Source organism: Hypanus sabinus, chromosome 15 (assembly GCF_030144855.1).
Source record: "Hypanus sabinus isolate sHypSab1 chromosome 15, sHypSab1.hap1, whole genome shotgun sequence".
Lineage (NCBI taxonomy): Eukaryota > Metazoa > Chordata > Chondrichthyes > Myliobatiformes > Dasyatidae > Hypanus > Hypanus sabinus.
The window spans coordinates 80605-224783 of NC_082720.1; the positions used below are offsets into that span (position 1 = coordinate 80605).

Consider the following 144179-nt stretch of genomic DNA (forward strand, 5'->3'; position numbering starts at 1 on the left):
GTTGCAGAAAGTGTTTGATTTGGTCTTTCTAACCAGTTTTTCTTTTTACTTTGTGTCGGACGGGCAGTATAGTATTAGGTCTGTGTTCTGTGTTCCTGTCCCTTCCATGATATTTCACATCTTGATACCCATTTTATGAGCCTGCACTTCGTACTTTCTAAGTTTTCTCTCCCCAGAATTCACCTCCTCAACCTTTTCGTTGCTCTTTTCTGCTTATTTCCCTGGAACCTTTTCTCTCCCACATTATTCTATATCTGGGAGAAAACTGGAGTATCCAGGGAAACCCACCTGTTTTGAGGCAGATATTTCAGATAAAAACAACAGCACATACGCACCAACATTAATCATCTGCTCATGAGTGCATGTACAAGTATATCATAACACCACCCAGTTGCACAGAGAACCAGTAAACTCCACACACACAGCACTGGAGGTCATGTTAAGCCTGAGCCACTGAAAATATGAGGCAGCAGCTCTATATTTTGTTTAAAACCTCAGCTACAAAAACTGTTACTCACTAGGACTGCCGGAGCACACTGGAGCACCACACCACTCCGGCACCTCTGTAAAAAAAAAATCAAAATAAACAAGCGGGGAATTTAAAAGCACCTGCATATTAAATAGGGAGAATTTTACAGAAGTGGGGGTTGGGGAGAGGGGGTGGTGGCTGGTGGGGAAAATACCACTAATAACATTAGGATATTTGATCATTTTTGGTGAAATTCCTCCTGGCTCGACCTGTTGTCCCAGCATACCCTGCTGTAGCCTCCTGCCATTTCACAGATGCTCAGTCTCTCTCCAGCACTCGTTGTTTGAGCATTGTTCACTGAGAAAATAAAAATCTTAGATCTTTTGAAAAGTAGCATGTCGCTTGCCGAAGTGGGCCTTAAGGCTGGTAGAATGAATTGTAGAATAAAGTAGAAAGAAGCTGAGATTCGTGGAAGTGTAACCCTACAATGGCAAAAATCGTCTCTCTGGTTCACGATAAAGTGCTTGCAAAGACTGAGAAAGCATTAAGTGTGTGGCTAGAGGACATGCTACAGAAGCATATTCTTGTGATGGCAAAATTATGCATGAAAAAACAGTTAGCTTCTATGAGGGGGTTGAGGAGAGCGCGAGGAAGGAGTTTAAGGCTAGTAAGGGGTGGCTGGCTGTCTACGTAAAGTGCTACAGCCTCAAGAACTTAAAGATCATGAGAGAATTGGCATTGGCTGATGCTGAGGCAGCATCAGCATTCCCAGAAGAGCTCAAGAAACTCTTGTCATTATTCCCTAAACAATACAACATAACAACTATTTACATAGCATTTATATTGTATTAGGTATTATAAGTGTTACGGTCCAGCAACAATGAACACATGATTGAGACAGGTTTTTTATAACAAAACATTTATTAAACACTGCTAAAAAAAAACCCAAAAGTAAACAAACGACTAACTTAACCGGAAGTCAGCTGCGATGCGGCAGCTCAAATAGTCCTTAAAGTGAGAAATGCGAACTCAATTCTTTAAAACAGTATTTCCAAAAGTCCAAAATGATTTACAGTCAGTTAAAGGAGAGACTTTCCTTGAAGTAAATCCTCTTTTATGGTGTTACTGCTGATCCCAACCGAAGTATGCTTTGCCGAGGGATTTACGATTGAAGAAAATAAAACAGCTTAAAGGCACTGACCTTTACTTGGCGAAACTCTGCATCCAACTCTCTGCTCTTTTTGGCAAAACAGGAGTTAACATAGACACAGGTTACTAATTCCATGTGCGAAGATTAAATAAAGGTCAAACCTGCTTCACAGCCAAAATCAACTTTCTTCGATCTTTCAGCTTCCCGAACTTCGACGAATATTCACACTCTGACTAGATTTTAACTGGCAGTATAGTAGCAAAACTGCCGGCAATAACCTTTGAGACTTAAAACAGAAGGTAGAACTACACTTTTAAATGAAACTGCGTCATGACATCAAAATATGCAGCAACATGAAGTCACAGGCGAATTCAGCCACAAACTGCCCACGTCACAGGGTGGGATTCTCCTTTCATACCCTGTTGGGAAAAAACTATCACATGACCTCTCACTGGTGGGTAAATGATGCACTCCACCATCACAAGACCATTATGTCCAGCATAGCCTCAATTACATCATGGTCACATGACAGGTATGAGATACCCACGGGTATGTAACACCTCCCTCCAAAAAAAAGTTTAATCTGACAAGAACAAAATTTTACCAATTAACTATTTATAAGAGAAGAAATACAAGTATGTAAAATTTACAATGTACACAGTATACATAGTATTATCATATAGCATCTTACAACTTACTATATAGTAGGAGTGTTACAAATGTTAGAAAATATCACTCCATAAAAGAAATTATATTGTACATTCAACATCGAGATTGACAATCAGCAATCACATTATCCTTACCTTTAATATTTATTAAAATATTGTACTCTTGTAACATTAAACTCCAATTTAATAACCTTCTATTTTTGTTTTTCATCTTACTCAGAAACACTAAAGGATTATGATCAGTGTAGACGATAAGTAGTTTTTGAGTTGTACCAACATACATGTACAACAACATAAACAAGAGATAATTCCTTTTCTATTGTTGTATAGTTTCTTTGATGCTCATTAAATTTCTTAGAAAAGTAAGCTACTGGATGATCAACCTCATCACCCTCATTCCTTTGCATTAATACTGCTCCTGCAGCCTCATCACTAGCATCTACAGCTAATGAAAAAGGTTTTTCAAAGTCAGGTGCCTTGAGCACAGGTTGTTGACATATCATAGTTTTCAATTTTTCAAATGCTTCTTGACAAGGCACTGTCCACACAAACTTCTCATTCTTCTTCAAGAGGTTAGTTTATGGAAGGGCAACATCAGCAAAATTCTTACAAAATTTTCGGTAATATCCTATCATTCCCAGGAATCTTCTGAGAGTTTTTTTTCCCAGTTGGAGTGGGAATCTCTAAAATTGCCCAAACTTTTGCCTGAACAGGAGCTACCTTACCTTGACCCACAACATAACCAAGGTAAGTCCGAATTCACTTTTAGCCAATTTAATAGCTAACTTAGCTTCTGAAAGCCTTTCAAATAATTTCTCCACCACAGTAATGTGTGCTTGCCAAGTATCATTTCCTGTCACTAAATTGTCAATATAAGCATCTGTATTTTTCAATCCCTGAATCACAGAGTTAATCATCCGCTGAAAAGTACCTGGGGCATTCTTCATCCCAAATGGAAGAACATTATATTCATGTAACCCAGATGGAGTTACAAATGCAGAAATCTCTCTACCTCTATCTGTTAATGGAACACACCAATACCCCTTCAATAAATCAATCTTTGTAAGGAACTTTGCTTTTCCCACTTTATCTACAGAATCATCTACTCTAGGAATTGGATATGCATCTGTTTTCATTATAGCATTCACCTTTCTGTAATCCGTGCAAAACCTAATACTACCATCTGATTTTGACACCATAACACAAGGAGAACTCCAATTCGAGTTAGAAGGTCTAATAATATTATTCTCTAGCATATCTTTAATTTTCTTTCTCAGCAAGTTCACATTTTCCCATGTTCATCCTATATGGATGTTGTTTAATGGGTTTGGCATCTCCAACATCTACATCATGTGAAGCTACAGTGGTTCTACTAGGAATGTCTGGAAACAAATCCTTATATTTAAAAATTAATTGCTTCATCTGTTGCTTCTGTTCTGGCTGTAAATGTGCTAATTTCTCATCAATATTTTCCAGAATGGTTGAGTTTGGTAACCCGACAGAAACAATGTTGGGTTTAGAATGAGTTTCAGATGAATCATCTATTATGCTCCTAGTAAGATCAAACTCATTATCATTAAGGCACCTTGCGATTCTGGATGGTATGCAGACAAAGTGATTTGCTTAGCTCCCAATTTATAAACTATCTGTTGAAACAATCCAGACATAAAATTACTGCCTTGATCAGATTGTATTTCCTTAGGCAACCCAAAATAAGTAAAGAATTTTATAAGAACCTTCATTATAGTTTTAGCTGTTATATTCCTAAGTGGTACTGCCTCTGGAAACCTAGACGCAGTGCACATGATAGTCAGCAAGTACTGATAAACAGTTTTTGTTTTTGGCAATGGACCTACACAATCTATAATTATTTTAGAAATGGTTCACCAAATGCTGGAATAGGTTGCAATGGAGCCACTTGTGTAACTTGATTTGGTTTACCCACGATTAGACAAGTATGGCATGTTCTGCAAAACATTGCCACATCTTTTCTTAAACCAGGCCAGTAAAAATGTTTTAAAATCTTATCCACATTTTTCCTTACGCCTTGATGTCCACCCAAGGGCACACTATGAGCTAAAGTTAAAATCTCATTTTGATAAACTTCAGGAACAACTACTTGGTAAACAATATTCCATTCATCACTTGCAGGAATTGTAGGCAATCTCCACTTCCTCATCAGTACACCTTTCTCAAGATAATATCCTACTGGCACCTTATCAATTTCACTATCCAGTAGAGCTTGTTCTTTTAATTTAATAATCTCAGGGTCTCTACTCTGCTCTGCTACCATCTCCTTCCTGGACAGAGACAAATCTTCATGGTCAGACTTACTCCAAGAATCTTGTTCAAACAATGAAGGTAAGAAAGATTCTGACACATCCTCAAAACTCGAATCCTGAGTTGAACAGTCATGAGTAACAACCTCATTCTGCACATCAATCTTCTTAGCCATAGCTTGAGTTATAACACAGGAAGAATCTGTGTTAGAATCCATCCGTGGTTCCTCTGACTTTATTGTCAAATGCACTTCAGGAAAAACTTGTCCACCTGCCAAGTCAATACCTAACAATAAAGAAATATTCTTTACAGGTAAGCTAGGTTGTAGTCCTACTTTAACAAGTGCTGTAACTAACCCTGACTTTAAATTCACTTTTTGCAAATGTACAGGCATAAAGGCACTCCCAACACCTTGTATATAATTTACCTCACCAGTGTCAGACTTCATTAAACTTTAACACACTGTCTAACATCAGTGATTGAGAAGCTCCAGTATTCCTAATGATTTTTATTGGCACTGGAGAGGATCCCTCTTTCAAGGATACAAATCCTTCAGTCATAAAATGATCATATCCCTTTTTAACTTCGCCAGACTCTAACAAAACCTCATTTGTGTTTATCAAACCCTGTGGGTTGCACACAAGCATATGGGGCTGCTTCCTTTTCTTTCTTTTTCAATCGGAAACAGTTAGCTATTACGTGACCAGGTTTCTTACAGTAATTACAAATGGGACCAAACTGTCTTTCCTTCACAGGTTTTCCTTCCTCCTTACCTTTCTCACTAACTTCTGATTTAATCTCCGGCTTACCTTGAGTCTCTGTGTCATTTTTCCTTTTAAAAGTTCTGCCCTGAGGAAATTTATTCTCATGGATTAAAGCATACTCATCAGCTATTCAACAGGGATGCTTCTTTTAAATTCCTCCATTAAAATCAGCTCTTTCAATTTATTATAGTCCCCATTTATATTAGGGTTAGGGTTACATTAGATGGAAACCCATCTCTCAAAACACACAGCTTTATCGTAGGCAAATTCCACATAAGTTTTTTCCATAGATTTCTTCAAATTTCTGAATCTTTCTCTATACGCTTCTGGGACTAACTCGTACACCATCAATACTTGGATTTTCACAATATCATAATCAAGTGCTTGCTCAGCAGTTAAAACTGTATAAACTTGTTGTGCTTTGCCTTTAATTACACTCTGTAACAACACTGACCATTTCTCTTTCGGCCTCTCTGAAATCAGAGCAATTGTTTCAAAATATTGAAAATATTTCTCTACTTCTGTTTCACTAAATGGAGGGACCAATTTAATTTCCTGACTAACAACAAATGTTTTTCTAGAACCAGGAGACTGACTCTCAGACTTTAATTCCACCATCTTAAGTTCAAATTCCCTCTGTTTATCCTCAGCTTCTAACCTAGGTAATTCCAAGTTAGCTTCCAACTGTTTCTTTTTATTTTCACCTTCTAATCGACTTAGTTCCAAGTTAGCTCGCAATTCCTTCTGTTTTAATTCAGCCTCTGTTCTAAGCTTTTCTAAGGCTACCTGTACCAAATGTAACTGAATCACTGCTTTACTCACAGGAAACCAATCTAAAACTGATACATCAAACACACGTGAATCTATATAATGTGTTCTGTGATTTTTCTCTGAATTACAGGCTTTGTTGTATCTTTCAAAATACCTTTAAGTTCCAACCTGCTAGCAATCTCTAATACATCATTTTTTTTTCGCCTTTGCTAATAACTCCGTGTCTGGCGAAGCCAGAAAGTCATCAATATTCATTGTTGCCAAATACCACTCACAAGCCAATCAAGCAAAAGAATCCGGTATTCCCCTTTTCCAAAACACCGATCAAAAATTAAACAAGCATTTAAACTCAAAAATAGATTCATCCTGGACGAGCCCCCAAATGTTACAGTCCGGCAACAATGAACATATGATTGAGACAGGTTTTTTATAACAAATAAAACATTTATTAAACACTGCTAAAAAAAACCCAAAAGTAAACAAAACACCAACTTAACCGGAAGTCAGCTGCGATACGGCAGCTCGAACAGTCCTTAAAGTGAGAAATGTGAACTCAGTTCTTTAAAATAGTATTGCCAAGAGTCCAAAATGATTTACAGTCAGTTAAAGGAGTGACTTTCCTTGAATTAAATCCTCTTTCATGACGTTACTGCTGATGCTTTGCCGAGGGATTTACAATTGAAGAAAATAAAACGGCTTAAAGGCACTGACCTTTCCTTGGCGAAACTCTGCATCCAACTCTCAGATTCAGTTTATTGTCATTTAGAAACCACAAATGCAATGCAGTTAAAAAATGAGACAATGTTCCTCCAGAATGATATCACAAAAGCACATGACAAAACAGACTACACCAGAAAATCCACATAACGTTTGGCAATCCCCAATCCAGAGTCCGGAAAGGTTGCTGCATATTAATATCGCGCTACCATCTTAGCACGTTCCCTGGAAAGGAGCTCCAATCCCACTAGATAAACAAGACCAAAAACTAAAGCTACAAGACCTGCACAAAACCACATAATTACAACAAAAAGTTACAACAGTGCAAACAATAGCATAATTGATAAAAAAAAAACAGACCATGGGCACAGTAAAAATAGTCCAAAGATGTTAAAAGACTATAAGTTTGAAAGAAACCACCATACATTTTTTACAAGTCCTCAGGGTCCCAATTGACTTGTCATCCCACGCAGGCGGCAGAAGGGAATACCCCCACTATGGACTTACATGGCGCCGCCCAACTCAGCCTCACAGATGCAGCGCACAGTGAATGCTCCATCAAACCCAGCCACGCAGACGCAGCACACACTGAAAGCGACCTGACCGCAGTGGACTCCGAGTCCGTCGAGCCTCTGAACCTCTGACCATCCCCTCCGGCACAGCTTCTCCGAGCACCATCCTCTGCCGAGCGTATTAAGATGCCCCCGCCAACGGCCATCGGCAACACAACCCCGAGGACTGGGGGCCTGTTCTTCCCAGCAGAGACCCGGACCTCACAGCCGCAGCAGCAATGAAGAAGGCCTTCCTGGAGATTTCCAGATGGTCCTCCATGCTCCCACGTCCTTTTTTCATCCGATTATGAATGCGCACGACAATCCAGTTCACAAATAACAGATAATCAGCTCCAGAGTGGCTGCTGCAAGCTGCGTCACGCTGCCATCTTGGATCAGAGCATACTCTTTGCTCTTTTTTGGCAAAACAGGAGTTAACACGGACACAGGTTACTAATTCCTCGTGCGAAGATTAAATAAAGGTTGAACCTGCTTCACAGCCAAAATCAACTTTCTTCGATCTTTCAGCTTCCCGAACTTCGACGAATCTTCACTCTCCGAATAGATTTTAACTGGCAGTATTGTAGCAAAACTGCCGGCAATAACCTTTGAGACTTAAAACAGAAAGTGAAACTCCACTTTTAAATGAAACTGCGTCATAACATCAAAATACGCAGCAACATGGAGTCACAGGTGAATTCAGCCACTAACTGTCCACGTCACAGGGTGGGGTTCTCCTTTCATACCCTGTTGGAAAAAAACTATCATATGACCTCTCACTGGTGGGAAAATGATTTCACTCCCCCATCACAAGACCATTATCTCATGTCCAGCATAGCCTCAATTACATCATGGTCACGTGACAGATACGAGATACCCACAGGTATGTAACATAAGTAATCTAGAGATGATTTACAGGAGGATGTGTGTAGGTTATATGCAAATCTCCCACAGATACTTAAGGACGACTGTACACAAGTGTCAGCATTTTTCCACTCTTTTCAATGGGTACCATTGGATTCCAGGTAGGAGCTATATTAAGCAAGGAATGAACTTCGAAACCAAAGGTTAAAAGTCGAAAATAATACTAACTCATTTCGAACAGTTTCAGCAGTGTGGCAAAACTATGAAGCACTGTGTTTTCATTTTGAAAAAGCAATGAAGGATGAAACAAGATCTGGGAGTGACAGAAAAACTTATGAAAATCTGTTGAAAAGACATGTTGCATGAACTTGGTTTACTGTCAGAGTGTTTACAGAAACTCACTACTATGATTGTTTATGCAGACAAACTGATCCAACGGAGCATAAGATCACTGCATGGACTGAAAGAGCAACCTGGTACAAAATCTCTGGAACCCTAACCCTAATGCAAGGCAATTGAAAAGGGGAAATTTAGAGAAATAACCTTAACAAGCAACAACAAAATTATCTCCATTAATTATCTACAGTTTCTTACTAGTCTTATAAACAATTTGCAGCACCGTATGTTCACGGCAACATCCTTGAAAAGTTCTCAAACTTCTAAACCTCAAACTATGTATAAATCCCTGCTAGATGAAATGTGTGTCCTTGATAAAGATAACTGGCCTGCTGAAATACCAGCTAATTATGGAGAAGTTGTAATATCATCTCTCTGTAAGACGTTTAAGCTTTCTTCTTCCTCTGTAATAAATGCCTTCAGAAATTATGTGGAGGATCGTGGACAGCACATCCCCCAAGATTTATGCTCATTACTGAGCTGTTCACGTTATTCCTATTAGTACTGCTGAAATGTGAGAGAGGATTCAGTCACATGAACTTGATAATAACAACACGCTGAAGAATTCTCATAAATCATGTATCAGCACTTATGCCTGTTAAAGTACACAGACCTCCTCTAGTTCAGTGGAATCCTGAGCCGTATGTCACATCATTGCTGCGGTACCACAGATCAGCAGATGACACCAGGACAAGTGTTGCTTCAGACCCGCAAACACATATTATGCCTGACCCTTTGTGGAAATTATTGTGAAACTTCTCATTGGTGGCATTTGGTAAGTAGATAATTACTTTTAAATTGGTGAAATACATGATTATCGTTTTCTTCTTTACTTGCTTGATAATTATATTTTATGATAATTAGTGAATGCAACCGTGCAATACTTCGTCATATTATTAAATTAAGTATTATATGATTTATTGTTATACACTATTGTTATACACCAGTTATACACTGAAATGTAGTGATAGGCTATAATCTTGTTAATGTCTTAACTATCACTATATTTCTGTGGAGCTCTGGAATTCATATATTTCCTTCATCCTGGTTTAGTGCTTGACATTTTAAGAAGCCCTATTCATATATAAAAATGTTACACCCGATTTGTGTGCCTGCTCATTACATGAATGGGGCAAGGAAGTTGCCCAGTACATGAAATTATGAGAGGGAGGGGGAGAGAGAGAGAGAGAATGAATGAATATAGGAAATGGCAAGCATTTTGTCAGTTCTGGCACCTAAAAGATTGACAATCGATATCTTCACCGTCTGGCCCTGAGTGACGGACACCTCCCAGCGCGCCCATCACGCTCGTGTCCGCACGCAATACGCGCACCCGCACGTTCAGTGTACGTGCCGCGTCGGTGCGCCCATCACGCTCGTGTCCGCACGCAATACGCGCACCCGCACCCGCACGTTCAGTGTACGTGCCGCGTCGGCGCGCCCATTACGCTCGTGTCCGCACGCAATACGCGCACCCGCACGTTCAGTGTACGTGCCGCGTCGGCGCGCCCAGTGAGAAGTTTCAGTGATGGGTTCCCCGTCCAAGAGGCGTCTGGCGCCCACTGGGGAACCGGGGCACAGGAGCTGCCTGAGACCGAAACTTGGGGCCCAGAGGCTGGGTGCTGGGCCGCCCTCATCGCCGGACTGCCGGGATGGACTGGTTCACTACTTCTGGGGCATCCCCTTTTGCCCCAGCGGCCTGCAGCCCGACCAGTACACCGGCGTCATCGTGTGCCAGCTCCAGGCCTATGAGCGTTGTTTGAAGCTGGCGCAGAGCCGCTTGCTGCGCAAGGCCCAGTTCGGGCCGCCGGTGTTGCCGCAGCCGGAACCCCAGCAGGGAGAAGAGCCGGCTAGAAGGAACTGGCAGGCAGATAGATCAAAGGCGGCGGAGCTGAGCCGGGAGAGTGAGCGGCTGGACGCGACCGACAATCAGCCGCAGGTAATTGAGTGAGGGTGTGAGGTCCAGTGCCAGACCCGAGGAGTAGTCAGCATCCCCAGTGCTGGAGGGAGAATGCTGACCATGGAAATCGTGCCAACATCAATACAACCAACCAAGCTATTTTCTTTTGTTCCAGAATCTATGTAGCTGTCCAATAACCTTTCAAATGTCGACCTACCAGCCTCAACCACTTCCTCTGGCAGTCCATTATACAGATTGACCATCCTCTGTGAGAAAGGGTTCCTAGTAAATCTCTTCCCTCCAGCTCTAGTTCGTGATTCCCTAATCCTGGGTAAAAGACTGCATTCACCCCTCTTGATTTTGTATACCTCTGGAAGATGACCCTAGTTTCCCTGTGCTCAAGTCCCACGAGTCCCAGCAATATCTTTGAGAATCTCTTCTGCACTCTTTCCAGCTTAATAGCATCTTCAGGATAGCACAGTGACCAAAACTGAATACAGTGTTCCAAACGCGGCTCCATGCATGTCTTGTACAGCTGCAGCATAACATCTTAATTATTTTACTTAATGCCCTGACTGAAGGCATTGAAAACATTTTTTACCAACTTATCTACCTGGGATGCCACTTTCAAAGGAAGCATACTCTTAGATCCTTCTGTTCAGCAGTTCCTGGGGCTAACAATTTCCTTCCTGTTGCCTTCCTCCTTAAAGAGTGGAGTGATATTTAAAAATTTCCAGTCCTCTGGCACCATGCCAGAGTCCAATAGTTTTTGAAAGATCATTCCAAAATAATTTTGGAAAGACAGTCTCTACTGCTACCTCTTTCAGAATCCTACGGTGCAGTTCATTTGGTCTGCGTGACTTATGTACCCTTAGGTCTTACAGCTTTTTGAACACCTTCTCTCTTGTAACTGCACTCATTTCACTTCCCTCACACCCTTCAACATCTGGCACACTGTTTGTGTCTTCCACTGTGAAGACTGTTGCAAAATATTCATTTAGTTCATCTGCCATCTCCTTGGCTTCTTATGATTTCTCTGGCCTCATTTTCTAGTGGTCCTAAATCCACTCTAATCACTCTCTTATTTTTTACATTCATGAAAAAGCCTTTCCAATCCAGCCATTGATATTGTTTGCTGGCTTGCTTTCATATTTCATCTTTCCCTCCTAATGATCCTTTAGTTGCTCTCTGTAGGGTTTTAAAAGCTTCCCAATTTTGCTTTGTTGCATGCCCTCTCTTTTGCTCTGACATCCCTTGTTAGCCACAGTTGTTCTATTTTGCTGTTTGAGTATTTCTTCATTTTTCAAATACATCAATCGTGCACCTTACTCAATTTTCCCAGAAACTCTTGCCATTGCTGCTCTGTTGTCATCACTGCCAGCATTTCCTTCCAATTTAATTTGGCCAACTCCTCTCTCATACCACTTTAATTTTTCCACTGAAATACTGCTACATCAAACATTACTTTCTCCCTATCAAATTTCAAGTTGAGCTTAATTATATTATGATCACTGTCTCCCAAGGGTTCTTTTACCTTAAGCTCTCTAATCACCTCTGGTTCATTACATAACACCCAATCCAATATAGCTGATTCCCCAGTAGGCTCAATGACAAACTGCTCTAAAAAGCCATCTGGTATGCATTCAACAAACTCCAGATCCATTTCCAACCTGATTTTCCCAATTGATCTGCATGTTGAAATCTCCTGACTATCATAACATTGCCCTTTTGGCATGCCAGCTACTGTTGGGAGGCCTGTATATAACTGCCATCAGGGTCCTTTTACCCTAGCAGTTTCTTAACTCAACCACAAGGATTCATCATCATCTGATCCTGAATCACATCTTTCTACTGATTTGATGCCATTCTTTACCAGCAAAGCCACACCACCCCCTCTGCCTACCTTCCTCTCCCTCCGATACAACGTGTAACCTTGGACATTTAGTTCCCAAGTATAACCATTCTTCAGCAACGATTCAGTGATGACCACTAATATCTACCTGACAATATATAATGGTGGAACATGATCATCCACCTTATTTCTTATACTCGTGTGCATTCAGATATAACACTTTGATACTGTATTTGCTACCCTTTTTGATTCTGCATCCCTAATGCACTGATACTCAGCCTGCTGGCTGCAATTATGTCCTATCATCTGCCTGCTCTTCTTGACAGTCTGACTGCACGCTGTTCCTTCACTTTGTTCCCACACCCCTGCCAAATTAGTTTAACAGCTCTAACAAACCTGCCCGTGAGAATATTGGTTTCACTCAGGTTCAGATGCAACCCGTCACTTTTGAACAGATCATACCTTCCCCAGAAGAGATCCCAATGATCCAAGAATCTGAAACCCTCCTCCCTGCACAGCTTCTCAGCCACACATTAATCTGCCAAATCATTCTGTTTCTGCCCTCACTGGCACGAGGCAGAGGCAGCAATCCAGAACTTCCCTTGTCAGCCATGGTTGTCTACTTTTGCCTTTTGAGAACTTCAATGGGACATCTCTATTCTGCACCTTGCGACGATTCCCAGAAATTTCAGCCACCTCTGTTCTGTAGTCATCCCTTCTAGAGTGCCCTCCAATCCACCTGGGCAAGCTCTTCTCTCATGCTTCTGTAATTCCCTTTATTTCATTGTGATACTGATGCATGTAACTTGTGCTTCTCCCTCTCAAATTGCAGTATGAATTCAATCATATTATGATCACTGCCTCCTAAGGGTTCTTACACAACACCCAATCTATGATTTTCTTTTCCCCAAAAGCCATCTTGACCAACCTGACTTTCCCAATCCCCTTGCATATTAAAGTCTCCCATTTCAATCCCCTTTCCAGCTCGCTTTGAAATCTCAACCCCACATTTTGGCTACTATTTGGAGGTCTGTATATGATTCTCATAATGGTTTTTTACCCTTGTAGTTTCTTAACTGCACCCAGAAGGTTTGACTTTCTCTGACCCTATGTCACCTCTTTCTGAAGTTGTAATTCCATCTTTTACCAATAGAGCCACACCACTGCCTATGCCTTCCTGCCTGTACTTTTGATACAATGTACATCCTTTGACTTCCTTTGGCTTTCAGCTATGACTTTCTTTCAGCCACAATGTCATACTGGCCAATCTGTAATTGCGCCATGAGTTCAACCGTCTTATTCTGAATGCTACACCCATTTAAATACAGCACCTTCAGCCCTGCATTCTTTGCCCTTTTGAATTTTGCCTTTATGGTTAAAGTTAACACTTTGCTCTGTCTGCAGTTGTTCTCAACTGACTTGTCTTTCCTTACATTCATACTACATGTTACATCATCTGCTTTATCTGCCACATCATTCTATTCCTGTCCTCACTGTCATGTGGCATAGACATCAATCCCAAGAATACTGCCCTTGAGGTCTTGCTTCTCAGCTTCCTTCCTAACTCCCTGTATTCTGATTTCAGGACCTCCTCCCTTTATTTACCTATATTGTTGTTACCAATATGTACCACAACTTCTGGCTGCTCTCCCTCCCTTTTCAGGATATCGTGGACATGTTCAGAAACATCATGGACTCTGAAAGATGGGAGGCAAACTACCATTCGTGTTTCCTTTTTGTATCCATGGAATTGTTTATCTGTCCCCCAACTATCAACCTTGAAAGCATATCTTCTACCCCAGATAAAAAAAAATCTGTCTGTGTACCCCATCTGTTTACATAATTTAAAAAATCCTTGTCAGATCTTCCCTCAGCCTCCATGGTGTAGGAAGAACAATCCAATTTTTTCCCTTGAGGCTCATACTCTCTAATTTAGGTAGCATCCTGCTAAACTTTGCATGCTCACTAGTCTCCACATCTTTCCTACAAAGGTGCAGCCAGAACTGCATACAAGTGTGCTCTGAATAAAAGTTGTTATAGCTGCAGCGTGTCTTCCTTACTTCACCTACCTACTTTTTAATACAATTGTAACATGATTTTTCATCTTCTGTGCATTCTGAGGAGATGGAAGGGAGATCAGAAAGTGGAAATGGAAGCAGGGAAAAAAGATAATGTCTGAACTGGTCCTGAGGTGGGAAGACAGTTGAGGGAAGTGAGATAGAGGGGTAGAGATGAGATGTTGGGTCTGTCATAAAAGGAATTGAGACTAGTGGTGATGGGGACAAGGACTTGACTGACAGAAAGAATGGAGACAATGTGTGAGAATTTGGGTGTTTAAAAAGAGTCCTGTTCAGCTATTCTGTTGGAGCATTCTTTACCACCACATGTACTCTTTCTGCATTGGGTTTTTTATTTTCATTTTCAGACTTCAAATGTTTGTGCTGAAGAAATCCCAGAGGATGAAGGAGGACAGAACAGGTACAAGGAGAAAACTGCTTAATTACAGGGATTGGCTTTGTCGATCATTATTGCATAATTAGTAAAACTGTGGATGTACCGTTGGAACCAATTCAAACCACTCCATTGGTCAGGACTTCTGTGTATTGTATGGAATATCAGTCTGGTAATTATTGGTCGGATTATGTGGGATAGCTGTGTTTGTGCAGTCAGATTGTTGTGGTGGGTGTGTGTGTATAGTACAGCAGGCCTTTTGATCCACAACACCTGTAGCAGCCATGATGCCAATTTAAATTGAACAACGTGCCTGCACATGGTCTATATCTCTTCATTGAATGCTTATTGATGTGTCTGTTTAACTGCTTTTTAAATGTTACTTTTCTCTCCGGTTCTATCACAACCCCTGCCAGCACAACACATATACTGGCTGGGTAGCCTCCAACCTGATGGCATGAACATTGACTTCTCTAACTTTTGTTAATGACTTTCCTCCCCTTCTTACCCCATCCCTGATATATTTAGTTTTTTTTCCCCCTTTTTTTTCTCTCTTTCTGCCCATCACTCTTCCTGTTCTCCATCTCCCTCTGGTACTCCCCTCCCTCTTTCTTTCTCCCTAGGCCTCCTGTCCCATGATCCTTTCCCTTCTCCAGCTCTGTAACCCTTTTGCCAATCACCTTTCCGGCTCTCAGCTTCACCCCATCCCCTCCGGTCTTCTCCTATCATTTCACATTTTCCCCTCCCCCTCCTACTTTCAAATCTCTTACTACCTTTCCTTTCAGTTAGTCCTGACAAAGGGTCTCGGCCTGAAACGTCGGCAGTGCTTCTCCTTATAGATGCTGCCTGGCCTGCTGTGTTCCACCAGCATTTTGTGTGTGTTGCTTGAATTTCCAGCATCTGCAGATTTGTGAACTTCTACCATGATTTCTCCTAGTCTCTGAAACTCAGCAAAATCAATCCAAACTACTAATTCTCCATGAACTCCATGATCCTTAATCTTATGGATCGGTCTACCTTCTTGAAACTTTGCTGGTTCATGTGGACAACGTCGCCATCCTAACTTCATCAGTCATCTCAGACACCTCCTCCAAAATTTCAATCAAGTTTTAAGATGTGACCTGACCCACACAAAGCCACATTTGTCTATCCCTAATAATTCCATGCTTTTCTAGATTGTATCTCTAAGAATCTTCAAAAATTTCCCTACCACAGGTTTTGTCATTACTTTCTTGTTTTTCTTTTTAGCTTTTTTCAAAGGTGGCTTCTTTTTTTTTAGTTCTCTGGGACCTCACTTTAGCTAAAGTCTCCCATTTCAATCCCCTTTCCAGCTCTCTTTGAAATCTCAACTCCACATATTGGCTACTATTTGGAGGTCTATATATGATGTAGGCTGTGATGTGCTGCCTTCAGAAGGGAAAGAGTATAACAGTGCTGTGTGGTTATTCATGTTGAGTTAATGATGTCATGAGGTACAAGTGCAGAGAGAAACATAGGCAGATGTGTTTGACTGTACGCAAGCTGAGCATTTTGTTGGATACACACAGGCTTGTGTGTGCTTTTGTGTACACCACAGGTGTGTGTGCTTCAGAAGCAAGTGTCTGTGCGTGTATGTTCCACGAGAGAATGTATGTGCATGCATGTTTAGTGCAAATACACACTTCCTGTTTAAGATCAGACTGCTGAGGCAAGAACCAATTTACTAGTGGTTTTCAAAGCAAGAAATACAACTAAGTACTTTTTTAATAAAACTTTTTCGATAAAATATTATGGTAAATGATTACTGCAAACAATGAATAGGCAAGTGAAGGTGAGGCTGTCGAGGCTCAAAGCGTGCGGGTGCTAGGCAAAGTCGGAGTGATGTTGTGGCATGTTTGAAAAGTAGTGTGAGGTTGAGGCACATTTGAAACTGAGTTGGGCCGCTTGGTGTAGAGGAAAGTAGGAGTTTCAAGGACCATCCACCCAAACGTGGAGTGGCACAGTAGCATGGTGGTTAGCACAGTGCTTTACAGTACAAGTAACCAGGTTCAATTCCCACTGCTGCCTGTAAGGAGTTTGTACATGCTCCCTGTGACCATGTGGGTTTCCTCCCAGTCCAAAGACATACCGGTAGGTTAATTGGTCATTGTAACTTGTCTCGTGATTAGGGGGGGTTGCTGGGCGGTGTGGCTCGAAGGGCCAGGAGGGCCAACTCCACACTGTATCTCAGTCATTTAAAAAAAAGCGAGGTTTGATCGATCTGAGTGCCTGGCTGATGTGGAAAGATCAGGTCTGAGTTGAAACATGGTGATGGGCTCCAGGCCCAGAGCGTAAAGAGCAAGGAGCAATCCGATGTTTGGACATCCAGGGAGGGCGGGATCAGGAAGGCTTTAAAGCGAGGCCGCGAAGTTTGAATAAATCTCTTTTGCAACTGCCACTCACCGACTGCGTGTCGTTTATTGCAGCGCTGCATGTAACACACCGCTACAAGGTATTAATATTGAAGTAGTAAAATGGATTCAACAGTGGCTGGATTGGAGATGCCAGAGAGTAGTGGTGGATAACTGTTTGTCAGGTTGGAGGCCAGTGACTAGTGGTGTGCCTCAGGGATCTGTACTGGGTCCAATGTTGTTTGTCATATACATTAATGATCTGGATGATGGGGTGCTAAATTGGATTAGTAAGTATGCAGATGATACTAAGATAGGTGGCGTTGTGGATAATGAAATAGGTTTTCAAAGCTTGCAGAGAGATTTAGGCCAGTTAGAAGAGTGGGCTGAAAGATGGCAGATGGAGTTTAATGCTGATAAGTGTGAGGTGCTACATTTTGGTAGGAATAATCAAAATAGGACATACATGGTAAATGGTAGGGCATTGAGGAATGCAGTAGAACAGATTGATCTAGGAATAATGGTGCATAGTTCCCTGAAGGTGGAATCTCATGTGGATAGGGTGGTGAAGAAAGCTTTTGGTATGCTGGCCTTTATAAATCAGAGCATTGAGTATAGGAGTTGGGATGTAATGTTAAAATTGTACAAGGCATTGGTGAGGCCAAATTTGGAGTATTGTGTACAGTTCTGGTCACCAAATTATAGGAAAGATGTCAACAAAATAGAGAGAGTACAGAGGAGATTTACTAGAATGCTACCTGGGTTTCAGCACCTAAGTTACAGAGAAAGGTTGAACAAGTTAGGTCTTTATTCTTTGGAGCATAGGAGGTTGAGGGGGGACTTGATGGAGGTTTTTAAAATTATGAGGGGGATAGATAGAGTTGACTTGGATAGGCTTTTTCCATTGAGAGTAGGGGATATTCAAACAAGAGGACATGAGTTGAGATGGGGCAAAAGTTTAGGGGTAACACGAGGGGGAACTTCTTTACTCAGAGAGTGGTAACTGTGTGGAACGAGCTTCCAGTAGAAGTGGTAGAGGCAGGTTTGATATTGTCATTTAAAAAAAAATTGTATAGGTATATGGACAGGAAAGGAATGGAGGGTTATGGGCTGAGTGCAGGTCGGTGGGCCTAGGTGAGTGTAAAGGTTTGGCATGGACTACAAGGGCCGAGATGGCCTGTTTCCGTGCTGTAATTGTTATATGGTTTTTCTGCTAATATAACTTCCTTTGCTGTCACTGGATCTGCAGAAAGTAGATGCTGTATGTATAGCCACGGTCTTTCAAGTCAGGGTTGTCAGAATTCTGTCGCCAAGCTTAGAACTTGCTGCGCCAGCTCTTGTGTCTCAATCATTTTTTTAAAGAATAGTTTCATGGTAGCAGTTGAAAGTTGTAGTTGAACCTGTGTGCTCTCATCATGGAATCCTTCCAGTAAGCTCTCTAATAGCTCATCAGCATTGTCAGTTCTTTCTGCATACTCTCCAACTATCCGTATCATCGCTGCTCTTCTGGTTCATCCACTGTCCAGATTTTCAAAGTGTTGCAATAACCCTTTTATACTTGTTTGGGTATTTATGGAAGATGTCCTTTATTACTACAATAGCTTCTTGGATGACGTACTTTACTTTCGTCTGAATGAGGTCAAGTAGCATACTCATGCAGCATCCTGATTGCTCTACTTTAATTGCACAATCGTCCAATTGCACACACAGCCTTCTGTACATAGTCAACATCTACTTCAGTGGCATGCTCCTTCAATCCTGCCAAAACCTGTTCAACGTTGGCTTAAGAAACCAATTAAATCATAATATCCAGGTTTTCCAGTTTCACCTATATTGGATCATTGTATTTTACAAAGAAAACCTTCGTTTCATGCTTAAGAATCTCAAACCTTTTCCATATAATGACGCTGATACTCCGGAGGGCATCATATTGGAATTCTGGTTCTGCAGACAACAGCGTTACCAGTGGGGGAGCCAGTTTCTTCAACAAAGTGCCATAGTAATCCAAGTCCTTTGAAAACATTGCCTTGAATTTCATCAGAACCTCTACAGCCGACAGGACAATAGCTGAGTTGACGTGAAATAAACGTGGCGTCACACGCTCACAGATTCTTTGAGCTTCTTGGTCATCCTTTGGGCTATAATTAGTCAAGCAATCAAGGATAAATATCTGGCCCAATTCAGTACATTCATTTAAGGCTGTTAAAAGCTTGTTGATTGTCTAAAAATTGAGGTCTAACAAGTTGCTGTTTGGATGAGATTCTGCAATCTCCGACAGAGCAGCCATAACCTTTGCAATGACCATTGGATTAGAGTCAGATTTCAGGTCCTTTAGAGTGTCCAGAAATCCCTGATCTTATACCAGCTATGCATTGATGTCATGTAGCTTGACTACACAGACAGCAGCAGTTTTTCATACATAAGGGTCTTCATCCTTTAGACATTCTTGCAGGGGCTCACACAAATACTTAATTTTATTCACACCGATGCAGCCTATTGTTCCTATGGCCAGCACTCTGGTAAGTGGATTGGGATCTTCACAGTCCTTAGCAAAAGTGTTGACAGCCATAATTGCCATGTCAGGTTGGCTCTTTGCATAGTTCATTAGATAGAGGCTTCTTCAACTCCAAATTGTCTGCATACAGTTTACAACATCACGAAAGAGGGCACTGACATCTTTGCCAATTGTCATTGATACAATCACTTTCTTCACTGCTTTTCTTTTTCTCCGTCTTGTCACTGTTGAGTTCTGCTGTGAGTTCAAAGATTTCTCCTTTCTTGGTTGTTGTGAAATATTTAGAATCAGTCATGGTGAGTGTAGTCTTCTCCTTCGAGGTCCGAGTTTCCCTCGGTCCCAGTTCTTAATCAGGACAGTATCTCTAGGCTCAGTCAATGGGTAGTCACCTTTAGGCTGGGTTTTGTCCTCTCGATAGGCCTGTCGTACCTGTGAATGCAAGCTTTGGAGAATATTAATTTGCGTAAGTATTTTCCCATCTCCTCCCCCAAGGTATGCATATCTAATTTTGCAGGTAAACTCGGAAGAGCAGTAAACAAAGTCGGGGTTTCCATGGGATTGTCATAGGCTTCCGGTAGATAATTTCTGCAGGTGATAACCCTGTATTACTTGGTGGTGTGATTCTCATATGGAATAGGGCTAAGGGTAAAAGCTTCAGCTAGGTCAATCCAGTTTCTTGTGTAAGTTTGGCCAACTTATCTTTCAAAGTGTCATTGGCTCATTCCACTATGCCGGCTGCTTTTGGATGATGGGTGCAGTGGAGTTGCTGTTTTATAGCAAGTTCTTTACAGACTTCCTCATTTACTTCAGCAACAAAATATGCCCCATTGTCCGAGCTTATCATTTCTGGAAGTCCATAGCGAGGAATTATTTCTTCTAGCAATATTTTCACAACAGTCATAGTGGTATTATTAGTTGTAGGAACAGCTTCAATCCATCTGCTAAATACATCTACTATCACTAAGCAATACTTATAACAATGTACTCTAGGTAATTCTATGAAATCAAGTTGTAAACAAGGAAAAGGCCCACCAGGACAGGAGGTAGTTCTGGAAACACAAGGCATTCCCTTTCCAGCATTCGTTTTTACAAATTATGGATGCTTTGGCTCGTTTTTCAGCTGCTTGCTGGAGGTCAGGCTGCCACCAAGATTGTAATAATGTATTAACCATTCCCTCCTTGCCCAAGTGTGTACAATTATGTACATAATCTTATCAAAATGGGTAAGAACACAGAGAGAACACAGACCTCTCCTGCAGGGGTCACCCATAAATTGACCTGAGGTTCAAGATGACAACCCATTTGGGGCCATAGTTTGTGCTCTCCTTCAGGGGTGTCCCCCTGTTAGTTACGTTTTTCCCCCATATCTGGCACACCCGTTCTTAGATTTTGTCTAATAGCTTGCTGGGTTCCCGAGGGGACTAAAAGTGTAGGATTCAAGACTGTCTGTTTACCTGCTGCATCAGCCTGAGCATTGCCTTTTGAAACCTCATTAGATTCTCCAGTATGACTGCACATTTACCGAATGTCCCTTCTTCACCTCCGACTCCTTCCAGTATCGGAGTTGGCCTGCGGCCAAGTCTTTCCAGTCTCCCTCAGTGCTGGAGGCTTGTTTTGTCAGGATGTAGGCAAGGAACCCTAGGCTCTTTGGCTTGAATCCAGGGCAAACCCTAACGGTGGTATGGGGAACCAGCAGTCCTGTCTGTTGCCAAAGAAAACCTGGAACATCAGCCAGTAATGCAGTACCCTCTCTTCCTTTAACCTCTCCAATCACCGTGACTGGGAACTTCAGCCCCTGAAAGGGTGCATAATATTGTCTTTCCTCAGTTGAGCACCCAGTGGGATCATAACACAGTCACATGAGGGTCTGCCTCCAGCAGAGGGGGTTCAAATGAATTGGAGTCATAACCCTAAGTGCCCACCACTTGGGGGGGGGGGGGCGGGGGTTGGTAACTGGGGAAGCTGTCGGTTGTTCACTAGTCCTATGGTGACACCCTTGTCTGTGCATAGAATCTCAACTTACAATGGATAGAGCAAGTCTGTCCCTGCTAGATTATACCCTAGACTGGTGGTGGCTGTTGTTATGTATTCAGGCAACAATAAATATATGAGTTCGGCAAGTGTTTCTATAACAAACAACACTTTTATTAAACACTGAAAACAAACCCCCCAAAAGTAAACAAACGCTAACGTAACCGGAAATCAGCTGCTGTGCAGCAGCTTAAACAGATCTTAAAGCGATGTTGCAAAAACAGTTCTTTTAAGTAGTATTGCCAAAAGTTCAAAAATGCTCACAGTCCATTTAAAAGGAGAGACTTTATAAGATGATTTAAATTCTCTTTCACGTCGTTTTGCTTCAATCCCTGACGTCGAACTTTTCCCACGAAGAATTTATGAAATGAAATGGCTTAAAGGCACTGACCTTTCCTTTATCACACTGTCCTCAATCTTCTGCTATCTAGCAGAGATTAATACGAGAACAGTCAACAAATTCCTTTCGAATAAGGATTAAATAAGGTCGAACCAGTTTCACCGTCGTAAATAGATTCTCCTCGATCTTTAACTCCCGAACTCCGATCTTCACTCTCCACTGATTCTCAAACTAGCAGTATTGTAAAGAACCTGCTGGCAATGACCTTTTAAACTTTAGGCATTAGATAAAACTTCATCTTTCAACTAAACTGAGTCATCACATTAAATGATGCAGTGGCATGAAGTCAACTTGGCAAATCCAGCCACGAACTGCCCCTCCTCACAGGGTGGGGTCTTCCTTTTATCACCTGTAAAAAAAAACCTGTCACATGATCTCTACTGGCGGGAAAATGACATTACTCCACCATCACAAGACCATTACCTCAAGTCCAGTATTGTTTCAACCCCAGTCACGTGACAAAGGGACCACTGTCATGTGTCACGAGTACATAACACTGTAAATGAAACCTCACACTGGGCCCCCCTGGAATTCCACCTGCAGTGGCTGGGTATGTGAATACATGCATTCTGTGCTTCGGTTCCCATTTCTGATCCCCAGTAATAGCCGGCTCGCGTCCTTCTTCCAGCTGAACATATTCACCTTTAATATTGGTTCCCTTCGGGGTTGATTGGGATTCTAAAGCTGGGTCCCAGTAATGTGTCAAAGCTTGTCACATTCAATTTCAGTCATTGTCAGGCCAATTCCTATTATTTGCTTTAATCATGTTGGCTAACTTAATTGGTAAGCATTGGAGCAGTAAGGCATTAAACTGGGGGGATGGATTCCCAATTTTAGAGGCTTGGTCTCCTGCGAAAGTGCCTTAGCAGGCCGCAAATCATTCCTGATAGTCTGGTCCCAATTTCCCAGGCTTAGGTTTGCATTCAAATACTTTAGTGATATTTACAGGTTGTTGGAGAGCCCTTTCCAAGGCTCGAATAATCTTGTCTGTCTGTTCATTCTCATTATGGACCCCCGCTTGCAATTCCTGATAGGTTTGGTATCTTAATTCTGCCTTCTGTTTCCACCCCTCATCAGCTGAGAGAATCATGCAGCGCAGACCGAATAAATGTTGCGAGGTTGCATTATACATTTGTATAGTTCTGCGGACATACTGAGCAAACTGTGCTGGTTTTTCTTTTCTATCGGGGGCCTGATTCATGATCACTATCATTTCTTGAGGCTTCCAGGGTGCATGCATACACAAGAATCACTGAGGGCTGCCCCTCGGCTGCTTGTGGATTGGGTATCAGTCGGGTGGGCAATTGTCTCTGTGGAGCCATTAACTCTGGGGTTTTATTGGTTTCTTCCCTTCCTGTCTTGGAATAATCCTCGGTATTCCCTTCCTGTATCTCAGGGGATAGAAAGCCCCCCACCCTTCCCTGCCGCAGCTGTTTTACCCGAGCGGCCACCGTATCTGAGTACTGGGAGGATTGGGGTTTGGGAGCACTCGGCCCCTGGTAAGGTGGGGGATAAGGTGGGTGCCCAATCCTTATCACGGTCACTGTCCTCAAACAGGGTCGGTATGCCAGTCATGGTTCGGAATCCCATATTGGCCCTAGATCTCGTGCGCGGCACTGCTGATTTAAACCTTCTTGTCTGTCCATATCTGTCTTTGTCTCTGTTCTTTGTTTCACTCGTTCTCTTTTTCTTCTCCCATCTACCCATTCGCACTCCGCCTTTAATGTTACCCACTCTTGGGAGTGCCGTCACCTGTACACACCTCTATTCCTCTATCACAGGCATTGTTCCTCCAACTGGGCAGTAGGGTACCATTCCATTTAGTATCGGTTCTATCTTTCCATTCTTTAATCAATAATTTCCACCTTTTACCACAATTCTTTTTCCAAATCATATTCACTGCTTGTTCACAAAAGGTTATATCCCAAGGGGCCATACACTATTTCCTAGTTTCTTTGTTAGCGCTGCACTTAACATCTGGATATACTGCAGGTGAGTCCCTTTCCCCTTTGTTTGGCCAAATTCTGTCCCATCCTGTGATGGTTAATTTACCGGTTCAGCCGCCTGTCACCCAATTAGTTACCGCTTAATCGACCAGGGCAAAGACCTGTTGTCCAATTCTTCAGCACCCGCAGTCTTTAATACTCACAAAAACAACTGCTAGCCTTATTCTTTGTTAATAATCACAAAAACAACTCTCACATACTCTGGAGGGGGGGGGTTCCCTTCCCTCCTTTATCCTGAACTTGTCATAGTTTGATCCTTATAATCAGATTTCAACCGGCCATATTTTGAAGCATGCGCAACCCTTTACTGAACTTTTCGGGCAGCGGTGACCACTTCTCCTGACCGGGGCTCGTAATCCAGTTTCGAGCGTAATACAGAATAGAATGTTAACCCGCAGCAACCTCACAAAAACAACTGCTTACCTTATTCTCCTGGTCTAGGTGGTTTGTTGGATCCTGTCAAGGTACAGGTTTTGATGGGTGAGGGGCAGAACGCCTGACTGGACACAAGGAGTGGCCAGAGGTAAAACACCTCGGGGTACCCTACTACGGTTGTGTCAGATTCAAACCCTCGGTGTTTACTCAGCCCAGAGAAACATTCCCTTATGTTGGGATCCGAGTCACGGCACCAAATGTAAATTTAAATTTGCTGGACCAATAACCGTACTACACACAGTTAATTACTTTCACCTTTCACCGTTTATTTGTTCGAACTCAGCTGGTGAGAAGCTCGGAGCCAAACATCAAACAGACAGAAATTCTCTCTCTCTGGCGGCTAGTGACAAGCTTCTGTGTAACACTCAGAAACATGACAATTTATGGAACTGGCGAAACAAACAACACTCAGTTGAACAGATACTCCTGCCAAGTCAGTTAGAGCAAAACTTAATTACTTAGCTAAGAGAATCCACTAAATCAAGGTTTAAATTACAGACAGATTCTTGCCTTATCAGTGAGTTCTCCCCAAACAAAAGAGGGAACCTAGATCAGTGATGTGAAATCATAAGGCATGATGCATGCAACCTGTGTGAATTCAGCCCTCATGTCGTTCTCAAGAGACAGTTGTGAGTTGTTAACCTAAACAAACTACAAGCAGTACTGCAGTGAAGGACACTATCCAGAACAGAGCACACATATGTTTGTACTTAATTTTAACCCGTTATTTACAAGAGTTCAAGGATCCTTTCTTACATCCCCCAATATCCTTAAACTTCATTAGCCTTCATAAATCAAAGTATTGAGTAGCAGAGATCTGATGTTATGTTGAAGTTGTATAAAACATTGGTGAAGCCTAATTTGGAGTATTGTGTGCAGTTTTGGTTGTTGCCGAGACTGAAGAACTGAGATATAAGGAAACATTGAGTAGGTTAAGACTTTATTCTTTAGAACGTAGAAGATTGAGAGGACATTTGATAGATGTATTCAAAATTATAAGGGAAATAGATAGGGTAAATGCAAACAGGCTTTTTCCACTCAGGTGGGGTGGGACTACAACCAGATGTCATGGGTTAAGGATGAAAGATGAAAAGTTTAAGAGGAAACCTCTTCACTCAGAGGATTGTGAAAGTGTGGAAAGCGTGTCCTCCGCCTTTCTCCACTCTCTCTTGTTTCTCATTTATGCTAAACTTCTTAGCAGTTGCAGAATTATTCATTCCTTGCGCAAAATTAACAACCTTCAGTATCAGTACTATAAGCCTACAGACTCTCACAGCTACCTGGACTATTCCTCTTCCCACCCTGTCTCTTGCAAAAATGCTATCCCCTTCTCATAATTCCTCCGTCTCTGCCACATCTGCTCTCAGGATAAAGCTTTTCATTCCAGGACAAAGAGGATGTCTTCCTTTTTTTTTAAAAAAGGGGCTTCCCTTCTTCCACCATCAACTCTGCTCTTAAACATATCTCTCCCATTTCCCGCACGCACATCTGCCCTCACCTCATCCGCCCGCCACCCCACTCTGGAGATAGAGTTCCCCTTATCCTCACCTACCACCCCACCAGCCTCCAGGTCCAATGTATAATTCTCCGTAACTTTCGCCACCTCCAACGGGATCCCACTACCAAGCACATCTTTCCTTCCCCCCCCCCCTTCTGCTTTCCGCAGGGATCGCTCCCTACGCAACTCCCTTGTCCACTCGTCCCCCCCCCCATCTCTTCCCAACAATCTCCCTCCTGGCACTTATCCTTGTAAGTGAAACAAGTGCTACACCTGCCCTTACACTTCCTCCCTCACCACCATTCAGGGCCCCAGACAGTCCTTCCAGGTGAGGCGACACTTCATCTGTGAGTCGGCTGGTGTGGTATACTGTGTCCGGTGCTCCCGGTGTGGTCTTTTATATATTGGTGAGACCCAACGCAGACTGGGAGACCGTTTCACTGAACACCTACACTCAGTCCGCCAGAGAAAGCAGGATCTCCCATTGGCCGCACATTTTAATTCCACGTCCCATTCCCATTCTGATATGTCTATCCATGGCCTCCTGTACTGTCAAGATGAATCCCCACTCAGGTTGGAGAAACAACACCTTATATACCGGCTGGGTAGCCTCCAACCTGATGGCATGTACATTGACTTCTCTAACTTCCGTTAATGCCCCTCCTCCCCTTCTTACCCTATCCTTGATATATTTAATCACTTTTTTTTCTCTCTCTCTCTCTCTCTCTCTCTCTCTCTGCCCATCACCCTGCCTGTTCTCCATCTACCTCTGGTGCTCTCCCCCCCTCCCTTTCTTTCTCCCGAGGCCTCCTGTCCCATGATCCTTTCCCTTCTCCAGCTCTGTATCACTTTCGCCAATCACCTTTCCAGCTCTTAGCTTCATCCCACCCCCTCCGGTCTTCTATCATTTTGCATTTCCACCTCACCCCACTACTTTCAAATCTCTTAGAATCTCTCCTTTCAGTTACTCCTGATGAAGGGTCTCGGCCCAAAACGTCGACAGTGCTTCTCCCTATAGATGCTGCCTGGCCTGCTGTGTTTCACCAGCATTTTGTTGTATTGTTTGAATTTCCAACATCTGCAAATTTCCTCGTGTTTGCCCTTTAAATTCACTACTGCAAAGCCTCTGCCAGTGATGCCTACACTGAAGAAGTTTAAATCTTTTCTTCGACGGGAATTCAGTGAAACCCTCTCTCGCTGCTCCCCATCTATAATTCCTTCAGCCCTTCAACTTTTCGATCATATTTTGACCCAGACCCGCTATTACAGCCATATATCCTTCCTTGAAACGTGTCTCCGGCGTCGGCTGACTCCAGTTGGCTTCAGGATCCATTTTTGAGCTTCTCAATTTGGACCTTCTGAGGATCCCGGGTACTCACGTTTAATTGTCTCTGCCTCCTGTTGTTTCTCCTGTCGAGCTCTGAGGGTGACGCTCTCCACCATGAGAAGGTACCTGGCGTCCCTATCACAATTCCTTCCACACCTCCGGGACACCTTTTTCTTCCGTTATTTCATCCTCCGTCGGATCCATGTGTGCAGTCGCCGTTTCTTTGACTTTATCACGTCCTGCAAGGATCGCAAGATCTTCCATCTGCAGACCCCAGAGCATGGACTTTGAATCGCGGCCCCGGGCCCGGCCGTCGATCTCGGCTGCCGCAGCAACCCAGGGCATATGGAAAACTCGGACTCCAGCATCATCACCGCGTGTTCCAACGGCCATGGATTGGCCTCGGCTGTCAACCTTGGCTGCCCCAGCAACCCTGGGCATATTCAAAACCTGGACTCCAGCACCATCAATGCGGGTTCCAACGACCACGGACAGCTTCAAAACGATTGCGCAACCACCGACTGCGACTCCAACCTTGAACTCCAGGCCGGGTCTTCACATGCTGCGATTGTGATTCCAGTCTCCCCTTCCCCCACCACCACTCTGCAATCCCCTCTCTCTCAGATCCCATCGTCAGCTCCTGGGCCCTCAGAGGCTCCATCTTCCTCTCACCCCAACCCTTCCCTCTCCATTGACACTACCAGCCTCCCTCCCCCCTCTGATCCATCTCTTATCCGTGCCGGGTCTTTACCATTCCCTCCGACCTTCAATTCTCTGAGGCAGAGTCCCCCTTCGCCCACGCTTCAGCGAGTTTCGCGTATGCCATGACGCTGAACTCTTCTTCCGCCGGCTCCGTCTCTTTGGCAAGGACTCTCCTACCCCCACCGATGACCCCTTCTCCCGTCTTCAACCCTCCTCCTCTTCATGGACATCCTGCTCTGGTCTTCTGCTTGCTCTGGATCTCTTTATTGCTAATTGCAGACAGGACATTAACCATCACAACTTCACCAGACCCTGTTCCAATTCCAACCTAACTCCTTCTGAACGCACTGCTCTCCGCTCCCTCTGCACCAATCCCAACCTCACTATAAAACCTGCTGATAAGGGGGGAGCTGTTGTTGTCTGGCGTACTGACCTCTACCTGGCCGAGGCACAGTGACAACTCTCTGATACCTCCTCTTATTTACCCCTTGATCATGACCCCACTAAGGAGCACTGGGCCGTTATATCCTATACCATCACCAACCTTATCAGCTCTGGGGATCTCCCATCCTCTTTCACCAACCTCATAGTTCCCACACCCCGCACTTCCCATTTCTACCTCCTACCCAAGATCCACAAACCTGCCCGTCCAGGTAGACCTATTGTCTCAGCTTGCTCCTGCCCCACCGAACTCATTTCTGCATACCTTGACACGGTCTTATCCCCCCTTGTTCAATCTCTTCCCACCTATGTTCATGACACTTCTCACGCTTTGAATTTTTTCAATGATTTTAATTCCCTGGCTTCCACCGCCTTATTTTCACCATCAACGTCTAGTCCCTATATACCTCCATCCCCAACCCGGATGGTCTCAAAGCTCTTCGCTTTTTGGATTCCAGACCTAACCAATTCCCCTCTACCACCACTCTCCTCCGTCTAGCGGAATTAGTTCTTACTCTCAATAATTTCTCCTTTGGCTCCTCCCACTTCCTCCAAACCAAGGGTGTCGCCATGGGCACCCATATGGGTCCCAGTTATGCCTGCCTTTTTGTTGGCTTATTGGAACAGTCCATGGTCCAACTCTATACGGGTATCCGTCCCCCTCTTTTCCTTTGATACATCGACGACTGCATTGGTGCTGCCTCCTGCACGCATGCTGAGCTCATTGACTTCATTAACTTTGCCTCCAACTTTCACCCTGCCCTCAAATTTACTTGGTCCATTTCCGACACCTCCCTCCCCTTTCTTGATCTTTCTGTCTCCATCTCTGGAGACGACTTGTCTACTGTTATCTTCTGTAAGCCTACAGACTCTGACAGGTACCTGGACTATTCCTCTTCCCACCCTGTCTCTTGCAAAAATGCTATCCCCTTCTCACAATTCCTCCGCCGCATCTGCTCTAAAGATGAGGCTTTTCGTTCCAGAACGAAGGAGGTGTCTTCCTTTTTTAAACAAAGGGGCTTCCCTTCTTCCACCATCAACTCTGCTCTCAAACGCATCTCTCCCATTTCCCGCACGCACATCTGCCCTCACCTCATCCGCCCGCCACCCCACTCTGGAGATAGAGTTCCCCTTATCCTCACCTACCACCCCACCAGTCTCCAGGTCCAACGTATAATTCAACTTAACTTCCGCCACCTTCAACGGGACCCCACTACCAAGCACATCTTTCCCTCCCCTCCTCTTTCTGCTTTCTGCAGGGATCGCTCCCTACGCGACTCCCTTGTCCACTTGTCCCTCCCATCTCTTCCCAACGATCTCCCTCCTGGCACTTATCCTTGTAAGCGGAACAAGTGCTACAGCTACCCTTACACTTCCTGCCTCACCACCATTCAGGGCCCCAGACAGTCCTTCCAGGTGAGGCGACACTTCATCTGTGAGTCGGCTGGAGTGGTATACTGCGTCCGGTTCTCCCGGTGTGGCCTTTTATATATTGGTGAGACCGGACGCAGACTGGGAAGACTGTTTCGCTGAACACCTACACTCAGTCCGCCAGAGAAAGCAGGATCTCCCAGTGGCAGCACATTTTAATTCGACATCCCATTCCCGTTCTGATATGTCTATCCATGGCCTCCTGTACTGTCAAGATGAATCCACACTCAGGTTGGAGGAACAACAACTTATATACCGGCTGGGTAGCCTCCAACCTGATGGCATGTACATTGACTTCTCTAACTTCCGTTAATGCCCCTCCTCCCCTTCTTACCCCATCCCTGACATATTTAGTCGTTTGTTTTTTTCTCTCTCTCTGCCCATCACCCTGCCTGTTCTTCATCTCCCGCTGGTGCTCCCCCTCCCCCTTTCTTTCTCCCGAGGCCTCCCGTCCCATGATCCTTTCCCTTCTCCAGCTCTGTATCACTTTCGCCAATCACCTTTCCAGATCTTAGCTTCATCCCACCTCCTCCGGTCTTCTCCTAACGTTTTGCATTTTCCCCTCCCCCCACTACTTTCAAATCTCTTAGTATCTCTCCTTTCAGTTATTCCTGACGAAGGGTCTCGGCCCAAAACGTCGACAGTGCTTCTCCCTATAGATGCTGCCTGCCCTGCTGTGTTCCACCAGCATTTTGTGTGTGTTGTTTGAATTTCCAGCATTTGCAGATTTCCTTGTGTTTAACCTTCAGCATCATATTGCATTCATTTTAATCTTTTGTACATGGTGGTAGCAAACTCAATACTGAGTACACGTACTAATCCCGCCACCCCGTGTTAAGTTTCAGCGAGATTATGATGGGCACTAAATGGTTTCATGGGGGTTACATTTCAGAGGATTCTTTACCATTGGGAACCTAATCCAAAACTTCCCTCCCTGATTTATTTATTAAGAATTCACTTATAATGCTCTACAATGTGTAGGCCTATTTTCTTAGCAAGTACTGGTTCACAAAGTTTCCAGGTTCTGGATCTGGCAAAGTTGAGTACTGGCATGTGAGAACTTGTGATCTTTTCTGGTTAAATCAAAAACCTCTACAAAAGGGATCGGCTTATACAAAGGTAACATGAAAAAGTCACTTTTTTAACCTTGAAAACGGGGGTGCAGGGGGAGGTTCAGCTTATACACTGGAATTTATGGTAATTTGACAGGATGATGGGAACTGGACAGATCGTGCTGAGGATAAGAGAGTGTGTAGTGAGACTGCTAGCAAGAAGCGGTGAGGGCAAAATTGAAGTCAACAGGAAGACTTGCAATGTAAAGGGTGGACAAAATTGAAAAGGACAAGGTCTTGTATTTGAATGTGTGGAGTATATGGAATAAGATAAATTCACTTGTATCACAGTTACAGATTGGCAGGTATGACATTGTGAGCATCAATGAATCATGGCTGAAAGAATATTATAGCTGGGAGCTTAACGTCCAAGGATATGCATTGTATGGAAAGGACAGGCAGGTAGGCAGACAGGGGGTAGCGTAGCTCTTTTAGTTTATAAACAAATGAAATCATTAGGAAGAGGTGACAGGATCAGAAGGTGTAGAATCATTGTGAGTGGAACTAAGGAGCTGCAAGGGTAAGAAGACCCTGATGGGAGTCGTATACAGACCTCCAAACTGTAGTAAAGATGTGGTCTACAAATTACAATGGGAGATATAAAATGCATGTCAAAAAGGCAATGTTACAATAGTCATGGGTGATTTCCTTATGCAGGTAGATTAGAAAAATCAGGTTGGTGCTGGATCACAAAAGTGGGAACTTCTGGAATTTGGTTTATACAAACACACCACAGGCATACAAAGCAGCCCCCCGCCCCCATCTTGGCCACCGACCACATATCTGTCATGTTAACACCAGCATATAAACCACTGCTTAAACGTGTGAGAGCAGAGAAAAGACAGATAAGGGTCTGGCCAAAAGGAGCAGCCTCAGGACTACAAGACTGTTTTTTCCACGCAGACTGGAACATATTCAAAACAGCAGCCTCCTATGATGACCATATAGACATTGAGGAGTATGCGGAGGCATTGATCAGCTACATAGCCAAATGCACGGAGGGTGTCATTGTGATGAAAACCTTCACCGCACATGGTTATAAAAAGCCAAGGGTAACAACAGTGGTGCGTTCACTAATGAAGGCCCGTGACACAGCCTACAGATCAGGGGACAGGAGTACACTTCGCTCAGCCAGGTCTGCGCTTTCACTAGGGATCAGGAAAGCGAAAAGGGCCTACGTGGGCAAAATACATGGACACTTCTGTGACACAGGTGACACCAGACGGATGTGGCAGGGAATTAAAGCTCTGATGGACGACAAGATCAGGCAGAAAACTGATGACAGTGACGCCTCTCTTCCTAACAGGCTTAACAAATTCTTTGTACGCTTTGAAGCATCAAACACTACAGCAAGGGGGAGAGCCAGTCCCTTCTTACCATCTGACCAGCCGGCTCCAATCATTGATTCAGAGCAAACACGGAGGACCCTTGCCAGGGTTAACCCATGAAAAGCAGATCTCAGACAATCTCACCTGGTCCAGGAACACCACTGGGATTGGGAAATGAGCCCAGTAGAGATTGCACTTTCTGAGGAAGCTTAAACACACCCCACTAACATCTTAACTACATTCTACAGAGAGTGTGCTGACCTTTTGCATCACAACCTGGTATTCCAGCTGCAGTGCTGCCAACAAAAAAGCCTTGCAGAGGGTGGTTAGGGGAGCAGAGAAGGTTATTGGGGTCTCCCTACCTTCTGTCCAAGACCTCTTTCAGAGTCGATGCCTCCAGAAGACATGGTACATCATTAAAGACCCCTCACATCCTCTCCATGAACTGTTTGTTCTTCTGCTATCAGGTGAACATTACAGGAGCATCAAAGCTAAAACCACAAGGCTACTAAACAGCTTCCTCCCATAGACAGTTAAACTGCTAAATAGCTGCTCTACCTGATTCTGCTTTGGACACTTTTAACTTGCACTGGACACTTATTACTTGTTTTTAATTGACATGTGGCTGTTGTGTTTTACTATTTATTGTTATGTTTATTATTTAGTGTTGCATTTGTTATGTTGTGATTGCACTGCTCTTGGGAAACGCTGTTTCATTCTGCCCTGCAGAGCTGATGTACGGTTAGAATGACAATAAAGTTTTTGAATCTTTGAATGCCTATGAAACGGCTTTTTAGAGTAGCCGGTGGTTGAGCCCGTTGGGGAATCAACTACTCTAGTTTGGTTCCAGTGCTCCCAATGTGGCCTCCTGTATATTGCTGAGACCCGACATAGGTTGGGAGACCACTTCTTTGAGCACGAACGCTCTGTCTCCCAGTGGTCAACCATTTTAATTCCACTTTCCATTCCCATTCCAATTTGTCTACCCATGGCCTCCTCCACTGCTTTGATGAGGCCACACTTAGGTTGGAAGAACAACACCTTATATTTTGTTTTGATAGCCTCCAACCTAAACGGCATGAACATCAATTTCTCGAGCTTCCTGTACTGCCCCCAGTCCCCCCCTTGCCTTCACCATTTCCCCTTTTCCCTCTTTCACCTCATCTCCTTGCTCACCTATCCCCTACCTCTGGTGATCCTCCCTCTTTCTTCCATGGCCTTCTGTCTCTTTTACCAATTTACTTCTCAGCTCTTTACTTCATCCCTTCCTCCTTCAGGTTTCACCTATCACCTTGTGTTTCTCTCTCTTCTCCCCACCAACCTTTTAAATCTTCTCCTCAGCTTTTTTCTCCAGTTCTGCCAAAGGGTTTTGGCCTGAAATGTTGAATAGTCTTTTCCCAGATGCTGCCTGGCTTTCTGAGTTTCTCCAGCATTTTGTATATTGTTGCTTGGCTTGGAATCAGGCTGGCTGCTTACATGAATTCCACTCATGATCATCAAACTAGCAACTCGGCTTTGTAAGTCAGACAAGCGCTAAAGAAACAGCAAGGTTACCACTCATTGCGTCTGAAGGTGTGGTGAGGAACTTCATGTATACATAGTACAACTTTGAGATTTATCTCCTTACAGGCAGCCACAAAACAATAAGCACAAACAAACCCATTTCAAAAAAACCCAACAAACTCCCAATGTGCAAGGAGAGGGGAAAAAAACAAATCGTGCAAACAATAAAAGCAAACAAATAGCATTCAGAACAAAAGTGAATCCTCAGACACAAGGTGTCAATAGGCCCTCAGCCTCAGTTCAACACAGAGCAGAATAAACATTGTAGATTCGCAGACACAAAGGCCAGGGCAGGCCCATAGCTTGAGCCACAGTGTAGCAAAGAGTGGAGTAAATGTTGCAGAGTAGTGAGCAGAGCAGCCTGACCCTCGGCTCGGACAGAAACATAGAAAACCTACAGCACAATACAGGCCCTTTGGCCCACAAAGTTGTGCTGAACATGTCCCTACCTTACAAAGTACTAGGCTTACCTATAGCCCTGTATTTCTGAGCTCCATTTACCTATCCAAAAGTCTCTTAAAAGACCCTATTGTATTCGCCTCCACCATCATTGCCGCCAACCCATTCCACGCACTCACTCTCTGAGTAAAAACCTTACGCCTGACATCTGTGTACCTACTCCGTAGCACCTTAAACCTGTGCCCTGGGAAAAAGCCTCTGGCTATCCACAACGATCCGTGCCTCTCATCATCTTATACACTTCCATCAGGTCACCTGTCATCCTCCATTGCACCAAGGAAAAAAGGCCGAGTTCACTCAACCTGTTCTCATAAGGCATGCTCCCCAGTCCAGGCAACATCCTTGTAAATCTCCTTTGCACCCTTTCTACGGCCTCCACATCCTTCCTGTAATGAGACAACCAAAACTGAGTACAGTACTCCAAATGGGGTCTAACCAGGGTCTTGTATAGCTGCAACATTACCTCTCGGCTCCTAAATTCAATTCCACAACTGATGAAGGCCAATACACCGTACGCCTTCTTAACCACAAGTCAACCTGTGCAGCTGCTTTGAGTGTCCTGTGGATGCGGACCTCAACATCCCTCTGACCCTCCACACTGCCAAGAGTCTTACCATTAATACTATATTCTGTCATCATATTTGACCTAGCAAAATGATCCACTTCACACTTATTTGGGTTGAACTGCTTCTGCCACTTCTCAGCCCAGTTTTGCATCCTGTCAATGTCCTGCTGTAACCTCTGACAGCCCTCCACACTATCCACAACACCTCCAACCTTTGTGTCATCAGCATACTTACTAACCCATCCCTCCACTTCCTCATTCAGGTCATTTATAAAAATCACGGAGAGTAAGGGTCCCAGAACACATCCCTGAGGCACTCCACTGGTGACCGACCTCCATGCAGAATATGACCCATCTACAACCACTCTTTGCCTTCTGTGTGCAGACCAGTTCTGGATCCACAAAGCAATATCCAATTGGATCCCATGCCTTTTTATTTTCTCAATAAGCCTTGCATGGAGTACCTTATCAAATGCCTTGCTGAAATCCATATACACTACATCCAATGAATTCAGGTAAAGCTCCTGGTCTGGATGGTTATACTGTGGAATTTTTAAAATCCTTTTCTCCTATACTTTCTCCTTGGCTTTGTAAAAATTTTTAAAGATGTGTTAACTGTAGGTAAACTACCACAATCTTTTTATGACGCCTCCATTTCTCTAATTCTTAAAAAAGTTAAAAGACCCTATTGAATGTGCATCCTATCAGCCTATATCCTTGCTGAATGCGGATTCCAAGATTTTTACCAAAATTTTGGCCACGAGATTGGAAAATGTATTACCTCAAATTATCTCTGAAGACCAGACCAAATTTATTAAAAATCATTATTCATCCTTTAACATTAGAAAATTATTTAATATAATTTATACTGCTTCATCTAAAATAGCAGAATGTGTCATTTCCTTAGATGCTGAAAAAGCATTCGATAGAGTTGAATGGCCATATTTATTTAGTACGCTGCAGAATTTTAATTTTAGCTTGAAATTTATATCGTGGATTAAATTAATATATTATAAACCTTTGGCTTCGGTTCTTACTAATAATCAAAGATCTTTTTTTCAGTTGTCCCGTGGTATGAGGCAGGGCTGTCCTTTAAGTCCTCTATTATTTGACATTGCTTTGGAATCTTTAGTCATTGCCATTCGTGAATCACCTAGTATTTTTGGTATTACCCATAGGGAAGGGAGTTACAAGTTATCATTATATGCTGATGATTTGTTCCTATATTCAGGTTCAGTTTATTGTCATTTAGAAACCACAAATGCAATGCAGTTAAAAAATGAGACAATGTTCCCCCAGAATGATATCACAAAAGCACATGACAAAACAGACTACACCAGAAAATCCACGTAATGTTTGGCAATCCCCAATCCAGAGTCCGGAGAGGCTGCTGCATATTAATATCGCGCTACTGTCTAGTGCGTTCCCGGAAAGGAGCTCCAAATCCACCAGACAAAAACAAGACCAAAAAACTAAAGCTACAATACCTGCACAAAACCACATAATTACAGCGGTGCAAACAATAGCATAATTGATAAAAAGCTGACTATGGGCACAGTAAAAATAGTCCAAGATGTTAAAGGACTGTAAGTTCAAAAGAAATCACCACAGTTCCCACAAGTCCCCAGGGTCCCGACAGACTCGCCATCCCACGCCGGCGGCGGAAGGGAATACCCCCGCTATGGACTTCCACGGCGCCACCCGACTCAGCCTCACAGACGCAGCACACAATGGAAGCTCCGTCGAAACCAGCCTCGCAGACGCAGCACACACCGAAAGCAAGCCGAGTCCGTCGAACCTCCGAGCCGATGACCATCCCCTCCAGCACAGCTTCTCCGAGCACCATCCTCTGCCTGATATCTGACCCTGAGAGATCTATTCCTGTTATTTTAATCTTGCTTGCTCAGTTTAGTAGTTTTTCTGGCTGCAAACTGAACTTTAATAAGAGTGAATTATTGCCATTAATTATGCAAGTTTCAATTTATAAACACTTACCATTTAAAGTTGTTACAGATAATTTTACTTACTTGGGTATTAAAATTACCAAGAAACAAGGATTTATTTAAAGTTAACTTTTTACCTTTAATTGACCAAATCAAGCAACCTATTATCAGGTGGTCTCCATTATCTTTGCCATTGGTTGGTCGAATTAATGCTATCAAGATGATAGTTTTACCCAAATTTTTATATCTATTTCAAGCATTACCAATTTTTATTCCTAAATCTTTGTTTGATATTATTGACTTCAAAATATCCTCGTATGTGTGGCAGAATAAAAATCCTAGATTAAGTAAAACATATTTACAGAAACCTAAGAAGGAAGGTGGCTTGGCTTTGCCAAACCTAAGATTTTACTACTGGGCAGTTAATATTCGATATTTAATATTTTGGACACAAGAATCGGTCATAGTACTTTGCCCTCAATGGGTAAATTTGGAGTGTAAATCTGTACAAGACTTTTCATTGTTTTCTATTTTAGGATCTTTGCTTCCTTTTGCTTTGTCTAAATTGAATAAACAAATAACTAATCCTATAGTTAAACATATGTTACGAATATGGTTTCAATTTTGTAAATTCTTTGGCTTGAATAAGTTTATCTTATCAAGCCCTATTGTATAACTTTTTTTTCCAGCCCTCTTTTATGGACCAAGCCTTTGTGTTATGGAAAACAAAAGGTATAACATGTTTTTGTGATCTATTTTTAGATAACAGTTTTATGTCCTTTGAACAGCTGTCTAATAAATATAATTTGCATAAAACTCATTTTTTTAGATACTTGCAAGTTAGAAATTTCTTGAATAATATGTTACATTTTTTTCCAAAATTATGTCCCGTGGATATTACAGAAAAAATTCTAGCTCTGAATCTTTGACAGAAGGGTTTAGTAGCCATCATTTACAATATGATCATGAAAGTACAGCCAGGAATATCAGAAAATATTAAGAAGGAATGGGAAAAAGAACTTCACTGTCTTATGCCCACAGAGCAGTGGGAGAATTTTACAATTAGTTAATTCTTCTTCCATTTGTGCCAAACATGCCCTAATACAATTTAAGGTTGTACATAGTGCTTACATGTCCAAGGACAAACTTGCTCGATTTTATTCTCATGTTAATCCAACCTGTGACAGATGTCACTCTGAAGTTGCTTCATTGACCCACATGTTTTGGTCTTTCCCCTGTTTGCAAAATTATTGGAAAGATATTTTTGGTATTATTTCAGCAGTTCTGAACATCAAATTGCAACTGCATCCTATTACTGCAATTCTCGGTTTACCAATGGTGGATAATAGCTGTTTATCCCCCTCAACCCGGCGGATGATTGCATTTGTCATATTAATAGCTATAAAATCTACCCTATTGAACTGGAAAGAAATTAATCGTCCAACTATATTTCAGTGGTTTTCTCAAACTATTTCTTGTTTGAGTTTAGAAAAAATTAGAAGTGTTGTTTTCGACCCTTCAGTTAAATTTGAAGAAACTTGGAGACCATTTATTCAACATTTTCATATGAGTTAAACTGACTTTTCCTAAATCTTATTCTTATCACCTTTAATTATTTGGATAGAGGTGTCGAGTTATTGATGCTACTGTGTATATTTGATGTAATGCAGTGGCCCATGTTGGTTAGGTTTTTTTTGCTTTTTTTGGGGGGTGGGTTTCTTATTTTTTAGATTTTCTGTAACCACTATGAGTTTGGGAGGTTATTATATATGGATTATCAACTATTTGTATTTATACCTTAACCTATTAATTATGTACTCTCAAGCTCTTTGTACTCAATGTTTCATTTATGTTTGTTTAACATCAATAAAAAGATTTAAAAAGAAAGAAAAAGCCAAGGAAAAGCCGTATAAGGTAGCAAAAGTAAGTGAGAGGTTGTGATTGAGAAGCTTTTAAAATCCAACAAAAGACAACTAAAAAAACACTATAAGAAAGGAAAAGAACAAATAAGAGGGCAGACTAACCAATAATATAAAGCAGGATATTAAAAGTTTTTTCACTTACATAAAGAGTAAGAGTAAGAGTTGATATTGGACCACTGGAAAACAATGCTGGTGAGGTAGTAATGGGGGACAAAGAAATGGCTGATAAACTTAATGGGTACTTCGCATCAGTTTTCATTGTAGAAGACACTAGCAGTGTGCTAGAGGTGCGTGACTGTCGGAGTAGGAGTGAGTGCCATTACTATTAAAAGGAAAAAGTGCAAGGCAAACTCTCAAGGTGGATAAGTCAACCTGAGCCAGATGGACTACATCCCAGAGTCCTGAGAAAGGTTGTTGAAGAGAAAACGGATGCATTGTTCATGATCTTTCAGAATCACTTGATTCTGGCATGGTCCCAGAGGACTGGAAGATTGCAAATGTCACTCCACTCTCGGAAGGAAGGTAAAAGAAAAAAAATTATAGGCCAGTTAGCCTAACCTCAATGGTTGGGAAATTGTTGGAGTCTGTTATTAAGGATGAGGTTTTGAGATACTTGGAGACTAATAATAAAATCAGTCAAGGTCAGCATGGTTTCTGTGAAGGGAAATCTTGCCTAACAAATCTGTTAGAATTACTCAAGGAAGTAATAAGCAGGATGGACAAAGGAATGGTGGTGGATCTCATTTACCCTTTGTACTTGGATTTTCAGAAGGCATTTGATAAAGTGCCACACATGAGGCAATTTAACAAGGTAGACTCCAATGGAGTTACAGGAAACATACTGGCGTGGGTAGAGGAATGGCTGACAGGCAGGAGGCAATGAGTGGGAATAAAGCATGCCATTTCTGGTTGGCTGCCAGTGTTTGGGGTGTTCCTCAGGGGGGAATATTGGGAACGCTACTTTTTACATTGTCAATGATTTAGATAATGGAATTGGCTTTGTGACAAAGTTTGCGGATGATATGAAGATAGGTAGAGGGGTAGGTATTGCTGAGGAATCAATATGTTTGCAGCAGGACTTAGACAATTTGGAAGAATGGGTAAAAAGATGGCAGATGGAATACAGTGTTGGGAAATGTATGATAATGCATTTTGGTCAAAGGAACAATAGTGCAGACTCTTGTCTAAATGGGGAGAAGGCTCAGAGGAACTTGGGGAGTCCGTGCAAGACTCTCAGAAGGTTAATTTACCAGTTGAGTCTGGTAAAGAAGGCAAATGAAATGTTGGCATTTATATCAAGGGAAACAGGATATAAAGGCAAGGAGATAATGCTGAGGTTTCATAAGACACTAATCAGGGCACACTTGGAGTATTGTCAGCAGTTTTGAGCTCCATATCTCAGAATAGATGGGTTCTCATTGGAGAGAATCCAGGGGAAGGTCACAAGGATGATTTCAGGAATGAAGTGGTTAACATATGAGGAGTGGTTGGCAGCTTTGGACCTTTACTCAGTGGATTTTAGAAGAATGCAGGGGGACGGCATTGAAACCTACTGAATGTTGTAAGGACTATATAGGGTGGATGTGGAGATTTTTCCGTTGGTGGTGCTATCCAGAACTAGAGGACACAGCCTCAAAACTAAAAAGTGATTTTTTTAGCCAGAGGATGGTGAATGTGTGGAATACACTGCCACAGACTGCGGTGGAGGCCATGTCTGTTGGTAGCTTCCTGATTGGTCAAGGTAGCAAAGGATATGGTGAGAAGGCAGTTGTAGGATTGAGTAGGATCTGGGATCAGCCATGATGAAATGGCGGAGCAGATTCAATGGGCTAAATGGCCTAATTCTGCTCAGATGTCTAATGGATTCCGGTTTGGGCCAACAGCAGTGATCATGTCAATGCTCAGGGTAACTGCTGAACACTAAAGAGTTGCATGACACACCTACTCTCTACCTCACAGCACCCCCTTCATATCCACCCTCTTCACATACCTTCCCCCACACACACCCTCATATACACCCTTTCACAAACACCCCCCTTCACGCACTCTGCATATGCACCATCACCTACGCAGATACGCAATCACACACACACATGGTGCACCATCTCTGATTCCAGTACGAGCTTCAGCAACATCTCAGAACCCACTGAACAGAGTGGGTACAGGTCATCCTTGATCCTGAGGGACTGACCAATGAGAAGCCTTATTTAGATTTTGAGAACAAATGGATGGGGCATGTCTGGAGGTGTGGGGGCCTGCTGTTAATGAGAAGTAGGCACTATTGTGTTGGTGAGCTGCACCCTGGGTCTCTTTGAGGGAGGGCTGTTTGTGCACTTCTGCTAACACTTCTTTTCATTTGCTACAGTGAGGATGAGGCTGAGGGCAGCAGAGACACTAGTTCTTGTGCAAGTCCACATGTTCATCCAGATGCGGCTGTGCTGTTCATTGGCACAGGTAGGTATAATGGTTTTGTGGGCTATGTCTTGTTGATGTGAAGGTTAACTGTTCAAATAGTCAGTTCCTTGGGAGATGACTGTTTTCAGCTATGTAGAAACAAAGTAAAAACTCCCTCAGTTTTTACCTAATCTTTCATGTTGGTGTTGAGAGCAGAGCAAAAGAGCCGATCACCACCAGCATCAAGTCTACCTAACATTGACCACAAAAGTAGCTCACTTCTGTCAAGCTGTTTTTGTGTTGTTACAATGGGTGGAAAATTGTCCAGGCTTGAGCTGTTCACATAAAGCAGTTTGGTCAATTATTCTCCATTCGCCAGTGTGGTGATAGGAACCGGTTATTCAGTAGGCAGGTCATGCTAGGCATCACAGCAAGTAGATTGAGTACAGGAACAGCGATGTCCAGCTGCAAGCATACAATTTGGTCATTTGGCCCTAACTTTGCTGTGAAAAGAGTTCAGCAAAGGTTCACGATGCTAACTTATCAGCAATCAGGCTCTTGAACCAGAAAAGATAACTTTAATCACTTCAACGCTGAACTGATTCCACAACTTATGGACTCACTTTTAAAGACTCCACAATTCGTGTTCTCAATATTTATTGCTTATTTTAAAATTATTATTATGTTTTTTTCCTCTTTTTTTGTATTAGCTCTGTTCGTTGTCTTTTGAACTTTGTCCATCTCTCTTGTATGCAGTTTTTTATTGATTGTTGTGTTTCTATTTACTGTGAATGCCTGTAAAAAATGAATCAGGGTGGTATATGGTGATATATATATACTTTGATAATAAGTTTACTTTGAACTTTTGAATGTTGAGTTTTGAGAATTAAGAGAACAGGACCAGAGTTGAGAAGAGTGAGAAAGCATTCTTATCATTGAAACTTATAAAATCTGAAAGGGACTAAACAAACTAATATTTCCTGATGGTGAGGAAATCCAGAAATGGGGATGATATTGGAAGGAAATCCACAAGACTGAGATCAGAACAATTATCTTCATCCAGAGTGGTGAACCTGTAGACTTTATAGCATTAAATAAAAGTCATTAAATATATTCAGGAAGGAGTTAGATATAATCTTAATGGTTGAAGTAATTCAAGTGGAGAAAAGTGAAAGAGGTCACTTGAATTTGGATGATCAACTGTTTTCAGGTAAACTAATGGAGTAGGCTCAAAGTGCTGATGGCCTACTGGTTTCTCTGTTTACTATGCTGTTGCTCAGTGGTGGTGTCTCAGTTTTGATTATTGGGCATGATACTTAGTGGTTAGGCAAGCACATAGTGTGTACCAGCCACAAAATTCTCTGCAGCAACTTGCCAGGACCTCCACTTAAATTCACAACCTCAACCACCTTGAAGCAAAGATATTTGCCAAGTTGCATGTTGATGTTAATAATTTCTGACCTGCTCTCATTACCTAGGTAAGAATCCTGGAACACATTTGTGGGAATACCTTTACATCAATTATTTTCATTACCATCCATTTTACCTACACTGGAGATTTCTGTGATCATTTTGGTAGTGGTATACATTCCACCTCAGGCCAATGTCAAATAAGCTTTAGATGATCTGAGCAATAGGATCAACATGCACAAAACAGAACACCCTAATGCATTACAAACCTTTTGGGGGATTTCAACCAGGCCAGTCTGGAAAAAAATCACTAAACAATTACCATCAACAGATCACTGGCAATATCAGAGGAAACAACACACTAGACCATTGTTACACCACCATCAAGGATGCCTACTATGCTATTCCACACCCTCACTTTGGGAAGTCTGATCACCTGGCTGTACTTCTACTCTATAGGCAGAGAGTGGATACTGCAGCTGCAGTAGTATGCAAGAAGGTATGGACAAGGGAAGTACAGGAGTGCTTACAGGACTGTTTCAAATCGGTGGACTGGACCATATTCAGGGATTCATCTTTGAACTTGGATGAGTATGCTGCAGTTGTTACCAAACCAAAAGCTGTGAATGAATCAGGAGGTATGTCGTTTGCTGAAGGCTAGATCTGTGGCATTCAAGGCTGGCGACCCAGGACTGAATCAAAAAACCAGGTATGACTTGCAGAGGGCTATTTCAAGGGTGAAGAGACAATTTTTAGTGAGGTTGGAGGTGACATCAGATGTACAACTTTGGCAGGGCTCGCAAGACATTTCCTACAAAGCAAAACCCAGAATCACGAATGGCAGCGATGCTTCACTACTAGATGAACTCAACGCCTTCTATGCCCACTTTGAAAGGGAGAACACAACTACAGCTGTGAAGATCCCAGCTGCACCCTGTTATCTCTGTCTCAGAGGCTGATGTTAGGCTGTCTTTAAAGAGAGTGAACTCTCCCAAGGCAGATGGAGTACCTGTCAAGGCTCTGAAAACTTGTGCCAACCAATCAGTGGGAGTTTCAAGGACAGTTTCAATCTCTCATTGCTACGGGTTGAAATTGCCACTTGCTTCAAAAAGGCAACAGTTATACCAGTGCCTAAGAAGAATAATGTGAGCTGCCTTAATGACTATCGCCCAGTAGCACTCACATCGACAGTGATGAAATGATTTGAGACGTTGGTCATTACTAGACTAAACTCATGCCTCAGCAAGGACCTGGACCCACTGCAATTTGCCTGTCATCACAATAGGTCAATGGCAGGCACGATCTCAAAGGCTTTTCACATGGCCTTAGACCACTTGGCCAATACGACACCTATGTCAGGATGCTGTTCATCAACTATAGCTCAGCATTTAACACTATCATTCCCACAATCCTGATTGATAAGTTACAGAACCTGGGCCTCCGTTCCTCCCTCTGCAGTTGATCCTCGACGTCCTAACCTGAAGATCACAATCTATGCTGATTGGTGATAATATCTCCTCACTGACGATCAACACTGGTGTACGTCAGGAGTGACCACTGCTCTACTCTCTCTATACCCATGACTGTATGACTAGGCATAACTCAAGTACCATCTATAAATTTGCTGATGATACAATCATTGTTTGTAGAATCTCAGACAGAGATGAGAGGGAGAACAGGAGCAAGATATGTCAATTAGTGGAATGTTGTCGCAGCAACAACCTTGCAGTCAACGTCAGTAAGACAAGTGAGCTGATTGTGGACTTCATGAAGGGTAAGATGAAGGAACACATACCAATCCTCATAGAAGGATCAGAAGTGGAGAGTGAGCAGTTCCAAGTTCCTGGTGTCAAGATCTCTGGGGACCTAAACTGGTCCCAACATATCAATGCAGCTATAAAGAAGGCAAGACAGTGACTATACTTCATTAGGAGTTTGAAGAGATTTGGTATGTTAACAAAAACACTCAAAAAGTTCTATACCGTGGAGAGCATTCTGACAGGCCGCATCACTGTCTGGTATGGGGCGGGGGTGGGGGGGCTACTGCACAGGACTGAAAGAAGCTGCAGAAAGTCGTAAATTAATTTAGTCGGTTTCATCTTGGGTACTGGCCTACAAAGTATTCAGGACGTCTTCAAGGAGTGGTGTCTCAGAAAGGCAGCATCCATTATTAAGGACCCCCAGCACCTAGGGCATGCCCTTTTCTGTAGCGGCATCAGCACTGGACTGCGGGGCGGGAGGCCCTGAGTTTGAATCCAGCCGGCTCCCCTGCTTGCTTTTCATCCATGCTGGATTAAGAGCTGGTGATCTCTTTGAAAAAAACAACTCACCTAGCAGAAGGCAATGGCAAATCACTGCTGTAACTTGCCTCATACGCAATTTCCCACTACGTCAGAGTGGCGTGGGAGGAAGTAATCCATTAACCGGAGAAATTCCGGATGTGATGTACCTTTCCTTTTACCTTCAGGTAGGATATCTAGAAACCTGAAGGCACACACAGTGATTTAGGAACAACTTCGTCCTGAATGGACATTGAACCAGTGAACACTGCCTCACTTTTTTACCATATATTATTTCTGTTTTTGCCTTATTTCAGTAAATGTATGCTGTAATGTATTTACTTATTTATTATTATTTTTCTTTCTTCTATATTATGTATTGCATTGAACTGCTGCTGCTAAGTTAACAAATTTCATATTACATGCCAGTGATAATAAAACTGATTCTGATTCTGAATTATAGCTAGGCATTAGATTAGTGAACTGAAAACACATTTGGATTCAGCTGACTGTGGGACTGCAGTCGAGCAGCATCCTGAGCCACTTGACCCTTTCACACCATTAACCTGGGTTCTGTGACTCCTGATAATCTTTCTTCATAATTTGAGGAAATTTTTTGATCAAAGCTTAGGTTTTGCTGAGAGCCAGTTGAACTAAAAGATTACACCATTCCTTTCACCACCGTTTTCATGTGACCTGAGCTCACTTTTTATTGAATTTGTGATCTCAATCTTGAAAATAACACAATTTACATGGTTCCTGCCTGGGATGAATGGAATGGGGTAGTGCAAAAGGAAGGGCATGTGAAAAATCCCAAGGGTTTACTGGGTCAATGTATTGAGTGCTTCTTGTGTCATTTCTATTGCTCCAGTGTGACTTGGCGTGTTATCTTGGGGTAAGTAATGAAGACTCTAAAAAAGTAACAGAAATGTTTATTTTTACTGCAGAAACTCAGCAGAGCTCATCTGAAGAAATGAATCCAGTGAGCGAAACTCCTCGAAGATCTGTTAGTGATTCAGCACAGGTGAGTTTGGCAAGAGGACTTCTCAGTAGCAGTTTGCTATCTTTTCAGTTGTGCTTCTCCAGTTTCAGCCCTGCCTTCACTACAACCATATCATAGAGTTATACAGCATGGAAATAGATCCTTCAGTGTGATTCGTGCATGCCTGAGCTAGTCCCATCTTAGAATTTCTTAGCCATGTACCTGTCCAAATATCTTTCAAATATTGTAACTATGTCTGCTCTTCCACATCCTCTGTCAGCTCATTCTGCATATATACCATCCTGTATGTGAAAATTCTTTACTCGGGTTCTCTTGGTCATAGAGTCATTGAAAAGTACAGCACAGTAACAGTACAGGTGGCCCTTCAGCCCATGCCTCTAGTCCATGGCTACTCCCACCGACCTGCACTGGGACCAGAGCCCTCCATACCGCTACCATTCATGTATGTGCCCAAACTTCTCTAAACATTGAAATCAAGCTCACATGCACCACTTGTGCAGACAGCTCCTTCAACACGCGGATTGGGATTGGGAACTCCATTTATATGCTCCTCTGGAGCCCTAGCTTTGAGCAACATTAAAAACATTTTGTTATGGGACATATGGAATCACCCACTCCCCAACATCCTTACCTGGCTATGCGCATCCTTTTCTACATACTCTAAATCTTGTAATAATTGAATCACTGTACTTGTAGCATGACCAATGGCTGGTGCTATTAAAGACAGGGATATTCATTTTATTGGAGAAGCCACCATAACCACATGTCCTATCTTTCCAGAAGTTAATTACACATTCTCTGGCATTTAGCACTATCACTGTATAATTCTGTGATAAGAGCCCACTGGTGTAGAACTCTAGCTCCCCCCTCTACTGTGCTGTATTCCGCATGTGGTTTTAAATTCCATTCAGTAAGAGTGGGATACCTAAGTTTACTTGCTGCTGTTACTTGAACCCACAGTGATGCATTCTTCTCAGGGAAAGCAAGCAGCTTTCTCAGGGCATTATTGATCACGTGTTGGGACAATAGATTCTCTAAAGCACCCATCTGTCTGTTTGATAGACTCCGGTACCCATCTCATCCTATATCCTCAATAACTACGTGGCCAAACACTCCCCAGACTTCTGTCTGTACCTAACCCTTAAGCTTGCTAATTCTTTAGCGAAGCATTCTCTGATTTTTTTGTTGTCTCGAAGTGCCCAGTTGTACCATCCCCTACACATTCCTGAGCTGCCTCCTCCTCTCCCTCATGAGAGGAAGAAGCCGTGGGCCGATGCCCCCATGATAGGTATGGGAATGTATGATCATAAGGGGAAGTGTGATCATTTTGAGGATTAAACCAAAGGTCTACACTATCTTCTGTCCCTCATTTTCATTATCCAGCTAGTCATCCTCATCCCCTAGCCCCACAGTAGAATCATCGCCCCGCTTCATTATGACTCAAACCTTAACTGGGTCAGGCTGCCAAGCAGCTGGGCAAGCTCTCTCTGTATTCTTATCCTCCAACATTGCAGCCCTACTCTGAGTCATCAATAATGATTCTCTCAGAGTAATAGCGCTGACTGAAGTCCTCGACCTCATTCTTAGGAGATCTTATCATTTTATACTGATGCCTTACAATTGCTTCAAACAGCCAGAAAGCATCCCGCCAGTTATACTTTCTCCTGAGAAAACACAGTGATTCAAGTATGGAAACAATGTGGTGTCCCATATCAACCCTGGCGCAATCTAACTGGTCTGACGAATCTACTGGCATTCTATAGCCCATCAGCAGGTTAGCATGGCTTGCAGAATCCTCACTGTTAATCTGTTCAACTAGTACTCTGCATCTCTCATATGTAGGGTCCACTCTTTTAAATAATCTTTTAAAGAAATGCATTTCTGCTCAAATAGCCAGACACTGCTTGCAGCAGTGCCAAAATGTAATGTTGAATCAGGTTTGTGGGCCTGGAGAGCGAGACAGAAAACACTGACTGCAAATAAATATATTAATCATTTATTTAAAAACAGTAAAAATTGGATGAAACATTCATATTCCCCAAGTTACAGACACTACAAAGCTGAATATTCAACAAACATACAGTACTTAGTTAAAAGCATGTGCAAAGCTTACCTTCTCAATGTTTATGTGCCTTGCCTTAAACAAAGGAAGAGAGAACATGCCCCTTCCACATGCTGTTTTTTAGTAAGAATATTTGAAACTGGACACCAGGCAACTAACCAATGGGAAGAACAGCTGAAGCTTTTAAACTAACCAATCAGGACAGATTCCCATTTCATTTTTCAATCTTTTTATTGATTTCCAGTAAAAAAAAATACAAATCAGAGGAGAACTTCAGCAAACAAATAATGCAAAGGACATATAAACAGCAATAAAGAAAAGTATATATTGTCAAAATCAAATAGGTATAATGTTACGCTGTTATATATACAGTATAATCAAAAAAAAAGCCACAACTCCTCTTAACAGATTGTTAAAAAAAAATTGGAAAATGTTATTTTTTTAAGGGAAAAAAACCCGCTAAACTAAATAAGAGCAAAAGAAAGAGAAAAAAAAGAAAAGAAAGATTGGGCAGTCCATTTGAGGGAAAAATTAAAACTAAAAGGAAAAAGAAAAACCATCCTTCTAGCCACCTCCGAACCTTCACGGATAAGGATTTCCCCCAAACAGAATAAATAAAAATAAATTAAATCATATGAAAATATTGAATAAAGGGTCGCCAAACTTGCTCAAAATTAAAAGCTGTATCAAAGATCCGGCCTCTAATTTTCTCCAAGCTTAAACATGAGATAATGGAGGAGAGCCAATAGAAAACAGTAGGCGGATTAGATTCTTTCCAGTATAACAAGATAGCTCTCCTAGCTAGTAAAGTTGAAAAGGCTATCACATGTTGAGCGGAAGCAGATACTCTACCTACTTCCTCTGGGATAATCCCAAAAATTGCCGTAAGTGAATTGGGTTGAATATCCAGATCTATAACTTTAGATAGTGTTCTAAATACATCTCTCCAAAGATTATTTAAACTTACGCAGGACCAAAACATATGAGTTAGAGTAGCCACCTCTACATTACATCTGTCACAAATAGGGCTTATATTAGGAAATACATGTGCCAATTTATCTTTAGACATACGTAACCCTAACCCTAATGCGACTATGTACTATCTTCAACTGAATTAAGGAATGGTGTGCACAGATAGATGAATTATTAACTAGATAATAAATTTTACTGCATTGATCGTCTGAAAGTGAATGTTGAAGTTCTGTTTCCCAAGAGCGTTGAACCTTATCATTAGGCGACATGCGAGCATTCATTAACTGTTTATAAATGATAGCTATTAATCATTTTTGAAATGGTTTAAGCTGAAAAATAACATAGGCCAAATTTGAAGAATAGGCCAAGGGATAATTTGGTAAAAAATCACATAAAGAATTCCTAACCTGTAAATACCAAAAAAAAAAAAAAGTGTTAGAGATATTGTGGCGAGCCACTTTCTGCGCAGGCGAACTGGCTCACAAATAGCCAGCGCATGGGGGGAGACTTTGGTTATGCACCTCTGACGTCATTTCCGCCCAGAGAGGGCGGGCGCTAGGGATTTAAATGCCAGCGCTGCTAAGTTTGAATAAACTAGTCTTGAAACGACATGTCGTTATTTCAGCGCTGTGTGTAGCACATCGCTATAATATCATATTTATCCATTAACTGGGAAAAAGACATTAAACAATCCTGTAAGAACAAATCTAAAAAAGTTCTTATTCCCTTAGTTTTCCATATTAAAAAAGCCTTACCCAGAATTGATGGTTTAAAAAAATTTAGAATATATATTACTAGAAAGTAAAAAAATTATTTAATTCATAAAATCTACGAAACTGAAACCAGATTTTTAAAGTATTTTTAATGATAGGGTTTAAAGTTTGTCTACCTATTCTGGAGAACGAAAAAGGAAGATATTTATTATATTATATATTATAAATATTAAAAATATTTATTCTTCCTAATAAAGAAGCTAAAGAAAACCCCGTTACCGAATTTTCCTCCAAACGTAACCATGGAGGGTGATCCTGGTTATCTGTATTATAAATCCAAAAAGTAATATAATGAATATTGATTGCCCACGAATAAAATCTAAAATTTGGTAGGGCCAGTCCTCCATCTTTTTTTGAGTTTTGCAATAAAAGTTTATTCACTCTAGAGCTTTTGTTATTCCAAACTTAAGACAAGTCATAGAATCTATTTTATCAAAAAATGTTTTTGGAACAAAAGAGGGAACCGCTTGAAATATATATAAACATTTCGGTAAAATAACCATTTTTATAGATTTAATTCGACCTATCAATGACATCGACATAAGTGACCATTTAGAAAGCGCTCGTTGAGTATATTCAATTAGAGGGGAAAAATTATACTTGTATAGGTGTTTAAAATTTTTAGTAATTTTGATACTGGTAGGTGAAATAATTTTTAGCAATATTAAAAGGTATTTGATCATAATAATCAGAATAATTATTAATAGGAAATAATTCACTTTTATGTAAATTAAGTTTATATCCAGAGAAAATACTAATTTCTGTAAATATAAATAGCATAAAAGGAATAGATTTCCTAGGGTTTGAAATGTAAACTAATAAATCATCCGCATACAATGAAACCTTATGTAATTTATCCCCTCTCTTAATACCCTGCACGGAATTAGAATCCCTAAGGGCAATAGCAAGTGGTTCTAAAACCAAATTAAATAATAAAGGACTAAGAGGACATCCCTGATGGGTTCCTCTATATGATCTAAAATAAGGAGATTTTTGATTATTACTTAAAACCACAGCCACCGGGGTATGGTAAATCAATTTAATCCAGGAAATAAATCCCGGACCAAAATTAAACCTCTTCAAAAACCTGAAATAAATAAGGCCACTCCACCCTATCAAAGGCTTTCTCTGCATCCAGAGATACAGTACATTGAGATTCTTTAACTGAGGGGGAATAAATGATATTTAACAATCTCCGAATATTAAAATGTGAGTACCTATTTTTAATAAATCCTGTTTGATCATTGAGATAACATTAGGTAATATATTCTCAAGTCTATTAGCAAGAATCTTGGAGAGAATTTTAAAATCTACATTCAATAAAGAAATGGGTCTATAAGATGCACATGCCAGTGGGTCTTTTCCTTTTTTAAGAACCAATGAAATTAATGCCTCATAAAAAGTTTTTGGGAGGTTCCTGGAAGATATAGAATCGGTAAATGTTTGATGAAGATGTGGTATAAACATTTCATGAAAAGTCTTGTAAAATTCTACCGCATAACCATCAGGTCCCGGAGCTTTCCCTAATTGCATAGAGGGTATAGCCTTGGCTATCTCCTCTTGTTTAATAGGTGCATCTAATATATCAACATCTTGAGTTGAAATTTGAGGTATATTTAATCTTTGAAAAAATCTATTCATAATAATAGTATTATCAGAGGGTTCAGATTTATAAAGATTAGAATAGAAGTCTATAAATATCTTATTAATTTCATAAGGATCTAAAGTTTCAATTCTATCTGGTCTATGAATTTTTAAAATCTGTCTTCTGACCATCCCAGCCTTTAACTGACCTGCCAAAAGCTTAGCAGATTTTTCCCCATGTATATAAAATGAACTTTTGGATTTAATAAATTTGCTGTTCTATGGGAAAGGTCAGAAGCAAATCATACTGTGATTGAAGTTTGACCCTTTCTTTATAGGGGTCCTCAGTAGGTTTAACTGAATAATCTTTATCTAGCTCTTTAATTTTATTAATAAGCATTGACAATTCCGCTTTAGTTTTCTTTCTCAAAGATGCTGAATATGAGATTATCTGTCCCCTAAGAAACGATTTCAACCTGTCCCATATAACCAGGTTTGACATTCCTTCAGTTGCATTAAATTCAAAAAATATAGAAATTTGCTCCTTAATGAAACTAACAAAAGCTGAATCATGTAACAATACGGGATTCAATCTCCACTGTAACATTTTCAAAAAGTTATCCGAAAGCTTCAGAGTTAACTTTAAAAGGCGCGTGATCTGAAAGCGCAATGATGTCATACGCACACTCAACAATGGAGTATAGCAAATGTGTATCTAAAAAAAAATAATCAATTCGAGAATACTTATGATGAATGTGTGAGAAAAAGAAATCTTTATCATTGGGGTGTTTATATCTCCAGATATCGACCAGGCCATATTCTAATAAAAAAGAATTAATACAGGCTGCCGCTTTATTGGAAGTGACGGATTGGTTGATGACCTGTCAATCGCTGGATTTAAACAACAATTGAAGTCACCACCCATGATCAACTTATATTCATTCAAATTCGGTAGCTCAGAAACAAGTTTCTTAATAAAATCAGGATTATCTGCATTAGGTGCGTATACACATACCAGAGCTACCTTTTGCTCGCATAATAAACCAGTAACAAATATCTTCCAATCGAATCAGTAATGGTATTAAAATGTACAAAAGGGATTTTGGGGCTAAGAAGTATAGAAACGCCTCTAGTCTTACAATCAGACAGTGAGTGCTACAGAGGTCCTTTGCAAAATCAGAAAAACCTGTCCTCATCCTGTTTCCGTATATGATTTTCTTGCGCAAAAATAATATCTGCGTTGTGTTTTTAATTTCTTAAAAATCTTTTTACGCTTAATGGGGTGATTAACACCATTCCAGTTCCAAGATATTATATAATTTTATTAACATCCATGTTTAGAATTGAATTTAATATTATATAAAAGAAATGTTACACAAGCACAGATTGAACCAAAAGGTGCAGGTACAGCCAGAAGGAGTGACGCATTTACGAGAAAAAAATCCATCAAAAGAACTGCCCAATCAAGAAAAAAACCTACTCTAATAGTCCCCTCCCCCTCCCAAAAGATAAGAAATCAGCGACCATTAGTTGGTCACAAGCTAAACTAATAACCCTTGACCCTGTCCTCCACTTTGCAGCTATGTATTCAATTAAAGCAAAAATCCCTCGTAGAATAGCCATAATAAAAAGCACAAAGAAAGTTCAACTACTACCATGTATATGTCTAACAGTAATAACAAACATAATTGGCAACGGCCATTTTAAAATCATCTAAAGTATCTTAATCACATATTCAAAAAAGAATAAATCCGAGCAAATAATATTACAGACAGAATTCTTCCTCTCAAAAAAAAAGAATGAATGAGTATATATATAAGAAACCTGAAACCATGTTAGTATTAAAACAAGTAAAAGAAATAAGATTAATACACGACAGGTCCTGTGCGGACCAATAGAGTATAATACTATAGGAATTCCCTACAAAATAGTTATGTATATACTAAGCACTAATAAGTTTAAAAAAAAAGTTTAGTCAGCCAAGTCCCATACCAGAGACTTAAAAAAGTATAGAATAGACTTAACTCTGAAGATCCATAAACATCTCATACAACAAAATACTTCAGAATTACCTATTAAGTAATCGGGTTAACTTTAAGATTTTATTCAGTAGGCTTGACTTTAAGATTTTTAATGTACTGCCATCCCTCCTGGGGAGAGTAAATTCTCAATGACTGAGACTTTCCAGGATGGATTATCAACCTTGCTAGGTTACGAAGGAAGGGTTATAAGTCTAATTTATACATTTCACTCATGACTTCTCGGTATTTCCTTCTTCTGGCAAAGATTTCAGGAGGATAGTCTTCTACTATACGAATCTTTGTTGAATTAAAGATTAAGTTTTGTTTTTTTCTGGCTTCTCGAAGTATGGCTTCCTTGGTTGTATAATAATCCAGAGAAAGCACAATTGGTCGAGGATGTAATTCAGGTGAACGCTGAGAAAATGGAATTCTATGGACTCTGTCAATTAAAGGGTTGGCTTCAAGGGTCTCACTAAAAAGTGAGTACAACATACCTGAGAAAAATTTTAACAGATTGCCAGTTTCTGTATTTTCAGCCAGTCCTAAAATACGCAAATTCCTCCAACGCCCTATCTAAATCAACCAATTTTTTTCTTCGTTTTAGATAGTTCCGAGGTAATTACATAGATTTTCTTTTCCATTGAAGATATCTTCATTCCTTGATCTTTAATAGTTTGCGTGAATTGATCATGCTCCTTCTCAATTTGGGTTGTAGTCTGCTGAAGTGTTTGAAGTTGACAGTCCAGATTTTTCAGAGAATCTTGAACCATAGAGGTAGCTTTTTCAAGCTTCCGGTTTGAGCCAGTCAGCTTATCAATTTTCATATTAAGCGAACCGAATTCCAACCATGTCTTTTATTGAAGAAAATATTTCTGCTGAAGTAACAGGTTTCTCCGCCTTTTTAGTTTGTTTCATTTTGGGGAAAGTCTTGAATCGGGAGCAAGTTATAGCTTGTGATTCAGCTGGGAGCTCAGAGAATTCGACTGTTGTAGGTAGGATTTAAGCCTACCTGGTCATTACCTGTGGAGGAGGGGGAACTGCGCAGGCCGAGTGACGTCAGCGTCGAGCGCGCACTTTAAAAGGCAGGACTTCTTTTCAGAGTGGGCAGCGGAGTCCGTGGAAGCAGAGTCCTGGGCTTTGGCTAAGTGGGCTTTGGCGTAAGGGGACTTCGGTAAGCCTGTGTGATTGCTCGCTGAGGGGAAGAAGGTAAGGTCGCTAGGTGCTTTTTAGACTTATTCTATTAATTCAGTTCAGGTATGGGGGAGACAGTCAGAGCAGTGGTGTGCTCCGAATGCAGTATGTGGGAAGTCAGGGTCAACACAGTTGTCCCTGATGACCACACCTGCAAAAGGTGCGTCCAGCTGCAGCTCCTATCAGCCCGAGTTAGGGAGTTGGAGCGGGAGCTGGATGAACTACGGATCATTCGGGAGGCAGAGGCAGAGATAGATAGGAGTTATCAGGAGGTAGTCACACCAAAAAACCAAGAAGTAGGCAGATGGGTGACGGTCCAGAGAGGCAGGGGGAGCAGGCAGAGAGAGCAGAGCACCCCTGCGGCCATTCCCATTAACAATAAGTATACCGTACTGGATACTGTTGATGGGGATGACCTACCAGGAATGAGTTGTAGTGGTCCTGCCTCTGGCACAGAGGTTGAACCCTCAACTAGAAAGGGGAGGAGGGAAGAGAAGAGAGCGATAGTTTTAGGGGATTCTATAGTCAGGGGGGCAGATCGGGAGTCTCGGATGGTATGTTGCCTCCCTGGTGCCAGGGTCCGGGACATCTCAGATCAGGTGCAGGCTATTCTTGAGAACGAGGGCATGAACCCAGATGTAGTGGTCCATGTAGGGACCAACGATGTAGGTAAGGTGAGTGAGGGGGTCCTGCTTAGAGAGTTCAGGGAGTTAGGAGTGAAGCTGAAAGGCAGGACCTCCAGGGTGACAATCTCGGGATTGCTACCTGTGCCACGTTCGAGTGAGGCGAAGAATAGAATGATTATGCACATTAATACGAGGCTGAGAGCATGGTGCAGGAAGGAAGGGTTCAGGTTTTTGGATAATTGGTCTTTGTTCCAGGGACATTGTGATCTGTTTTGAAGGGACAGTCTACATCTGAACCGGAGGGGTACTAACATTCTTGCAGGAATGTTTGCCAGTGCTGCTCGGGGGGGTTTAAACAAGATGTGCAGGGGGCAGGGATCCAGATCCAGAGGGTTGGTCAGAAGGAGCATGGGGTTAAATGTGTAGAAGGTTTGGGTGATCTTGAGAAGGTCATCAAAATTCAAGGTGCAATTAGCCCGCTGGAAGTTCAAGGAGCTGGGTTAGGTACAATAGACAGTGTTTTAAGCAAAGAGAGGAGGAATGGGCTAAGAATTCTATACTTGAATGCGCGTAGTGTCAGAAATAAGACAGATGAGCTTGAAGCTCAGATGAAAATGGGGAACTACGATATTGTTGGGATAACGGAGACATGGCTGCAAGGGGATCAGGTCTGGGAATTGAGTGTACCAGGGTATACGTACTATCGTAGAGACAGAAATATGGGAAGAGGGGGTGGGGTGGCCCTGTTGGTGAGGAATGAGATTCAGTGCTTAGCAAGAGTTGACTTGGGAACAGGGGAAGTAGAGTCTGTGTGGGTTGAGCTGAGGAACAGTAAGGGTAAAAAGACCCTAATGGGTGTTGTGTACAGGCCCCCAAACAGTAGCGTGGATATTGGGTACAAGTTGATTAGGGAGTTAACATTGGCATGTGCTAAAGGTAATGCAGTCGTTATGGGAGATTTCAACATGCAGGTGAAGTGGGAGAATCAGGTAGGTGCTGGACCCCAGGATAGGGAGTTCGTGGAGTGTCTAAGGGATGTATTTTTGGAACAGCTTGTGCTTGAGCCAACCAGGAACGAGGCTATTTTGGACTTGGTGATGTGTAATGAACAGGAATTGATGTGATCTTGAAGTAAAGGAGCCATTAGGAAGTAGTGATCATAACATAAGTTTTTATCTACAATTTGAGAGGGATAAGGGCAGATCAGGGGTGTCAGTGTTGCAATTAAATAAAGGAGACTATGGAGCCATGATGGAAGAGCTGGCCAAAGTTAAATGGGCGGATGCCCTGGCAGGAAAGACAGTGGATCAGCAGTGGCAGATATTCTTGGGGATAATACAAAAGATGCAAAAGCAGTTCATTCCAATGAGAAGGAAGGATTCAAAGAGGGGGAAGGGGCCACAGTGGTTGACAAAGGAAATCAGAGATTGTATAGCATTAAAGAAAAAGAAGTATGACAGGGCTAAGATGAGTGGGAATACAGATGATTGGGAAAGTTTTAAGGAACAGCAGATCTTAACTAAAAAAGCAATACGGAGAGAAAAAATCAGGTATGAGCTCAGTCTAGCCAGGAATATAAAAGGGGATAGCAAAAGCTTTTTTAGCTATGTGAAGAGAAAGAAGATAGTTAAGAACAATGTTGGCCCCTTGAAGAATGAATTGGGAGAAATAGTTATGGGAAACAGGGAAATGGCAACAGAATTTAATGCATACTTTAGATCTGTCTTCACCAGGGAGGACACAAGCAATCTCCCAGATGTATGGATGGGCCAGGGTCATAAGATATCAGAGGAATTGAGACAGATTGACATTAGGAAAGAAACTGTGATGAGTAGACTGGTAGGACTGAAGGCTAGTAAATCCCCGGGTCCAGATGGTCTGCATCCGAGGGTTCTTAAAGAGGTGGCTCAGGAAATTGCTGATGCATTGGTAATCATTTTCCAATGTTCCTTAGATTCAGGATCAGTTCCTGAAGATTGGAGAGTGGCTAATGTTGTCCCACTTTTCAAGAAGGGAGGGAAGGAGAAAACGGAGAACTATCGCCCTGTTAGCCTAACGTCAGTCGTGGGGAAGATGCTTGAGTCCATTATTAAGGACGAAATAGTGGCACATCTTGATGGCAGTAATAGGATTAGGCCGAGCCAGCATGGGCAAATCATGCAAGGGCAAATCATGGTTGACTAATCTGTTGGAGTTTTTTGAGGGTGTAACAAGGATGTTAGACGAGGGTAAGCCAGTGGATGTTGTGTACCTAGATTTTCAGAAGGCATTCGATAAGGTGCCACATAGGAAATTGGTGAGTAAAATCAGAGCTCATGGCTTTGGGGGCAGGGTTTCAACATGGATAGAAAACTGGTTGGCAGATAGACTCGGACTGGCTGGAGTTGACTAGTGGGGTACCACAGGGCTCTGTATTGGGACCACAGCTCTTTACGATTTATGTCAATGATTTAGATGTGGGCATTGAAAACTATATCAGCAAGTTTGCTGACGATACTAAACTGGGTGGCAGTGTGACATGCGAAGAGGACGTTAGGAGAATACAGGGAGACTTGGATAGGCTGGTTGAGTGGGCAGATACTTGGCAGATGTCATTCAATGTGAATAAATGTGAAGTTATCCACTTTGGAAGCAGGAACAAGAGGGCAGAGTATTGTCTGAACGGTGTAGAGTTAGGTAAGGGAGAAATGCAAAGAGACCTAGGAGTCCTAGTTCATCAGTCAATGAAGGTGAATGAGCAAGTGCAACAGGCAGTGAAGAGGGCAAATGGAATGTTGGCCTTTATTACAAGGGGAATTGAGTACAAGAGCAAGGATGTCCTTTTGCATTTGTACACCTGGAATATTGTGTACAGTTTTGGTCTCCAGGTTTAAGGAAGGACATCCTGGCAATTGAGGAAGTGCAGCGTAGATTCACTAGGTTGATTCCTGGGATGGCAGGGCTGTCTTACGCAGAGAGATTGGAGAGATTGGGCTTGTACACGCTGGAATTGAGGAGATTGAGAGGGGATCTGATTGAAACGTTTAAGATAATTAAAGGATTTGGTAGGATTGAGGCAGGAAATATGTTCCAGATGTTGGGAGAGTCCAGTACCAGAGGGCATGGATTGAGAATAAGAGGTCAGTTATTTAGAACAGAGTTGAGGAAGAGCTTCTTCTCCCAGAGAGTTGTGGAGGTGTGGAATGCACTGCCTCGGAAGACGGTGGAGGCCAATTCTCTGGATGCTTTCAAGAAGGAGCTAGAGAGATATCTGATGGATAGGGGAATCAAGGGATATGGGGACAAGGCAGGGACTGGGTATTGATAGTGTATGATCAGCCATGATCTCAGAATGGCGGTGCAGACTCGAGGGGCCGAATGGTCTACTTCTGCACCTATTGTCTATTGTCTATTCTCAGTTCAATGCCAAAATGACTTTTATCAGCCATTGTAATTAGATCGTAAATCCTTCAGTAAAAGTAATAAGTCCTTCAGTAGAAGTGATAAATCATCAAAGCTAAAAAAAAGGATCTGTCAGTGGGATATAAGTATATTTAAAAAAAAGAGCTGCTAAGAATACGACTACTCCATGTGCTGCAAGGTGGCAAATCCAGGACAGATTTCCCAGTAGCCACTGGGACATCGAGGAACAGATATGCATTCAGATAAAGGAAAGGTGTAATAGCAATAGGGTTGTTGTCATGGGGGGACTTCAACTTGCCTAATATAATCTAGGATCTTCATAGATTCATTTTCAAGCTGCACAGTTTAGACTCTCCGAGGACCCCAGATACTCACAATCAATTGACTGCTTCTCCCGCGTTCTATGCACCGCGCTTTCCATCATGAGGAGGTACCTGGTATCCCTAAACCAGTCACTTACACAATTCCGGGATTCCCTCTCCACCACCTGTAATGGACCTGTCAGCTTCTTTATCCTCTGCCAGATCCATGCTTTTGGTCGCCAGTTCTTTGACTTTCTCATGTTCTGCAAGGATTGGAAGATCACTCATCTACAGACCACCGAACCAGCTCTCATCCATGCCGGGTTTTCACTGTTCACTCTGACCTTCCCTTTTCTGAGACAGAACATTCAGTCCTCAGTAAGGGCCTCACCTTTGTCCCCCTGTGCCCACACCTCAATGAACTCTGTGCCCGCCATGATGCTGAGCTCTTCTCCCGCCGCCTCCGTCTCCAAGCCTATTTCTTTGACAAGAACTCCCCACCCCACACTGATGACCCCTTCTCTTGTCTCCAACCCTCCTCCTCTTCCAAGAGACCCTGCCCTGGTCTTCTGCCTGCTCAGGACCTTTTCATTGCCAGCTGCCGAGGGGACATTAACTGTCTAGACTTTAACATTCCTCTCTCCTGTTCCAACCTCACTCCTTTCGAACGCTCTGCTCTCTATTCCCTCTGCACTAATCCTAACCTAACCATCGAACCCGCAGATAAGGGAGGTGCTGTAGTAGTCTGGCATACTGATTTCTACCTTGCCGAGGCCTAGCACCAACTCTCAGACATTTCCTCTTACTTACCCCTCGAACAGGGTCCCACTAAGGAACACCAGGCCATTGTCTCCCACACCATGACCAATCTTATTGACTATAGGGATCTCCCATCCACTGCCACCAACCTCAGAGTTCCTGCACATTACACCTTCTGTTTCTATCTCCTACCCAAGATCCACAAACCCACTTATCCAGGTAGACCCATTGTTTCTGCTTGTTCCTGCCTCACTGAACTCATATTGGCATACCTCGACTCTGTTTTATCCCCCCTAGTTCAGTCCTTTCCTGCCTACATCTGTGACACCTCACACACTCTTGATCTTTTCAAGGATTTCAGGTTCCCTGGCTCACATCATCTCATTTTTTCTATTGATGTTCAGTCCCTATACATCTCTGTCCTCCACCAAGAAGGCCTCAAAGCTCTCTGTTTTTTTCTGGATATCAGACCTAACCAGTTCTCTACCACCACTCTCCTCTGCCTAGCAGAACTTGTTCTCGTTCTCAATAATTTCTCCTTTGGTCCCTCCCACTTCCTTCAAACAAATGGGGTAGCTGTGGGCACAGGCATGGGTTCCAGCTTTGCCTGCCTGCATGCCGGCTATGTGGAACAGTCTATGCTCCAAGCCTACACTGGTGATCATCCCACACTTTTCCTACACTTCATCGACGACTGAATTGGTGCTGCTTCCTGCACCCGTGCTGACTCATCAACTTCATCCACTTTGCCTCTAACTTCCACCCTGTTCTCAAATTCACCTGGTCTATTTCTGACACCTCCCTTCCTTTTCTTGATCTCACTGTCTCTTTCTCTGGAGATGGCTTATCCATTGATGTCTATTACAAACCCACAGACTCTCATAGCTACCTAGATTACATCTCCTCCTATCCTACTGCTTCTAAAAATGCCATCCTCTTTTCTCAATTCCTCCGTCTCTGCCGCATCTACTGTCAGGATGAGGCTTTTCATTCTAGAACGAGGAGATGTCTTCCTTTTTCAAATAAAGTGGCTTCCTTTCTTTCACCATCAATGCTGCCCTCAACCACATCTCTTCCATTTCATGCATGTCTGCTCTTGCCCATCTTCCTGCCACCCTGCCAGGGATAGGGTTCCTCTTGTCCTCACCTACCACCCCAGCAGCCTCCGCATCCAGCACACAATTCTCCAGAACTTCTGTCATCTCCAATGGGTCCCACCTCCAAGCACATCTTTCCCTCTTCCCTGCTTTCTGTTTTCCCCAGCGATTGCTCCCTATGTGACTCCCTTGTCCATTCATCCCTCGCCACTGATCTCCCTCCTGGCACTTATCCTTGCAAACAAAGCAAGTGCTAAACCTACCCCTTCACCTCCTCCCTCACTACCATCCAGGGCCCTAAACAGTCCTTCTAGATGAGGTGACACTTCACCTTTGAGTTTGTTGGGGTCACTTAACTCTGTTCAGTGCACCCGGTGTGGCCTCCCATTTCCATTTCGATATGTCCATCCATGACCTCTTCCACTATCGTGATGAGGCCACTCTTAGGTTGGAGGAACAGCACCTTATATTTTGTTTGGGTAGCCTCTAACTTGATGACGTGAACATCAATTTCTCAAACTTCCGGTAATACTCCCCAGCACCCCCCCCCACCCCCACATTTCCCATCCCCTTTTCCCTGTCTCACCTCATCTCACCTCACCAGTCAACTTACCATCTCTTTACTCCATCCCTCCCCCCTCCAGGTTTCAGCTATCACCTGGTGGCTCTCTCTCCCCTCCCGCCACCTTATAAATCTACTAAACATTTTTCTCCAGTTCTGCCAAAGGGTTTCGGCCTGAAACATTGACTTCTTTTCATAGATGCTGCCTGGCCTGCTGAGTTTCTCCGGCATTTTGTGTGTGTTGCATATTCATAGTGCAAGAGCTTCAGATGGGACAGAATTTACTGCGTGCATCCAGGAGGGTTTCTTAAATCAATGTGTAAATAGGTCAACAAGAGGAGGGGCTGTACTGGTGTTGGGTAATGAGCCTGGCCAAGTGACTGACCTATCAGTGGATGAGAAATTAGGAAACAGTGACCACAACTCCTTAAGCTTTAAGATAGCTGTAAATAAGGGTAAGTATGGACCTTGCGGGAGGGTATTAAATTGAAGCAAAGCAGATTAGGGTTCATCAGGCAGGAACTAGAAGAGTTGATTGGGAACAGTTGTTTATTGGTATGTCCACATCTGTCACGTGAAGGGTGTTAAAGACCAACTGCACAGAGTATACGATAGGTATATTCCAGTCAGAAGGAAGAACAAGGATGACAAGCTAAGAGAAACTTGGATGTCGAAAGAGATGATGAATTTAGTCAAGCAGGAAAAAGAACATCATGTAAATCTTAAAGAGGCTAGAATTAAACAAGTCCTTGAAGATTAAAAAGAAGCCATAAAAAAAACTCGAAAGGAATTAGGAAAGCCAGGAGGGGTCGTGAAATATATGTATTATTAAAGTATGTATAGTATATACAGCTTTGAGATTTGTCTCCTTATAGATGCCATAAAGAAAAGAAACCAAATAGAACAATTTAAGAAGACTGTCAGACTGTGCAAAAAAATAAACAAATTGTGCAAACAATAAATGTAAGCAAATAACATTCAGAACTGAAGTTCACAAAAGAGGGTCCACAGCCACGAATAGTCATCACTGCAGCCGACACAGGAGCTTGTTATTTGCTGGCCACAGCCTCAGTTCAGCGCAGAGGTGTGTAAACCTTGTGGAGCAGCGAGCTGAATACCAATCGGTCCCTCTCCTGTGGCCCTAACACCCTGACTTTTTCAATCTGGGTCAACACTCAAGTTGGCCAAACCTCGGGGCGTTCTCACTCTTGGGCCTGGGCACTGCTGCTTCGATATGCTCACAGGCCCAGCTCTGCTGCTGCAATTTAGCCTGTAAGCAACCTTTCCAATCTGGTCCAGTCCTTAAATCGGACAAACAGCTGTGTGGTGAAAAAAGTACAACAGCACCTCTTTCACCTCAGATGATTGAAGAAGTTTGGCATTAATCCCCAAATCCCAAGAACTTTCTACAGGGGCACAATTGAGAGCATCCTGACTGGCTGCATCACTGCCAGGTATGGGAACTGTACTTCCTTCAATCACAGGACTGTATGTGGACAGCCTAGTGTATCTGTGGATGTGAACTTACCACTATTCAGGATATTTACAGAGACAGGTGTGTAAAAAGGGTCATTATGGACCCGAGTCACTCATCCACAAACTGTTCCGACTGCTACCATCCGGGACGCAGTACCGCAACATTAAAGCCAGGACAGCTTCCACCAGGACAACTTCCACCAGGCCATCAGACTGATTAATTCACGCTGATACAATTGTATCTCTGCTATATTGACTGTCCTGTTGTACATGCCTTTTATTACAAATTAATTATAAATTGCACATTCCTATGAAGACATAACAAAAATTTTTACTCTTCATGTATGTGAAGGATATAAGAAATAAAGTCAATTCAATTTATGTTGTTCCCTGTTCTTGTGCCGAGGTCCCACTTGATTTGGCCTATACCTGCCACACCACAACCATCCTCCACCTTCAAGACTTCAGTTCATTGTGTAAAAATGCAAGGTCATACAAGTGGTTCAAAATTTGAACTCCGAATTATAGGCTATTGATTGCAGTGGTTGTTTCCAAGGAGAAATGTGACGAATGAAGAGTTAACAGTTTTCTTTGCTGCCAGCAAGTTGTCGCTGTTCTTCACCAGCGCCATTTTATACTGCAAGTTAGAAAAATCCTTAGCAAAGTCATTGGCAAGTAGGATTAAGGAGAATCTCAAGGCATTCTATACATACTTTAAGAGCAAAAGGATTACTAGGGAGAGGAATCCCTGATAAAGGAGGGAACGTTTGATTGCATGTAGAGGATGTAGGTGAGAGCTTTCATGAGGTATGTTACATCAGTATTTACCTGAAGGATGTGGAGGATAGGGAGATCATAGCTGAGCATATTAATATGCTGGTGCACTTCAGGTCAAGGAGAAGGTACTGTTGGGTTCCTTAAAAAGCATTAAGATCGATAAATCCCCAGAGCCTGATGGGATATACCCCAGGCTATTGAGAAAGGCAAGAGATGAGTTTGCTGGGGCCTTGACCAATATCTTCATGTCCTCTCTAGCCATAGGCGAGGTCCTAGAGGACTGGTGAGTAATTAATCTTCCATTATTTAAGAAGGGAACCAGGGATTATCCTGAAAACTATAGACTGGTGAGTTTCAATGAAAAATACATGTCAAAAGGACAATGTTATGGTCATAGGGGATTTCAATAAGCAGATAGATTGAGAAAATTAGGTTGGTGCTGGATCCCAAGAGGGGTCTCCAAGATGGAATTTTAGAGCAGTTCATGGTTGAGCCCACTCGGGATCAGCTATTCTAGACTGGGTGTTGTGCGATGAACCAGAATTGATTAGAGAACTTCAGGTAAAGGAACACATTGGAAAAGTGATCATAATATGATAGAATTTACCCTGCAATTTGGCAAGGAGTAGCTGAAGTCAGATTATCAGTATTACAGTGGGGTAAAGGGCATGAGAGAGGAGCTGGCCCAAGTTGATTGGAAAGGGACACTAGAAAGGATGACAGGAGATGACTACTGAGGTCTATGTTGGGACCGATTCTTATGTTTTGATTTGAGTGACAGAATTTGTGACAATGTTTGTGGACAGTGTGAAGATGGGTGTAGAGGTAGGTGGTATTGAGGAAGCAGAGAGGCTACAGAAGGACTTAGACAGATTAGGAGAATGGGCAAAGAAGTGGCAGATGGAATACAGTGTTGGGAAGTGTATAGTCATGCACTTTGCTAGAAGTAAAAGCGTAGACTATTTTCTAAATGGAGAGAAAATTCAACAATCTGAGGTGCAAAGGGACTTGGGTGTCTCCACACAGGATTCCCTAAAGGTTCATATGCAGGTTGAGTTGATGTTGGGGAAGGCAAATGCAATGTTGGCATTCATTTCAAGAGGACTAGAATATAAAATCAAGGGTGTAATGTTGAGGCTTTGTAAAGCACTGGCGAGGCCTCACCAGGAATATTGTGAGCAGTTTTGGGCCCATATCTAAGAAAGGATCTGCTGATGTTGGAGAGAGTTCAAAAGAGATTCATGAAAATGATTCCAGATTGAAAGCTTATCCTATGAGGAGCATTTGATGGCTCTGGATGTATACTCACTGGAATTCATAAGAATAAGGGTGGATCTCATTGAAACCTATCAAATGTTTAAAGGCCTTCACAGACTGGATGTGGAGAGGATGTATTCTATGGTGGGGAGTCGAAGACCAGGAGAAATAGGGGGATGTCCATTTAGAATGGCGATGAGGAGGTATTTCTTTAGCCAGAGAGTGGTGAATATGTAGAATTCATTGCCACAGACAGCTGTTGGGTATATTTAAGAGAGAGATTGATAGGTTCTTGATTAGTCAGGGAATGAAGAGTTATGGGGAGATGGCAGTAGATTGGGGCTGAGAGAGAATCCGATCAGCCATGGTAGAGCAGACTTGACAGGCTAAATGGTAGTGTAGTGGTTAGCAGTACAGGAGACCAAGGTTCATTTCCCGTACTGTCAGAATTTGTATGTTCTCCCTGTGATTGCGTGGGTTTATCCCGGTGCTCCGGTTTCCTTCCACAGTCCAAAAAAATTACTGGATGTTTAGTTAAAGCGTGGGGGATTCCTGAGCAGCACAGCTTGAAAGGCCAGAAGGGCCTATTCCACACTGTATTTTAAATAAATAAATCTGCTTCTATATCTTATGGTCATATGGTCTGAAATGTCTCAGGGTTCACAAATATATTAGTTAGGCTCTTTGCTATTGCTTCTTTCTCTCGCTACTGCTCTTCTCCATGATACTTTCTTACCCTGCCCCCCATTACAGGAGCCTGAAGACGTGGTTCTGATCGAAGATGAAGCTGATGAGTTTCAACCCACACCATCAAAGAAATCTTATGTGGAGTGTCCGATCTGCAGTCACAAATTCCCATCAGAGAAGATCGAGGTGCATGCTGCTGACTGTAATGATACTTGCGATGGGGGATCTCAGCTGCAAGGTATGCATCTCCCAATATTAGTGGAAGCTAAAGGATGGAAACTGCAGAGAACATCAAAGACCAGAGGAACATATTATAAATCCTGAAACTAGGCAAAGAAAACAGTGTTGGTGGACTGTAAGTGAAGACTGCCTGGTGTTCGTCAATATGGACAGTCACGCTGACTGTGGTCTTAGGCAGTCCTTGTTGGTGTAGGGGGCTGCAAGGTACATGTCTACCAATATTTCCGAATGCCAAGGGAACAGAAGCAGTGGGGAAGGTTCACAAGATTAGAGTAACATTTTGAAACTAGCGCAGCAGTGTAGGCAAAGAAAGTAGTGCTAGAAAGTTTATGAACCCTGTAAAATTTTCTCTATTTAGAACCATAGAACATTTCAGCAGAGAAACAGGCCTTTTGGCCCTTCTTGGCTGTGCCGAACCATTTTTCTGCCTAGTCCCACTGACCTGCACCTGGACCATATCCCTCCATACCCCTCTCATCCATGTACCTGTCCAAGTTTATCTTAATTGTTAAAAGTGAGCCTGCATTCAGCACTTCATCTGGCAGCTCATTCCACGCTCCCACTACTCTCTGTGTGAAGAAGCTCCCCTTAATGTTCCCTTTAAACTTTTCCCTTTTCACCCTTGATCCATGTCCTCTGGTTTTTTTTTCTCCCCTAGCCTCAGTGGAAAAATCAACATGTATAAACAAGCTGGATGAACTCAGCAGGTCGGGCAGCATCCACTGAAACCAGCAGACAATGTTTCGGGTTGAGACCCTTCATCACAACTGAAGAAGGAGGGGGCAGGGGCCCTATAAAGAAGGTGGGGGGAGGGTGGAAGGTGCCGGTGAAAAACCAACCAGAGGAAAGATCAAGGGGTGGGGGAGGGGAAGCAGGGAGGGGATAGGCAGGAGGGGTGAAGAAGGAATGTAAGGGGAAAGCACTATGGGTAGTAGAAGAAGGCAGAATCATGAGAGAGGTGATGGGCAGCTAGAAGAGGAGGCAGAGTGAAAGTGGGATGGGGGAAGCGAGAGGGAGGGAATTACCGGAAGTTGGAGAATTCAATGTTCATACCAAGGGGCTGGTATATGAGGTGTTGCTCTTCCAACCTGAGTTTGGTCTCATCATGGTAGTAGAGGAGGCCATGTATGGACATATCCAAATGGGGATGTGAAGCAGAGTTGAAATGGGTGGCAACCAGGAAATCCTGACTGTTGTGGTGGATGGAGCAGAGGTGCTCGATGAAGCGGTCCCCCAATCTGCGTCGGGTCTCGCCGATGTAGAGGAGGCCGCACCGGGAGCACTGGATGCAATAGATGACCCCAACAGACTCACAAGTGAAGTGTTGCCTCACCTGGAAGGATTGTTTGGGGCCCTGAATGGTGGTAAGAGAGGAGGTGTAGGGACAGGTGTAGCACTTACGCTTGCAGGGATAAGTGCCCGGTGAGAGATCTGTGGGGATGGACGTGTGGACCAGGCAGTCAGGGAGGGAGCGATCCCTGCGAAAAGCAGAGAGGGGTAGAGAGGGAAAGATGTGCTTAGTGGTGGGGTCCTGTTGAAGGTGGCAGAAGTTGCGGAGGATAATATGCTGGATCCAGAGGCTGATGGGGTGGTAGGTGAGGACAAGGGGAACACAGTCCCTGTTGTAGTGACGGGAGGATGGGGTGAGGGCTGAAGTGCGGGAAATGGAGGAGATGTGGGTGAGGGCATCATTGATGACAGCAGAAGGGAAACCACGATTCTTAAAGAAAGAGGATATTTGAGATGTCCTGGAATGGAAAGCCTCATCCTGGGAGCAGATGCGGCAGAGACGGAGGAACTGGGAATAGGGAATAGCATTTTTATATTTGGCAGGGTGAGAAGAGGTATAATCAAGGTAGTTATAGGAGTCAGAGGGTTTATAGAAGATGTCAGTGGACGGTCTGTCTCCAGAGATGGAGACCGAGAGATCGAGAAAGGGGAGAGAAGTGTCCAAGATGGACCAAGTGAATTTGAGGGCTGGGTGAAAGTTAGAGGCAAAGCCAATGAAATTGACGAGCTTAGCATGGGTGCAGGAAGCAGCACCAATGTAGTCATCAATGTAGTGAAGAAAAAGTTGGGGAGCAGTACCAGTATAGATTTGGAGCATAGACTGTTCCACATAACCCACAAAGAGGCAGGCATAGCTGGAGCCCATGTGAGTGCCCATAGCTACACCCTTGGTCTGAAGAAAGTAGGAAGAGCCAAAAGAGAAGTTATTAAGTGTGAGCAACACACACAAAATGCTGGTGGAACACAGCAGGCCAGGCAGCATCGATAAGGAGAAGCACTGTCGACGTTTCGGGCTGAGACCCCTTCGTCAGGACTAACTGAAAGGGAAAATAGTAAGACCCAGCTGAGTGACTTTCACTCAGCCTTCAAATTCACTTGGTCCATCTTGGACACTTTTCTCCCCTTTCTCGATCTCTCGGTCTCCATCTCTGGAGACAGACTGTCTACTGACATCTTCTATAAACCCACTGACTCCCATAACTACCTTGATTATACCTCTTCCTACCCTGCCAAATGTAAAAATGCTATTCCCTATTCCCAGTTCCTCCGTCTCCGCTGCATCTGCTCCCAGGATGAGGCTTTCCATTCCAGGATATCTCAACTGTCCTCATTCTTTAAGAATCTCTTACTATCTTTCCTTTCAGTTAGTCCTGACGAAGGGTCTTGGCCCGAAACGTCGACAGTGCTTCTCCTTATGGATGCTGCCTGGCCTGCTGTGTTACACCAGCATTTTGTGTGTGTTGTTTGAATTTACAGCATCTGCAGATTTCCTCGTGTTTGCTTATTAAGTGTGAGTACCAGTTCCGCCAACCGGAGGAGTGTGGTGGTGTTGGGGAACTGGTGAGGTCTATTGTAAAGAAAGTAGCGGAGGGCTTTGAGGCCTTCTTGATGGGGAGTTGAAGTGTATAAAGATTGGACATCCATGGTGAAAATGAAGCAGTCAGGACCAGGGAACTGGAAGTTATTGAAGAGGTGGAAAGCATGGAATGTATCCTGGATGTAGGTGGGGAGGGACTGAACTATGGGTGACAAAATGGAGTCCAGGTAGGCAGATACAAATTCGGTGGGGCAAGAGCAGGCCGAAACTATGGGCCCACCAGGACAGTCAGGTTTGTGGATCTTGGGGAGGAGGTAAAACCGAGCAGTGCGAGGTGTGGAAATTATGAACTTTTTGGCTGAGGATGGAAGGTCTCCGGAGTTGATAAGGGCAATGATGGTACGGGAGACAATGGTTTGATGTTTTTTGGTGGGGTCCTGTTCCATGGGGTAAGTAAGAGGAGGTGTCAGAGAGCTGCCGTTTGGCCTCAGTAAAGTTGAGGTCCGCCCGCCAGACTACTAAGGCACCACCTTTGTCTTCGGGTTTGATGGTGAGGTTAGGATTAGTGTGGAGAGAGTGGAGAAAGCCTGATTGCATTCACTCTATCTATACCCATCATAATTTTATATACCCTTATCAAATCTCCCCTCATTCTTCTATGCTCCAGGGAATAAATACGTCCTAATATGCATACATATGTCCTAAAATGTGATCAGATCTTCTCATGTGCTAAAAATGGATAGAGAATCCAAATAAATAAATAACACAAAAGAGATTATATTTGTTTATTAAGAAAAAATATGTAATATTATATGTATTTGTTGGAAAAAATATGTGAACCTCTGGGGTAATGCCTTTTACAAAAGCCATTTGGAGTCAGATGTTCCGATCAGTGATATGAGATTGGAGGTGTGGATTTTCGAGTAGGCCTGCCCTATAAAAAAGACACACAAGGTCAGGTTACTGACAGAGCCTGCTCTTCTCAAGAAAAATCTGTTTATGTGCACCGTGCCTTGCTCAAAACAACTTACAATGGATCTTAGAGGAAGAGTTGTAGAGATGCATGAAGCTGGAAAAGACTACAAAAGCATTTCTAAAGACCTGAGTGTTCATCAGTCCACAGTAAAAGAAATTGTGTACAAATGGAGGAAACTCAGTACTAATGCTACTTCCCCCAGAGTGGGCATCCTGCGAAGATCACACAAAGAGCATAATGTGTATTGCTGGAGGAGGTGAAAAAGAACCCAAGGGTAACACCAAAAAACCTGCAGAAATCTCTGTTTAAGTCTCTGTTCACGTGTTCACTATAAGAAAAACAGTAAACATGAATAATGTTCATGGAAGGACACCACAGAGAAAACCTCTGCTCTCAAAAAAAAAACATTGCTGCACATCTCAAGTTTGCAAAAGGCCACCTGGATGTTCTACCATGCTTCTGGGACAATGTTCTGTGGATAGATGAGACAAAAATTAAACTTCCTGGCAGAAATCGCATTGCTATGTTTGTATGAAAGAAGGCATTACACATCAACACCAAAACCTCATCCCAACTGTGAAGCATGGAGGAAGGATCATCATGAATTTGGGCTGCTTTGCTGCCTCAGGTCCTGGACAGCTTGCAATCATTGAGGAAACAATGAATTCAGAATTGTTTCAAGACATTTTACAGGAGAATGTTAGGCCAGCGGTCTGTCACCTGAAACTTAATAGAAGTTGGATAATGCAACAAGATAATGATCTGGAAGGCAGGAGTACATAAAAACAGTGTGGCTTAAAAAGAAGAAAATTTGTGTTTGAGAATGGCTGAGACAAAGTCCTGACAATCCTATAGAAATGTTGTGCCAGGACCTAAAGCAAGCAGTTCATGCAAGGAAGCCCACCAACATCCCAAAGTCGAAGCAGTTTTGTAGGGAGGAATGGCTTAAAATTCCTCCAAGCCAAAGTGCAGGACTGATCAACAGGTATTGGAAATGTTTGGTTGAAGTTATTGCTGTACAAGGTGGGGGGGGGGGGGGGTCACACCAGTTACTGAGAGGAAAGGTTCGCATACTTTTTCAACATATACATGTAATATTGGATCGTTTTTCTCAATAAATGAACAATTATTATTGTTTTATCAGAATCAGGTTTATTATCACTGGTATGTAATGTGAATTTGTTAACTTGGCAGCAGCAGTTCAATGCAATACGTAATCTAGCAGAGGGAGAAAAAATAATAAATAAATTAAAACATAATAAGTAAACAAGTAAATAAATTATGTATATTGAATAGATATTAAAAAATGTGCAAAAACAGAAATACTGTATATTAAAAAAAGTGAGGTAGTGTCCAAAGCTTCAAAGTCCATTCAGGAATCATATGGCAGAGGGGAAGAAGCTGTTCCTGAATTGCTGAGTGTGTGCCTTCAGGCTTCTGTATCTCCTACCTAACGGTAACAGTGAGAAAAGGGCATGCCTTGGGTGCTGGAGGTCTTCAATAATGGAAGCTGCCTTTCTGAGACACCGCTTCCAAAAGATGTCCTGGGTACTTTGTAGGCTAGTGCCCAAGATGGAGCTGACTAGATTTGCAATCTTCTGTAGCTTCTTTTGACCCTGTGCAGTAGCCCCTCCATACCAGACAGTGATGTAGCCTGTCAGAATGCTCTCCACTGTACAACTATAGAAGTGTTTGAGCGTATTTGTTGACATGCCAAATCTCTTCAAACTCCTAATAAAGTATAGCTGCTGTCTTGCCTTCTTTATGACTACATCAATGTTTTGGGACCAGGTTAGATCTTCGGATATCTTGACACCCAGGAACAAAGCTGCTCATTCTCTCCACTTCTGATCCCTTTATGAGGATTGGTATGTGTTCCTTCGTCTTACCCTTTCTGAAGTCCACAATCAGCTCTTTCGTCTTATTGACACTGAGTGTCAGCTTGTTGATGCAGCACTATTCCACTAGTTAGCATACCTCACTCCTGTACGCCCTCTCATCACCACCTGAGATTCTACCAACAATGGTTGTATCGTCAGCAAATTTGTAGATGGTATTTGAGCTATGCCTAGCCACATAGTCATGTGTATACAGAGAGTAGAGCAGTGGGCTAAGCACACAACCCTGAGCTGCACCAGTGTTGATCATCAGCAAAGAGGATATGGTCTTCCGGTAAGGAAGTCAAGGATCCAATTACAGAGGGAGGTACGGAGGCCCAGGTTCTGCAACTCCTCAATCCGGATTGTGAGAATGATGGTACAGGTGTCCCCCGCTTTACGAGTGTTCGCTTTATGCCACTTCGCTTTTACAAAAGACCTAGATTAGTAACCTGTTTTTGCATTACAAAGAGGATTTTGGCTTTTACGAAAATTTTTCCCATATAAATTAATGGTTCTTCGCTTTACGCCATTTCGGCTTAAGAAAGATTTTATAGGAATGCTCTATCTTTGTAAAGGGGGGGGGACACCTGTATTAAATGCTGAGCTATAGTCAATGAACAGTATCCTGACATAGGTGTTTGTGTTGTCTAGGTGGTCTAGAGCTGTGTGAAGAGCCATTGAGATTGTGTCTGCTGTTGACCTATTGTGACGATAGGCAAATTGCAATAGGTCCAGGTCCTTGCTGAGGCAGGAGTTCAGTCTAGTTATAACCAACCTCTCAAAGCATTTCATCACTGTTGATGTTATTTATTTAGTTGAGTTTTCTTTCATATTAATGCGTGAATATCTGATCACATTTTAGGATTTTAGGTCATATTTATGCAGTAACAGAGAAAATTCTACAGGATTCACAACCTTTCTAGCACCACTATATGCAATCTGTTGTCAATGGGTGTAGACAGTCCCGGTGAGTATGTGGGTCCTTGTGAGTATGTCAATCCCTGTGTTTGTGTGGGTCTGCATAGTCCTATTGTGGCTATGTGCTAGATAGTTCCTTTCTGTCTGTGATTCTAGAGACTCATTGTGTGTATCTGAGTGCGGACTATCCCAGTGTGTAGGTCGATGTAGATGGTCGCTTTGGTTCTTTGGGTGGACTGCCCAGAGTATCTGTGGGTGTAAACATTTCTGACATGTCTGTGGAGTTGTCCTATCTTGGTCTATCAGTGGATATAGATAGTAATGCATGTAGGCTAACCTGTTGAGTTTGTGGATGTGGACTATCCTGGTGTTTCTGTGCGTGTGGATGGTCCTGGTGTTCCTGTGGATACTACCCTGGTGTGTACAGTCCCGGTATGTCTCTGGGTTTTGACATGCCAGGCCTCTTTAGGCATGAACAGTTTCAGTATGTTTTTAGTTGTGAATGGCCCTGGTTGGATGTAGACAGTCAGGTGTCTATGGGTGTAGAAGGCCCCAGGTGGTTGTCCCCTGTGTCTCTGCAGGGATGAACTGTCCTGGTGTGTGTGTGTAAACAGTCCAGGCCCATCTCTGACACCTCTCTCTCCTTTCTTGATCTCAGTCTCCATCTCTGTCTACATCTACCAACACCCACTGACTCTCGCATTTGTCTTGGCTTCCCACTTGGCACTTGAAAAAATGTTATTCTCTTCTCTCAGTTCCTCTGCATCGCTCGATCTGTTCTCAGGCTGAGGCTGTCTATGCCCAAACATCTTAGATGTCCTCTTTAAAAAACTGAGTTTCCTCTCCACCACTATCGATGCTGCCAGTCAAGATGGTGCCAGCAAACAATGGTTGCTTGGGCAACCAGATAGTCAATCTCATCAATTATTTCACTTTCTCCATGTCTTCTGCTTGTTCTTTTTGTTTTGATTGTGTAATGGAAATGGCTAGAGCCTGTGAAGTGCAGTTTGGAATTCATATCTTGCACTCTGCTCTGTCTGGAGAGAACGGAGAACACAAGCTGCTCTTGGAACAACTCCATCTTGATGTGGTGAGGAAGATTGAAGCATCTAGGTGAATGCAGAGGAGGGTTAGGGTTAGGTTAGGGTTAGGGTTAGGGTTAACCTGCATTAGGGTTAGGGTTAACCCTAACCCTAATGCAGAGGAGGTCTGCAGTCGCTCTCAATGGAGGCATTGGTGTTCGGACTCAGTGTGCAGTTGCTCTTCATGGAAGGGCTTCGTTCATGTGGCAGCGCTCCTCGAAAGCTTGATGGAAGGATGTTTTTGATATTCTGAGATTTTTGTGATTATTGGTCTGTACTTTATATTGGTTTCCTTCATTCTTCGATGTTTTCCTGTTGCTGATTGGCAGGTGGGAGATATGATACTTTTTATGTGAGGGAGAAGTTGGAGATTTGGGGCCTCGTTATTTTCTGTGTGCGCAAATCTGTTAGTTTTTTGTGTGTGAGAAAGGGGGTTAGTATTGATGCTATTGTCGCTGTTTTTTTCTGCGAGGAGGGGCTTGTGGGGATTTAATGTTATTGTTGCTGTTTTTATGAGGGAGGGGCTTAAGGAATTGGGGTTTTGGGCGTGTGGATGATCTGTTTTTTTCTGTGAGAGAAGGGGTTTTGGGGTTTGTGAGTTTTATTTCTTTTGTTTTCTCGTGTCAAGGTGGGGGGATAGTGATGGCTTTGCTTTTCAACAACGCCATGGTTTTTTTGTAGTCCATGGTAATCTAGAGAAGACAAATATCAGAGTTGTACATGCATACTTTGACAAAAAAATTAACCTTTGAACCTTTGCCCTCAGCCACGTCTCCTCCATTTCCCACACATCTGCCCTCGCCCACTTGCCATATCCAGCACATCATTCTCTGTAACTTCCACTAGCTCCAACAGGATCTTACAATTAGGCACATTTTTCCCACCGTTTCCCCCCCCCCCCCCCCCTTACCACTTCACTTTCTACAGTGATCACTCTCTCCAGGACTTCCTTGTCCAATTTTCCCTCCCCACAGATCTCCCTCCTCACACTTAACCCCTGCAACTGTGTCAAATGCTACATCTGCCCCTACACAACCTCCCTTGCTATCTTTCAGGGGCTGTGATCCTGTCAGGATCATCTGCTGCTCCTGGCATGGCCTTCTTTACATAGTTGAGACTTGAAGTAGGATGGATACCACTTGTTGCTAAAGATTTCTACATTTGCAGAAACTCTAGTGTGTCTAGTTGTCTGGGTATGAATTGCATGTGTAGACAGTTGCAGTGTGTGACTGTGGGTGTAGACAGCTCTGGTGTGTCTATGGATGCCAATGTTCTTAGTATCTTGGATCCCATGTGAATTGCCTCAGGAGGATGCATTTGCTGCCTTAAGGCACTTACAGACACAGGAGATTGCAGATGTTGGGATCTGGAACAAGAAACAATCTGCTGGAGGAACTTACCTGGTCAAGCACATCTGTGAGACGAAAAGAATTGTCATTGTTTCACTGCTTATGTCAGATGTTGGAGTCCTGGGAGACCCAGAGACTCCCAAGGAACTACATCTGTGTAAAGTGCATCCAGCTGCAGCTCTTTGTTGACCGTATTAGGGATCTGGAGCAGCAGCTGGTTGACCTTAGGTTTCTATGGAAGAATGAGGAGATAATCGATCAGTGTTGCAGGGAAGTAGTCACCACTAAGTTGCAGGAGATGAATAGTTGGGTGACTGTCAGAAGAAATAAAAATGTGAATAGGTAGTTAGGGCAGAGCATCTCTGTGGCCATTCCCCTCAATAATCATTTTGGATACTGTTGTGGGGAATGCCACAGAAACCAGGTTACTGGCACTGAGCATAGGTCCATGGTGCAGAAAGGAAAGAGGGAGAAGAGGGGAGTGGTAGTGATAGGACACTCAGTAGTCAGGGGAACAAACAGAAGATTCTGTGGAAGTGAACGGGACATACAAATGGTATGTTGATTCCCAGGTGCCAGGGTCTGGGATATCTCGGATCACGTCCACAGCATTTTGGACAAGGAGGGAGAGCAGCCAAATGCCTTGGAAAATATTGGTACCCATGGCATAGGAAAGAAAAGCAAAAAAGTCCTGAAAAGAGAATTAAGAGAGCTAGGCAGAAACTTGAGAAGTAGGGCCTCCAGGGTAATAATTTCTGGATTGCTGCCTATGCTATGCACCCAGTGAGGGTAGAGACAGGATGATTTGGCAGGTTAATGCGTGACTGAGATGCTGGTGCAGGGGGCAGGGATTCAGGTTCTTGGATTACAGAGATCTCTTCTGTGGGAGGTATGACCTGCACAAAAGTGACGGGTTGCACTGAACCTGAGAGGGACCAATATTCTTGAAGATAGGTTTATTAGAACTGTTGAGGAGGGTTTTAAACTAATTTGGCAAGGGGGTGGGAGCCAGAATAAAGGGATTAGGACAGGACAGTAAAAAAGCAGATAGACCATTCAGCCAGACTGTCAAGAAGAGCAAGCAGATGATAGGACAGAATTGCAGCCAGCAGGGTGAATACCAGCAACACACACAAAATGCTGGTGGAACACAGCAGGCCAGGCAGCATCTATAGGGAGAAGCACTGTCGACGTTTCGGGCCGAGACCCTTCGTCAGGACTAACTGAAAGGAGAGATACTAAGAGATTTGAAAGTAGTGGGGGGGGGAGGGGGAAATGTGAAATGATAGGAGAAGACTGGGGGGGGGGTGGGATGAAGCTAAGAGCTGGAAAGGTGATTGGCGAAAGTGATACAGAGCTGGAGAAGGGAAATGATCATGGGACGGGAGGCCTCGGGAGAAAGAAAGGGGGAGGGGGGAGCACCAGAGGGAGATGGAGAACAGGCAGGGTGATGGGTAGAGAGAGAGAAAAAAAACAAACAACTAAATATGTCAGGGATAGGGTAAGAAGGGGAGGAGGGGCATTAACGGAAGTTAGAGAAGTCGATGTTCATGCCATCAGGTTGGAGGCTACCCAGCCGGCATATAAGGTGTTATTCCTCCAACCTGAGTGTGGATTCATCTTGACAGTAGAGGAGGATATGGATAGACATATCAGAATGGGAATGGGACGTGGAATTAAAACGTGTGGCCACTGGGAGATCCTGCTTTCTCTGGCGGACCGAGCGTAGGTGTTCAGCAAAATGGTCTCCCAGTCTGCGTTGGGTCTCACCAATATATAAAAGGCCACACCGGGAGCACCGGACGCAGTATACCACACCAGCCGACTCACAGGTGAAGTGTCGCCTCACCTGGAAGGACTGTCTGGGGCCCTGAGTGGTGGTGAGGGAGGAAGTGTAAGGGCAGGTGTAGCACTTGTTTCGCTTACAAGGGTAAATGCCAGGAGGGAGATCAGTGGGAGGGGATGGGGGGGGGATGAGTGGACAAGGGAGTAGCATAGGGAGCGATCCCTGCGGAAAGCAGAAAGTGGGGGGGGGGGGAGGGAAAGATGTGCTTGGTAGTGGGGTCCCATTGGAGGTGGCAGAAGTTACGGAAAATTATACGTTGGACCTGGAGGCAGGTGGGGTAGTAGGTGAGGACAAGGGTAACCCTATCCCGAGTGGGGTGGTGGGCGGATGTGTGGGAAATGGGAGAGATACCTAGGATGTGACAGGATCATAAAATGTTGAATCCGTGTGGGTTGAGTTAAGAAATTGCGAGGGTAGAAGGAGCCTGATGGCAGTTATATACAGGCCACCCAACAGTAGCTGGCATGTCAAAAGGGCAATGTTATGATAGTCATGGGAGATTTCAACATGCAGATCGATTGGGAAAATCAGGTTGGTAATGGATCTCAAGAGAGTGAGTTTGTTGAATGCCCACGGTATGCCTATTTAGAGCAGTTTGTCATTCAGCCTACTAGAGGATTAGGTGTACTGGATTGAGTTTTGTGTAATGAACCGAAGGTAATTAGGGAGCTCAAGGGAAAATAACACTTAGGAGGCAATGATCACAGTATGATGCGTTCAACGATATCTGATAGGGAGAAGGTGAAGTCTGACGTAGCAGTATTTCAGTGGAGTGAAGGGAATTGCAGTGGTATAGAACATAGAATAGTACAACACAGTATAGGTCCTTCGGCCCACAATGTTGTGCCGACCCTTAAACCCTGCCTCCAATATAACCCTCCACCTTAAATTCCTCCATATATCTGTCTCTTAAATTTCACTAGTGTATCTGCCTCCACCACTGACTTAGGCAGTGCATTCCACGCACCAACCACTCTCTGAGTAAAAAAACCTTCCTCTAATATTTCCCTTGAACTTCCTACCCCTTACCTTAAAGCCATGTCCTCTTGTATTGAGCAGTGGTGCCCTGGGGAAGAGGTGCTGGCTGTCCACTCTATCTATTCCTCTTAATATCTTGTATACCTCTATCATGTCTCCTCTCATCCTCCTCCTCCTCAGAGAGTAAAGCCCTAGCACCCTTAATCTCCGATCCTAATGCATATTCTCTAAACCAGGCAGCATCCTGGTAAATCTCCTCTGTACCCTTTCCATTGCTTCCACATCCTTCCTATAGTGAGGCGACCAGAACTGGACACATTACTGCAAGTGTGGCCGAACCAGAGTTTTATAGAGCTGCATCATTACCTCGCGACTCTTAAACTCTGTCCCTTGACTTGTGAAAGCTAACACCCCATAAGCTTTCTTAACTACCCTATCTACCTGTGAGGCAACTTTCAGGGATCTGTGGACATGTACCCCCAGATCCCTCTGCTCCTCCACACTACCAAGTATCCTGCCATTTATTTTGTACTCTGCCTTGGAATTTGTCCTTCCAAAGTGTACCACCTCACACTTCTCCGGGTTGAACTCCATCTGCCACTTCTCAGCCCACTTCTGCAACCTGTCAATGTCTCTCTGCAGTCTTCGATAATCTTCTACACTATCCACAACTCCACCAACCTCTGTGTCATCTGCAAACTTGCCAACCTACCCTTCTATCTCCACATCCAGGTTGTTAATAAAAATCACAAAAAGTAGAGGTCCCAGAACTGATCCTTGTGGGACACCACTAGTCACAACCCTCCAATCTGAATGTACTCCCTCCACCACGACCCTCTGCTCTCTGCGGGCAAGCCAATTCTGAATCCACCTGGCCAAACTTCCCTGGTTCCTATGCCTTCTGACTTTCTGAATAAGCCTACTGTGTATAAGAGAGAAATTGGCCAAAGTAATTTGAAAGAAGATGCTGGCAGAGATGACAGCAGTGCAACAATGGTGTGAGTTTCTGGGAAAAATGAGGAATGTGCAAGGTAGATGTATTCGAAAAACAAAGAAATACTTAAATTGCAAAATAGTACACTGGCTGACCAGGGAAGTCAAAGCAAATGTAAAAGCAAAAGAGAGGGCATACAATAAAGCAGAAATTAGTGGGAATACAGAGGATTGGGAAACTTTTAAAACCCTACAGAGAGCAACTAAAAGAATCATTAGGTACAAAAAGATGAAATATGAAAGCAAGCTAGCAAACAATATCAAAGTGGATATTAAAAGCTTTCTCATGAATGTAAAAAATAAAAGAGAGATTAGATTGCACCACTAGAAAATGAGGCCAGAGAAATAATAACGGGGCACAAGGTGAACTAAATAAGTAAGATGAACTAAATAAGTATTTTGCATCAGTCATCAGGAAGGTACCTGCAGTGTGCCAGATGTTGAAGAGTGTGAGGGAAGATAAGTGACTGCAGTTACTATTACAAAAAGCTAAATGACCTAATGGTACATAAGTCACTCTGACCAGATGAACTGCACCCTAGGGTTCTGAAAGAAGTAGTGATAGAGATTCTGGAGACATTAATCTTTCATAAAGCATTAGACTCTGACATTGTTCCAGAGGACTGGAAAATTGAAAATGTCACTCACTCTTTAAGAAAGGGGGAAGACAATGGAAAGGAAACTATAGACCAGTTAGCCTGACTTCAGTGGTTGGTAAGATGTTGGAGTCCAATTGTTAAGGATGAGGTTATGGACTACTTGGTGATACCAGATAAGGACAAAGTCAGCATAGTATCCTCAAGGGAAAATCTTGCCTGATGAAACTGTTGGAATTATTTTTAGGAGATTGCAAGTAAGATAGATAAAGGGGATGCAGTGGATATTGTATATTTAGACTTTCAGAAGGCCTTTGATAAAGTGCTATACATGAGGCTGCTTACCAGCTTAAGAGTCCATGGTATTACAGAACAGTTACTAGGATGGTTAGAGCATTGACTGGTAGGAGGCAACCATTGGGAATAAAAGGATACTTTTCTGGTTGTCTGCCAGTAAGGGTTGGTATTGGGACCACTTCTTTTCATGCTGTTTATCAGTGGTTCAGATGATGGAATAGATGGCTTTTTATTGCCAAATTTGTAGATGATAGAGAGATTTGTGGTGGGGCAGATAGGTTGAAGAAACAGGTAGGCTGCAGAAGGACTTAGATTAGGAGAATGGGCAAGAAAGTGGCAAATGAAATACCATGTTGGAAAATGCATGGTCATGCACTTTGGTAGTAGAAATAAATGTGAAGACTATTTTCTAAATGGGGGAAAATCCCAAAAATCTGAGATGCAAAAGGACTTGTTCAGAACACCCGAAAGATTAACTTGCAGATTGAGTCGGTGGTGAGGAAGGCAAATGCAATGTTAGCATTTATTTTAAGAGGTCTAGAATGCAAGAGGAGGGATGTGATGCTGAAGCTTTATAAGGCACTGGTGAGGCCTCACCTATTTCTAAATGGCCTATTTCTGCTCCTATGTCTTATTGTCTTATGGTCATGATACAAAGTTTCAACCCAAAACATTGACAATGCCCTTCTTCCCGCAGATGCTTCTAAATGTGGTGACTTATTTCAGCAGGTTTGATGCTTAAAGCATATTAAGATGAATCAATGCCCAGGACCTGATCAAGATCATCTTCGGACTTCGTGGAAATCAAGGAAAGAAATCAGAGTTAAAGAACAGTTCTCTGGTGCTGAGGATGTTGAAGAAGCTGTGGGGGAAATCATCTATTTTTACATCTGCAAACACGAGGGAATCTGCAGATGCTGGAAATTCAAGCAACACACACAAAATGCTGGTGGAACGCAGCAGGCCAGGCAGCATCTATAGGAAGAAGTACAGTCGACATTTCGGGCCAAGTCTCTTCGTCAGGACTAACTGAAAGAAAAGATAGTAAGAGATTTGAAAGTAGGAGGGGGAGGGGGAAATCCAAAATGATAGGAAAAAGCAGGAGGGGGAGGGGTGAAGCTAAGAGCTGGAAAGGTGTTTGGCAAAAGGTATGCAGAGCTGGAGAAGGGAAAGGATCATGGGATGGGAGGCCTAGGGAGAAAGAAATGGGGAAGGGAGCACCAGAGGAAGATGGAGAACAGGCAAAGAGTGATGGGCAGAGAGAGGAAAAAAAAGGAGGGGAGGGAAAATAAATCAGGAATGGGGTAATGAAGGGGAAGAGGGGCATTAACAGAAGTTAGAGAAATCAGTGTTCATGCCATCAGGTTGGAGGCTACCCAGACAGAATATAAGATGTTCCTCCAACCTGAGTATGGCATCATCTTGACAGTAGAGGAGGCCATGGATAGAAGCCACACTCAGGTTGGAGGAACAATACCTTATATTCCATCTGGGTAGCCTCCAACCTGATGGCATGAGCATTGATTTCTCTAACTTCTGTTAATGCCCCTCCTCCCCTTCATTACCCCATTCCTGATTTATTTAATTTCCCTGCCATCCTTTTTTTTCTCTCTCTGCCCATCACTCTTTGCCTGTTCTCCATCTCCCTCTGATACTCCCCTCCCCCTTTCTTGCTCCCTAGGCCTCCCGTCCCATGATCCTTTCCCTTCTCCAGCTCTGCATCCCTTTCGCCAATCACCTTTCCAGCTCTTAGCTTCACCCCACCCCCTCCGGTCTTCTCCTATCAATTTGCATTTCCCCCTCCCCTTCCTGCTTTCAAATCTCTTAGTATCTTTCCTTTCAATTAGTCCTGACGCAGGGTCTTGGCTGGAAACGTCGACAGTGCTTCTTCCTATAGATGCTGCCTGGCCTGCTGCGTTCCACTAGCGTTTTGTGTATTTTTACATCTGATTGCTTTGCACTTAAGCCGGGCACACCCAATATTAATGACAGGACTGCCCTCAAGCCCTCTTCTCTTTAATTGTCCACCAACATTCATGACCAGATACAGCAAGACCTCAGAGCTAGAACTGATGCCCCAGTTGTGGAATTGCTTGGTTGACAAAAGGAGGCATTGTTCCAACTTCACCACATTGGCTTCTCAGTAGATAAAAAACGTGGCAGAAAATTCTGAACATAGACAGCAGGTGCAGGGCAATTGCTTGAAGTGCCGTTCAGTGGAAATACTTACATCTTTACCTCAGCTTGACGTTCCTCAATTTTCTCTGTTCCTTTACCTCAAACTCCATAGTGCTGCTGTTTTTAATAAGGCTCCACAGTATCCTTGGACAAATGCTCGCAGATATTGATTGCTGGGTATAGACATTCCTGCATAGCTCAGCAGCTCCACAGTATGTTGTATAGTATAAAGGGATCACCAATATCTTTGAAATTGGGCTCATGAGCCTTCATGGCAATCCCTGCCAATCCTTAGGTAAGAAGTGTGGGTGCCATCTCACCAAGACTTTGTATCTTTACAGTTGCAGGGAGTAATTGCTGGAACCTTGAAAAGGAAGTGGAAATTTGACAGGCCATCATCTTAGAAGGATGCTTCTAAAGAAAGTCAATAATTCTGAAGGATTTGAAGTTTCATGATTGAGTTAATTCAGGTGGAAAAGGATGTTTGAGAATAAGTTAAAGGAATGCATTTGAGGTAGATTCCATAAGACCACAAGACACAGGAGCAGAACTAGGCCATTCAGCCCATCGAGTCAGCTCTGCCAATTCATAATGGCTGATCCCAGATCCCATTCAACCTCCTACACCTACCCTGTCACCATATCCCTTGATCTTCCAACCAATCAAGAATCTATCAACTTCTCCTTTGAATATATTACAGACGTGTTTACCACCACAGTCTGTGGCAGAGCATTCCACAGATTCATCACTCTTTGGCTAAAAAAATTCCTCCTTACTTCTAAAAAGATCACCCCTCAATTTTGAAGTTGTGCTCTCTAGATCTCGATACTACCATCCGAGGAAACATCCTCTCCACATCCACCTTATCCAGCCTTTTCAACATACGGTAGGTTTTAATGAGATGCCCACACATTCTGTTGGAACTATATGTTAAAATATGTGGTTTTTGTCAGTCTTTTATCAATTATGGTATTGTCTGCACTGTTGCAACTAAATGTTAACTATAACTGTGGTTTTGTGTAGGTTTTTGGTTTGTTGGGTGGTAGTGCTGGTCTCTTGACTTGGTGTGTCTGGGTAGTCTTGTTTTGTCTGATGGGTTTGGAGTTCCTTTCCTGAGAACCTGCTAAGATGGTAGCGCGATATTGATACGCAGCAGCCTCTCCGGACCCTGGATTGGGGATTGGGGATTACCAAATGTTATGTGGTTTTTCTTGTGTGGTCCGTTTTGTCGTGTGTTTTTTTTTTGTGATATCATTCCGGAGAACGATGTCTCATTTTTTAACTGCATTGCATTTGTGGTTTCTAAATGACAATAAACTGAATCTGATCTGATTTGATCTGATTCTTCTGAATTCCAATTAATACAGGCTCAGAGCTGCCAAAAGCTCCTCATATGTTAGCCCTTTCATTCCCGGGATCATACTCATTAACCTCTTCTGAACTCTCTCCAATGACAATATATCCTTTCTGAAATAAGGGGCCCAAAACTGTTGGTAGTACTCCCAAGTGCGCCATGACGAGTGTCTTATAAAGCCTCAACATTATCTCCTTGTTTTTATATTCTATTCCCCTTGAAATAAATCCCAACATTGCATTTGCCTTCTTCAGCACAGTCAATCTGTAAATTAAACTTCTGTGTGTCCTGCACGAGGACTCCTTAGTCTCTTTGCACCTCTGATGTTTGAATTTTCTCCCCAATTAGATAACTGTCTGTATTATTGTTCCTTTTACTGAAATACATTGTCATACATTTCCCAACACTGTATTCCATCTACCACTTTTTTGCCCATTCTTTCAGTTTGCCTAAGTCCTACAATTGCATTGCTTCCTCAGCACTACCTATCCCTCCATCTATCTTCATATCATCTTCAAACATTGCCACAAAGCCATCAATACCACTCTTTAAATCATTGACAAACAATATCACTAGCAGTCCCAATACTGACGCTTGAGGAACACCATTAGTCACTGGCAGCCAACTGGCAAAGGCTCCCTTTATTCCCACTCACTACCTCCTGTCTATCAGCCATTTCTCTATACATGCCAGTATCTTTCCTGTAACACCATAAGATTTTATCTTGTTTGGTAGCTTCATGTGAGGCACCCTATCAAATGTCTTCTGAAAAGCTAAGTAAGTGACATCCTTTGCCTCTCCTTTGTCCATCCTGCTTGTTATTTCCTTGAAGAGCTCTAACAGATTTGTCAGGCAAGATTTCCCTTTACAGAAACCATGCTGACTTTGAATTATTAGTCTTCAAGTACCCGAAAACCTCATACTTAGTAATAGCCTCCAACATTGTCCCAACCACTGAGGTTAGGCTAACTGGCCAATAATTTTTTCTCTTCTGTCTTCTTCCCTTCTTAAAGAGTGGAGTGACATTTGCAATTTTTCAGTCATCCAGGACTATGCCAGAATCAAATGATCCTTGAAAGATCATGGCCAATGCATCCCTTATCTCTTCAGCAACCTCGTTCAGGACTCTGGGATGAAAGGGCTAATATGTGGTCCAAGTGATTTATCCATCTTGAGACCTTTCAATTTGCCTAGCACTTTTTCGTGAGAAAAGACTGAAGCAAAGTACTTACTAGGTTCATCTGCCATTTCTTTTTCCCCATTACAACCTCATCAGCATCTTTTTCTGTGGTCCAGTATGAACTCTCAATATCCCTTCCTTATGTAACTGAAAAACTTTTAGTATCCTGCTTTATATTGGATGTTGGAAACTTGGTTTGGAAAAAGAGAGAGATCTACAATAAACATAGGCAGCATGAAGTAAATAAGGTGCTTGAGGAATATAAGGAATGTAAAAAGAATCTTAAGAAAGAAATTAGAAAAGCTAAAAGAAGATACGAGGTTGCTTTGGCAAGTAAGGTGAAAATAAATCCAAAGGGTTTCTGCAGTTATATTAATAGCAAAAGGATATTGAGGGATAAAATTGGTCCCTTAGAGAATCAGAGTGGACAGCTATGTGTGGAGCCAAAAGAGACGGGGGAGATATTGAACAATTTCTTTGGTATTCACTAAGGAGAAGGATATTGAATTGTGTAAGGTAAGGGAAACAAGTAGGGAAGTTATGGAAATTATGACGATTAAAGAGGAGGAAGTACTGGTGCTTTTAAGGAATATAAAAGTGGACTAATCTCCGGGTCCTGACAGGATGTTCCCTAGCACCTTGAGGGAAGTTAGTGTAGAAATAGCAGGGGCTCTGACAGAAATATTTCAAATGTCATTAGAAACAGGGATGGTGCCAGAGGATTGGCATATTGCTCATATTGTTCCATTGTTTAAAAAGGGTTCTAAGAGTAAACCTAGCAATTATAGGCCTGTCAGTTTGACGTCAGTGGTGGGTAAATTAATGGAAAGTATTCTTAGAGATAGTATATATAATTATCTGGATAGACAGGGTCTGATTAGGAACAGTCAACGTGGATTTGTTCGTGGAAGGTCATGTTTGACAAATCTTAGTGAATTTTTTGAAGAGGTTATTAGGAAAGTTGATGAGGGTAAAGCAGTGGATGTTGTCTATATGGACTTCAGTAAGGCCTTTGACAAGGTTCCACACAGAAGGTTAGTTAGGAGGGTTCAATCTTTAGGTGTTAATATTGAAATAGTAAAATGTATTCAACAGTGGCTGGATAGGAGATGCCAGAGAGTAGTGGTGTATAACTATGTCAGGTTGGAGGCTGGAGACCAGTGGTGTGCCTCAGGGATCTGTACTGGGTCCAATGCTGTTTGTCATTTACATTAGTGATCTGGATGATGGGGTGTTAAATTGGATTAGTAAGTATGCAGGTGATACTAAGATAGGTGGCTTTGTGGATAATGAAGTAGGTTTTCAAAGCTTGCAGAGAGATTTAGGCCAGCTGGAAGAATGGGCTGAAAGATGGCAGATAGAGTTTAATGCTGATAAGTGTGAGGTGCTACATTTTGTTAGGTCTAATCAAAATAGGACATACATGGTAATTGGTAAGGCATTGAAGAATGAAGTACAACAGAGTGATCTAGGGAAAATGGTGTATAGTTCCCTGAAGGTGGAATTTCCTGTGGATATTGTGGTGAAGAAAGCTTTTGGTATGCTGGCCTTTATAAATCAGAGCATTGAGTATAGGAGTTGGGATGTAATGTTAAAATTGTACAAGGCATTTGGAATATTGTGTACAGTTCTGGTCACTGAATTTAGGAAATATGTCAACAAAATAGAGAGTACAGAGGAGATTTACTAGAATGTTACCTGGGTTTCAGCACCTAAGTTACAGAGGAAGGTTGAACAAGTTAGGTCTTTATTCTTTGGAGCGTAGAAGGTTGAGGGGGGACTTGATAGAGGTATTTAAAATTATGAGGGGGATAGATGGAGTTGACGTTGAAAGGTGTTACGTATCCCGTAACTGGAGAACTTACCAGCAAAGATAGAGAGGTCCATTGAAGTCTGATGTCACTATTTTCAAACGTTTTTATTTATAAAGGGGCACAAAGGTAAGGTTAATGCAAACATTCAGATAATGCACATCACCAATACTCAATCTAAAGCGCGGGTATAGTCATAATCATCATTAAGAAGTAATCTCGGCTGTTGTCTAGGGGATAATATTTTTGTCCATTGGAAATATAAAAAGTCATTCAGAAGTCTGCAGACTTTAGCCTTTCGAGGAATCGTTGGGTTTCACGTGTTTTAGAGGGATTGGTGAAAACAAAAAGAAAACTTGCCCGTGTCTTTATGAAGCCACTCAGTTAAAATCAAGGGAGCGTTGGTTTCCCCGTTGTTAGATCGAAGTCCTTCTCGGTATTATCAGCCACCCGCTCCCCAGGCAAGGGAGTTAGGAGCAAATGTGGCGTTGAGTGGCTTCCAGCTCTCACGGGAGCGTTGAGCGAGCAAGTTCCTCTGGTGCATCGCTGGGGTACTGCCTCCTGCAGTCCGCTTTTATCTTTACTTGCAGAGTTGTAGATGTCCATCAAAGCAGGGGGATGCAATCTCCACCCCCACATTGCCCGAGGGTGTCCATGTCCATGGTAGCTGTCACGTAGTAGGGACACACAGGTGCCTCTAAGAACAATGGCCAGAACCGTTGCATTGTCTCTCACTTCCGAGACCCGAATTAATAGCGATCTTGCGATTCTCCGGAAGGAGGGGGCTGCTCCCGCTCCTTCGGCCCCTCAGAGCTGTGGTACTTTCATAACAATAGGCTTTTTCCATTGAGAGTAGGGGAGATTCAAACAAGAGAACATGAGTTGAGAGTTAGGGGGCAAAAGTTTAGGGGTAACACAAGGAGGAGTTTCTTTACTCAGAGAGTGGTTGGTGTGGAATGAGCTTCCAGTAGAAGTGGTAGAGGCAGGTTCGATATTGTCATTTAATGTAAAATTGTATAGGTATATGGACAGGAAAGGAATGGAGGGCTATGGGCTGAGTACAGGTCGGTGGGACTAGGTGAGAGTAAGCGTTTGGCACAGACTAGAAGGGCCAAGATAGCCTGTTTCCGTGCCGTAATTGTTATATGGTTATGGTTATATTATCTGCTAGTTTGCCCTCTGTTCCCTTCTTACTGCTTTTTTAGTTGCCTTTTGTTGTCTTTTAAAAGCTTCCCAATCATCCCAACTTCCCACTCACTTTTGCTACCTTATATACCCTTTTCCTTTGCTTTTATGCAGCCCTTAATTTCCCTTGTCAGCCACGGTTGCCTAGTCCTTGAGTTTGAGAATAACTTTTTCTGTGGGACATAGCTATATTGCACCTTGTGAACAGTTCCCAAAAACTTCAGATACCTCTGTTCTAATGTTATCTCTGTCAGTATCCCCTGCAATCCCCCCCCCGGGCAAGCTCCTCTCTCATGCTTCTGTAATTCCTCTTATTTCATTGTAGTACTGATACTGAGTTATACTTCTCCCTCTCAGATTGCAGTATGAATTCAATCATATTATGATCACTGCCTCCTAAGAGTTTCTTTACCTTAAGCTGACAAATAAAATCTTGGTTATTACACAACACCCAGTCCAAAATAGCCTTTCCCCTGGTAGTCTCAAGCACAAGCTGCTGTAAAAAGTCAATAGACAATAGGTGCAGAAGTAGACCATTCGACCCTTCGAGCCTGAATCGCCATTTTGAGATCATGGCTGATCATCTACTATCAATACCTGGTTCCTGCCTTGTTCCCATATCCCTTGATTCCCCTATCCATAAGATACCTATCTAGCTCTTTCTTGAAAGCATCCAGAGAATTGGCCTCCACGACCTTCCGAGGCAGTGCATTCCAGACCCCCACAACTCTCTGAGAGAAGAAGTTTTTCCTTAACTCTGTCCTAAATGACCTACCCCTTATTCTCAAACCATGCCCTCTGGTACTGGACTTTCCCAGCATCTGGAACATATTTCCTGCCTCTATCTTGTCCAATCCCTTAATAATCTTATATGTTTCAATCAGATCCCCTGTCAATCTCCTTAATTCCAGCATGTACAAGCCCAGTCTCTCTAACCTCTCTGCGTAAGACAGTCCAGACATCCCAGGAATTAACCTCATGAATCTACGCTGCACTTCCTCTACAGCCAGGATGTCCTTCCTTAACCCCGGAGACCAAAACTGTACACAATACTCCAGATGTGGTCTCACCAGGGCTCTGTACAAATGCAAGAGGATTTCCTTGCTCTTGTACTCAATTCCCTTTGTAATAAAGGTCAACATTCCATTAGCCTTCTTCACTGCCTGCTGCACTTGCTCATTCACCTTCAGTGACTGATGAACAACTAGATCTCTTTGTATTTGTCCCTTACCTAACTCTACACCATTCAGATAATAATCTGCCTTCCTGTTCTTACTCCCAAAGTGGATAACATCACACTTATTCACATTAAACGTCATCTGCCAAGTATCTGCCCACTCACCCAGCCTATCCAAGTCACCCTGAATTCTCCTAACATCCTCATCACATGTCACACTGCCACCCAGCTTAGTATCATCAGCAAATTTGCTGATGTTATTCTCAATGCCTTCATCTAAATCGTTGATGTAAATCGTAAACAGTTATGGTCCCAATACCGAGCCCTGTGGCACCCCACTGGTCACCACCTGCCATTCCGAGAAACACCCATTCACTGCTACCCTTTGCTTTCTATCTGCCAACCAGTTTTCTATCCATGTCAATGTCTTCCCCCCAATGCCATGAGCTTTGATTTTACCTACCAATCTCCTATGTGGGACCTTATCAAATGCCTTCTGGAAATCGAGGTACAGTACATCCACTGGATCTCCCCTGTCTAACTTCCTCGTTACATCCTCGAAAAACTCCAACAGATTAGTCAAGCATGATTTACCCTTGGTAAATCCATGCTGGCTCGGCCCAATCCTATCACTGCTATCTAGATATGCCACTATTTCATCTTCAGCATCTTCCCCACCACCGATGTCAGGCTGACAGGTCGATAGTTCTCTGTTTTCTCCCTCCCTCCTTTCTTAAAAAGTGGGATAACATTAGCCATTCTCCAATCCTCAGGAACTGATCCTGAATCTAAGGAACTTTGGAAAATGATTACCAATGCATCCGCAATTTCCAGGGCCACCTCCTATAGTACCCTAAGATGCAGACCATCTGGACCTGGGGATTTGTCAGCCTTCAGTCCCATCACCGTTTCCCTCCTAATGTCAATTCCTCTGTTACCCTATGTCCTTGGCCCATCCATGCATCTGGGAGATTGCTTGTGTCTTCCTTAGTGAAGACAGATCTAAAGTACTTATTAAATTCTTCTGCCATTTCTGTTTCCCATAACAATTTCACCCAATTCATTCTTCAAGGGCCCAACATTGTTCCTAACTATCTTCTTTCTCTTCACATACCTAAAAAAGCCTTTGCTATCTTCCTTTATATTCCTGGCTAGCTTGCATTCATACCTCATTTTTTTCTCCCTGTATTGCCTTTTTAGTTAAGTTCTATTGTTCCTTAAAAACTTCCCAATCATCTGTCCTCCCACTTACCTTAGCTCTGTCATACTTCCTTTTTTTTAATTCTCTGCAATCTCTGGCTTCCTTTGTCAACCACTGTGGCCCCTTTCCCCCCTTTGAATCCTTCCTTCTCTGGGGGATGAACTGATTTTACACCTTGTGCATTATTCCCAAGAATACCTGCCATTGCTGTTCCACTGTCTTTTCTGCTAGGATATCCGTCCAGTCAACTTTGGCCAGCTCCTCCCTCATGGCTCCATAGTTTCCCCTGTTCAACTGCAACACTGACAGCTCCAAGCTGCCCTTATCCTTCTCAAATTGCAGATAAAAACTTATCATATTATGATCACTACCTCCTAATGGCTCCTTTACTTCAAGATCGCCTATCAAATCCTGTTAATTACATAACACTAAATCCAGAATAGCCTTGTCCCTGGTTGGCTCTCGTACAAGCTGTTCCAAGAATGCATCCCGTAGGCACTCTACAAACTCCTTATCCTGTGGTCCAGCACAAACCTGATTCTCCCAGTTCACCTGCATGTTGAAATCCCCCATAACTACTGCGACATTACCTTTGCCACATGCCAATGTTAACTCCCTATTCAACTTGCACCCAATATCCATGCTACTGTTTGGTGGCCTGTAGACAACACCCATTAGGGTCCTTTTGCCCTTACTGAAGTCCTATCATAGGCATTCAACAAATTTTCTCTCTTGCAATCTGACACCAAACTGATTTTCCCAACCCTCTTGCATATTACAAATGTGACATAACCCTTATTACATATCCTTTCCAGTTCCCTTTGCAATCTCAACCCCTCATCTTGGCTACTATTTGGAGACCTGTATATGATTTGCTATAATGTTTTTTTTTCCCTTGCAGTTTCTTAACTCCACCCACAAATATTCAACATTCTCTGACCCTATGTCATCTTTTTCTAAAGATGTAATTCCATCTGTTACCAATAGAGCTACTCTACTGCCTTTGCCTTCCTGCTTGTCCTTTTGATACAAAGTATATCCTTTGATGTTAAGCTCTCACTATGACCTTCTTTCATCCACAACTCAGTGATGCCCACAGTTATATCGACCAATCTCTAATTGTGACCCAAATTCGTCCAACCTATTCTGAATGCTATATGCATTTAAATACAGCATCTTCAGTCCTGCATTCTTTGCCCTTACTAATTTTGCCTCTGTGGTACAACTTAACTCTTTTCTCTATGTGCAGTTGTACGCAATCATTTGCTTGTCCTTCCTTACTTTCATATTACATAACGGACTTGCTGGCTCATCCTCAGCTGTATCATACAGGTTCCCTTTCCTCTGCCTTATACAGCACTAGCAAACCTGCCCATAAGGATATTGGTCCCCCTTCAGATTCAAGTGCAACCCGTGTACTTTGTTCAGGTCACATCTGCCCCAGAAATCTGATTCCCTGCCCCCTGCACCTCAGCCACACATTTATTTGCCACCTCATTCTATTCCTACCCTCACTGTCATATAGCACAGGTAGCAATCCTGAGATTACTACCCTTGAGGTCCTGCTTCTCAGTTTCCTTCTTATCTCTCTGTATTCAGGACATCCTTCCTTTTCTACCTATGGTATTGGTACTAGTATGTAGCAGAACTTCTTTCTGCTTACCCTTTTTCAGGATATTGTGAACATGTTCAGAAACATCACGGACCTTGGGCCCTGGGAGGCAAACTACCATCTCTGTTTCCTTTTAGTGTCCATAGAGTCACCTAACTGTCCGCAGACTACAGAGCCCCTATTGCCACTGCCATCCTCTTCAGTTTCCTGCCCTTTTGAGCCACAGGGCCAGACTCAATGCCAGAGGCACAGCCACTGTTGCTTAAACCCCCCCCCCCCAACTGTACTCAGAATGGAGTACTTTTTGTTGAGGGGGAGGGCCACAGGAGTGCTTTCCAGTATCTGATGTTCCCCCTTCCCTCTCCTGTGACAGTCACCCAGTTATCTGTCTCCTGTAGCCTGGGGGTAACTACCTCCCTGTAGCTCCTGTCTGTAATCGCTTCACTTTCTCTAACAAGCTAAAAGTCATCGAGGGGCAGCTCCATTTCCCTAACACTATTTATAAAGAGCTCAGAGAGTGGTTGGTGTGTGGAATGCACTGCCTGAGTCAGTGGTGGAAGCAGATACACTAGTAAAGTTTAAGGGTCTACTAGACACGTACATGGAGGAATTTAAGGTGGGGGGGTATATGGGAGGCAGGGTTTGAGGGTCAGCACAACATTGTGGGCCGAAGGGCTTGTAATGTGCTGTCCTATTCTATGTTCTATGCATCTAGTGCAGATGTGGCCATCAGGGATGCTGGTAGTCTCCAGGAAATCCCACATCTGACACACAGAGCTGACACTGGCTATGCAGACTACCCCCGTTCTCTCAAGAGTTAATTCAGAAAAAAAGAAATGTGAATTAAGGAATGAACTTAGTTATTTATCTTGCCTCTGCTTGTTCTTGCCGAAGCTCCGTTGAGCCAAAACCTTACTCTGAATCAGACTGCTCCGACGCTGACTCTTCCACTCAGCTGTACCTCTCTTTTATAGAGACAGAGTTTTATTAAGCTCCTCACCAGACCTGTATGGGAACACTTCAGTTGTGTCTGAGCAGTACTCCAATCGATTCCTAGAGCAGTACACTGTGGACTTGATATCTTTGCAAATAGTTTTCTGATAGCTCCATAACTAATTTTGTGGTCATAAACCAGTGAATCTTCTGTTACTCACCCTGACATAACATGTGCTTCCCATTTCCAACAGTGCAGACACGCAGCCACACACGCAGAGTGGCGAAACAGAATGGCACAGATGGATCCAACTATACCACTCTGAGACTGTAAGTACTGGAGTGCACAATGAATTGAAGAAGATGCTGTTATATTCATGTGCGTTGTGAAAATGGAGCAACTCTTCAGAAAATGCGCCTCAGAACCCAGTACGGGGGGTGGGAGGGTGTGTGTGTGTCTGTCTGAGAGGCCCAGTACTGGTGTGTCGTTCTGTGTCAGGACCCTACAACAGGCACATCTGTGTGTGTATGTGGACCTCAGTACAGGAGTGTGTGTGTTTTTTGTGTGTGAGAGAGAGAGCGAGCTCCAGTTCTGGTATGTCTATGTCTCAAAAGGTCTAGTACAGGTGTACATGGAATTGATCTGAAAGCCTTGACTAACAAAGGCTTACTGGCAATGCACCTTCTTTACCAACATGCCTAATTGTCTGGTCACTTCCAGGGAGATATGGACTCGGACCTCAAGATCCCTCTGTACATCAAGCCTATTATGCTATTAACTGTGTATGGTGAAAGTGGTCACTCAAGTTCATGGAGTGGTAAGGAAGGTATATGAAATACTGGTCTATATTAGTCAACAATTGTGTTCAATTCCTTATACATCTCTACTGGTCCTTCTCCCTCTCCCTCCGCCTATCCACCCCCTCTCCCTCCCTGGCATTGCGTCTGTGTGTGTGTCTGTCTGTCTGTCTCTCTCGCTCCCCCCTTCCCTCTCCCCCTCCCTCTTCCCCCTCTCTCCCCCTCTCCCTCATCCTGCAGCAACGTAGGATAGGTCTCATCTTGCTCTGAGATTTTAGGAACCCTTATTTGTTCCTCGATATCTAACTCCTTGGTGTTCTTAATATTCAGATGAATTGTGTTAGAACACAAGTGTATGTATACATGAGCTGTAATATGTATGATATATGTATATTTCAGGACAAATGTCTATGTGTTAGAGCGTTGGAGCATGTATGTAAAGAACCTTAGTTCATGTGCCTATGCAATAGCCTTCATGCAAGCTATCTGTGAATTAGAAATCAAGACAATGTATGTATCTTAGAAGTCTAGAACAAGTGTCTGACAGAGACATTTATGTGTGTATAAACCACAGAGCACTGCATGTGAACCCCATTAGCTCTGTTTATGTGTAAGTTCCAACAGCATTGTATGAGTGTCGAAGTGCCAAGCATGAGTGGAACTCTACCTGGATGTTAGTTTGAATGGGGCTGAGAGTTTTGTACTGAGCATGTCTTTGTCTATGTCTCTTCATCAGTATGGCACTTATTGTCCCATTGACTGTCCGTTCATGTGTGGGTAGTATCTGCATGTTGCCTCCATGGCCCCTCAGTGTGTGCATGTCTGGACCTAGTTCTAGATGTAGTTTTGTGTTGGTGTGTTGGTAGCTCAGTGTGCGTCCATAAGACATAGGAGCAGAATGAGGCCATTCAGCACACCGAGTCCACTCTGCCATTTCATCATGGCTGATCCCAGATCCCATTCAACCCTATACTCCTGCCCTTTCACCATATCCCTTGATGCCCCGACCAATCACAAATCTATCAACTTATGCTTTAAATATACCCACGGACTTGGCCTCAACTGCAGTATGGCAGAGCATTCCATAGATTTCACTACACTCTGCCTAGAGAAATTACTCCTTCCTTCTGTTCTAAAAGGTTGCCCCTCAATAGATATGTTTCTGTGTCTCTGCCTGTATGGTGCATTTGTGCGTCAGTGCCTATGTGTTTTTGTGGGTCTTTGTGAGTATGTGTGTTGTGTCTATTGGTGTGAATATGTGTGAATTTGTGTGTGTGCAATATCATGCATGTGAATATGAGTGTGCACGTTTGCATATGTACCACATGGATTGTGCATGTATGCACATGCATCCATATTTCTGTGAATGTGTGTACATATGCATCTAAGTCTTTGCATGTGTATACACATTTTAATGAACAAGTGCACACTTATGTGGGTATGCATGAGCAAACAAATGCGTGTTTGTGCAAGTGTGAGCAAACAAGTATGATTGTGCAAATGCACAATAGGACATGAGTGTGCATAATTGTGCTTGACTGTGCATATGATTTTGACATTGTGCATCTGGTGAGATTGTGATTATGCATGCATCTGAGATTGAGATTTCATACACCTGTTTCCAATAAGATTACGTGTGATTCATTGTGTGAAACTGCATACACGTGGGATAGTCTGTGAGGATGCATCTGTGAAAGAATATTTGTACAGTTGGCCCTCCTTATCTGCAGGGGATGGGTTCCAGGACCCCCCATGGATACCAAAATTCACGAATGCTCAAGTGCGTTATTCAACCTGTTTCGCGATTCATGGTTGGTTGAATTCGCACATGCGGAATCCGTGGATAAGGAGGGCTGACTGTACAATTGTGAATGCAAGTGCATGAGAGAATTGAGCAATATACTCATATCAGCACTTTACCCAACACATCCATGCCAACCACACTGGCCCATATCCCTCATGCTGCCCCTCCATGTAACAAATACTTCTTAAATGTGCTATTGTACCTGCCTCAACTACTTCCTCTGGCAGCATGTTTTATATACTCATAATCCTCTGTGTAAATGTTACCCTCAGATTGTTATAATCTATGAGTCCTATTTTCTGTCTCTCCTTCCCCCATCCTGAGAGAAAAAAATTGTTACTATTCAACTTTTCAATACCTGTCATAAATTTGAATATATCATAATCAGAATCAGGCTTAATATCACTGGCATATGTCATGAAATTTGTTAACTTTGCGGTAGCAGTACAATGCAATGCGTAATAATAAAGAGAAGAAGCGGTTAATTACAGTAAATAAACAGTTAAATAATTTGTGCAAAAAACAAAGTGGGCTGGTGATCATAGGTTCAGTGTCCATTCAGAAATCAGATGGTAGAGGGGAAGAAGCTTTTCCTGAATTGGTCCTTCTGGCTACTGTACCTCTTTCCTGATGGTAGCAATGAAAAGAAGGCATGTCCTGGGTGTGGGGGATCCTTAATGATGGATGCTGCCTTTTTGAGGCATTGCTCCTTAAAGATGCCCTGGATACTAAAAGGTTAGTGCCCATGATGGAGTTGACTAGTTTTATAACTCTCTGCAGCTTGCTTTGATCCTGTGAAGTAGACCCTCGGCCCCCCCATACCAGACGGTGATTCAGCCAGTTAGAAATTTGCAAGTGTTTTTGGTTTCATACCAAATCTCCTCAAACTCCTAATGAAATATAGCCACTGTCTTGCCTTCTTTATGGCTGCATCGATATGTTGGGACCATGTTAGGTCTCCAGCGATATTGACACCCAGGAACTTGAAATTGCTCATTCTATTCACTTCTGATCTCTCTTTGAGGACTGGTATGTGTTTCTTCGTCTTACTCTTTCTCAAGTATCATAGTCAATTATTTGGTCTCACTGACATTAAGTGCAAGTTTGTTGCTGTGACACCACTCAACAATGGTTGAGCGTCAAACTGAAACAGATCTCTACAAAGTGATCTAAATTAATTACAAATATAAAACAAAATAATTGATTGCATAAGTATATACCCCCTTCAAGTCATTGTTTAGTAGATGCACCTTTGGAAGTAATTATAGCCTTGAGTCTGTGTAAATGGTTCTCTATCAGCTTTGCTCATCTGGGCACTGCAATTTTCCCCCATTCTTTTTTATAAAACTGCTCAAGCTCTGCCAGATTGCATGGAGATTGTGAGTGAACAGCCTTATTCAAGACCAGCCACAAATTCTCAGTTGGATTGAGATCTGGACTCTATGACTTGGCCACTCCAGGACATTTATTCTGTTGTTTTTAAGCCATTGCTGTATAGCTTTGACTTTATGCTTGGGCTCACTACCTTGCTGGAAAACAAATCTTTTCTCACACCACAGTTCTCTTGCAGACTGCATCAGTTTTTGTTCCAGGATTTCCCTGTATTTTTCTGCATTCATTTTACCCTCTACCTTTCCAAGTCTTCCAGGGCCTGTTGCAGTGAAGTAGCCCTACAGCATGATGCAGCCATCACCATGCTTCACAGTAGGGGAGGTATATTTTAGCATAGCATTTAGTCTGATGGCCACAAAGCTGAATTTTGGTTTCATCAGACCATAGAATCTTCTTCCAACTGACTTCAGAGTCTCCCACATGCCTTCTGGCAAACTCTAGCGGAGATTTTGTGTGATTTTTTTTCCAACAAGGGCAACACATTGATGAAGATAGTGCAGTGGATATTGTGTATATGGATTTCAGTAAGACATTTGATAAGGTTCCCCAGGCAAGGCTCATTCAGAAAGTAATGAGACATGAGATCCAAAGGAGACCGTGCTTTGTGGATCCAGAAATGGGTGGTTGTGGATGGTTCGTATTCTGCATGGAGAATGGTGACCAGTGGTGTTCTGCAGAGATCTGTTCTGGGATCCCTCCTCTTTGTTATTTTTATAAATAACCTGGATAAGGAAGTAGAAGGGTGGGTTAGTAAGTTTGCTGATGACACAGAAGTTGGGGGTGTTTTGGATAGAATGGAGAGTTGTCAGAGGTTACAGCAGGACATCGATAGGATGCAGTAGTGGGCTAAGAAATGGCAGATGAAGATTAAGTGTGAAGTGGTTCATTTTGGTAGGTCAAATTTGAAGACAGAATATAACATTAATGCTAAGTCTCTTGGCAGTGTGGAGGATCAGCAAAATCTTGAGGTTTGTGTGAATAGGCATTCAGAGCTGCTGCATAGGTTCACCTAATGTCAGAGAAATGTATACGATATACATCCTAAATTTCTTTTTCTTCACAGACATCCACGAAAACAGAGAGTGCCCCAAAGAATGAATGACGGTTAAAATTAGAACCCCAAAGCCCCTCCCAGCTCCCCGCTTCCATGCACAAGCAGCAGCAAAATGACATCCCCACCCCTACCCCCACCAACAAAAATCATTAGCACCTCCACTGAGCACTCAAGCGTGCAGCAAAGCGTCAATAAAGACACAAGACTTGCAGTGCCCCGAAAACTACTCGTTCACCTGATAATTCAACATACCACAGGCTCTCTTTCTCCCTAATAAGGGAAAAAGAAGTGTCCCCATCTCACAGCGAGAGGTGAAGCATAACAAACAACTCACTGATTTACGTGAGTCTGTTAAGAGACTTGCGTTGCTTTTTCCGAGCTCTGCGCCCAGAGAGTTGGCGCCAAAAACCCGGAACCCCCAGCAGCTAACCTGATGTTCCATATTCTCCCACAGTGCTTCAGACGGGCACTGGCCTAGAATCGGCACATCCCCAGAACCACAAAATCCCAGAATCGTGAAGGTGTGCTGATCTTCCAAGCCGCATCCTTTGGATATCAAAAAGTGGCCGGTTGTGAGGCCCTGAGAGCAGGACTCATTCCCGCAAAGAGCCAAAGTCAGATGTAACTCCAAGTCAGGGTCTTCAAAACAACCCCCCACACCCTGAAAAGGGGAGAAAGAAATATCAAAAATAGAAATAAATCTGCTTCCGAAGATGCAAGCAAAGGAGTCACTGTTTAACTTGTCCCGCTTTGGGGTTGACGGTGTTGTTAAGAAGGCGCATGGTGTGTCGGCCTTCATCAACCATGGGACTGAGTTCAAGAGCCATGAGGAGATGTTACAGCTGTATAAGACCTTACTTTGACCCCACTTGGAGTACTGTGTTCTGTTCTGGTCACCTCATTATAAGAAGGATGTGGATACTATAGAGAGAGTGCAGAAGAGATTTACAAGGCTGTTGCCTGGATTGATGAGAATGCCTTATGAGAATAGGTTGAGTGAACTTAGCCTTTTCTCTTTGGGGTGATGGAAAATGAGAAGCATTGATTGTGTGGATAGCCAGAGGTTTTTCTTCCATGATTTTCTTCTCAGTAAACAGAAAGGAAAAACATGCATTAAAAAAACCCTACCCATCTCCTGCTGCTCAAGATATATGCAGCCCTACTAATCTCTAAGGGGACCTACTTACTCCTTAGCTGCCCTTTTGCTCTTGATTCTGTTGAACCTCCTAGGATTTTCTTTAATCTCACCTGTTAGATCCATCTTATAACCTATCTTTGCCATCCTGATAACTCTCAAGAGTAAACTTAAACTTTTTATCATCATCTAGGGCTCAATCCCAGCCTCCCAATGTGTGTTTCCTTCTTTTTCTTGTCCAGAGCCTCAATATCTCCTGAAATCCAAACTTCCAAAATCAGAATCACTGGCATGTATCGTGAAATTTGTTAACTTAGCAGCATCAGTTCAATGCAATACGTAATACAGAAGAAAAAAAATAATAGTAGTAATAAAAAATAAGTAAATCAATTGCAAAATTATTATTGAATAGATGAAAAATCATGCAAAAAACAGAAAAAAAGTATATTAATAAAGTGAGGTAGGTAATGTGAGGGTTCAAAGCCTATTTAGGAATCAGATGGCGGAAGGGTAGAAGCTGTTAATGAATTGTGGAGTGTGTGCCTTCAGGATTCTGTACCTCCTTCCTGATGGTAACACTGAGAAAAGGGCATGCCCCAGGTGCTGGCGGTCTTTAATAATGGACGCTGCCTTTCTGAGACATTGCTCCTTGAAGATGTCCTGGGTACTTTGTGGGCTAGTACCTAAGATGGAGCCGAATAAATTTACAACCATCTGCAGCTTCTTTTGGTCCTGTGCAGTAGCCCCCCCCCCCATACCATACAGTGATGCAGCCTGTCAGTATGTTCTCCACAGTACATCTCTAGAAGTTTTTGAGTGTATTTGTTGACATACCAAATCTCTTCAAGCTCCTAATGAAGTATAGTTGCTGTCTTCCCTAAACTTACCTGGTTGTTCTCTTCACCTACATAGAAACATGCTGCTTCTGGACACCTGATGTCACACTGTTAAAAGCAATTTGCCATACATTCCTTTCTCTTCAAAGCAGCCTCACCCAGTTAAACTCTACCAGAATCTTTTAAATTCCTCCAAAATTGCTTTGCTCTTGTTTAGGAGCCTGTGGGCCTGTCCTAACCTTTTCCATTGCTATCTTTAAAACTAATGGTCACTAGAGCCAAGGTGCTTCCTGACTTACCATCATTTACTTGCCATGACTAGTTCTCTATGAAGGGGACCAGTAATACCTGCTATATATCAACTCAGGAAAGTTTTCCTGAACGTGTTTAACAAATTCTGCCCTCTCCAGGCCCTTAACACTGTATGGTTCAGTCACCAAGAGGAAATTAAAATCACCTACAAATACAATCCTTACAATTTCTCTGCACACTAGTTCCTCAGTTTTCTATTGACTTTTGGATGGCAGAGGATCTATAATACAACCTACTGGAGTGACTTTCCCCTTCTTCTTTCTCCACTGTGTTTACCCAAATGGCCTCACTACTGATCCCTCAAGATTGGACTCACTTTCAAGGGCACTACATCTCATGTTCTCGATATATATTGCCTATTTATTACTATTATTAGTATTTCTTTTTTGAATTTTCACAGTTTGTTGACTTTTGCACTCTGGTTGATCACCCGAGTTTGTGCTCTCTTTCTTTGATTCTATAATGGTTATTATTCTATTATGGATTTATTGAGTATGCCTACAAGAAAATTAATCTCAGGGTTGTTTATGGTGACATGTATGTACTTTGATAATAAATTTACTTAGAACTTTGATTGTCATTTCCAGCTACTGCTGTTACGTCCTCCCTTATCAAAAAGGGCAGTGGTCCCCAACCACCGGGCTGCGGATCGGTACAGGGCCGTGAGGAAAGGATATGATTTGGCGATATGAAATGATATGAGTCAGCTGCACCTTTCCTCATTCCCTGTCATGGTGACTGTTGAACTTGAACCCACGTGAGGTCATCAGTCGCCTAAACCCACTGATACCCTGGAGCCGGGGATCCTGGTTAACCTCGCAGTGCCGTTGCTGCTGGCTTGCAGTGTGGACAGATGGGCGCTGCCTCTAAAACTGTTTAGCACACTGAATGTTTGTGGGGAACCGGGTCCTAAAATATTCGCAGGCGACCTAATTCAGGCTCGGTTTCATAAGTAGCAGAGCAGCTACCTCACTGCAATCTACTGAAAGTCATCCCTCGAGCCAAACTTTTGTTAGCTGATAGATCCTACGGAGGGGGGAGGTGGGTGCTTGCCCTGTCTCACTCCTCGCTTGGTCGGTCCCTCTCTCCGATCTGTGACTGCCACGGCCCCGGCACGGGGACCTCTGGCCCTGACCTTGTCCTCTCACCCCACCTGTGACCAGCTGCCCCTGGCCAAGGCATCTGGTGGCGGGCGGGCTGGAGCTTGGGCCTGGAGGCTATCTAAAGAGGCAATGAAGCCCTCAAAACTGCTTCAGTACCTTGAGTCCAGGCACCCTGTACTTAAAGACAAACCCACTGAGTTTTTTCAGTGGAAAAAGCGTGAGCAAGTGGGACAGAAGCAAGTGCTGAGAGCCACGTAAACTAAATTGCTGAATAGACTGGACATAAGGAACCCCCTTCAAGTATTGCTGTCTCCCATCAGGCCATGATGGGGCCATCTTGTTGCAGGGAAACAAGGCCTGGGCTCCTACTGATTCAGCGATATTGGTGTGTTGCAATGATTTTATATGTTCATACGAGGAAAATATGTGCTATGTGTTTGATATCCAAACGTTACTTAAAATGTTATGCTATTGACTTATAAGTGAGTTATAATTGACTTATCACTATATTCATGTGAGGAAAATATGCGGTGTGTTTAATATTAAATTGGTTAGAGAAACCCTTTTAGAAACAAAATTGAGTGTATTAGCCACTTATAGTTGACATCACCTATATTCCGGCCTTGATTAACATCCCCGCACCCCACCCCCCCAACCCCACCATCGGCCGGTCCAGAAGAATAATGTCAAAATTAAACTGGTCCGCTGTGCAAAAAAGGTTGGTGACCCCTGAAAGAGGGTATATGCCCTCCACAGTTACCTATACTTCTGTTTTGCCTGTAGTATCTGTATCTGAGCTGCCAGTTCTGCCTTATGTTTCTTTTATGGACATGACATAACCCAGTCCTCAGTGCCAAAGCACGCTTTGAGTTTCACAAGGTATCTTGATGAGAATCTCAGCCTGAAACAACATATATTCAAAGTTCAAAATATATTTATTATCAATGAACATATATGTCACCATATACCACCCTGATGCTACCTGGCCTGCAAAGTTCCTCCAACATTTTGTGTATGTTGCCCATCCTCTGAGATTGCCTACCTTACCTTTTAACCATATAACCACAAAACAATTACAGCATGGAAACAGGCCATCTCGGCCCTTCTAGTCCATGCCGACACTTACACTCACCTAGTCCCACTGGCCCACACTCAGCCCATAACCCTCCATTCCTTTCCTGTCCATATAACTATCCAATTTTACTTTAAATGACAATACCGAACCTGCCTCTACCACTTCTACCAGCTACATTCCACACAGCTACCACTCTCTGAGTACAGAAATTCCCCCTCATGTTACCCTTAAACTTTTGCCCCCTAACTCTCAACTCATGTCCTCTTGTTTGAATCCCCCTACTCTCAATGGAAAAAGCCTATCCACATCAACTTGATCTATCCCCCTCATTATTTTAAATACCTCCATCGAGTCCCCCCTCAACCTTCTACGCTCCAAAGAATAAAGACCTAACTTGTTCACCCTTTCCCTGTAACTTAGGTGCTGAAACCCAGGTAACATTCTAGTAAATCTTCTCTGTACTCTCTCTATTTTGTTGATATCTTTCCTATAATTTGGTGACCAGAACTGTACACAATACTCCAAATTTGGCCTCACCAATGCCTTGTACAATTTTAACATTACATCCCAACTCCTATACTCAATGCTCTGATTTGTAAAGGCCATCATATCAAAAGCTTTCTTCACCATCCTATCCACATGAGATTCCACCTTCAGGGAACTATGCGCCATTATTCCTAGATAACTCTGTTCTACTGCATTCTTTAATGCCCTACCATTTACCATGTATGTCCTATTTTGATTATTCCTACCAAAATGTAGCACCTCACACTTATCAGCATTAAACTCCATCTGCCATCGTTCACCCCACTCTTCTAACTGGCCTAAATCTCTCTGCAAGCTTTGAAAACCTACTTCATTATCCACAACGCCACCTACCTTAGTATCATCTGCATCCAATTTACCACCCCATCATTAATGTATATGACAAACAACATTGGACCCAGTACAGATCCCTGAGGCACACCACTTGTCACCGGCCTACAACCTGACAAACAGTTATCCACCACTGCTCTCTGGCATCTCCCATCTAGCCACTGTTGAATCAATTTTACTACTTCAATATTAATACCACTTCAATATTGAATCTTGAGAATTGAAATAAATGCAGTTTAGCTAATTAATTACTTTCCCTGCCTTTATTGTGCACTGGCTATCCTGATTATGAGATTTGCTCTCGCTGGCAACTGCTTTATCCCATGATCATATCATCAAAGTCTCATTACCCTGCCAATCTAGTTTAAACCCTATCAGTATTGAATTAACTAATTTCCCTGCAAGGATATTGGTTATCCTCTGGTTCAGTTGCAGTCTGCCCCTCTTGTACAGGTCACCTCTACTCCAGAAAAGATTTCAGTGGTTAAAGAACCTTAATCACTGCAACCACCTGAATCACCAGCAACTCAGTCACGTATTCATGTGGCCTATCCTTATGTTTCTGACATGTAGCATCAGGACTTATCCTCAAGGTCCTGCCTCTTTTTAACAACTTATACTCATTTTGCAAGGCCTCATCCCTTGTTATACTTATGTCATTTGTATCAACATGTGCAACTATTTCTGGGTGTTCATCATCCCCTTCAAACAATTTTCTGCAGCCACTCTGAGATATCCTTGATCCTGGCACCCAGGAGGCCGTACATCATCCTGTCATCTCTTCTATAGCCCCAGAATCTTCTGTGTGCTCTGTAATTATTGAGTCTTTTATCACAATCACCCTGTCTGACTGCATATTTTCCTTCTGATCCTCAAAGTCTATTTGAAGTGTCAGAGACCTGACTCCCTCTGCTAGCCCTGAAAGACCATCTCCCTCAATAGTATTCAAGGGAGTATACCTGTTAGTGAAGGGTATGGTCACAGAAGAATCCTGACTGCCTACTCCCCATCCTATTCCTTGGGGTTACTCATCAAGCTGAAGCTTGTATTTTGGGTGTGACCACCTCAGTACAGTCGGCCCTCCTTATCCGCGAGTTCTGGATCCGTGAATTCAACCAACCACGAATCAAGAAAACCCAGAAGTGCTCTTCCAGCACTTGTTGTTCGAGCATGTACAGACTGTTTTTTCTTGTCATTAGTCCCTAAACAATGCAGTATAACAACTATTTTACATAGCATTTACATTGTATTAAGTATTATAAGTAATCTAGAGATGATTTAAAGTATATGGGTGGATGTGCGTGGGTTATCATGGATCGGGATTAAAAAAAAATCGGAAGTTCTCTTACTATGTAAGTTGGAACAGGTACATCCAGTACTATTTAATGTCAGTTAGTCAAACGTTTGTCTTAGTATATAGTATATATTTTACCTTTCCATGCATATAAAACACTTAAGAAACATATGTTTCAGCACCGGTTTTGGGAACAGAAGTTCCTGAGTTCGATCCAGTGACAGACCACTATCGAGTGCACTCTCCATTCATGCCGGGTTGATGTGGAGGATCAAAAACTCAAAACCCCAAAATCCAATAATAAAACCTCTGTGTTGTTTAGTAATAGTTGTAGCTTTCATCGGGGCAGAGCCTTTCTCACTTTATCTTTTAAAATTGTTCCGATTGTTGACCGATGTAGTCTAATGCTTTTCCAATGACTGATGGCATTTCACCTCTTTCCCATTGCTTTATTATTTCCACTTTATTTTCAATCGTGATCGTGATTATTTTCGTGAACAGGAACACTGCGGATTCAGAGCTCCGATGCTAAGTCCTAATGTCCACTGCACTGAGACAGGTTAAATAAGGTCTGGGGTTCCACTGGGTCCTAAGGTCCACCACATTGAGACAGGTTGAATAAGGGGCTTGAGCATCCGCATTTTTTGGTATCCGTGAGGGGTCCCGGAACCAATTCCTCGCAGATAAGGAGGGCCAACTGTAAAAGCTTCAGCTTTGTGGTTCTCGGTTTCCCAGGTGCTTCTTTGTATATCCAGATCCAGCTGTGGTACCTTGACCCAATCTGTCAGGAGCTCCAGCTGGCACACTTTCCATAGATGTTGTCCTCAAGGAGACCATGAAGTTCCCTTCTCACATCTTGCAGAAGGAACATTCTGTTACCCAAAATGCCGTTCCTCCTTCACTGAATGAGGTACTGAGGATGAACAGCAAAGGTAAAACCTGTGATCTGTACCCCTTTACTAAAGCCTCAGGAACCAAGGACTCAACTTCCCGGTCTCTCAGTTTCTCAAAGGGCTGCTCTACTTAACTTGCTTTCATTGATGAATGCTCTCCAATTAGCCAATAAATGAGATTTGCCTTTTTAAAGTTCCTGCTCTCACTCCAAGCAACTGGGCCAGTTACTCAGCCTCTTCTCACCAGAGTGTCTTGAGCCAAAGCCTCCCTACTCCTCCACTGGCATGTGTGGAATGCTTGATATTGTTTATGTGAGAGAGGGTGAGTGTGTGTGTGTGTGTGTGTGTGTGTGTGTGTGTGAGAGAGAGAGAGAGAGAACATTAGAATGTGTTTGTGAGATTGTGAAGTTCTTTGTGTGTAAGGCTATATGTGTTTGAAACCTTGTATGTGTATGAGTGGAATCTTGTATGTATGAGAGAGTTTGTGGGCTTATGTGTAAAAGAGTAATTTTGTGCACGTGGGAGCGGGAGCGCGATAGGTTGTGTGTGTGTGAGGGAGCACATGAGGTGGTAGAGAATAGATGATAGAGAAAGTGAGCTTGGAGAGAAGGAGTGTGCGAGATTGCAAGCAGGTGAGGGAATGTGTGCAAGAGAGATTGAGAGACTGTGCTGATTGCACATGAAGAGTGTGTGTTTGACAAGTTGCCCACAGCTGCACTGATCTCTGCCTGATGGGTGTGTCAATGAGGGGTTGGCTTCTTCTCAGCTCTCCTGATTGTTATACATGCTCTGTCCACTTTCCAGATGTGAGCAGCTGAATGAGTGAAAAGAATGGTTGATTTCCCTGCCTCAGGAATACTCTGATCCAATGATCTGCAGGTCTGGTACCGTCCCAGGATGTACAGCATGTGCCCAGGACCTGCTGTAAATAATCTCATTAAAAGCAATTATTTCACGCTATGTACACCTTTTTCAGAATTGTCCATTAATTGGTGTGTGTGAACATGGGAATGTGCTCCACTGTTAACTCCTTGCACTTCCTTGATGCATTCGCAGTACCACTGTGGTCCTCCCTCATTATGCTCCATGCACGAGATGTCTTCTCTTTTAATGCACTTCTGCAGCAGGGATAAGGGCCAAATACAGGTAATAGGACTACCTTAGATGGGCATTTGTGATAGCATACAGGAATTGGGCAAAAGGGCCTATTTCCATGCTGTAGGACTGTTTGTCATCAGCACTTCACAGTTCTTTGCCTGCACCAGTGCAGCTGTACCGTGTATTCGGCAGATTATGGAAATTGTACTGGGGATATTCCTCTTGCTGACAACAGCACTGTCATTTTCACAGGTAAGGTCCTTTATTGAATTCTTTTCCTGAGAGCTGTAAACTGAGAGATGTGATAATTATGCAAACACGAGGAAATCTGCAAATGCTGGAAGTGTCGACTGCATTTCTTCCTAAAGATGCTGCCTGGCCTGCAGCGTTCCACCAGCATTTTGTGTGTGTTGATGTGATCATTAAGTCATTTTGGTGCTCAGGTGGCTTATGATGTGGACATTTGATCTGTGAATAAGTGGATGAGCTCGACGTCTGTGCCAATAAATCCAGCTGCAGTAATGATGTGGGCTGAGCTACAGAGAGCTGCTGACACTGCTGCCCCCCATTCAGTATACATCATTCTGCCTTTTGTGGTGATAGTGCGTGAATGGTGCTTTGTGCCTTATTGACTTCTCAAAACTCCTCCCAATAAACATCTCAGTCACATCTAGCTGTTACTGGGTTTGGATATGGCCCAAGTGCAGAGCGAGAGACACCGAGGTGGGTCAATAGTTCACAGCCTTTAATGCAAATAGAGAAGGATAAAAAAAACAATAAACGTTAGGCCAAACAGAGCAGTTAACTAAAACTCTCAAATGGAAAGCGAAGCCTACTCTGTGGCTGAAAGGAATAACTAAATATAAAACAAATATAAAAAAGTCTTCAGAGCCAGTTGACTCGACAGTCCAGTTTCCCAGGCAAAGCCAAACCCAAGCAGGCAACGAAGCGTTGCTGTGCTAGGTTCAAGTCTCAAAGAGCGCTATGATAAAAAGAATGGTGTTAAATACTATCACAATGAAATAATAATTAGCTGACAAGTGCATATTCACTAGCGCAATTGACAGATCTGCTGTGCTGCCGAATCAGTGGTAGTGACACCTAGCACTTTTAGTGCAGGTACGTTGTTGTACTATTTCCAGCCAAAGCTGAATTTTGTGAGGAATCAGCCCCAGATCAATTGTTGAGGTGCATGTAGAAAATCTTGCATCATGTCATTTCCCACCCCTGCACATACCGCCTTGAGATCCACAAACTGCTAGGTCAGTCAGTAACCCACACTCCTGCATCACTTCCTGCTTTGATACACAGAGAATGTTCCCAGTAAACTTGTGGCGTATTCAGTAACATTCATGTTAGAAGAAAGTTCCCTCTTTCCTGTTGCTCAAGAATGGAATAGCCTACAAAAAGTAGTAGCTACAGAGTCGGTCAGAGAAAAGGCCCTCCCACAATTGAGGCAATGTCATGAGAAAGCCCAATCCATTGTCAAAAACGCCTTCCGGCCATGCCATGCTCTCTTCTCGCTGCTGCCATCGGGATGGAGGTATAGGAGCCATAGGTCCCATACCAACAGGTTCAGGAGCAATTATTGCCATTTAACTCTCAGGCTCCTGAACTAGAGTGGATAACCACAGCACCTAATGGATTCTGCAACCTGTAGGCTCACTCTCAAACACACTACACTCATGTTCTCAGTATTATCTACTGCTTTTAATTATGTTTTTTTGTATTTTCACAGATTGACTTTTCACATTGATCTGTCAGTCTTTGTGTGTATATTTTCATTGATTCTGTTGTATTTCTTTGTTCTACTGTGAATGCCTACAAAAAATATAGTGACACACACTTGTATGTACTTTAATAAGTTAACTTTGAACTTCTGTCCAACAATCTGAACAGTGATTGGTTTATAATTGATCTCCTGTAGCTAATCTGCTCAGCCCTGCCAGACTTTCTTCTGTGATCCCAGAACCTTGCACTTTGTTTGCAGAAGAAAAGAATGAACCCAAGGCTGGTGTTTCAATCTGTAACAAGGTCGTTAATGAAGTAAGAGAGAGAACTGCTGAAGTAAATGGATAAATCAGTCCATCTGCTATGTAGACATTTAAGGAAATAGTCTAGAATACATTCCCATTGCTAGAAGAATGTGATGCAGATGTTAGGTCAGAAGAATGGACAAAATATGAAACAGGAAGAGAATGACTCAGGCACCACGGTAGCGGACGATTAGTGAGAAACTTACAACTCTGTGTTTCTGTGTTCAGAGCTCAATTCTGGTGCCATTCTGTAAGTAGTCTCTGTACATCCCATGCAATACATGAACTTTCCCTGGGTGTTCTGGTTTCCTCTCACAGACAGGTGTACTGTACTGGGTAAGTTAACTGGTCATTCTAGCTTGTCCTGTGATTAGGTCAGGGTTTATTGAGGTTGCTGAGGCAGCAGGGTTTAAAGGATCAGAAGGCCTACTGTATCATTAAGTAAATAAAGGAGATACAGGATATGGGCAAGTTCCTGAATGAGTACTTATGTTGGTATTCACCAAGGAGAAGGATGTAGAGGATAGTGAAATCAGTGGGGAGTTTGCATTTATGCTAAGGCATTTTGAGGTAAGGAAAGGTGGTGATCTCTAAAGCTGGTTGTCCTCATGGTGTGATGGGATACATCCAGGTTACCAGGAGGGTGAAGTGATGACATTCCTGGGAACTTGACCTAGATCTCTGTGCCCACTCCAGACACAGATGAAGTCTTGGAGGACCGGTGAGTAGTTAATATTTTCATTTTTTCAAGAACAGAAATAGAAATGCTCCTGGAATTTATTGTCTGGTGAATCTCACATTAGTAATAGGGAATCTATTGGAGAGGATTCTCAGGAGTAGGATTTATGAGCATTTGCTGAAACAATCTAATCAGGGACTCAGCGTGACTCTATGAGACAAATCATATCTGACTAACTTGATTATTTTGAGGAAGTAATAAAGGGAGCCATGGATGTTGTATATGTGAATTTTAGTAAGGAGTTTGACAGAGTCCCTTCTGGTAGGATCATCCAGAAGACTAAAATGCATGTGATCCACAGTATATTTGCCCATTTTAATACAGAATTGGCTTGCCTTGTGAAAGGGTAGTTGTCAATGGAGGGTATTCTGGCCAGAGGTTCATAACTAGTGGTGTTCCACAATCATCTGTACTGGAACCTCTGCGGTTTGTGATATACATAAAAGACTTGCATGGGTGGGTTAGTAAGTTGCAGATAACACAGATTAGTGGTTTTGTAGAACTTAGGGAAGATTTCCCAAGGATACTGCAGGATATAAACAGTACCTGACATCAGCAGAGAAATGGACGATAGAAGCCATGTGTAAAGGAATAGTACAGTGTTAATGGTAGGACCTTTGAAAGTGTTCTTGTGTAGAGGAATCTCAGGCTGCAAGTTCATAGCTCTCTAAAAGTGGCTGTACAAATCAGAATCAGGTTTATTATCACTGGCATGTGTCGTGAAATTTGTTAACTCAGCAGCAGCAGTTCAATGCAATACCTAATATAGAAGAAAAAAATTTAAATGAATAATAAATAAATAAATCTATGACAGTATATGTATATTGAATAGATTAAATTGACAGTGTGGTAAGAATATGTATGGCACACTTTATTAGATATTATAAGGATTAACTCAATAATAATGATCAGTTAGGCACAGAGAATCTGTATTTACTGACAAGATCTCAGATAACAAGCACATGAATTTACAAATTAAGTGTGTGCACATCCACTAGGGTTCTTTCTGACCCTCTATGAGCAGACAAAGAATAGAAAAGGTAATATCCAGGAAAAGGGTGTTTGTTCCTTGTGTTCCCTATGTAATCACCATAAGTGTGATGTAGGTTCCTCTACATCTGCGATGGTTGGTCTCTGGAGTTGTCACTGTGAGCTCAAAATCCTCCAGTCTTATTTGTTTCCTTATCGGATCAATCTATGTTTCAAATTTATTGGCTCAAGATAATCTAACTGACCTATGTCAGTTTCTCATTGGATGTGACACAAGGCTATAAGAAGTTTTGCTTTATGGCTGTCTTCAGCCTTATGAGGTGAGTGAGAGGAAGGGACTGCCGGGGTTAGGGAGAGAGTGATAGGAAGGAAGAGATGTGATAACTGAAAGGGACCCCGTCAACTGGTTTGAAATGAGCACGGAGGAGGGAGTAAAAGAGTTGTTTGAAGTAAGCGGCAGAGGAGTGAATGACACGGAATTTTGGTGCCTGCTGGCTTCCAACACAGCTTATTCTCTTGGAACCTTATCCCTACAATGTTTCACCTCTTCACTTGGATTATCTTGATTATGAATTGCAGCAAATGACCTTGCCAGTAATTCGGCTTTCCCTAGTTCAGTGACAGTAATTTTGCTTATCAATATTGCAGCCCCTTTGAATTCCACCCCCCCCCCCCCCCGCCTCCTCCCCATCCCATTATCTTAATCATGGAAAGGATTTGGAGTCCAGACGCTCATATACATGGTGATCCAAAAGGTAATTGCAGGCTATACATTGGAACACAGTCCAACAGTTCTATAGGCTAGAGAGAAGGAGAGAGTGCTGAGGTTGTTGCTGCTCTTGAATTGGCAAAACTGTGTGCAGTTTTGGGCTCCTTATTTAAGAAAGGATGTGCTGATGTTGGAGAGGTTTCAGAGAAGCTTCACTAGAATGATTCTGGGAATGAGAGGGTTAACATATGAGGAACATTTGACCGCTCTTGGACTGTACTCCTTGGAGTTTAGAAGAATGAGGGGAGACCTCATAGAAACATTTCGAATGTTGAAAGGCATGGACAAAGTGGATGTGGCAAAGTTGTTTCCCATGGTGGGGGAGTCTAGTACGAGAGGACATGACTTGAGGATTGCATTCAGAATGAAGATGCGAAAAAAAAATTTAGCCAGAGGGTGGTGAATCTATGGAATTTGTTGCCACGGGCAGCAGTGGAGGCCATGTCATTGGGTGTATTTGAGGTAGAGATTGGTATTTGGGCAGAGATTGATAGGTATCTGAGTAGTCAGGGCATCAAAGGTTATGGTGAGAAGGCAGGAGAATGGGACTAAAGGGGAGATTGGATCAGCTCATGATGAAATGGTGGAGCAGACTCAATGGACCGAATGGCTGACTTCTGCTCCTTTATCTTATGGCAAGGAATTACGGGGCAGACACTTGGTTCAGCAGTTCATTAGCAGAAACTCCTGTGTCCACATTAAACTGTTATCCTAGAGCAAGGCTGCAATGACAGTCTCACAAAATGGCCACCTTCATTCCTGCAACCGCATGGCAAGAACAAAGACCGTTGTCTGTTTCTACCATCCTTTCCTCATTCCTCTTCACTGATTTGTAGATTATAGTTCTTTCTGGCCAACATATCCCTCCTCTTGATCCAAAGATGTGTATCTTAGGATCACAATCCTTCTCTCACTCTGTTAACTGCCCCGATGGAACCTCAATAGGTGTGCAGCACTTAAACAACAGAAGTAAAAGTAATATTTACTAACTGAATTCACATTCTTTTTATATAGACAATCGTTTCTTGTTTTATGTAAGTATCATCCTCTCATTTTTGCATAATTTCAGCCTTCCACCTAAGTTGATAGATATTAAGCACTACAATTATCAACGTACATAAAATTAGTTTAATAGTATCATTCTCACCCACGGATGTATTTGAAAATTTGATTCCCAATTCCAAAACTTATTCCAGATTTCTGAGTCACTCAACACTTAATTTGTATGCAGTTTAATTATTTTACTGTGGTTAGTCAATTGCTTAATTTTCTTCCTTGCCACTTCCAATACTCATGTCATGGCAACTTGGTATTAACATAATCCCCCAAATATTCATCCTTATCAGTCAAATAGTCAGTTCCAAAGTCACATCAGATACCTCAGCTCTAAAAGATGCCATGAACACCCCTGTTTGTGGGACATCAGAGGTCACTTCAGCAACAGAGGCTAATACTGACTGTACCCTGCTGATGGAGGTCTCTCACTCCTCCATCGCATTTTCCTTCTCTCTTACTTCTCTGATCAGGTCAACAAACGGGGGAGGGGGGGACGTTTAATGAGACATTCAGAGGCGGAAAGCAATCGTGTCCTGTGAATGTGTGCTGTCCATCTTAATCAGTTGGATGACCCCTCTATGCTGCAAGCAACACACCTGCCTCTCTACCCCCAAAATGTAGGCAGAAAGTCCTCTCCCTTCTCCTGAAAGAGTTTCTACTGAAACGCTCTTTCCCCTTCCCTGTCTCTCCCTCTCTCCCTGCCCTCTCTACCTTCCCCTCTCTCTCCCCCCTCCGTCTCCCTCTCCCCTCTCTCACTTCTCCCTCTCTGCCCTCTCTTTCCGCTTCTCTCTCCCCTCCACTCTCCCTCCCCCTCTCTTCCCTCCCCGCTCCCCCTCTACATCCCATCCCCTTCTCTCTCCTCTCCCTCTTTTCCCTCCCCACTCCCCCTCTACATCCCATCCTCCCTTTCTCTCCCCACTCTCTCCTCACCCCCTCTCCCCACACTCTTTCCCCTCTCTTTGCCCCACTCTCCCCCTCACCAACCCTTTCTCTCCCCTCTTCGCTTCTCCCCTCTCCCTCCCCTCTTCGCCTCTCTCCCCCTCCCACTCACTTTCCCCCATTTCTCATCCTCTCCTCTCTTCCCCCTCCCTCCATCTCCCCACCTCCCCTCCCCCTGCCCTCTCTCCCTTTCCCCTTGCCCCACTCTCCCCTTTCTCTCCCCCTTCCCCTTCACTCCCTTCTCTTTCCACCTCTCTCCCTCCCCCTCTCCTATTTATCCCCTCTCACCCATCCCACTCTCCTCTCTCTTCCCTGTCTTCTCTCTTCCCCTTTCTCTATCCCATTCTGCCACCCTCTCCCCCTCTCTCTCTACCCCTCTGCCTCTCCCTCGCTCCCCTCCCTCTCTCTCCCCTCTCCAACCTACCACACACTCTCCCCCACTCTGCCCCTCTGTCTACCCTTCCCCCCTCTCCCTTTATTCGGCTCTCTCCCCTACCTCCCCTCTCTTCCTCTCCCCTCCCTCTCTCGCTCCCCCTCCCTCCCCTCCCCTTCCTCTCCCCTTTACCCCTCTCCTCCATCCCACTCTCCTCTTCTCCTCTCTCCCCCTTTTCTACCCTCTTCCCCTCTCTTTCCCCTATATCCCTTTCTGCCACTCCCTCTCCTCTCTATCCCTGCCACTCCCTCTCACCCCTCTCCCCTTCCTCGCACTCTGCCCCTCTCTCTCTCTCCCTCGGTCTACACTTCTGTCCCTTTACTCTGCTCTCTCCCCTTCCTCTCTCCCTCCCTCTCACCCTGTCTGTCTCCCCTCTCCCACGCTCTTCTCACCACCACTGTCTCCTCACCCCCATCCACTTTTCCACTCTCTCCACCCTCTGCCCCAGTCTCTCTCCCTCTTGCTCCTCCCCCTCTCTCTCCCCTCTGCTCCTCTCAATCTGTCCTCCCCCTCCTTCTCTCTCCTCACCACTTCTCCCCTGCTCTCTATCCCTCCCAACCCTATACCCCTTCTCTCCTTGATCCCCCTCTCTCCCCTCTTACCCCTTACTCCCCTCTCTCCACCTCCTCTCCCCCTGTTTCTCTGCTCACTCCTTCTCCCCTGCACTCTCTCTCCCTTCCCTCTCTCCCTCCCACACCCTCCCTCTCCCCCTCTCTCCTTACCCCACTTCCCCCTCACCAACCCTTTCTCTCCCCTCTCCCCTCCTCTCTCCCACTCTCTTCCCCTCCCTCTCCCCACTCCTCACCCCTCTCCCCATCCCCTGCCCTCTCTCCCTTCCCTTCCCCTCTCCCCTTTCCCCACTCTCCCCTCTCTCCCCATCCTTTCTTTCCCCTCTTCCCCTTCACTCCTCTCTCCCCCTCTCTCTTCCTACCCCTCTCTTCCACACCTCCCCCTCTCCCGTTTACCCCTCACCCATCCGACTCTCCTCTCTCTCCCGTCTTCTCTACTCTTCCCCTCTCTCTCCCCTTTCTCTATCCCTTTCTGCTACTCCCTCTCCCCTCTCTCTCATCTCTCTCCCTCACTCTGCCCCTCTTTCTCCCTCAGGCTACCCTTCTCTCCCTTTACTCCACTCACTCCCCCTCCCCTTTCTCTCCCTCCCTCCCTCTCTCCCCTCTCCCACGGTCTTCTCACCTCCCCTCTCTCCTCACCCCCCACTTTTCCACTGCCCCCACTCTCTCACCCTCTTGCTCCCTTCCCCTCTCTCTCCCCTCTGCTCCTTTCACTCCATCCCCTCCCTCCCTCCTCACCCCCTCTCTCCCTCCCAACCCTCTCTCTCCCCTTTTCACCTCTCCCCTCTCTCTACCTACTCTCCCTCTCCCCCTCTCTCTATGCTCACCCCCTCTCCCCTGCAGTCTCCCCTGCCCTCTCTCGTTGCCCCACTCCCCCTCACCAACCCTTTCTCTCCCTTCTTCACCTCCCCTCTCTTCCCCTCCTCCTCTCTCCCCTTGCCCTCCTCCACTCTCTCCCCCACTTCCACTCTCTTCCCCACTCCTCATCCTCTCCCTCCTCTCTTCCCCACCCCACTCCTCACCCTCTCCCTTCCCCTTCCTCTCTCTCCTTGCCCCACTCTCCCCCTCCCCATCCTTTCTCTCCCCTTCACTTCCCCCTCTCTCCCTACCCCTCTCTTCCACTCTCCCTCTCCCGTTTACCCCCTCTCACACATCCCACTCTCCTCTCTCTCCCCTCTCCTCTTCTCTACTCTCTTCCCTCTCTCTCCCCTTTCTGCACTCCCTCTCTCCTCCCTCCTCCTCTCTCTACCCCTCTGCCACTCCCTCGCTCCCCTCCCTCTCTCCCCCCCTTTCCCTCATCTCTCTCCCTTCTCCAACCTACCACACACTCTCATCCACTCTGCCCCTCTCTCTTTCCCTCTGTTTACCCTTCCCCTCTCTCTTTACTCCGCTCTCCCCTCCCTCTCTCTCCCCTCCCATACCTTTCTTTCCCCCTTCCCCTTCACCCCCTCCCCTTCACCTCCCCTCCCCCTCTTCCACTCTCCCCTTTACCCCTCTCACCCATGTCACTCTCTTCTCTATCCCCTCTCCTCTTCTTTACCCTCTTCCCCCATCTCCATCTCTCTGCCCTCGCTCCTCTCACGCTCTCCCTCTCTCCCCTCTCTCTACCCCTCTCTCCCCCCTTGCTCCTCTCTCTCACATCACCCCCCTCTCTCCCCGTCCCCTCATTCCCTCTCTCTCCCCTCCCTCCCCCTTTCTCCCCCTCTGTTCCTTCTCCGTTTCCCCCTCACCCTCACCCCCTCTCTCTCTCCCCTCTCCCCTTACTCCCCTCAACCCTCTCTGCCTCTCTTCCCCGCTCACCCTGCCTCTCTCTCCACTCTCCCCCTTACTCTTTCTCCCCCCACACACTCCCCTCTCCCCCTCACTTTCTCCCTTTCCCCCCTCCCCCTCTCTAGCCCTCTCCCTCTCCCCTTACTCCCCTCTCCGTTCTCTCTCACCTCCCTCTCTCTCCTCCCCACTCCCTCCCTTTCTCACCTCTCCCCCTCTCTCTCACTCTCCTTCTGCCCATTCCTCCTCTCTCCTCCCCTCTCTCCCCCTTCCCCTCCACTTCTCTCCCACCCCTCTGGCTCACTGTCTCTGCCTAGAATTGATCACCTCTCGCTCAGTCTGTCTCTTGCATAGCTCACCTCTCTCGCTCTCTCTCACTCTCTCTCCCTCTCTCCCCTTTCCCTCTGTTTCGCACTCTCTTCTCTACCTCGCTCTCGCTCTCACTCTCTCCCTCTCTGCTTCTTTCCCTCTCCCTCGCTCCCTCCCACTCTCTCACTATTTCTCTCCCTCTCAATTTTTCACTCGCTGCTTCTCTCCTGCTCTTGTCTCCCCAGCCAGGGTGTTTCACACCTAAACAAAGGGTCAGCTGCTTGCCAGTTCTCTGCGACCTTTTGTCTATGGCTAGAAGGATTGAAATATTTTACACAAAGTCCTAGCAATCTGATTGGTTGCCTCTCCCACAACTTGGGGTACATTGCATTAGGGTGGGAACTTAATTAACTTACTGATCGATCACTTCTTTCTTCCTTTTCCTTACATACTAGCACACCCATCCCTGATCTCAGTATTCTCCATCTCATGGAATACATAAATAAAGTGGTTTAGAACAGATTATTTTTTTAAGGAAAGAGGAATACTTTTTTCTCTGCAAACAGTTTAATAACTTGAGCTATTTTTCATACAACTACACGTAACTTGTATTTCTTAAGTTGCACCATCAAATAAAAGATTTCAAAACCTCGATCATGAGATGCATAAAATATAACTGGTTTAAGCACTCACAAGATTGTGCTTTTGAGGAAATTGGAAAGCTATTTGAGGGCAATTAGATTCTGTGCATTTTTATTATATAACTACATGTAAATCTAAGTCTTGAGTTGAACATTCAGATGACTAACGGCAAAATGCTCTGGGCCATGGAATACATAAAGTTGTTTAGAACAGATTGCCACAGCATTATTGTTGGAAATGGCAATGAAAAGGCTTTGCTAATACTGATTTTGCTTTTGAGAGAGAGCGAGAGAAAGAGCGAGGCAGAGCAGGAGAGATGAGGGGGAGTGAGAGAAAGAGGGTGAGAGTGAGGGGGAGAGAGAGAGAGAGCGAGGGAGAGCAACAGAGTGAGAGAGAAGATAGAAAGAGACGTAGGCAATGTGGGCCATGCCAGAGAGAGAACAAGAGAGGGAGGGGGAGAGAACGAGACAGAGCAAGCAAACTAGAGAGAGAGAGAGGTAGGCAATGAGAGATGGAGGGTGTGAGGAAGAGAGGGGAGAGCAGGCGAGGGGGACAGAGAGAGACAGCGAGATAGAGGGGTAGGGAGAGAGAGAGTTAGAATGAAGAAGAGGGGTAGGGGGAGTGAGAGAGAGGGAGCTAAATAGAGCCAAAGGGAGTGTGAGGGAGAGAGAGATGGATAGAATGAGAGGTAGGCAATATGGGCAATTCCAGGCATAGAGAGAGTGAGCAGAGAAAGTGAGAGAGAGAATGGGAAAGAGTGGGGAGAGGTGGGCAATGAGAGAGTGAGATGGATCGAGAGAGATAGAGGTAGGCAATTAGGGCAATGCCAGGGAGAGGGTGTGAGGAAGAAGGAAAGAGTGCAAGAGATAGAACAAGAGAGCAGGGCAGGGAGAGAGAAGGAAGAGACGGAGAAACGGGGAGTGAGAGAGGGAGGAGAACAGGAAAGAGCAGGAGAGAGAGAGAGGGGGTGGGCAATGCTAGGGAGAGAGAATGAGCCAGAGAGAGAGATAAAGGTTGAGAGGGAGAGAAAGAGGGAGATAGAGAGAGGGTGCAATACAAACAGAGAACGGGAGAGAGGGGGAGAAGGAGAGAGGGAGCGAGAGGTGTGCAATGAGAGAGATCGATAGAAAGAAGTGGACAATGCCAGGGAAGAGCGTGTGTCATAGTGAGAAAGTAAGAGAGAGAGAGAGATGGGGTAGAGTGAGAGCGAAAGAGAACGAGAGGGAGAGCAAGAGTGAATGGGGAAAAGGGGGAAGAGGAAGTGAGAGAAGTGGGCAATGAGAGTATGAGAGAGAGTCAAGCTGAGAGATATATAATAAGGGAGGTAGACAAAGTGGGAAATGCTTGAGAGAGAGTGACAGAGGTGGGCAATGAGAGAGAGTGAGATAGCGTGTGTGAGAAAGAGAAGGGGAAAGAGATAGAATGAGATGTAGCAATCTGGGTAATGCCAGAGAGAGAGGCAGAACGAGAGCCAGAGAGTGAGAGAGTCATCCAGAGTGAGAGTGAGAGAGGTGGGCAGTGCCAGGGAGAGAGCAAGAGAGGTGTGCAATATGAGAGAGAGAGAGCGAGATGGAGCAAGAGAGATTGTAAGAGGTAGGCAATGCCAGAGAGAGCGAGACAGCAAGAGAGAGAGAGAATGGAAGGAGCAAGAGGTGTGAAATGAGGGCGAGAGCGAAGTGTGCAATGGGAGAGCGAAAGAGGTAGAAACAGAAAAGGTGAGGGAGAGAGCGCGAGAGGTGTGCAATGAGACAGAGCGAGAGAGATAGAGATAGAAAGAGGTGGGAAATGTGAGCAATGTCAGGGAGAACGTGTGAGTCAGATTGAGAGAGAGAGAGAGCATGAGCCAGAGAGAGAAACAGAGCAGAGTGCGAGCCAGAGAATGGGGGAGGGGAGAGCGAGGGAGAACGGGAGAGAGGTGGGCAGTGGGAGAGAGAGAGGGAGCTAGTAAGGGAGGTAGGCAAAGAGGGCAATGCTAGAGAAAGATCAAGAGGGTGAGAGAGAGAGAAATAACCAGAGAGAGAGATAGTAAAAGAGGTAGGCAATGTTGGCAATCCCAGAGAGGGACAGAGAGAGCGAGAGAGGGAAAGAGAGAGTGGGAGAGGGAGATAGAACGAGAGGTAGCCAACTTGGGTAATGCCAGGGAGAGAGAGAGGGAAAACGAGAGCCAAAGAGTGAGAGAAAGCGAGAGGTGTGCAATGAGAGCTAGCAGAAGAAAAAACAAGAAAGCAAGAGGGAGCGCGCTTGAGAGAGAACGGGAGAGAGGTATGAAATGAGAGAGAGAGTGAGTGAGGGAGGTGAGAGAGATAGAAAGAGGTGGGCAATGTGTGCAATGCCAGAGAGAGAAGGGAGTGAGAGAGAGACGTGTGCAATGACAGAGTGAGTGGGGAAGAATGGGAGTGATGGAGAGAAAGCGGGAGAGTGAGAGGGATAGAGTTGGGCAATGGCAGAGAGAGAGAGCGAAAGATCGAGAGAGTGGGAGAGAGAGATAGAACGAGAGGTAGCAATTTGGGCAATGCCAGGGAGAGAGAGAGTCATCCAGAGCGAGAGGTGTGCAATGAGAGAGCGAGCGTGTGAGAGAAAAAGCAAGAGGGAGAGTGTGAGGGAGGGAGAGATAGAAAGAGGTGGGCAATGCCAGGGAGTGTGTGTCAGAGCGAGAGAGAGAGAGATAGAGAGTGGCAGAGAGAGGGAGAGAAAGAGCGAGGGAGGAGATAGGGGGTGTGAGAGGGAGTGTGAGAGAGCTGGGGAAAAGAGGGAGAGAGAGAAAGAGGGGGTTAGAGGAAGAAGGAGAGAGCGGGAGTGAAGCGAGTAAGAGAGGTAGGCAAAGTGGGCAATCCCAGGGAGGGAGAGACCGACAGAGTGTCACGGTCCCGACCGTTAATTCCTCTGATTATCCTAATTCCCTTTTCCCTGTGTTTTCCTGGGCTCCTTGATTGAGGCACCTGATTCTCATCTAAACCTGCAGCAAAAAACCCTGGCTTTGCATCCACTTGATGCCAGGCTGTTACTTCAGCCAGTGTGGTAATTCATCTTCCCGGCTGTTTAGAATGCTGTATTCCAAGATTTGCTTCAGTACCGAGGTTTACCCATGTAACTCTGTCTCTCTGTGTCAAGACAAGTATAGCCTGCCGTTTGCTTTTCCATTTAATGCTCTATGTCAAGATAAGTTTTGCCTTTCTCCTCCATTCACCCGCGCTGTTTGCCTCAACTGCTTGGAATTGTGTATTCTACAGCCTGTTTCTGCGCTGTTGTTTGCCTGTGCGAACTTGGTCTCTCCCTGTTAACAGGAGCATGGCATGCCACCCACTGTTCTCCCCCAGCCACGCTCATCTCCTTGTCTGCATCCTTGCTCTGCCTTGTCCTATCATCCGCTCTCACTCTCTGCTGGCTCAGTGGTTAAATGCCGCATTCTTTCTGTAGTGACCGGGGTTCGATCCTCGGTCCAGCCTTGCTCACTCCTCGGCTTTCTTCTGCTAGGGAGAGCGAGAAAGCGAGGGTAGGAGGGAGAGTGTGAGCCAGTGAGTCAACGAGAGAGAGTCGAGTCAAGTCACTTTTTATTGTCATTTCGACCATAACTGCTGGTACAGTACATAGTAAAAACGAGACAACGTCAGGACCATGGTGTTACATGACATTGTACAAAAACTACACTGAACTACGTAAAAACAACACAGAAAACAACCTACACCAGACTACAGACCTACCTAGGACTGCATAAAGTGCACAAAACAGTGCAGGCATTACAATAAATAATAAACAGGACAATAGGGCAGTAAGGTGTCAGTCCAGGCTCTGGGCATTAAGTGAGGGAGGGAGAGTGAGAGATAGCGAGGGGGGAGGGAGAGTGAGCGAGAGTGAGAGACAGGGAGAGAGTGCGAGTGAGAGAGCGAAGGAGAGGGAGTGAGAGACAGCAAGGGAGAGAAAGGGAGGGGGAGAGCAAGAGAGGGGGAGAGAGAAGGAGGGAGAGTGAGCGAGAGAGACAGTGAGGGAAAGCGAGCAAGAGTGAGAGACAGCGAGGGAGAGAATGAGGGAGGGGGAGAGAGTGAGAGACAGCGAGGGAGAGAGAGGGTGAGAGGGAGGGGAGAGACAGCGAGGGAGAGAATGAGGGAAGGGGAGAGAGAGTGAGAGACAGCGAGGGAGGGGGAGAGAGTGTGAGAGACAGCGAGGGAGAGAGAGGGTGAGAGTGAGGGGAGAGAGAATGAGGGAAGGGGAGAGAGAGTGAGAGACAGCGAGGGAGGGGGAGAGAGAGTGAGAGGCGGAAAGATAGGTGGGCACTCTGGGCAATGCCAGGCAGAGCATGTGAGTCAGAGAGAGGGAGAGAGCCAGATAAAGAGAGAGACTGTGAGACAGAGAGCATGCCAGGGAGAGAGAGAGAGAACGAGAGGTAGGCAACTTGGCCAATGCCAGGGAGAGCGAGAGCCTGAGAGTGGGTGAGAGAGAGAAACAGAATGGGAGAGTGAGGGAGAGAGCATGAGGCAGAGAGAGATAGAAAAAGAGGTAGGGAATGTGTGCAATGACAAAGACAGAGAAGACGGGAGAGGGAGAGAGTGAGAGAGCCTGAGCCAGAGAAAGAGTGAGCGAGAAAGTGAGAGAGTGGGTGAGAGAAACAGAACAGGAGAGAGCGAGAGAAAGAAAGTGATAGAGGGAGATATAGAGCAAGTTTGTGAGTGACAGAGTGGGAGAGAGCGAGAGGAAGAGAGAGAGGTTGTGGTAAACTATGTGTACCTGTCTGGACATGCCCCTCTGCTGACTGCTCCTGTGGCTCCTCCCACAGATCCCTGTATAAAGGCGATTGGAGGCAGTCTCCAAGATGCCATGCTCACTTTTGCTGCTAATAAAAGCCTAACGTTCACCTCCCGTCTCCGAGAGTTATTGATGGTGCATCAGGTGGGCAATCCTTGGGAGAGACAGTGAGCCAGAGAGAGAGAGAGAGAGAGAGAGGCATGGAGAGAGGGAGAGAGAAAGCGAGATAGAGACAGATAAAAAGAGAGGTAGGCAATGTGGGCAATGCCAACTAGAGGGAGTGAGACAGTGAGAGAGCAACAGGCAGCGGGAGAGAGTGAGAGAGACAGGGTGAGGCAGAGAGACACAGAGGGAGGGAGGTGGGAAATATGGAGAGAGAGTGAGTTAAGAAGAGAGGGTGAGGGAGAGAGAGAGAAAGAAAGTGAGAGAATGAGAGAGAAAGAGAGAGGTTGGCAATGTGGGCTATGTGGGAGAGGGTGAAGGAGTGAGGGGGAGTGGGGTCGGGGTGGGTGAGAGAGAGTGAGGGAGAGGTGGGAAATGCTAGGGAGACAAACAGTGACAGAGAGTTTAGAGGGAGAGAGAGTAAGCGAGAGAGGATGAGAGGTAGGCAATGTGGGAGTGAGGGTGTGAAGGAGATGGGGAGGGGAGAGCTGGAGAGGGGTGGTGGTGAGCAGCAGAGAGGAGAGGAGCAAGAGGGGGAGAGAGAGCATGAGCCAGAATGAGAGAGAGTGAGAGTGAAAGAGGAATGAGTGGGAGGGAGCACAAGAGAGGGAGACAGAGGGGAGGGAGAGAGGGGAGAGGGAGGGATAGAGTGAGCAAGAGAATGAGATAAAGAGTGAGAGTGGGAAAGAGAGTGTGGCAGAAAGAGGGGGAGATGGGCAATCCGAGGGAGAGAGGGTGAAAGAGGGATAGTGGGACAAAGAGAGGGGAGAGGAATGGAGAGAGAGGGAGAGCAGAATGTGAGAGCAAGAAAAAGAATGAGAGAGAGAACAGAGGGATAGAGAGCAGGAGAGAGAGTGAGGCAGAGAAGAGTGAAAGTGCATCAGAGAGAGAGGTTCAATGGGATAGAAAGAGGGAGGGAGAGAGACCAAGAGAGAGATAGAAAGAAAAGTAGGCAATGAGGGCAATGCCAGAGAGAGCAGAAGACAGCGGGAGAGACGGGGAAAGATATTCAAAAGAGAGAGAGGGGGGAGGGAGTGAGAGAGCGGATGAGAGAGAGAGAGATAAAAAGAGAGGTTGGGAATGTGGGCAGTGCCAGGGAGAGAGCAGGCGAGAGTGAGAGAAAGAAGAAGAGATCGTGAGGCAGAGAGGCAAGAGAATGCTGGGGAGAAAGAGTGAGCCAGAGGTAGGGAGTTGAGAGAGAAGGAGAGAATGAGACCAGCAAAGGGCAGGAGAGAGCAAGAGAGGGAGAGCACGGGAGAAAGAGGAAGAGATTGTGAGGCAGTGAGAGAGAGGTGGCAATGCTAGAGAGAGAGTGTGCCAGAGATAGAGAGTTGAAAGGGTGAGAGAAAGAGGGAGGAAGAGAGAGCTGGAGCGAGAAAGAAGTGGACAATCCTTGGGAGAGGGAATGAGCCAGAGAGAAAGAGAGAGTGCATCAGAGAGAGCAAGCAAGAGAGATAGAAAGAGAAGTAGGCAATGTGGGCAATGTCAGAGAGAAAGCAGGAGAAGAGTGAGAGAGATGGGGAAAGAAATTCAGAGGAGAGAGAGAGTGAGCAAGAGAGATAAAAGGAGAGGTATGGAATGTGGGCAATGCCAGGGAGAGAGAGCAAGACACAGAGGGAGCGAGGGAACGAGTGGGAGAGACAGGGAAATACATTCAGAGGAGAAAGAGAGGGAAAGAGCAGGGGAGAGCGCGGGGGACTGAAGGAGGGACAGAGGGAACAAGAGAGAGCAGGGAGAGCGAGAATGGGGAGAGTGGGAGTGAGCAAGATATAGTGGGAGAGAGTGAGGCAGAGAGAGAGGGACAGAGCGAAAGAGAGAGAGAATGGGAGAGAGCAGGAGAGGGAGAAAGAAGAAGAAATGAGGACAGAGAGGAGAGAGAGAAGGGAGAGAGAGTGAGAGAGATCCGGAGAGAGGGTGAAGCAGAGTGAGAGAGAAAGTTTGAGAAGGAGGGTGGGATAGAGTGAGGGGGAGAGAGCAAGAGAGTGAGATCAAGAGAAAGAGTGAGAGAGCAAGCAAGGAAGATAGCGAGAGAATGGGTGACAGCGGGAGAGATAGGGAGAAAGAAGGACAGAGGGGAGAGTGAGAGAGAGCAAGGGAGAGCGTGAGGGGGAGAGTGAGAGGGAGAAAGGACAGAGGGGAGAGAGGGAAAGAGAGCGAGAGACAGTGAGAGAGAACGACAGAGAGAAAGCCAGAGAGCGAGAGAGAGCAGGTGAGAGGGTGAGGCAGAGAGTGAAATGTGGGAAATGCCAGGGAGAGAGAGAGGGAGTGTGAGAGATAGAGAAAAAAGCAAGAGAGAGAGATAAAGTGAGAGAGTGAGATAGAGCAAGAAAGATAGAAAGAGACATGGGCAACACCAGGGAGAGGGATATAGTAAGCCAGAGCAAGAGAGGGAGCATGAGCCACAGAGAGAGAGAATCATCAGCCAGGGGTGGGGAGACAGAGAGAGAGCGAGTGAAGAGAGGGGGAGAGAGTGAGAGAGAGACAGAGAAGGAGAGAGAGCATGAGGCAGAGAGATAGAAAAAGAGGTAGGGAATGCATGCAATACCAAAGACAGAGAAGGCGGAAGAACGAGGGAGACAGTGAGAGAGAGAGCAGGAGAGGTAGGGAATGTGGGCAATGCCAGGGTGAGAGGCAGAGAGGGGTAAGTGTGAGTGTGGGTGAGTGGGATCAGCAGAGAGGGAGAGGGTGAGTGAGAGAGTGCGAGAGATCGTGAGCGAGAGGGAGAGAGAGGCAGTGAGAGCAAGAGAAGATAAAAAGAGAGGTAAGCAATGTGGGCAATGCCAGGGAGCAGAGAGAGAGAGATAACAAGTGAGCGGTAGATGGAAAGACTGAGAGTGGGAGAGAAAGAGCGTGGGTGAGAGGGAATGAAAGAGAGAAGGAGGCAATGCAGGAGAGATATGTGCAATGTGAATGAGACAGAGAGCGCATGAGCCAGAGGGACAGCTTGAACCAGAGACAGAGAGAGAGAGAATTAGTGTGAGCTAGAGAAAGAGCGTGAGAAAGATAGTGAGAGAGAGAGATAGGAGTGTGGGCAATGCCAGGGAGAGAGAAAGAGTGTGAACCAGAGAGAGATAGATAGAGAGAGAGTGATCCAGAGTGAGCGATAGAGTGTGAGGCAGAGAGAGAGAGAGAAAGAGATGTGGGCTTAGCTAGGGAGAGTGAGCAATGCCAGAGAGAGAGAGGGGAGAGGGAAAGGGAGGGAGTGAGAGAGCGAGAGAAGTGAGCAATGCAGGAGGGCAAGATAGTGCAGGATAGAGTGAGAGACAGCAGGAGAGAGGGAGAGAATTAGAGCGTGAGCTACAGAGAAGAGAGGAGTGAGAGAGAAACAGAGGGAGGCAATGTGGGCAAGGCCAGGGAGAGAGTGATCCAGAGTGAGCAATGGTGTGAGGCAGACAGAGAGAGAGAGATTGTGGGCTTAGCTAGGGGGAGTGAGCCAGCAATAGAGAGAGATAGGACAGATAGGCAATGTTGACAATGCCAAGGGGAGGAGTGAGAGAGAGTGAGTCGGAAACATAGGCAATGTGGGAAATGCCAGAGACAGAGGCAGAGAGAGTGATCGTGAGCAAGAGGAAGCCAGAGAGAGCTACTGGGTGAGAAAGCAAGCAAGAGAACGTGAGCCAGGGAGAGAGGGTAAGAGCAAGATCGAGTGAAAGGAAGCAAGAGAGGCAGATAGAAGGAAAGGTAGGCAATGTGGGCAATGCTGAGGGGAGAGAGAGAGATAGCGAGAGCCTGAACCAGAGAGAGAGTGAGAGAAAGACTGAGAGAATGTAAGCCAGAGAGAGAGAGAAAGTGTGTTCGAGGGAAAGCGAGAGAGTAAGCGAGAGGGAGAGAGGTAGAAAGGGAGAGAGTGTGAGAGATAGAGAGAGCGAGTGAGAGTGAGCGAGACAACGTAAGCCAGACAGAGAGAATGTTAGATCATGAGGTAGAGAGAGAGAGAGTGAGAGCAGGAGAGAGCAAGAGAGTGTGTGAGCCAGAGAGAGTGAGAAAGGTAGGCAATGTGGGCAATGCCAGGGAGAGAGGCAGTGATGGGGAGTGGGGTTAGAGGGAGCAGGACAGGGGGAGAAAGGGTGAGGGAGAGCGAGAGGAAGAGAGAGAGTTTTAGAGCGAGCAAGAGAGCACGAGCTAGAGAGAGAGAGTGAGTAAGACCAGGAGAGACAGCAGACAGACAGAAGAGGATAGGTAGGCAAGGAGTGAGTGAGAGAGAGATAGGATAGGCAGGCAATGTGGGCAATGCCAGAGAGAGAGGGTGTGAGTCTGAGAGAGAGATTGAGAGAGCTAGGAGAGGTAGGCAATGCGGGCAATGCCAGGGGGAGAGGCAGAGAGGGGGATAATGTTAGTGGTGGTGAAAGGGGGGGGGGAGAGAGAGAGAGAGAGCACAGAAGTGAGTGAGAGCAAGCCAGAAAGAGCTTTAGAGTGAGAGAGCAAGTGAGAGAGAGAGGGAGGAAGGGGGTAGGCAATGCGGGAAATTCCAGGGAGCGAGGGGGAGAGGTGGGCTATGTGGGCAATGCCAGGGAGAGAGGCAGGGAGGGGGAGAGTGGGAGTGGAGGGGGGAGAGAGGAGAGGGGGGTGAGAGAGAGAGAGAGAAAACAAGAGAGAGCCAGAGGGAGTTTTAGAGGTGAGAGAGCGTGAGCCAGAGAGAGAAAGGCCAGCATACCAAAAGCTTTCTTCACCATCCTATCCACATGAGATTCCACCTTCAGGGAACTATGCACCATTAATCCTAGATCACTCTGTTCTACTGCATTCTTCAATGCCCTACCATTTACCATGTATGTCCTATTTTGATTAGTCCTACCAAAATGTAGCACCTCACACTTATCATCATTAAAATCCATCTGCCATCTTTCAGCCCACTCTTCTAACTGGCCTAAATCTCTCTGCATGCTTTGAAAACCTATTTCATTATCCAACACCACAACGCCACCTATCTTAGTATCATCTGCATACTTACTAATCCAATTTACCACCCCATCATCCAGATCATTAATGTATATGACAAACAACATTGGACCCAGTACAGATCCCTGAGGCACACCACTAGTCACCGGCCTCCAACCAGACAAACAGTTATCCACCACTACTGTCTGGCATCTCCCATCCAGCCACTGTTGAATCCATTTTACTACTTCAATATTAATACCTAACGATTCAACCTTCCTAACTAACCTTCCGTGTGGAACCTTGTCAAGTTGTTGGAGAAGATCCTGACAGGCAGGATTTATGAGCATTTGGAGAGACATAATCTGATTATGGATAGTCAGCATGGCTTTGTCAAGGGCAGGTCATGCTTAATGAGCCTGATTGAACTCTTTGACAATGGTGTGTTGGCATCCATCAACCGTGGGACTGAGTTCAAGTGCCGTGAGGTAATATATAGGTAATATATATGCAGCTATATAGGACCCTGGTCAGACCCCACTTGGAGTACTGTGTTCAGTTCTGGTCACCTCACTACTGGAAGGATGAGGAAGCCATAGAAAGGGTGCAGAGGAGATTTACAAGGATGTTGCCTGGATTGGGGAGCATGCCCTATGAGAATAGGTTGAGTGAACTTGGCTTTTTCTCCTTGGAGTGACAGAGGAAGAGATGTGATTTGATAGAGGTGTATAAGACGATGAGAGGTATTGATCATGTGGAAAGCCAGAGGCTTTTTCCCAGGGCTGAAATGGCCAGCACAAGGGAACATAGTTTTAAGGTGCTTGGAAATAGGTACTGAGGGGATGTCAGGAATAAGTTTTTCACATAGAGAGTAGTGAGTGCTTGGAATGTACTGCCGATGGCAGTGGTGGAAATGGATACAATAGGGTGTTTTAAGAGCCTCTTAGATAGATACATGGAGATTAGGAAAATAGAGATCTATGCGCAAGGGACATTAGACAGCCTCTAGAGTAGGTTACATGGTCGGTACAACATTGTGGGCCGAAGAACCTGTAGTGCTGTAAATTTCTATGTTCTATGTTCTAAACACTTATAAATCATATAAGCATCACAACAATGCAGAAAATGTCCATTAAAAATAAAACCAAAGACGCAAGTCCAGAATTAGGCTATTCAACCCATCGAGTCTGATCGCAATTCCATCAAGGATGATTTATCAACCCTACTCTCCTCCTTGTAAACTTAATACCCTTACTAATCAAGAACCTATTGATCTTTGCTTTAAGTGCACTCAATGACTTCGTCTCCACAGATGTATGTGGCAATGAATTCCACTGATTCACCACCTTCTGGCAAAAGAAATTTCTCCTCATTTCTGTTCTAAAGGGACATCTTTACATTATACTGTACTTAGTGGTGCTGGACTCCCCCAATGCAGGAAACATCCTCTCCATATCCACTCTATTTAGGCCTTTTAATATTTGATAAATTTTAAACAGATTTCTTCCCTGCCCCCCTCAAATTTTTCTAAACTCCAGTGAGTACCTGTCCAGAGCCATCAAACAGTCCTTATACATTAACCATTTCAATGCCAGGATCATTCTCATAAACCCCCTCTGGACCCTTTCCAATCCTCGCACATCCTTCTTAGGTAAGGGGCCCAGAACATCTCACAATACTCTGTGTGGTCTGACCAATGCCTTAGTTAGGCATGCAATGCTGGTTTAATTACCTCAACATAAAATTGTGAGTTAAAGGGCTGAATAGAGATTAAATAACTGTCCCAAGTCAAATATTCTGGTCCCATCATGTGTAGCGCATATACAATATATGTATTATATGCATTTCAATGTGCACATTAATTTGCTAGGTGTAGTACTGCTGGGTTTTATGACAGATTTTGATGTTGATCTCTGACATTGTGTCAAGTTTGAATATTGTCCTAATGATGGATTTCCCTAAGTGATGCAATATTGTTCCATATCCAAAAGACATGTTGTGAGGTTAACTGGTTATGTAAATTACTCCTAGTGTAACTGGGTGGCAGAAAAATCAGGTACAGTACTGTTAATGAGCAATAGTTTGCAGGAAAATGTGAGGTGTGGATCCTCCTGAAACACGTTCCCTTTTCTGAGCACTTACTGACTTTGACTAAACTCATTTTACATCATGTAATTAGCTGGTTATCTTGCAGTTTTGTCTAGAAGAACATTCTTATGATTTTTATGAACAATAGCTTAATATGAGTGAAATTTTGAAATTGAACTAGGCTACAGACCTTAAATAGAATTAATGTCATTGCTGCAGCAGACTCAGTGGCTGAAAGGATCTTTGTCCAATTGCATCATTCTACGAAACAATAGACAATAGACAATAGACAATAGGTGCAGAAGTAGACCATTCGGTCCCTCGAGTCTGCGCCGCCATTCTGAGATCATGGCTGATCATTCACTATCAATACCCAGTCCCTGCCTTGTCCCCATATCCCTTGATTCCCCTATCCATCAGATATCTCTCTAGCTCCTTCTTGAAAGCATCCAGAGAATTGGCCTCCACCATCTTCCGAGGCAGTGCATTCCACACCTCCACAACTCTCTGGGAGAAGAAGCTCTTCCTCAACTCTGTTCTAAATAACTGACCTCTTATTCTCAATCCATGCCCTCTGGTACTGGACTCTCCCAACATCTGGAACATATTTCCTGCCTCAATCCTATCAAATCCTTTAATTATCTTAAACGTTTCAATCAGATCCCCTCTCAATCTCCTCAATTCCAGCGTGTACAAGCCCAATCTCTCCAATCTCTCTGCGTAAGACAGCCCTGCCATCCCAGGAATCAACCTAGTGAATCTACGCTGCACTTCCTCAATTGCCAGAATGTCCTTCCTTAAACCTGGAGACCAAAACTGTACACAATATTCCAGGTGTGGTCTCACCAGGGCCCTGTACAAATGCAAAAGGACATCCTTGCTCTTGTACTCAATTCCCCTTGTAACAAAGGCCAACATTCCATTTGCCCTCTTCACTGCCTGTTGCACTTGCTCATTCACCTTCATTGACTGATGAACTAGGACTCCTAGGTCTCTTTGCATTTCTCCCTTACCTAACTCTACACCGTTCAGACAATACTCTGCCCTCTTGTTCCTGCTTCCAAAGTGGATAACTTCACATTTATTCACATTGAATGACATCTGCCAAGTATCTGCCCACTCAACCAGCCTATCCAAGTCTCCCTGTATTCTCCTAACGTCCTCTTCGCATGTCACACTGCCACCCAGTTTAGTATCGTCAGCAAACTTGCTGATATAGTTTTCAATGCCCACATCTAAATCATTGACATAAATCGTAAAGAGCTGTGGTCCCAATACAGAGCCCTGTGGTACCCCACTCGTCACCTCCAGCCAGTCCGAGTCTATCTGCCAACCAGTTTTCTATCCATGTTGAAACCCTGCCCCCAATGCCATGAGCTCTGATTTTACTCACCAATCTCCTATGTGGCACCTTATCGAATGCCTTCTGAAAATCTAGGTACACAACATCCACTGGCTTACCCTCGTCTAACATCCTTGTTACACCCTCAAAAAACTCCAACAGATTAGTCAAGCATGATTTGCCCTTGGTAAATCCATGCTGGCTCGGCCTAATCCTATTACTGCCATCAAGATGTGCCACTATTTCGTCCTTAATAATGGACTCAAGCATCTTCCCCACGACTGACGTTAGGCTAACAGGGCGATAGTTCTCCGTTTTCTCCTTCCCTCCCTTCTTGAAAAGTGGGACAACATTAGCCACTCTCCAATCTTCAGGAACTGATCCTGAATCTAAGGAACATTGGAAAATGATTAACAATGCATCAGCAATTTCCTGAGCCACCTCTTTAAGAACCCTCGGATGCAGACCATCTGGACCCGGGGATTTATTAGCCTTCAGTCCTACCAGTCTACTCATCACAGTTTCTTTCCTAATGTCAATCTGTCTCAATTCCTCTGATATCTTATGACCCTGGCCCATCCATACATCTGGGAGATTGCTTGTGTCCTCCCTGGTGAAGACAGATCTAAAGTACGCATTAAATTCTGTTGCCATTTCCCTGTTTCCCATAACAATTTCTCCCAATTCATTCTTCAAGGGGCCAACATTGTTCTTAACTATCTTCTTTCTCTTCACATAGCTAAAAAAGCTTTTGCTATCCCCTTTTATATTCCTGGCTAGACTGAGCTCATACCTGATTAACATTAACACTTTATCTCTACAAATACTGTCTGACATGCTGATTTTCTGTTGATTATTTTGATGTCTCTTTCTGAACCTGATGATTCCTGAACTGAAGAACTCATTGATGAATGATGCTCTCTTCCTCTTCTGGTTTCTTAGATGGATACTAAATATATTACAACCCCAAAGCCTGGCATACTGCAGTCTCTGTCTTCAAGCTGATACTCTGAGGAAGGAGAAAGTATCCTTCTCCAGAGTCAGCCAGACCTTAGAGAAGGAAAAGAATAGAGAGACATGAACCAGAAAGGGGAAAGGAGAAATAGTGAAAACTGTGATCAGCAGAGGTGTTGTAACAAGTCAGGAGAGAAAACAATGATCTTCTGGAGGGGTCTGGGAGAACAGAGGGCATACTGCAAAAGATGAAAGATCTGGGAGTGGGAAATTGGGTGATTCAATGGTAAAAGATTTGGGAGGTGGGTAACAGGCTTAGTGTGAGTGCAGCGAGGTCATAAGGCTTCCCACCCTGGGAATAGATGGGGGGCTTGCGTTTAACTGGGCTGTACTGATTGACGGGTTTCTCAGTCTTGGAGGCTCTTCCCACCGTGAGCAAATGGGCCTGTACCCTAATCTGGTGCTGCCATAGCACCTCCTCCCCTACTGCCCCCATTCCTCAAACTCTTGCTGCAGCCCCACTCTCACAACTGGTGCCCCAGATTCACATTGCCCAGTCTGCATTGTGCGCCATCATGTCCACTACATGCTCACCACACTACTCCATAATATCATACACCCTGATATCACAACCTACTTATTCCCCAACACCCCACCCTCCACTCAGTCCTCTTTCCCCTTAACGCCACCCCTACTTCAGCTCACCCCCCCACTCACTCCTCTTCCCCTTAACCCCACCCCCTACTTCAGCTCACCCCCCACTCTTCCCCTTAACCCCACCCCCTAACCCCACCCCCACCCCCTACTTTAGCTCACCCCCCACTCACTCCTTTCCCCTTAACCCCACCCCTACTTCAGCTCACCCCCCCCCACTCACTCCTTTCCCCTTAACCCCACCCCCTACTTCAGCTCACCCCCCACTCACTCCTCTTCCCCTTAACCCTACTTCAGCGCAAGTCTCCTCCTCTCAGCACTCTCACACAACACCCACCTCAACACCACCACCCTCCTTGTCCCCCACTCCCATCCTCCTCTGCCCTCACCCACCCTCATTTTACACCCTCCCCATGCACCTTCAATTTACTTCCCTCTTCATGCCACTTTAACTACCCAAACCCTCCCTCCTCCTTACCAACTCCCACCCCACCATCACATTTAACCTCATCCTTCACACCCAACCTTACCCCTACCCTTATTCCTCTTATTAAGTCCCCACACCTTTCAGCTCCCCTTACTCAACCTACCCTTATTCCCACCATAACTCCTATTCTCTCTGCCACCCCTCACCTCACCCACTTTCACCAAAACCATCATCCATTAGTCCTTAATACAAAGCCCCCCCATTCTTCAGCCCTCCCTCCCACCTCTTTCCCAGATCAATTCACTCCTTCCCCCCACACCTCTTCACCCAACTTCCAGTCAAGATGGTGCCAGCGAACAATGATTCCTCAGAAAACATCTTCCAACCCCAGCAATTATTTCACTTTCTCTGTCTTCTGATTGATCTTTTTGCCTTGATTGTGTTTAGGAAACTGTTGGAGCCTCTGATGTGTAGTTTGGAATTTGGTCAAGTGCTCTACTGTTTCCAAAGAAGACTGAGAGCACAAGCTGCCTCGTGGAGAAGACCAGAGACAGGGCACTGGGTCACGATTGACTCCACTTCCATTGTGGCGAATGCGGAGGAAGTCAGCGGTCGTTCTCCACAGAGGCCATGGGGTCGATGGTGGTCAGTAGCCAGGTCAGCGCCATTCAGACCTGGTGTGATAGTTGCTCTTCATGGAAAGACTGAGTTCATGTGACTCTCTCCTCATTACTATTGAGAGGATGTTTTTGAAATTCAGAGATTCATGTGTTTATTGGATTGCAGTTTATATTGATCTTATGTAGTTTTCTTTTTTGTTGTCAATTGGTGAGTGGGTGATATGTTACTTTTTGTAAGAGGAATTCATTGGGGATTTAGGGTCTGATGTTCTTGCTGGTATTTTTCTGTGTGTGTGATCTGTTAGTTGTGTATGAGAAAGGGGGTTGGGGCTTTTATGATAATGTCGCCATTCTTTCTCATTCAGGATGGGGTTTGATGTTCTAGATGAAGATTTTCATGATTTTCATGAAAATTTTCATTTTCAGGTTTTCTGTTAGTTTTATTTAATGAGTAAGGGGGTTGGGTGGCTTGGGATTTGATGTTTTAGCTGCTATTTTCCATGTGGGTCAGGACATCACCAACTACAGGACAACATAACCTGCCTGTGCTGGTGATGCCTCCCTCCCAGATGCGTTAAACAATTTCTATGCTCGTTTTGACATGGTGACGAGAAAGATCACCCCTCCTACAAATGACCAGGTGCTGTGTCTCACCGTGGCCGCTGTGAGGAGAACCCTGTGCAAGGTCAACCCACGGAAGGCTGCTGGACCAGGCAATATTCCGGGCAGAGTGCTCAGAGGATGTACAGACCAACTAGCTGATGTTCTCACTGATATCTTCAATATCTAGATCCAAGATGACGGCATGACGCAGCTTGCAGCGGCCACTCCAGAGCTGCTTATCTGTTATTTGTGAAGCGGGGTGCCGTGCGCAATCATAATCGGATGAAAAATGGACATGGGAGCACGGAGGAACATCTGAAAATCTCCAGGAGGACATTCTTCGTTGCTGCTGCTGCTGTGAGGTCCGTGTCTCTGCTGGGAAGAACAGGCCCCCAGTCCTCGGTGTCACATTGCTGATGGCCATTGGTGGGGGCGTCTTAATATGCTTGGCAGAGGATGGTGCTCAGAGAAGCTGTGGTGCTCAGGGGGGATGGTCGGAGGCTCGGAGGTTCGACGGACTTGGAGTCCGCTGCGGTCAGGTCGCTTTCAGTGTGTGCTGCATCTCTGAGTCTGAGCCAGGCTGCGCTGTGGAAGTCCATAGCGGGGGTACTCCCTTCTGCTGCCGGTGTGGGATGGCGAGTCTGTCAGAGACCCTGAGGACTTGTGGAAACTGTGTGGTGGTTTCTTTCGAACTTACAGTCTTTTAACATCTTTGGACTATTTTTACTGTGCCCATGGTCTGTTTTTTTAATCAATTATGCTATTGTTTGCACTGTTGTAACTATATATTGTAAATATGTGGTTTTGTGGCTTTAGTTTTTGGTCTTGTTTGTCTGGTGGGATTGGAGCTCCTTTCCGGGGAACGCGCTAAGATGGTAGCACGATATTAATACGCAGCAGCCTCTCCAGACTCTGGCTTGGGGATTGCCAAACGTTATGTGGATTTTCTGGTGTAGTCTGTTTTGTCGTGTGTTTTTGTGATATCATTCTGGAGGAACGTTGTCTCATTTTTTAAACTGCATTGCATTTGCGGTTTTTAAATGACAATAAACTGAATCTGAATCTGATCTCCCTGAAAAGCGCCATCGTTCCAACATGCTTCAAGGCCGCCACCATTGTCCCCATGCCGAATAAGTCTTCGGGGTCCTGCCTCAATGACTACCATCCCATTGCACTCACATTGTTCATCATGAAGTGTTTCGAGAGGCTCGTCATGAGGCATATAGTGACCCTGCTGCCCCCCTCACTGGACCCCCTGCTGTTTGCGTACCATCCCAACTGTTCAACAGACAATGTCGTTGCCACCACCCTCCACCTGGCCCTCACCCACCTGGACAAAAAAGACACATACATTCGGATGCTGTTCATAGACTTCAGTTCAGCATTCAACAGAGTCATTCCTCAGCACCTGACTGGAAAGCTGAAACTGCTGGGCCTGAACACCTCCCTCTGCAACTGGATCCTAGACTTCCCGACTGGGAGACCTCAGTCAGCCCAGATCTGAAGCAGCATCTCCAACACCATCACACTGAGCATGGGGGCCCCCAGGGCTGCGTGCTCAGTCCACTGTTGTTCACTCTGCTGACCCATGACTGTGCAGCAATACACAGCTCGAACCACATCATCAAGTTCACCGATAACACGACTGTGGTGGATCTTAACAGCAAGAACGACGAGGAGGTGCAGCGGCTAATGGACTGGGTCAGAGCCAACAACCTGTCTCTGAATGTGAGCAAAACAAAAGAGATGGTTGTTGACTTCAGGAGAGCACAGAGCGACCACTCTCTGCTGAACATTGACGGCTCCTTCATTGAAATCGTTAAGAGCACCAGATGGATGGTTGTCCATGATACGGGCAAGTGGGGGAGTCTCAGCCGGGGGACACAAGGGACTGACGGAAACTGGCTTTAACTGGGAAACATGAAAAGTTGGGTGAATGTGCATAGGTCTTGGCAGTTTTAGGCAGACCACTGCAGGATTGATAACACTTTTGACCTTGAATGGTCCCAGGAAGTGAGGGGCGAGTTTCCTGTGCTCGTTCTTGAGCGAGATGTCCCTGGAGGAAAGCCACACCATCTGCCATGGTTGGTAATCGGGCACCAGAGTCTGGTGTCAGTTGGCCGTCTTCTTGTTGCATTTTGCTGATCTGAGTAGGGCCGTGTGTGTCTCCTCCCAAACCTTAAAGCACCGATCGATATGGTCCTGAACCAACGGTACCTCAATCTCCTCTTCTTGCGCAGGGAACAGCAGGGTTTGGTACCCCAGGGAACACACGAATGGCGACCTTCCGATGGCAGAGATCACCAGAGAGTTGTGGGAGTACTTAACCCACGGGAGGTGGTTGCTCCAGGTCGACAGGTTGTTTGCCGTTACACAACGTCACCTCCCAGTCTTGGTTGACCTGTTGCATCTGCCCGTTCACCTGGGGGTGGAAGCTGGATGACAGGCTGACCGATGCACCTAAGGCTTGACAGAAGGCCTTCCATACCTGCGAGACGAACTGGGGACCTCGATTAGAGACGATATCCGCGGGGATTCTGTGGAGGCGGAAGATGTGGCGGACGAGAAGATCTACAGTTTCTTGAGAGGAAGGGAGTTTAGGGAGGGCTACGAAGTGCACCGCCTCGGAGAACTGGTCTACCATGGTGAGAACGGTGGTGTTCCCACGTGAAGGGGGTAGACTGGTGACAAAGTCTAAGGTGATGTGCGACTGGGTAGAGGATGAATTAAACCTGCAGGTGGCTGATGAGAGGCTTTTTCCTGGGTTCAGAAGGAACATGCCGAGACATAGAACGTGTATCTGCCACCAAAAGTGTTTTTTCCAGGAGCGCTAGGGTCCAATCAATCTCAGGGTGGCAGGTGAATCAAAACGTGTGCCCCCAATGGAGAACCAGAGACCTGACGGCAACTGACACATACAGGCGATCGCCGGGTCCATTGCCGGGGTCAGGGTCATCCCATTGGGCTTCTTTTGCTTTGGACTCGATCTCCCAAGTGAGGGTGGCAACCACGCAGGATGGTGGGAGGATAGTCCCTGGGCTGGAAGTGTTCTCCTTGGAGTTGTATTGGCGGGAGAGTGAATCTGGCTTCCCGTTCTTGGACCCTGGACGGTATGTGAGGGAAAACCGTCCAAAAAATAATGCCCAACGGGCCTGGCGGGAGTTCAAATGTTTGGCGGTCTGAATATACCCCAGGTTTTTATGAACAGTCCATACCACAAACAGTTGTTGTGCCCCCTCCAGCCATTGCCTCCATTCTTCCAATGCTAGATTGACTGCCAGGAATTCCCAATTCCCCACGTCGTAATTCCGCTCAGCAGGGAACAGTCGGCGAGAATACAAGGCGCAGGGGTGAAGTTTTTCATCTGAACTTATAACCATATAACCATATAACAATCACAGCACAGAAACAGGCCATCTCGGCCCTCCTAGTCCGTGCCAAACTCTTAATCTCACCTAGTCCCACCTACCCGCACTCAGCCCATAACCCTCCACTCCTTTCCTGTCCATATACCTAGCCAATTTTACCTTAAATGACACAACTGAACTGGCCTCTACTACTTCTACAGGAAGCTAATTCCACACAGCTATCACTCTCTGAGTAAAGAAATACCCCCTTGTGTTTCCCTTAAACTTTTGCCCCCTAACTCTCAAATCATGTCCTCTCGTTTGAATCTCCCCTACACACAATGGAAACAGCCTATTCACGTCAACTCTATCTATCCCTCTCAAAATTTTAAATACCTCGATCAAATCCCCCCTCAACCTTCTACGCTCCAATGAATAGAGACCTAACTTGTTCAACCTTTCTCTGTAACTTAAGTGCTGAAACCCAGGTAACATCCTAGTAAATCGTCTCTGCACTCTCTCTAATTTATTGATATCTTTCCTATAATTCGGTGACCAGAACTGTACACAATATTCCAAATTTGGCATTACCAATGCCTTGTACAATTTTAACATTACATCCCAACTTCTGTACTCAATGCTTTGATTTATAAAGGCCAGCGTTCCAAAAGCCTTCTTCACCACCCTATCTACATGAGACTCCACCTTCAAGGAACTATGCACTGTTATTCCTAGATCTCTCTGTTCCTCTGCATTCCTCAATGCCCTACCATTTACCCTGTATGTTCTATTTGGATTATTCCTGCCAAAATGTAGAACCTCACACTTCTCAGCATTAAACTCAATCTGCCAACGTTCAGCCCATTCTTCTAACCGGCATAAATCTCCCTGCAAGTTTTGAAAATCCACCTCATTATCCACAACACCTCCTACCTTAGTATCATCGGCATACTTACTAATCCAATTTACCACCCCATCATCCAGATCATTTATGTATATTACAAACAACATTGGGCCCAAAACAGATCCCTGAGGCACCCTGCTAGTCACCGGCCTCCATCCCGATAAACAATTATCCACCACTACTCTCTGGCATCTCCCATCTAGCCACTGTTGAATCCCTTTTATTACTCCAGCATTAATACCTAACGACTGAACCTTCTTAACTAACCTTCCATGTGGAACTTTGTCAAAGGCTTTGCTGAAGTCCATATAGACTACATCCACTGCCTTACCCTCGTCAACATTCCTCGTAACTTCTTCAAAAAATTCAATAAAGTTTGTCAAACATGACCTTCCACTCACAAATCCATGCTGGCTACTCCTAATCAGATCCTGTCTATCCAGATAATTATTAATACTATCTCTAAGAATACTTTGCATTAATTTACCCACCACTGATGTCAAACTGACAGGTCTATAATTGCTAGGCTTACTTCTAGAACCCTTTTTAAACAATGGAACCACATGAGCAATACGCCAATCCTCCGGCACAATCCCCGTTTCTAATGACATCTTAAAGATCTCCGTCAGAGCTCCTGCTATTTCTACACAAACTTCCCTCAAGGTCCTGGGGAATATCCTGTCAGGACCCGGAGATTTATCCACTTTTAAATTTCTTAAAAGCGCCAGTACTTCCACCTCTTTAATTGTCATAGGTTCCATAACTTCCTTACTTGTTTCCCACACCTTACACAATTCATCTTGATCATCTTGATCTTGAACTTGATCATTGGGAATGGACTGCTCCTATCCCGGAGTCAGAGACGTCCATCTCAACAATGAATTGACGGGCTGGGTCCAGATGGACCAGGGTGGGAGTGGTGGTGAAATGCCTCTTCAGGTCGGTGAACACCGAGTCAGCTTTAGACTCCTGACAGAAGGGGGAAGTAGGCGAGGTAAGCCGTCTAAGGGAGGCCGCCACTCGACTGTAGTCTCTGATAAATCGGTGGTAGGAGTTTGCAAACCCCAGGAATTGTTGAAGTTGTTTATGGGTCGTGGGCCTAGGCTATTCTTCCACTACCTGGATCTTCTCGGGGTCTGCTCTCACCTGCCCGCTCTCGATGATATGACCCAGGAAGATGACCGAAGGAATGTGGAACTCACATTTCTCCGCCTTCACAAATTATTGGTTTTCCCACAGTCTCTGGAGGACTTGACGGACATGGTGAACGTGTTCTGGGGGGGGGGGAGGAGGGGGTGCTAGAAAATTTTAGTATATCATTAAGGTAAACGAATAGGAACCGATTAATAAAGTCCCTCAGTAATCATTAATGAGGGCTTGAAAAACGGCGGGAGCATTGGTGAGGCCAAATGGCATGACCAAATATTTGAAGTGACCCAGAGGTGTATTAAAGGCCGTCTTCCACTCGTCCCCCTCCCTCACCCTGACTAGATGGTAGGTGTTACAAAAGTCCAGCTTTGAGAAAATGGTGGCTCCATGCTGAACTAATGATGAGTAGAGGGTACTTATTCTTAACTGTTACAATGTTTAGGCCTCTGTAATCAATACAAGGACGAAGTGACCCGTCCTTCTTTTCTACAAAGAAGAAAACAGTGCCTACCATGGAAGATGAAGGTCTGACAATGCCCGCCATGAGGAACTCGCTGATGTATCTCTCCATGGCCTTTCTCTTCGGTTGGGATAGGTTAAAAAGGTGACTGGTGGGTAGCGAGGCCTCGGGGAGAAGGTCAATGGCACAATCATATGGGTGGTGCGGAGGTAGGGAAAGGGCCCGTTTTTTACTGAATACTGATCCCAGGTCATTGTATTCTGTGGGGACTCGGGACAAATCGAGGGGTTCTGGGGCTGACGGCAGACAATTAGTGTGGCAAGACTGGCTCCATTCAGCTGTCCTTCCGGTAGACCAGTCAATGTGGGGATTGTGTTGGGTCAGCCATGGATACACTAGAACTACCAGGGCTTGAGGTGAATGAATGAGACTGAATCGTACCTCATCCCGATGGTTGCCAGATTGGATCAAGGTCGGGGCAGCGTACAGTGGGTCATCTGAGTCAGCAGTTTTCTGCCCCGGGCCCAGGCCTCCAGGGGATTAGTTAGCAGCTTGTGAGGTAGTCCAGCCTAGGAAGCTATGTCTTCGTCAAGCAGATTGCCCTCAGCACCAGAATCCACCAAAGCAGATAAGGACATAGACTATTGTTGGTAACTCACGGTAGCTGGGAACTGCACCCAAGTCTGGGGGGCTGAAGGGAGTATCATCTGGCTCAGCAGAGCTCCTTTTGTCACTGGTGAGCCCTCCCTTTTGACCGCTGAGGGCAAATGTCCTGGCTGGCTATAATAGAAACAATCCCCAGCTCTCCACCTCCGAAGTCATTCGGCCGGGGTGAGCCGGTTCTGTCGCAGCTGCATCGGTTCCTCCCCCAGTGTGGTGGGGACGGTTGGAGCAGGAGCCACACTTAGGGAGGCTGGGACTGAGACTTCCCCGAGGAACAGGGTGATTGGTTCTTTCTCTCAGCCACTCTTAAAGTTGATTATCTAATCTAGTGGCTAGTGAGATCAGAGAGTCCAGACAGTCCGTGTCGTCCCTCACTGCCAGTTCATCCTTTATCTTGTCTGAGAGGCCCTGTCGAAACACCTCCCGCAGCGCCTTGTCATTTCACCCTGAGTCTGCGACCAAGGTTCGGAACTCGATGGAATACCTTGCTGTGCTTCATGAACCCTGACAAAGAGTCAGCAAGCATTTAGCAGCATCCCTACCGCAAATAGGTTGTTCAAATACCTTCCTCATTTCAGCAACAAAGGAGGGGAAGGAGGAACAAACCTGTGGTCAGTTATCCCATATTGCAGTTGCCCAAGCCAAGGCATCCCCTCATAACAGCCCCATGATGTATGCAATCTTCAATTTATCTGAAGTGTACGTACGTGGCTGTAGCTCAAAGACCAGAGCGCATTGTAACAGGAAGGCCTGGCACCTCCCTAGGCCCTCAACATAGGGTTCAGGCTCGGCTAGGTAATGGCTCTTGAGAGGACTGTGGTACGGAGAAAGGGAAACAGAAACTCGGTCCACCTGCTCACTGACCTTCCGTACATTCGTGGACAGCAATCGAAGGTTTTCTGTGACCTCCCTAAGTAGTTGGTTGTGGCCACCCAGTAGGTAGCCCTGACTGGCGACGGTCTGTTGTACAGGATCCATGTCCATTGGGTTCATTATGGCCAGTTCATTCTGTTACACGAGCATGGTGGTAGAAACAAAACCAAGTGCAGAACATGGGCACGGAGGCGTTATTAACATAGCAAGCGTGGAATCAGTATCCAGGAGTGATGTTAGACTTAGAACGGGCAGTCCTAAGAACCATGAAATGAGGTTACTCACACCAGAGTCAACCAACGAACTAGCAGCTTCTTGTTGTGAGCACAGGGTTTCTATCCTGCATTTGCTGATGGAAAGCAGGTGTGTGCAGTTAGTGAAACCTGGGAACGATTGGAAACTAAACGAGGGGACTGAGGTCCATTTCCTGAAGTAAATAGCAAGGTGCGGGATTGCCAGAAGGGACCATGACGCTTATCTACTTAGATTGCCACTTTCATGGAGCACTGCATTTGCACCACAAGATCAGTACTGTTGGGGGTCCTGTCATTTACTGTTTACTTCCTCTCAAAATATGTCCTGACCAAGTTATCCAGATAAAACTCCATCTGCCATTTGTCTGTCCTGCTGTATCTTTTGACAACCTCCCTCACTACAAATTCATCCATTTTCATAGAATATAGAAAGAAACAAGTCCTTTAGCCCACAATGTTGTGTCAAACTAATTAAGTTGATGCCACGTAATGCATTTTGCTTGCATATCCCACCATTCTCTGCATATCCATGTGCTTATCTAAGAGCCTCTTAAATGCCTCTATTCCGATTGTTTAGGGCAGATATGGTAGGCCAAAGGACCTGTTCCTGTGCTTAAGTGATACAATTAGAGGTGGTATGAACAGTGAGAAATGCCTTTGAGTACAGGATAACATTGACCAGATGATAAAATTGATAGGAAGAAGTATTCTAAAGGCAGGATGACACAACCCTGGCTAACGTGAGAAGTCAAAACCAAATGAAAGCCAAAGAAGGGCATATAATAGAGCAAAAATTAATGGGAAGTTAGAGGTTTGGAAGCTTTTAAAAACCAACAGAACTAAAAAAGTTATGAAGAAGGTAAAGATGGATAATAATATTATAGAGGATACCTAAAGTTTTGTCAGATACATGAAGTTTAAAAGAGAGGTAGGAGTGGACATTGGATCACTGGAAAATGGTGCTGGAGAGGTAGTAATGGGGGACAATAAAATGGCGTTTGAACTGAATAAGTATTTTGCATCAGGCTTCACGGTGGAAGACACCAGCATATGGTGGAAGTTCTAGTGTCAGAGAACATGAAGTGTGTGATGTTACTATAATATATAGATCTATTTCTTTTAGAGCGATGACCTCCCTCTCCTTTAGCACTACGTATTGATCTGTTCTCTATGCATGCACATTGCTCTCTCTCTTGCTGAATATGAATACACCAGTTATAGACATCTCCTGCATTCCTGCTTTTATTTAATTAATATGTAGTTGTGCACAGACCAACAAATTGGTGACAAGTACAAACCAAAATGTCAGGAAATATCACAAACTGCACCAACAGTTACAGGAAGAAACAGTGGGAGTTAAACGGCATTAGGACTCTGAAGGACCTGTGAGTAACAGTGAAAGACACACTGAATTTAAAGAGAAAATAACTTAGTGATGATAGTGCTAGTGGTGGCTGGAGTCACATATCAAGAGGGTTGAACTGTATTGTAATGAGAACAACATGAAACAACAAAAGAAAGTCCAGATACTTCGTAGCTTAATGGGTGCAAGGACATACAGTCTTTTACACAACCTGATAGCCCCTGAAAAGCCGACAAGCAAGATGTTAGTTAAAATTGTTACAATTTTACAAAATCACTTGAGCCATAAACCACTGGCAATAGTTGAGAGATTTAGATTTCATAAAAAAAGTCAAAAGATGACAGTATTGCTGAATACGTTGCAGAACTGTGCAAACTTTCCCAGTAATGTACTGTGACTTTAGAGATGGACTTTCTGATGCATTAAGGGACAGGCTTGTATGTGGCTGATGCACCATCAATAACTCACACTGAGACGTAAGGCGAGATATCGGCTTTTATTGACTGGAAGAAGGAACCAGGAGTGAGTGTCCATCATACTATGTCCTGGAGACTGAGGCCGAGCGTCAGGCCTCAGATCGCCTTTATACAGGGACCTGTGGGAGGAGCCACAGGAGCAGTCAGAAGGGGGCGTGTCCAGACAGGCACATAGTTCACCACATTCACCCCCCCCTTTGTTTGAAAGAGTCCCCATGTGGCGAAGTTTCTTACAAGTCAAGTCTATCAGGTGGTCGAATCTGTCGCTGCGATCTACGTAGCACCGGCTGTGATCGCATGGATGCCGGCGACATTGGTGATTGCACAGGGGACGGAGGTTGCGCTTGTTCCTGCCCACTAGGCGCCAGTGATCCCTCACGTATGTGCGAGGCGCCTGGTATAAATGCGTACGAAACGCCCGGTTAACAAGTGTCGTGAGGAGTCTGTGTAGGGCCTGGTGAGTACGGTGTCACCTCTGGTGCAGGGTTCATAGTTACCGGAGAGCCTTCAGGGTAGTGGTCTGCTGCACCTGCGGGTGCCAGGTCGCAGATGGAGACCGTGTCCTCCCGCCCATCAGGTAAGACCACATAAGCATACTGGGGGTTCGCGATATCTCGCCTTACGTCTCAGTGTGAGTTATTGATGGTGCATCAATTTTATTGACTGGAAGAAGGAACCAGGAGTGTGTCCATCATACTATGTCCTGGAAACTGAGGCCGAGCGTCAGGCCTCAGATCGCCTTTATACAGGGGCCTGTGGGAGGAGCCACAGGAGCAGTCAGCAGGGGACATGTCCAGACAGGCACATAGTTCACCACAGTGGCACACATAGTCAAAACAATCAAAAGAGGCTATTATCCTAAGGAGACCTAACCTTGGAATGGGTATTGACCATTGCAATATTGTTAGTGACTGCAGCAAAGGATGCAGCATAACTACAGAAAAGAAGGTTAGAATGTGAAATGCACAAAATATCCCTGAATGGTGCAAAAAGCCAGAAATGTTATTGATGTAGCAAATCCTCCCATGATGCAAATGACTGTTGGTTCAAAGAAAAAGTTTGCAGAAAGTGTCACAGACAAGATCACATAGAGAGGGTGTGCAAGGCAGACAAAAAGCACAACTGAATGAAAAGTCCCAAACACAAAATTAAGCAAATGCATAAAACTGCCAAATATAAAGCAAAATTAGACAACATAGAGTCTGACAAAGGTGAACTCTCATGCCAGGAACTGCACAGTGTAACTGAAACAGATCACAAAATCATCTGGATCACAATAATTGGGCCCAGTGTAAGGAAACTGAAAGTAAATATGATGTATGGTGGCCAAGCACAACAGTTAGAGCTTTATGTATTAGAAAGTGGTGGGCCGGGGTTTCCGGTGGCGTCATCGTCAAGAATGGCAGCTTAAGTCATTAGCTCCTCCGGAAAAATGCGTATTAAGCCCTGTTAACCCATCAAATATAATATTTTTTGAAAAATATTTGGACTGAAAAGAGGGTAAAGAATGGGGAAAAAGAATGGAAATAAAAAAAGCGACACTGCGGAGCCTGCGGCCGAGAGGAGTGCAGCGAGCGGCTCTCCTACCCGACCACGTGCTAGCGAGGCGGCTGCTGGGCCTCGTTCAGGCGAAGCAGTGAATATCTTCGAAATCCTGAAAGAAATAATGGAGGTCCAGAAAGATATAAAGCAGCAGCTCCATGATATCAAGTCAGAGCTCACCAGTGTCAATCAAAAAATAGCGGTGATGGAGACTCGAATTGAGAAGGTGGAAGATCGCGTTCAAAACGTGGAATGAATACTGAGTAAGACAATAAATATAATACATCACCAAGAGGGTAAACTGCTTGACCTGGAGGGAAGATCACAGCGGAAAAATATCAGAATCTACAACATTCCCGAAGGAGTGGAGGGCTCGTCTATGATGGAGTTTGTCGGAAAGTTGCTGCGGGACATGCTGGATCTTTCCCCGGCTATGAAGCTGGAAGTCAAAAAAGCCCACTGCGTGTTAGTCCCAAAACCTACCCAGGATAGAAAGCCATGCTCAATAATAATTAAGTTTCTTTGGTATAGCACCAAGGCGGAGATTCTACGAAGGGCCTGGGGTAAGAAGAGAGTGCTTTTAGAGGATAAATGAATATATTTCAACCAAGATTACCCTTCCCCCCGCGGTCCT

The 144179-nt window shown here is 44.3% G+C and overlaps 1 protein-coding gene and 1 pseudogene across 6 annotated transcripts; one reads left to right on the plus strand and one right to left on the minus strand.

Moving 5' to 3' along the window:
• Window positions 1-10113: 10113 nt before the first annotated feature.
• On the plus strand, window positions 10114-109731 carry uimc1 (ubiquitin interaction motif containing 1). 6 transcript variants are annotated; one of them, XM_059989957.1, is made up of 8 exons: window positions 10114-10569; window positions 14808-14860; window positions 41246-41334; window positions 45911-45987; window positions 65581-65752; window positions 92382-92457; window positions 92849-92954; window positions 105504-109731. In XM_059989957.1, the coding sequence occupies exons 1-7, from the start codon at window positions 10159-10161 to the stop codon at window positions 92904-92906; spliced, it is 936 nt and encodes a 311-aa protein (XP_059845940.1). In that variant the 5' UTR covers window positions 10114-10158; the 3' UTR covers window positions 92907-92954; window positions 105504-109731. The 6 variants fall into 6 exon arrangements, with proteins under 6 accessions (XP_059845940.1, XP_059845941.1, XP_059845939.1 ...); XM_059989958.1 differs by having other exon boundaries at window positions 92849-92945; XM_059989956.1 differs by lacking the exon at window positions 105504-109731 and adding an exon at window positions 100046-100063 and having other exon boundaries at window positions 92849-92945.
• LOC132405718 (AP-1 complex subunit beta-1-like) lies at window positions 17955-19844 on the minus strand (annotated as a pseudogene).
• Window positions 109732-144179: the final 34448 nt, after the last annotated feature.

Excerpts from the sequence above, each read along its gene's own strand:
- uimc1 (XM_059989955.1), top strand. The coding sequence starts at position 10,159 with ATGGGTTCCCCGTCCAAGAGGCGTCTGGCGCCCACTGGGGAACCGGGG. Across the intron at positions 10,570-14,807 it reads CGACCGACAATCAGCCGCAG|ACTTCAAATGTTTGTGCTGA; the intron begins GTAATTGAGTGA and ends TTTCATTTTCAG. Across the intron at positions 92,458-100,045 it reads AACTATACCACTCTGAGACT|CTACTGCTGTTACGTCCTCC; the intron begins GTAAGTACTGGA and ends TGTCATTTCCAG.